The sequence below is a fragment of the Enhydra lutris genome, unplaced genomic scaffold (assembly GCF_002288905.1).
Source record: "Enhydra lutris kenyoni isolate GAN:26980312 unplaced genomic scaffold, ASM228890v2 scaffoldscaffold86, whole genome shotgun sequence".
Taxonomy (NCBI): domain Eukaryota; kingdom Metazoa; phylum Chordata; class Mammalia; order Carnivora; family Mustelidae; genus Enhydra; species Enhydra lutris.
The window spans coordinates 5151455-5285559 of NW_019154170.1; the positions used below are offsets into that span (position 1 = coordinate 5151455).

The 134105-nt window shown below is 63.2% G+C and overlaps 6 protein-coding genes across 17 annotated transcripts; 3 read left to right on the forward strand and 3 right to left on the reverse strand.

The window, feature by feature from the left end:
• Positions 1-5281: 5281 nt before the first annotated feature.
• On the reverse strand, positions 5282-30230 carry LOC111161683 (casein kinase 1 gamma 2). Of its 2 annotated transcripts, XM_022525492.1 has the most exons (12): positions 30036-30230; positions 13872-14307; positions 8064-8104; positions 7798-7867; positions 7563-7711; positions 7239-7473; positions 7088-7173; positions 6925-7009; positions 6691-6839; positions 6490-6573; positions 6305-6411; positions 5282-6210 (listed from the first exon to the last, which is right to left on the reverse strand). In XM_022525492.1, the coding sequence occupies exons 2-12, from the start codon at positions 14053-14055 to the stop codon at positions 6156-6158; spliced, it is 1245 nt and encodes a 414-aa protein (XP_022381200.1). In that variant the 5' UTR covers positions 14056-14307; positions 30036-30230; the 3' UTR covers positions 5282-6155. The 2 variants fall into 2 exon arrangements, with proteins under 2 accessions (XP_022381200.1, XP_022381197.1); XM_022525489.1 differs by lacking the exons at positions 13872-14307; positions 30036-30230 and having other exon boundaries at positions 8064-8300.
• Positions 30231-35764: 5534 nt separating this feature from the next.
• On the reverse strand, positions 35765-58107 carry LOC111161673 (secretory carrier membrane protein 4). Of its 4 annotated transcripts, none has more exons than XM_022525465.1 (7): positions 57975-58107; positions 51804-51851; positions 48960-49088; positions 48495-48651; positions 47219-47320; positions 39584-39701; positions 35765-37890 (listed from the first exon to the last, which is right to left on the reverse strand). In XM_022525465.1, exons 2-7 carry the CDS (start codon positions 51808-51810, stop codon positions 37711-37713), a joined length of 693 nt encoding a protein of 230 aa, XP_022381173.1. In that variant the 5' UTR covers positions 51811-51851; positions 57975-58107; the 3' UTR covers positions 35765-37710. The 4 variants fall into 4 exon arrangements, with proteins under 4 accessions (XP_022381173.1, XP_022381175.1, XP_022381174.1 ...); XM_022525467.1 differs by lacking the exon at positions 57975-58107 and adding an exon at positions 57555-57605; XM_022525466.1 differs by lacking the exon at positions 57975-58107 and adding an exon at positions 53193-53245.
• LOC111161671 (adenosine deaminase, tRNA specific 3) lies at positions 53450-57564 on the reverse strand. Its single transcript, XM_022525463.1, has one exon. The coding sequence runs from the start codon at positions 54525-54527 to the stop codon at positions 53457-53459; it is 1071 nt and encodes a 356-aa protein (XP_022381171.1). The 5' UTR covers positions 54528-57564; the 3' UTR covers positions 53450-53456.
• Positions 58108-71942: 13835 nt separating the features above from the next.
• LOC111161813 (abhydrolase domain containing 17A) lies at positions 71943-80506 on the forward strand. 2 transcript variants are annotated; one of them, XM_022525797.1, is made up of 5 exons: positions 71943-72061; positions 75432-75968; positions 77213-77407; positions 79734-79913; positions 80013-80506. In XM_022525797.1, exons 2-5 carry the CDS (start codon positions 75637-75639, stop codon positions 80236-80238), a joined length of 933 nt encoding a protein of 310 aa, XP_022381505.1. In that variant the 5' UTR covers positions 71943-72061; positions 75432-75636; the 3' UTR covers positions 80239-80506. The 2 variants fall into 2 exon arrangements, with proteins under 2 accessions (XP_022381505.1, XP_022381504.1); XM_022525796.1 differs by lacking the exon at positions 71943-72061 and having other exon boundaries at positions 72138-75968.
• Positions 80507-90895: 10389 nt separating this feature from the next.
• On the forward strand, positions 90896-101810 carry LOC111161709 (Kruppel like factor 16). Its single transcript, XM_022525575.1, has 2 exons — positions 90896-91454; positions 99521-101810. Exons 1-2 carry the CDS (start codon positions 91001-91003, stop codon positions 99820-99822), a joined length of 756 nt encoding a protein of 251 aa, XP_022381283.1. The 5' UTR covers positions 90896-91000; the 3' UTR covers positions 99823-101810.
• Positions 101811-106954: 5144 nt separating this feature from the next.
• LOC111161704 (RNA exonuclease 1 homolog) lies at positions 106955-130764 on the forward strand. Of its 7 annotated transcripts, none has more exons than XM_022525549.1 (16): positions 106955-107149; positions 120555-122287; positions 123073-123177; positions 123928-124138; positions 126084-126247; positions 126553-126684; positions 126782-126905; positions 127642-127755; positions 127920-128057; positions 128182-128295; positions 128414-128487; positions 128677-128787; positions 129160-129275; positions 129372-129510; positions 129673-129793; positions 129872-130764. In XM_022525549.1, the coding sequence occupies exons 1-16, from the start codon at positions 106993-106995 to the stop codon at positions 129958-129960; spliced, it is 3642 nt and encodes a 1213-aa protein (XP_022381257.1). In that variant the 5' UTR covers positions 106955-106992; the 3' UTR covers positions 129961-130764. The 7 variants fall into 7 exon arrangements, with proteins under 7 accessions (XP_022381257.1, XP_022381254.1, XP_022381255.1 ...); XM_022525547.1 differs by lacking the exon at positions 106955-107149 and adding exons at positions 107161-108592; positions 109392-109445 and having other exon boundaries at positions 129372-129793; XM_022525545.1 differs by lacking the exon at positions 106955-107149 and adding an exon at positions 108527-109445.
• Positions 130765-134105: the final 3341 nt, after the last annotated feature.

The following is a 134105-nucleotide window of genomic DNA, read 5'->3' on the forward strand; positions in this document are numbered from 1 at the left end:
GCGCACCGTGACCACGCCTTGTCATCTCTGCCCTCTGGCCCTGGAGCGTGGCTGGCACTCAGTAGGTCCGTAGGCCGTGCCATGCAGCGCAGGTAACCTGACCTGGGTCCCTCGCTTGGCTCTGCCCCATGGGTCAGATGATCCCCAAGAACAGGCAGAAAGAGAAGGGCCCAAGAGCTAAGAATTTTCCAGAATGAATAAATACATCAATCCCTGCATTTAAAAATCTGAGAAACTCAGTAAGATTTAAAAACCACACTTACTCAAACTGCTAGAAACCAAAGGAAAAGAAAGCAGGAGAGGGGCACCTCGGCTCAGCCATTTAAGCATCTGATTCTTGGTTTTGGCTCAGGTCATGACCTTGGGGTTGTGCGATCGAGTCCTGCGTCGGGCTCTGTGCTCAGTGCGGCTTCTGCCTAACATTGTCTCCCTGCCTCTGGCCCTCCCCTAACTCGTCAGCACACGCTCTCATTCTCTAACATAAATAAATCTTTTAAAAAATCCATACAGAAGAAAGAGCTACCAAACTAGAAAATGCGCCCTTCAAAACTGACAGACAAATGAACTCAAACAGCAAGACGGAACCAAAACTATGTCAATTATGTTAAACACACACAGATCTCTACGCTCCAGTTAAAAGAGGAAGACTGTCAGGCTGGGTAGGAAACCGAAACTAAACTAGTTCCTGATTCCAAGAGTCTCAAATTACAAAGAAACAGAAAAACTGAAGATAAAAGGTAGTAAGTTTCACTATGCAGACCCCGACCTTACCAGAAAGATGGCAAAGACCTGAGGGCAGCAAGTGGCCCTGGAAGCAAAGCCCATGTCGTAGCGAGGGGGGGGGGCAGCGCGGCAGGAAGGAGCAGCAGCTGCAGGTGCGCACGGAAGCGCGTGCGGAATACATGCGGAGACGCGGTCAGCAGAACAGAACAGAACGGGGAGACCCTAACCCGAGCTGGAAAGGAACACCGACACGCCCCATCCGCGAGCGGGACTGCACCCGGCCGGCACCAAGGGACGCAGCCCTCCCACGGCAGGGCAGTCAGACTGGAAACCAATCCAGGGAGACCAAAGCCTGTTTCCATAAACACAGGCTAACAAGCCATATGGAAACGAGGAAATATTTTGAACTGAATGATACTCTGATCATACTATAACAAAATCATAAGATCCCGTCAAAGTGGAATTGGGGAAATTTATATTTTATGCACAGGTAGAAAAACCAAAGGTCTAAGTTTTCACCTTAAGAAACTAGAAAGTGAACAGCAAATTTGATCCCCAAAGTGGGAAACAATATACTGAGACCAAAATTGAAGCAGAAAACATATGAAATACCAACAAAACCATTAGCTGGTTTCTTGCTGGAATCCTAGCAAAAACCAAAAACTTTCTTTTTTTTAAACATAAAAATCCAAGAGCGATGTCCAGACCGAAAAGGAGACAGCACTACACACCCTACAGATCGTGAGGACACAGCACGAGGGGTTTTCTGGTTACGGCACAGACCACCTGCACGCCCACGTTCAGTGCGGCCTCACTGGCGACACGGAAATGAAGCGCCATGAGCGAAAGAAGGAAGGAAACGTGGTGTGCAGTATCAGCCTCTCGTCCTTTCAAAGGGAAAGTCTGCCATTTGCAGCAACGCACGACATCAGGCACAGAGGCTGTATGCGGTCTCACACGTGGCATCTGAACTACAGCCGCCCCTTGGGGTCAGAGAGTGCCCTGGTGGCCAGGGCTGGGCGAACTGGGCGGAGGCTGGTTGGCGCGTATCTGAGAAGATGTGCATGTTCTCGGGGTGCACCGTGCAGCCCGGTGATGACGGCACAGGCCGGCAGAGCTACTACAAAGGGCCCCGTGTCCTCACCTTGCGCACACCGTCAACTCTGGGAGCTGAGGGGTGCGTTAGTCACCCTGGCCTGGGGCGGGGGGCGCATCAACGTCCTCTTGTCCGCACGCCATCGGGCCACAGCGGACAGCCTAAAGTTAAAGTTGAAAGAAAACCTATCAAAGGGACATGGATGCCGAGGAACCTAGAGGGGCTGGGTTTCAGGAAGAGACACTGCCCGGCGGGCAGAGGCCAACAAGCGGCCCCCCAGAAGCATGTGCCGAGCTGGGTATGCCATGGGCAGGGCACACTCTGCCCGAGAGAAGCCGGCTGGGGCTGGCGCCCGTGTGTACTGGCAGAACCAACCAGAACCTGGAGGAGCTTGGAAAATGGCAGGTTTTCTCCCACGGGATTGTGCGTAGTGCTGGGCGGGTGGTGCAGGGTGGGTGGGGGTGGAAATCTGTGGTCTCTCGGTGCTTGGAAATCAGAGTCCTGCGAGAACTCGGGGCTGGCAATAAAAACAAGCTCAAGACATGAACAAAGTTCAAGACCTGTGAACTGGAGGCGAGCCAAAGCCCAAGTGGAAACGCAGCCTGATGAGCCCGACCAAGGCCTCATCCAGGCCGGCAGTCTGGGAAGGAGCGCCTCTGGCTCTGCCGTCTTCAAGCACAGTGTTTGCAATGCAAAACAATTCTGAAACGTGAAGGAGGAAAATGAAATCTATAATCAAGAGGAAAAAAACACCACAGCCTATAGAAGCAGACCTACAGGGGCCCCAGATGTTGAAACTAGAGGTCAGGGGCGCCTGGGTGGCTCAGTGGGTTAAGCCTCTGCCTTCGGCTGAGGTCACGGTCTCAGGGTCCTGGGATCGAGCCCCACATCAGGCTCTGCTCTGCAGGGAGCCTGCTTCCTCCTCTCTCTCTCTGCCTCTGTGTCTACTTGTGATCTCTGCCTGTGTCAAATGAATAAATAAAATCTTAAAAAAAAAAAAAAAGAATACATTGGGGGCGCCTGGGTGGCTCAGTCGGTTGGGTGTCTGCCTTCGGCTTGGGTCATTCATGATCCCAGGGTCCTGGGATGGAGCCCCATGTTGGGCGCTGTGCTCAGCGGGGAGCCCGCTCCTCCCTCTGCCTGCCGCTCCGCCTGCTGTGCTCTGTCATATAAACAAAATCGTAAAACAGAACAATTAATAAATTGGATAGCTTAAGAGCACACAAAGCACAACAAAAAGTCAGGACTAATAAATCCAAAGACATGTCAAAATTACCCAAACTGGAAGCACAAAAGAAAAACAGAAGAGGAGGAGGAGAAAACCATAAAACAAAACCCCGCAGAGTATCAGAGCCCTCTGGGGTCAGGTAAGATGGTCCCACACAAAGAGAACTGGAAACCTCGGGGGTGGGGCATCGGGAAAACAAGCTTGCTGAGCTAACCGCAGGAAACCGGCCAGAGCTGATGCAAGACACCGACCCCCAGATCTAAGGAGCCAGCAAGTCCTGCAGGACGAAGACAGAGACAACCACATGCCACTGCCACACGGCTCACACGTGGCGTCGCAGGCGGCCAGACAAAAAGGTCCAGGAGTTGGAAGGGAGCAATGATGACTCACATCAGAATCAGCCGAATGACATCTGTAAAATGCTGGAGAGCAAAAAACCCAAAACGCCCCCACAAAAAACTGAACCCACCTGCCCATCTGAAATCCCATTCCCAACAGCCATCGCTAACACAGGCAACATGTTCTCAGGCAACAAATGTTGAGACTTTGTTGCAAAAACCCACATTTGCAACACCTTTAAAAGCACCTCCCCAGGCTGGAAGGACAGGCCGAGCCCGGGCCTCCCTGGCGAGCGGTGGAGGCAGCACGCACACACGCGTGCACACAGAACACACACACATAAATGTGTACTCACAATTACGTAACGGAAATATACCAGGGACCAGGACACAATGACTCTGCTCAGAAACACACAGCAGATACGGCACCGAAGCGGGGTGGGCGGGAACGGGCCCCACTGTGTGGCCAGCAGCGCCCGCGCAGCTCCATCCCCGCACCGACCCGCCTGCTCCATCCCGGGGCCACAGGCTCTGACCCCACAGCCCAGGGTGCCAGTGGCATCCGCTCTGGGGCTGGGCGTCTGGCTGCGCTACCTGCCTTCTCTCTCCAGTGTCCGCGCCCCCACGGTCACTGCCCTCCATCCTCCCCACGGTCCTGCACAGGGCGCGGCGCTGCACATGGGCTCTGCGAGCCCCGCACGAAGCTCAGCCTGGCCACGCGCGGACCCTGCGCTCACACGTTTGAGTCGCCTCGGCCGGCAGGTCACCCAGACCAGCGGCGCCGCTGAAACAGTCGCCTCGCCAGAAGATGCCTTGTCGGTGGCTGTTCTCTGCATCCCCCAGGTGCCCATTCAGTGTGGGGGGTTGGCGTTGTCCCTCCATCTGGAATGTTCTCTCCAGCAGAGGCTTTCCATGCTCGCTCCGACTTGCTTCTTCAAAGGCTCTGCCAGTGTGGCACTCCCTGAAGGCCTCTGTCTTCCTCCTGGCGCGCCTTGTGCTCCCTCTGTCCCCTGCTTCCAGGCCCTTTCACGGACGCTGGGCCCTGCGGACTCTTCCTCGTTCCTGAAGTACTCTTCCCCCTCCATTTCCTTCTGAATTCAAGCTGTTTCCGCTTCTGGTTCTGTCCATTTCTGTCTTTAGTTTTTGAATTTCTGATCCAAGATGACTTTTCGCAGAAGTCTTCGAATGCAGTCAGGAGTGTCTCGCCATCCTCACTGGCGTTGAAGTCACCTGTCCAGGGAGGCTGGGAGTCCCCTGGCCGAGCTCCCTGGTCTGCAGTGGACAGGGTCACATTCTGGTTTTGCTAAGAATTCACTCCCTTTGCTTTCGGCCACATCACTCCAAGACCCCTCACAAGGGCATTAGCCCAGCAGGGGGAGACCCCCTCCCAACACCATGACCTCACCGATCCGCACCACATCCAAAGATCCGTCCCTAACACCATCCCATGCCACGGCGGGTGTCAACATGATGAGCGCTGGAAGAACACGAGCAGCCCAGAAGCCACTGAAACCTTTTTCCCTCTGTGCTGCATTCAAGGCACCACGTGAAGCTGTCCCAGGGCCCCCCACTTTGTCAGGCGCACAGGGACCCAGTGCGGCTGCCCCACCCCCGCCACTTCTCCTGCAAGCAGCCACTTTGCCGGGGTTTCTAACGTGTTTGTGTGAAGCCAGGCCCAAGGAGACCCGGCCCGTACCTGTCCTCCACGCTCATCCTGACAAGGGCAACAGCGGCGTCCCCAGCCCCCAAATGGAGCCTCGCCCAGCTCCGGCACTGACCGCAGCTCTGACGTCCTCGTCTTGCGAGCAGGGGGTCACGCCCTGGGCCTGCCCCGCCTAGGGACTGGCGCACCTCTGCTGCCCCAGCCAAGCCTCTTGGAAACACCGGACACCACACTCAGGACTTTCATTTTCCTTTATTTTTTTTAAAAAAGCCCCTAAACTCTATGGCTTCCAGGAAGCGTCAGAGAAACCGAAGTGCCGTTTCTGTACACGGTAAAGCAAGGCCTAGACGCACACCCGCTGCCAGGCTGGCCCCGCTGCTCCAGCCCGGGAGCCCGCGCAGGCCCTCCGGGGGTGGGGGGGGGCAGGGGAATGGCTCCCGCCAGGGCTGCCCTGCCTGGGCGCGCCCGCGGGGCTGGGACAGGACTTTAAGGCGCTTGTCTCCCGCTGCTCCGCCGGGGCGTGGAGCACGGCCGCGAAAAGCCCGTGCACACCTGCGCACAGACCTCGGCCCGAGCGCCAAGCAGGTGCCGCCCCTGGGGCTCTGGGCCCTGGACTCGGCTCCACGAGCAGCGGCGGCAGGAGACCCCTCGGGGCTGTGCCCGCCGGTCCAGGATCTGCGGCAGCATTTGGTCTGGGCCTCCCCCCACCCCGCCTTCCCCTGTGGCGCGGAGAAGCCCAGGGCGGGCTCACCCCCCCGCAGCGACGCCCACGGTGCCCCCTCGAGAAAACGGCCTTTGGATCGAGGGAGACAAGCTGGACTTTATGCGACTAACAGGGCGGCGGCGTGGGCGGCCGACTACTCACTCCGGCGGGCGGCGGCCCCCGCCGCTTCTCCTTGTTCCACTGCCACTGCTCTCAGAGGGAAGGACTAGACACGGGTGTAGAAACTTCGGCCAAAGTCTCGTGTGAAGGAAGTGAGCCCGCGAGGGCCAGGCGGGCAGCTGCGGCCAGCCCTGCAGTCTGCGTCCTGGACGCCGCCGCGCGGCGGGGCCGGACTGCCCCGGGGGGGCTGTGGCAGGAGGGGTCGGGGCGCCTCGGCCCCGGGGTCACTTGTGACGCTGCACTGCTTTTCTCTTCCTCCTCTTGAAGAAGCAGCAGCACCTGCACGGGGATGGCGAGGGGACACGGACATGTGGCACGGGGTGGGAAGGGGGCCCGAGGTGCCCCCGTGCCCGGCTGTTGCCCAGGGCCTTACTTGGTGTCGTCGGCCACCTCCACCTCCGCGGGCGCTGTGATGGGGGCGTTGGAGTGCCCGGCCGTGGGGTCGTCCGCGTTCAGCTCCCCGTTGGTGGAGTTCACCGCCTGGGTGGGGGCGCGGCAGGCGGGTCAGGTGGGCCCCGCCCCACCCCCCATGGCGGGGTTGTTGGCCCAGCCCCTCACCTGGTTTTTGCTGTGTGGCGGGGCTTTGTCCCGAGGCTGAGGCTGCGATGGCAGGTCGGAGTGGACCGTGCCGATGGGCGTGGGCTGCAAGGGATGCAGGGCGCACTGCCGAGGCCGCCCACCACGCCCCTTGCCCCCGCCCCACTGCCCGGGGCCCCGCCCGCCGCAGGAACCAGGACGCTAGGGCCGCTGCCCACGTACCAGGGGCTTCCCCGCCCAGTCGTACTCGTAGTCGAACACGAACCCGCTGCGGTCAAAGAGGTCGGTGAAGAGCTTGCGCAAATAGTCGTAGTCCGGCTTCTCGAAGAAGTCCAGGCGCCGCACGTAGCGCAGGTACGTGGCCATCTCCTCTGTGGGGAGCCGGCGGGGGCGCGGGGTTAGCGGGGCGGGGGGCGGTCAGCGGGCCCGGGGCCGCGGGGTGGGGGCGGCCTTTACCTGGGAAGCTCTCGCAGAGCACCTCGATGGGCGTGGCCCGCTTGGTGTCCCCGATCTTCTGGTAGCGCTCCTTGAGCGTGTCGGCCTGCGGGGACAGCGGTCAGCCGAGCCCACGCCGCCGGCCCCCAGCGCCTCCGGCCCCCGGCCCCGCCGCCGCGCCCACCTTGAGCCCCTGCCAGGGCAGGCTGCCGCGCAGGAAGTACATAAACATGTGGCCCAGCGCCTCCAGGTCGTCGCGGCGGCTCTGCTCTGAGGGGGGGAGAGCAGGTCAGCGCGGCCCGCGCGCCCCCCCACCCGGCCCGCGCGCCGCTCACCCTTGCCCAGGTGCGTGTTGATGCTCATGTAGCGCGCCGTGCCCGTGAGGCTCTTGTGCTCCCGGTACGGGATGTGCTTCTTGGTCTCGGGGTCGATGTACTCCTTGGCCAGGCCGAAGTCGATGATGTGGATGGCGTGCTGCCGCTTGCTGCCCGGCCGGCCCACCAGGAAGTTCTCGGGCTTCACGTCGCGGTAGATGAGGCTCTTCGTGTGCACGTACTCCATGCGCGTGATCTGGGGCGGGGGGGGGGGGGGGGGGGGCGTCAGGGCCACCCGCAGCCCCGCCCCCGGCCCCGCCCCGCCCCAGCGCCCCCAGCCCGCACCAGCTGGATGGCGATCATGAGCACCGTCTTGAGCGTGAACGTGCGGTCGCACAGGTCAAACAGGTCCTCCAGGCTCGGCCCGAGAAGCTCCAGCACCATGGCATTGTACTTCCCACAAGGACCGAAGTAGTAGACCTGAGGGACGCCCTCTGGAGCGGACAACACAGACTCGTGTGGGGACTGCGGGGCGCCCTGGGCACCGCCCCGCACTGCGCGTGCCCCGCGCCCGCCGTACCTGCGGCGTTGAGCTGCTTGTAGAAGCGGTACTCCAGGTGCAGCTGGGGCGCCCGCGACTTGATGGGCTCCTGGGAAAGGCAGGCGGACATGTGGTCAGGTGACCCTCGCCACCCACAGTGTGCACACCGCCCCCCAGGAGACCCACTGGGCCGGTCTGAGCTCAGGTGACACCCCCCTCTGTGCGTGCCCCCCCCCAGGAGACTCTCGGCCGGTCTGAGCCCGGATGTGGCCTGCCGGGCGGCCACACGAAAGTCCCGGACTCACCAGTTTAATAGCCACGTACTCATTTGTGTAGAGATTCTTCCCTGTGGGAGAGACAAGTGTTAGAGCCGCAGCGCCCCGGCAGGGGGCCCAGCGGACCCAGGGGCCTCCGGGGGCCGCCTCCGATTCCCCGGCAGACCCCCTTGAGCTTGGCCACGTCCTGGGAAGGAAAAGAACGCCTACGAGGCCCCCTGCCCCACCGCGGGTGGCCCCATCTGCCACCCCCACCCTCATCCTTGGCCTCCCCCACCCCGCAGGCGGCCCTCTCCTCCCGCCACCAACCAGGCCCGCCCACTCAAGGGGGCCGCTCCCAACTCCTCTCTAGGGACTCCTTCCTGCCAGCACACCAGCTCGCCGCAATTTCTCCCATCTAAAAAGACAAAGAGAGAAAACGTAGACCCATGGTGACCCCAAGGCCCCTCTTCAGCTCCCACGGCAGCAAAGCAGGAGAGGGCAGTGTTTCCCTCAGCCTGTGCCGTCTGACCTGCAGCAGCCCCTCGGGGCTCACCAGAACACCCCCTCCCCTTTCCCCTCTAACAGCTGCTTGGCCTCTACCCAGGACCAGCCCCAGAGCAGTCCACACCCCCGCCCCCACTGGCTCATCTCCTTCTGTCGGTCCCACCAGCAGATCCCAGCCCTGTGGAGCACAGCCCCCTGGCAAGGAGCCACATGGAGAGGCCTGTCCAGGTCCTGTCTTGCAGGGGACTCACCGAAGGCGCTCCACACCTGGCCATCGGCGTGGGGAGCTCCCTTGTGGTGCGGAAAGGAAAGAGGCCCCAGGGCCCTGCCCCTTGCTGGAACCTGTGGTCCAGTGAGACCCCACGCAGCGGCACCTGGTCAGCAGAGCGCCTCTGGCTGCCTTCCCAGCACGCCTGGGGCTAGGATCTGTGTGCCTCACAGGTTAGAAAGAGCCTGGGGCAAGTGGTCTTCCCCAGCCCACCACTGACCAGCAGGACCTCCAGAAGCCCACACAGGAAGAGCCCACACACCCAACCCCAGAGAACTGCGAACACGTGAGTTCCAGAACCAGCCACGGCCCAGGTTTCACCTGCTAGAAACCCCAGATGGGGCTCCTGGAGCGCCGGCCCAGCCCCGCAGCTTCTGTAAAGGGTCCCGCACCCTGTGGCTCTGAGGTCAGGTGGGCTGCAGCACCGCCGAGGGCTGCCCAAGTGCTCGGCCCCACTCCCTAGCCCCGCCGGGGGTTACTGGGCACTGTGTCGCAGGGAGCCGGGCTGCCATCTCCCGCAGAGCAGCTCCTCCCAGCACGACCCTGGCCTATGTCCTCAGACCGGCCTCACGGGCCCCGGAAGGCCACGAATGCGGCCCCACACGGTATACCTGCTCCTCCGGGAGGCCACGCGTCTGTCCCACTGTCCCGGAGGAGGATCCGCTGTGGGGAAGAGGCCCCAGCTTACTACTCCCCCATCATGGTGTCACCCGCACCCGGGCTGTTCCCGTGAACCAGCTCCCAGGCTGTCGCGGGGGCTCCCCCTGCCCACCAGCCCCTCCCCCAAGTCCCCGCCCCATCCCAGCTGTGCTCCGGGTGGTCTGTGGCACCAGCAGCCTCGGCCATCCTACGGCCTTGTTCCCGGGGCGGTTCGAGAGTCCACGGGTCCGTTTCCCTGACACGCTGAGCAGGCCTCAGGAGAACCCGAGGCGGGGACACCTGGCCCCACAGCCGCTGGCCGCCACGTGCAAGGTGACTTCTCACGGGGGTTCGCAGTTGTCGCCGGGGAGTGTGTGACAGCCTATCGGAGTCACTCTGCAGGCCCCTGGCAGGTTTCGGCACGCGGACGACCCGCAGTGTTTAAACTTTTCTTTTCCAACTGTTGCCCAACTAGAAAAGCTCACGTCCGACGGCGTCCGGACAGACCACGTGGCCGCCGCGGGCCTGTGCCCGAGCCATGCGGGTGCGCCCAGCCCGCTCTCTCCGTCTGTTTTCCCGTCTTCGCCCTCGAGGGCCACGGTCAGGAAGGGGTGGACCGCGGGGCCCCGCGTCCTGGCAGACCCTGTTCACGCTGTAGACGACCAAGAGGCTTACCGGACGCTCTCTTGAAGCCCCGCTTCCTTGCTTTTGATGAAAACTAGCTTTTGCCTCTTACGTTCTTTCTTCAACATCTTATGAGGAAGTCTCAAACAGAAAAAGCAGAAACGCCACGTGGGGAAGACCCACACCCTCGGGCCCCAGGCGGCACCAGTTGACAACCTGCTCGTCACCCCACTGAATGGCCGAGCACCTGCCACCAGATCATCTCCTTTATTTACTTATTTTTAAGATTTTATTTATTTGAGAGAAAGTGAGCACAAGCAGGGGAGCAGCAGAGGCAGGGTTGGAGAAACAGGCTCCCCGCTGAGCTGAGAGCCCAATGCGGGGCTCGATCCCAGGACCCTGGGATCATGACCTGAGCCGAAGGCAGACGGTCAACCAATGGAACGCCCCGGGCGCCCCCATCTTCCTTATTTTTAGTAAGAGCAGAGCATTTCAAAGCAGCAGCAGCGCCCTCTGTACTCCCACCGATGAGCGCGGCCGGGCTCAGCAGGACTCGCGGTGCCTGTTTTCGCTGGAGGCATTTCCCAGGGATGCGCGCACCCGCCGGGCCCACGTGACGAGCTCGGGCGGGCGTGGGATGCCGCCAGCTGCACTGCGACACAGAAGCCCGCCCGAGGCAGCGACCGAGGGGGCACCACCCTGCCCGTTCCCCTTCCCGGCTCCTGCCATGTTTCTCCGAGGACGCCGGCTGGCCCCCAGGCCGCTCTCCCACGCACCGCAGGGCACCAACACGCCGAGCCGCCCTGCCCGGTCCGCTGCTCGAGCTGCAAACGTGGCGTGCGACTCACGTGGCCGCCTTCACCCGTGGCCGGTAAGGCCGAGTGCCTCTGCGCCCCATGGCGACTCAATGGCTGCTTCTGGAGCCTCTCTCCACACCTGCTGCCCGTTTCTAATGTGGTCTCTTTCCGTCCTCCCAGCAGCAGAACGGGGCTCCAGCTCACGACCCCGGATCAGGACTCGCACGCCCCCCCCCCCCCCCCGGCGAGCTGGCTGGGCGGCCCTCTCCTGCCCGTCTGCACTCACGGCGTCTTTTTACACGTGTGCGACACAGGGGCTCTGTCACAGCGCTCGGCGGCACCACCTGTCTGTGGCCTGTCTGTCCTCGCTTCTAACCGGCTTTCTCGTGAAAACACGGGGTCTTCCCAAAGACTTCAAAGACAGAGCAAGCAGGCAAGCGCACGAGTGGGGAGGGGGCAGGAGAAGAGTCCCCAGCAGCCGCCCGCGGAGCGCAGAGCCAGACGCGGGTCTCGACGCCACAGCCCTGAGATCACGACCCAAGCCGAGACCAAGAGTCAGACGCTCAACCAGCAGGGCCAGCCACGCGCCCCTCACAGCAGGAAGTCTTTAACTCTGGGGATTCTGACCTTTTACAGTAACTGATCACTGGGTCTTGCGGAAGAAACTGGCGCTCTGACCGCCTGCGTGAGCCCTGGGAGAGCCAAAGTCCTTGAAGGCCAGAGTGAGCTGAAGGTGAGCGTGTGCACACGTGCCCACTTGTGTCTGAAGTGGGGAGTCGCACACAGCTGGAGGCGGTCAGGTCCTTGGGGCTCAGAGGGCCTCACCAATGTCAGCAGAGTCACTGGTGCTCCCGAGGGCGGCGAGCAGAAGGAAGATCCTGGGGGCCACAGGAGGCTGCAGCGGCGGCCGTCCAGGTGCAGAGGTCCCCCTGAGCTCCCCCGACCCCTGGCTAAGAAGCCAGGACGCCCTCGCCATGGGACAGAGGTGACTCCAGCCCAAGTGAGGTCTGCTCTCCGCTGAGTGCCAGCCCCCGACGATGTCAAGATGAGCCTCCGGGGCAAAGTGCCACGCAGACGCCCCACGCGGCACCCGCCACTCCAGCGGAGAAGGCAGTGCAGGGGTGCGAGACGCCGTGAGCGAGGCAGTAACAAGGAAAACGGAGCCAGAGGTGCTGGGAGCTCAGTTGTTTAACAGTCACGAGATGCATGAGACTCAAAGGACGAGACGGGTGACACGAACAGGCAGATGGGAAACTCCGAGGGGGAAATGGGGCATCCAGAGAAGTGAGAAACGCCGAGCATGGAAGGAAAGATTCACCCCCAGCGGCTCTGACAACAGGCCAGACGCGGCGGAGGGAAGGACGGTGAATGTACAGACGAGCAAAACCGAACGGGACCGAAACAAAGGGAGGCCACGGGCCGTGGGAACACCCGCCGCCGCCTGGGGGCCCCGCAGGAGAGCATCGAGCACCTCGCGCGCTGTCGGGCTGGGGGACGCAAAAGGCCCGAAGACGAAGGAAGGAACGAGCCGGACAGAGGACCGAAGCTGCTCCGATGTAACGGAAAGGAGTCACACAGGTCTGCAAAGCGCGCTCAGTCCCGCGGGACAGACACAGAGAAACCTGCCCTAAACCACGCAGAATGGTGGTCTGAAACCAGAAGCAAAGAGAAAACCTTTGAGTTGCCCGGAAAAAAGATGCACGACGGACGGGAGGGCAGGAATCAGTGGGAAGTGCACACGAGACCAGCTGGCGTCCCCGAGAGCGCTCCAAGCAGAGAAGCCGGACAAGCCTGAACTCAGACGGGGCCACAGGACTCCCGGGCCCTCGGACGCTGCCCGTGGGAGTTTAGAAATGTCGCCCTCCCTGCGGGGCCAGTCTGGCAGTTTCCTGTCCGTGACCCAGCACTTTAACAAAACATCTGCGCTAGACTTGGGGAGGGCGCACGGAGCACGTGCACCACAGTGGCAGAAATCTGTGCGCAGCCGCACGTCCCTGAGCGGGAGGACGGACGGGACAACGGGGCGCGGTCACAAAGACCGACAACCAGCTAGCTACACATGCAGCAGCGGGGACACGCAAAACCATGTGGGCAGAAGCCCGGCAGAAAACACCACGCCCCTCAATTTTTAAAAGGCTTGAAGCCCAAAACTGCGGCACCCCACGGCCCCAACGCACCCTGTCACTTGCCTGTGTACACCCAGACTGTGTAGGCTGCTGACCCCAACACCCCAAAGACAGGCCTGTGTAGCCCCCAGGCTGCAGGCCGGCACTGAGCCTGGTGTGTGCGAGCACGGGGGTGCACACGCGCACACGCTAGCAGGGCAGCGGGACGGCGACAGGGTGGCTCCGTCTGGGTCAGCTGCGGGACTGGCTGCAGGCTGTCAGGAGGGCCGGACGTGCTGCCCTCTGTCCTCGGCCGCAAACTCGGCAGCCTCCGTGTCCGAGTGACACCCGCACCCGCTGCTCGAGCCCAGCACCAGCCCCGCCCGCCCCTCGACCCGCACCCAGAGACCGGATCCCAGCCCCGGACAGTTGCTCGCTCACAGACCCTGAGCCCAGGGCTTCCTAAAGCCGCAGACAAGCAGCGAGACGCCACGGCCCAAGCCCAGTGCCGGCCTTCTTGAGCAGCTGTGCTGTGCCTCTGGCTCTGCGCAGGACCCCCGAAGCCTCCCAGGGCCGCCGGCTGGGGGAGGACTCAGGCTCTGCCTGCGGCTCCAGGGCTCAGCCAAGGGCTCAGCAGGGGCTGAGCACACATCTCACCGGCTAATGCCCCTGTCCCCGCCAGCTAGAAACTTCCACGTGGGTCCCCCCTGCACGGCGGGGCGCACACAATCCCCGACAGGGAAACACAGGTTGAGGCTAGGGCTGCACCCCTCCGGCAAAACCTCCCCCTTAGGGAGCAGAATCTCACACTTACCTGAATTCCCAGTCCCAGCCATCTGAAGTCATCTGGGAGTGGGGGCCGTAGCCCCGTCCGGTAGCCTCCCCCTCCCGTGCCCCAGAACATAAGCGAGGGGCTCACCTAGCCGGAGCTCCCCGAAGTTGCCACAGCCTATCTTCTTCCCGACCCGGAAGTTGGGTCCCACCATCAGGACCCCTGAGCTGGTCCCCGAGCTCCGGACGCCATGGCTGGTCCGGCCGCCGGCCTTGGACATTCTCCGACCCTCCTCCGACTCCCCTTTCCCTCCTTTCTTGTCAAAATCCATAAGTTTGTGGTACCCTGGCCTCTCCACGGTGACTCTGCTGCCGTGCAAATCCCGGGTCCGGGCAGACCTGAGGCTGCGGCCGGCTCTTCGGGGCTAGTACACCATGGCGGCCCGGCGGGCTCCCTGCTAGTGAGACGCGGCCGCTTGCCAGGGCCCGGCCGTGGTGCTCATCTCGGTGGCCTCAGGGTCGCATGCAGGGGGAGGACACATTCTGTTGACAGGTCCCGCCGCCTCAAATCTCGTAGCTCCCAGCTGGTAGAGAAACAAAGACAGGGGTTAGGAGGCCACACGTGTCCACGACACTGTCCCAGACCGGCGGGGGACCCACAGGTAGCACCATGAGAGGCTTGGGCAGTGAACCAACACGCTGGAAAGACTTCTCTGAAGGTGCGAGTGAGACCCACGACTTTCTGGGGGACAGGGGTGCAGTGACTCAGGCCCCTGTGAATGCCACAGGTCAGGCTGGTGGGGGATGGGCTCTGTTGAGGGACCCCCGCCCCATGACTCGAGGACAGAGCCCCCGGCAGAGGGGGTGGCCAGTCACGTGACTGAGGCCTCAGAACCCCAAAGCCAGCTGTGGAGCCCCAAGCCTGGGCACAGAGAGAGCAGAGAGTGCCCAAGGCTGAGAGACCCTCACCATGGACCTCAGATGCCTCGGGGCCATCCCACCGCGCCCCCCTGCACCCCACCCTGAGCTGTGCAGGTGGGCCTCACGGTGCAGAACTATGGCCTGTGGTCAGGCAGGGCCGGAGGGAACCTTGACCTCGGCAAGGCTTCACGCAGTCCGCAGCTGCCAAGGGAGGGCCGGCGACAGGCTGTGCGCGCCACTGGAATGGGACCAGCCTTGGCCGGAGGGACTTCACGGGAGCCATGGAGGGCTAAGAAGGAAGGGTGGGTACCGAGCAGCCCCCAGGATACAGGGAGGAAGGGGCCGGCCACCCAAGCTGGCTATGGCGAGGGAGAGGTACCCACAGAAACCACCCCGGCCAGCGGCCTCCGGCCCCGTGGCCCCAGGCCCTCCCGGACCTGCGCCCACCCAGCAGACTCGGCCAGACCGGACCTCTCTCTCCAACCCCGCCCACCGCTCACACCAAAGCCGAAGGATCTCCTCAAAGAGAAAGCACCAACCCCGCCACCCAACACGTCCTCCTCTCAAGTCGGGGCGGGGCGCCCGGGCACCTCCGGGGGCTGATGGAGCGTGCCGGAGGACGCTGGGTTTTAGCCCAGGTCGTGATCCCAGGCTCATGAGAGCGAGGCCGCTGCCGGCGTCTGCCCTGGGCGCGGAGCCTGCTTGACCTGCTCTCCCCGCGCCCGCCCTCCCTCCTTGGCCTTGCTCCAAACTAATTGATTAAATAAACCTGAGTGCACTGCCCGAGGCCGCTACCAGCCCACCCCGTCCCCGTCCAGTACTCAAGGCCTGCCACACCCACCCGGAATGTCTGCGCGTGGCTGACGGGACGAGGTGACAGGACACAAGGCAACAGGGCACGGCGGGCTCACCGTGGAGGGAGGCAGCGGGTTTTTAACTGAGCGGGCAGGGGCTGGCAGGCAGGAACACCGAGAGGGCAGGCTGCTTCCCTGCGGCCAGCGCGGCTGCCAGCTCTCCAGGGCAGGGGGCACCAGTGGCACAGATGGTGCTGCCTCCCCTTGGGGGGGCCCCCAGGACCCCTGCTCCGAGGACCAGGCCAGACCCAGAGTCCTGGGTGCAGCTGGCTCAGAGGAGGCAGGGGTCCCATGGAGGGGATGCCCGGGCCGCGTGCTCAGGGAGGGGTGATGGCCCAGGGCTGTGGCACGCACACCCCCCTTCCAGGCTCACACACACGCGTGCACGCCCACATCACCCAGAAAGGCGAGCTGCCCTAGGAGCCTGGGCGGGGCCTCGCTCTGTCCCCTGCTCCAGCGGGAAGGACCTCAGGCGGGTAGGGAAGGAGCAGGGAAGGCCCCACCCGCTTTGGGAACCATCCCTCCAGCAGGCCCTGGGGGCCAGAGCAAGCGAGGTGTGCTGGGCCTGTCAGTCAGCAACAGGGCCCAACATGAAGAAGGGGGCGCGCGGGGGTCCCCAGCTTCCCTGCTCCGTCAGTGGTGTCCCACATACCCCTGGGCAGAGCCTAGAACATGCAAGGGGCGTAGGGTCTTGGGGACAGTGGCTGGGCTCCCCGAGGAGGGAACACGGCCATGTGAGACTGGCAGAGCCGGCCCCTTTCCGTCGGGGGCGCCTGGAGACCCCGCAGGAGCCCCCCGAGTGCACCCGGCCTCCACCTGCAGGTGACCCCACAGACACCGTCGCCCCAAGTCTGCTATGAACGCTGCCCTCGTGCCTGTCCCCCAGCGTCCACAGGAGCCAAACTGTGGCAAGAGCCCGGATGTCCCCCCGACAGACGAGTGGGTGCAGATGTGGTCCAGGTACACACGAATATCACGCCATCATCAGAAAGGACGAAATCTTGCCATTTGCAATGACGTGGACAGAACTAGAGCTGGTTACGCTGAGCAAAATCAGTCAGAGGAAGACAACTGTCACAGGACATCACGGATATGAGCATCGCAGAAACAAGACAGGAGCACAGGGGCAACAGGAGAAAATGAAACTAAGATAAAACCAGACAGGGAGACAAACCGTAAGAAACTCTTAACCTCAGAAAACAAACAGAGCTGCTGGAGGGGAGGGGGTTGGGGGGCGATGGGGCACCCGGGGGATGGGCATCGGGGAGGGCAGGTGCTGTGGGGAGCGCTGTGAACTGTGTAGGACGGGTAAATCACACACCTGTACCTCTGAAACCAGTAATACATTATACGTTAATAAAAAATATTTATTTCCTGTAAAAACAACAACAAAGCCCTCGATGGGCTCCGTCCTCCTCCTGGGCTGAGCCAGACCCGCCCCAGGCACACCAGGGGGGCATTGGAACCACATGGGAGGAGCTGGACAGCACCTCTCTCCCCATGAGGGGGCAGACGGCACCTCCCGTCTCTCGGTCCTTGCTCTATCGTCACCCATATCACGGATATGACCCACATCCCATACTGGTCACCCTTGAAAAGCGCACAGTTGGGGACGCTTGGGGGGCTCAGTGGGTTAAAGCCTCTGCCTTCGGCTCAGGTTATGATCCCAAGGTCCTGGATTGAGCCCCACATCGGGCTCTCTGCTCCGTGAGGAGCCTGCTCCCGCCCACCCTCTCTGCCTGCTTCTCTGTCTGCTTGTGATCTCTGTCAAATAAATAAAATCTTTAAAAATCAAAAAAAAAAAATCTAAAAAATAAAAAAAATAAAAAAGCACACAGTTCAGTGGTCTTTAATACAGAGTTATCCAACCATTACCATGATCTCATCCCAGAACCTTCCATCTCCCCAAAAAGCAACCCCAACCCCATCAGTCATCACCCCCGAGCCCCTTCCTGTCCCTGGAGGAGCCTGGTCTGGGCGTGACACATGCGTGGACTCACACCCCGTGAGGCCTTCTGTGTCTGGTTCCCTCCCCGAGCGTCGTGGGCTCGGGTCCGTGCCAGGGGCCGTGGGGCACCGCGCGCGTCCGTCTCTGGGCGCTGAGAGGCGAGCGTCGGCGGACACGTGCGGCCGGTGTCCTGGGTGCGCGGCGGGCGCGCCGTTGCCGGCCCCGACGGACATCGTACCGAAGCCGTCGGAGCAGCAGCTGCCCGCGTCCCGGAAGCCCCCAGCCCGCGCGGGGCCGCCAGCGCTCCTCGGGCTGAGCCCGCGCCGCCAGCCCAGCGGCGTCTCTGTCCACGCTTCCCCGAACGCCCGCTTCTTCCTAGTCACGGTCTCCTCCGCCGACCGAGACAGAGGCGGCCAGACCGGCTTCCCCGAGAGTGGCTGCGGCTGAATGTCTGCGGCTGAATGTCGTCGTGAAAAAGGAATGGAGGAGGGGACGGCGGCAGCTGCCCTCGGGATGGGTCCCACAGGCTGCGGGGGCCCTGGGAGCGGAGGCGGCACGGCCCAGTCTGGAGCTGCCTAGAGGGCCGGACGGAGCAGAACCCAGCAGGACGCGGTCATCAGCCGGGCCAGGACTTTTGTAACAAACACCCGGTTCTCTGGTAAAAAGTGAAGGGCAGAACGCCACAGCCACAGCCGCCTGACAGCCGCATACACCCCCCCGCACGCCCCCACGCTCCCGGCGCCGTCCCCACTCCCCCGGGAGCCTCCTGGGGTCCACACCCACGGGGCACCAGAGCCCACCTACTGCCCGGTGAATGCTCAGACTCTCCTTCCCTCAGAGTGTCACCAGGCACAGGCCTCCTGCGCACGCAGGCACGCGCGCGCACACAGAGACCTGAAACACAGAGGCCCAGACTCCTGCGGATGTAAGAGCCACGGGAGTCTTCAAGATCATGAGGGACACGGACCATTCTCGCATCTCACGACGGCCGCTCTCCTGACGAGGGGTGAGCTCCAGGGATGAAGGGGCCCCGGGGGCTCCCCACAAAGGCAGCGCGCTGGAAGCCAGCAGGGGGACCACCTCAGAGCCATCAGCTGGGGGTGGGGGGACGGGGGTCCCAAACACAGGCTCCATACAGACGAAGCCAGGACGACCCGGAAAAACAGACACCTGCTCTCTGTCCTGGGGCCTGGCACGGAGCCCCTCAAACCCGGGGCACTTCCCAAGGGACGAGTGGGTCTCTGTTCTTCAGAGGCACCAGCAGTGGCCAGGCGGGTCAGCGGGAAGGCCTCTGGGAGTGGAGCTGGGAGGCCGGGCAGGCAGGGGAGGTCGGGGAGGCCGGGTGGGCTCCGCGGTGCCCTCTGCAGGCAGGGACACCTGGCTCTGGACGCCACTCCCTGCGGACCTACCGGAAGGGCTCTACCCCAGGCACTCGGGAGGAGCTCCTCTGTGGGCCACACCCCTCAGGACCTCAGGCCCCACTCCTCCTGGGAATCCCCCCGCCATCGGCACAGGGCCATCCCTAGCAGCCCCCACCCTAGATGGGCATCTCCCCCGGCCTCGTGACCCAGGCACAAACTCTCTGGGCCTGCAGAGCTGCCCTCCGGAGACCAGAGCGTCAGGGAGACCCCTGTGCCTGGGGGTGGTTCTTAGGGTCCCTCCAAGAGACCCCTGTGCTCACCCCAGCCGCTGCCTATGACGGCGGGGTCCAAGGTCTCACAGCACGCCCCTCCCCAGACACCTCCTGCTGCCATGGAGAATCCTGACCATGGGGGTTGGCATGCTGGGGGCTTGGGAACACCGTCCACACCCCTCTCTCTCCAAACCCTCCAGCTGGTGGAGAAGTCCACCATCTGGCCCTCTCAGCAACACGCTCCCTCTGTGTGAGCCTCCCCAGCGGCCCCTGATGGCCTCCCCATCCAGCTGGGGCCTCCAGTGGCTCCGGCAGTTGGCACAGACCGGGCACCTGGGCGCAGCACGGGAAGGATGCTCGTGCGCACACTGCCTCACACAGGCCCCCGGGCACTGTGCCAGCGACCCGCACCTGCAGCTCTCCCAAGCCCCATGCTGGCCCCAGCAGGTTGGCGGCTGTCCCCCTCGGGGCACAGCAGGCACCGAGGTGGCAGGTGAGAAGCCCTTCAGTCTGACCCCTTCCCGGGAAAGCCCTGAGGATACCCCCACGGAAGAGGGCCACCTCCCCCCAACCCAGCAGGCAGCATGGACCTGCAAACGTTCTAGAAGGCGGCCAAACTCAGCGTGCCCTGGGAGGCCACCCCACCCAGCACGGGCCACAGAGGGCATTCTGGGTTTGCCTTGGTACACTCTGAAAGCCAGGGGGTTCCCCACAGGGGACCAGCAAGAGCGAGTCACCTGCCAGCCCAGGGAAACAAGGACAGGAGCAGCGCAGAGGCCTGACACGGCCAGGCCAGATGCCAGCCTGGCATGCCTGGGTTCAGCCGGGTAACCCGCCATCCGAGGGCAGCGGCAGTGTCTACCGTCGGCCTAGCCCTGGCCCAAGCCTAGGCGCCACCGCTAAGAGTAACCACATTGGGGGAAGGGGCTTCCCGTCCCTCCCCTAGGCCTAAGATAAACCCAGTCTCTGCCCAACCAACATGGCCCCCAATTCCTGACCCAGGGCAGCCCCCCAGGGCCCCCTGACCCAGGGAAGGCCTCAGCCTGCCCCCACCAAGAGGACCACAGACCGCGTGCCCAGGCGGCCCCCGTGTCCCCACCGAGAGGCCTTGTGGAGACCGCTCTGGGGCAGGGCTGTGCTCCTCTGTGAGCACCCACCTCAGGTGAGTTACCTGCCGTGGTTTTTTGGGGGTCCTCCATCTTGTCAGGGCCAGGGGCCAGCTCCCCTGGTGGAGACCCCAAGAACCCCCTTCTCTGACCGCGTCCACTCAGTGATGTCACAGTCCCTGGCTGACATCACCAGCACAGCCCCAGCCCAGAGCTGGGGCAAGTCTGGGAGCAGGTGCTTGCAGATAGCCTCCCTCCTGGGATGTGGGGCCCTCTGAGGCTGCCCCAGGCCTGGGGCCCAACCCACAAGCACCTACCTCTGTGGGATCCAGGCTGCGCCCCACCCCAGCATCTCTGGACACACACGTCCCTCCTGAGCCGGACCCCCCTTGTCTCACGGGGCCTTGATGACTGGGAGGCCAGGCCTCCTCCCAGGACTCACCTGGGCCCAGGGTCACAAGGACCCCCTGCGCTACATCCCGGTGTCCACACAGCTCTCCCAAGGGTGACCTAGACCCTGGACACGTGGCCGACCTCGTGGCCGCAGCCCAGAAGTCTGAAGTCACTTGCAAGGTCGTGTTATGACAGAGAAGTAAGTGCCCCAGGGTGGGAGGCCCCCTGCGATGAGGCCAGCGCAGACGTGCGTTCCAGGGAACAGGTCATACACTGGGAGTCACAGACGAAGGACTGCAGGTAACCAGTGGGGGCGAGCTCGGGGACAAGCGTCCTCAGTGGGTGCCACACACAAGCCACTACTCAGCGAGCAGGAGCAGAAGACCTTGGACCACGGTGAGCGCCAGCTCAGGGGCCACGAAGGCGCACGGAGGCCACGTTGCAAGGAGACGGCGTGGAGTCCTGGGGGACCGTGGACAGGGGCACCACTGCAGCCACGGGCGGCAGCCACCAGAGTCTGCTCTCCAGCGGCTCGGGCACAGCCGACGCTGACAGAGCTGTGCAGACGTGGCCTGGGTCTGGGCCCGAGAGCCCCGGAATTCACAGTACCTGCCTTGCGACCTTCGGACAGACCCGGGCTTTCACACAATGAACCAGATCACAAAAGAGAGGTGAGGCCCCGCTGACAAGCCCCGCAGCTGAGCCCACGCACTGGCACCAAGCGGAGACTCGTAAGAGGGCGACCCCAAAACCTGGGCACCAGGATCCCCGGCTCTGTTTACAGACAGGAGAGGACGCCCGGGATCTGCTTCGAAACATCGCCTCCAAAAAGCCCAGCAGGACACAGATCCCTGGGTGAGCTGCTGGGGCCGTGGGGCCCCGCGCCCCGTCCAGTGCATCTGAAAACAGCTGAGACGGAGCCAAAGGGAAGCGGGAGGGCTCCAGGCCGATGAGCGGGGCGCACTCCAGTCCTGCGACGGGGGACGGCGGGGACGCCCACAGGGCCTCCCCGGCCGTGGGGCTCGAGGGGTGGGCTGGGCCCTGCTGCTCAGGCAGCCTGCACCACGGCCCGCACATGGCCCTCGGGGGGCCATCCGTCCAGCCCGGAAGTCACCAGTCACGTTCATGGAAGACGAACAAGGCAGGTTCCGGGGCTCAGTGGACGCCCGGGGCTGCCACACGCCAGCGCTGGCCTCTCCTCTGACCGTTCCCAGACACCCAGGAGAGCCCTTGTCCGTAACTTTTCATAGAGCTAACCCCGTCGCGGGGGCAGGTGATCCCACCCCACATGACAGCCCCCAGGGACTCCCTGTCCCGGCAGGCCCAGAGTGACCAAGACACACACTGCAGCAGTCCCTGGTGTGGGTACTTGTGTCCCTGGAGAGGCATGTCTGAAGCCCCAGAAACGTGACCCTCTGGCAAATTAGGGCAGGCTGTCTCCTTAGACAAGTGTCCTCACGAGGAGAGGACAAAGATGTCCAGGAAGGGCAGGCCACAGGCGCAGACACAGCCAAGAAACAGCAAGGACAGAGTCCGGCAGGGGCCGGCAGGGGCAGGCAGGGCCCGTCCTGAGGCCTGCAGGGCGGGTGCGGCCCCGCCACACCTGGATCCCCGACCTCTGGGCTCCAGAACAGTGCGCAGTCCCGCTGGGAAACACCGCCAGTGGCCACAGGCAGGAGCTGCGTGGGCAGCAGGGACCCGAAGGGACGAATGCAGCCTGGGGACGTCCTGCGGGACCCCCAGCCAGCCCTCCTCCGACTTCCCAGGGCATCCACACGAGGAACAGTGGACTTAGGGTCCCGGCCCGGAGGGTCCAAAGCAGAGGGACAACGGAAATCCCGTGGGGTCGGGACGAGGTCCCGGGACAGAGCAAGGATCTCCAGCGAATAATGAGGGGACGGGGCCTGCCCATCACTGTGCGGACGTGCGGCGTGAGCGGAGGGTCTGTGTGTGGGACCCCGGGAGCTCTGTCCTGTGCGGGAACTCCGCACACGGCTGCTCCGGAAGAAGGGCTATTAGCAAAAACCCAAACTGGGGCGCCTGGGGGGCTCAGTTGGTGAAGTGTCTGCCTTTGGCTCAGGTCGTGATCCCAGGGGCCTGGGATTGAGTCCCTCATCGGGCTCCCTGCTCGGTGGGGAGTTCGCTTCTCCCTCTGCTTCTGCCTCACCCCTGCGTATACGCTCTCTTGCTCATTCTCCCTCAAATAACTGAACCACCAAAACCAGGACACTGACTCATGAGGCCCGCGTGTCACTCTGAGACACTGCGTGCACCTGCTCAGAGGAGCGTGGATGAGGGAGTCCACGGCCACGGGAGAGCTGGGTGCCCCCACACAGCTGCTGCAGGAACCCCAGGGTCTAGAAGGTGCGGGGCAGATGCGAGGAGGCAGAGATGGCCCCATGAGGGGTCAGACCCTAACCCAGGAAGCAGAAACGATGCGAGAAGCCAGGACGCAATGACCGCGGAATCGGTGAAGATGGGGAGAGACTGGGGGCCTCACCCACAGTGAGTGCAGAACACGGCAGCGGCCGCGGAGGAAAACCGTCAGCAGCTCCTCAGAGTCACTCACGGAGCCGTCAAGGGACCCAGCGACCCGCTACTCAGGGTCCACCACAGAGAACGGACAACATGCATCCACACAAAACCTGTGTGCCATGCTCACAGCAGCCAAAGGGCAGACACAACCCCAACCTCAGTGTCCACCCACGGACAAACAGACGTGTGTCCCCCGCCCATGGGCATGGCACTTGGCCACCAGCAGGAGCGAGGCCTCCCCTACAGCCCTGCGGACGGACCCCGAGCCCACGACACCCGGGGAGGGAACCAGACACAGGAGGCCCCACGGGGTGTGAGTCCACACATGTGACACCTCCAGACCAGGCTCCTCCACGGACGGGAAGGGGGTTTGCAGGGGTCGGGGCTGGGGAGGGGGTGATGGCTGATGGGATGGGGTTTCCTTCTGGGGTGACGGGACATTCTGGAATGACAGGGAGGTGATGGTTCCACAAAACTATGAATGTATTAAAAACCACCAAAGTGCACATTTCAGTGAATTTTTTTATGGTTCTGTAAATTACATCTCAACTAAAAACAGAAAAGCACAGCGCGTGGCGTCTCAATAAAGCTGTTTAAAAAGCCACAGGGCGCCTGGGGGGCTCAGTGAGTGAAGCCTCCGACTCTGGGCTTTCAGGTCGGGTCGTGATCTCAGGGTCATGGGACTGAGCCCCACGTCGGGCTCTGCACTCAGCACGGAGTCTGCTTGGGGTTCTCTCCCCCCTGTCGGCGCCTCCCACTCGTGTAGGCGCACGTGGTCTCTCTAAAATAAATCCTGAGAAAGTACTGAAAATAAACACATACAAACGAACAGGCAGAGTGAGGGGGGTTGGGAGGGACGGGCGCAGACGGAAGGCACACCTGCGAGCCCGCCGGCGTCGAGGCCGCACTCCTGTCTCTGTGAGAGCGGCCGCAGGCGCTTCCGCGGAGCCGAGGGCCACGTGCCCACAGGAAGTAAACGACGCAGAAACCGGCAAGCCCGGGGAGAGGCGGACGGGCTGACTCGCCCCAGCCTGAGCGCTCAGCGACCCCAACCTGCGAGTCTTAACCCCTGGGGGGCCCCGGGCGAGGATGCCCCCCGCCACAGTCACCCAGGACAGGCCCAGCCCACGTGGCCCAGGGAGCCTGAGCTCAGAGAACACCCCGGCGCTCACCAAGGCCGGTCAGGGCGACGGTGCGGCCCCCACTCTCCCGCGCACACACAGGGCTCTCGCACCGCCAGGCTCACAGGAGCCGACACCGAAGGCCCTCGGGAGGCGGCCAGCCCCGTCCCCACCACCAGAGACCCAGGTGGCAGTGGGGACCAGTTACAGACCAGGAGCAAGCCCGAGCTACCCAGCCCCCGCCTCTGGTCACACGCGTGGCAGCGCCTCCCCCGACACTGGAACAGCCCCCAGGAGGCCCCTCTGAACGCACACGCAGCCCTGCTCACGACCCGGGATCCCAGCGCTCCCCGAGGGGCTGAGGCCGGCGCCGTTGTGGGCTGGGAGCCGCCACTGAATCCTGAAGGTCCCACCCCACACCCCGCGGGCCCACCAGCCACCCCCCCCCAACCCGCAACAGCCCAACACCGGCACCAGAACAGCAGATGAAAACGCTAGGAGCTCCCTTAACAAGGGACCTCGGTCGGCAACATGGAAGCGGGCGGGAGGGTGTCCCCGGAGGACACGGGACACACTCCCACGAAGCAGCTCTGTCTGTCCAAAGCTCAAGTCCTCGGGCCCAGCAGAGCGGACGGACTGTACACCGGGCCACAAATGTTTTCTGGTCAGTTCTGTGCTACTTTTTAAAATCAAGCATTTCCAATGAAAATTTAGCTCCCAGAGAGCGATGGGCCCCAAGTGTCAAACACACACGTCAGCCGGAAGGAACTAACGAGCAGGGTCAACAACGCCTCCCACATAGGCGACGGAGGCTCAGTGGGTTGGGCCTCTGCCTCCGGCTCAGGTCAGGGTCTCAGGGTCCTGGGGTTGAGTCCTGCACCGGGCTCTCTGCTCAGCGGGGAGCCTGCTCCCCCCGCCCACTTGTGATCTCTGTTTAACCAAATAAAATGAATTCTACCTGTTGCTTTTTTGCCAAGCCCGAGTCCCATCTCCACCCGGGATCTGGAGCACCTGAGCCTCAGAAACCCTTGTCACCCCCCAAAAGCCAAGGACCACTGAGACCACCTCAATGGCAAAGCCGAGGCCCAGGGGGTGAGCGGGCCCTGGAGAGCCTGGGCAAGGGCCACAAGGCGCACTGGGAGCGGCGGGGCTGGGCCCCTGTGCCGCGGCCCTCTGCTCTCCCCAGCCGTCTCCGAGGAGCTCCGCTGGTGGCTGAAGCCGGACTAGCGGAAGCCGGACTCCCGGCTCTAGGCGCAGCTCTGGACGTGGTCCCCATGGAGACACAATGCAGCCCAGCCAGAAGCTCCAGGCCGCCCCCGATGGCTCCTGGGGGACCAGCCGCAGAGCCCTCTCCCAGCTTGCGTCCTCAGACATCCAGCTCCAGGACACAGTGGAGGGCTGCACAGGCCCCGGGGCCCACGGCCACACAGCCTCATGCTCGGGGAGGCCGCTCTCAGCTCGGCTCCCAGCAGCGGCTGGCAGCAAATCTCCAGGGCGGGGCTCTCACCGGGGACATCCTGCCCCCAGGAACCGTGGGCGACCCCTGGGGACGTCTGCTCCGTCATGACTGGAGGGCTCCTGGCACCAAGCACAGATTTCCAACAGGCCCATCAGTGCAGCCTAAGCAAAAAGAAGGCAGCCCCCAAGCAGGGGCCGGCAGTGAGTGGCCATGCTGCGAGCTCCCGCCAGCCTCCCCGCGGGTGTCAGATCAGAGAGGCAGGAGGGAAGGCACTGCTGGGGCAGGGAGGTGCACTCAGGGCCCTGGGGCCCACTGTCCGGCCGATCAGCCCTCCTGGCCCCACTCTCGCATGCGGAGCTGCTCGGGGGTGGACTGGAGATGATTCGTGGGACACACAGCCTCCTGCACGGCGTGGTAAAGGTTCTGTAAAGACATCGATCTCCGGTCACAGCCCCGGAATTACTCCCAACACCGTTTCTAGAAGCAGTGAGAGCGCCCTCCGGTGTCCTGTGTCCCAATGAACCACACCCACCTCTCCCCGAAGCCCCCAGCCTTCCTGGAAGTCTCTGTCTGGGATTTCTAATCCCTGAGACACACAAGTGAAGCCGGGGAGACTGCAGTGTCCCAGACCCTCTGCTGGGAAGCCTCGAGAGGCACCGCCCCACCAAGGGGTGCTGTCCGGAGCCTCCAAGCCCACAGGTCTGCAGAAGGGCTCTGCTGGGCCCACTCCCTGCCTGGTGGGCCAAGGCTCACTCCTTGAGGCAGCCGCCCTGCTCACTCCGTGCCCACTGGCCGGATCCTGGGACCACAGCAAGCAGAGACTACGAGGACAGGCACAGCCACGGGGGAGACGCTGCCCTCAAGCCCATATCTGCAGGGGAGACAGGTACCCGCTCTCCGAGACAGGGGCTCAGTCTCAGACCCAAAAGCAGGTGAGGTATCCCTCACTCAGAGAGCGGAGACTACCGGAGAGCTGATGTCTCCCTTTACACACAATTTGCCTAAGACTCTAAAATATCACACACCAATGTGAAACCAGTAACAACGCAGTATGTCCCTTTCCGCCTCTTAAACAGGGACTGCCTGGCCCAGGGCCACCTTGCATCGTCCCAGGACCACCCAGGAGCTACCCGGGGCCTGGCAGGAGGTCTGAGCAGCGTGAGAAACGCAGGCACCTTGCCCACCTGCCAAGAGAGCTGCACCGGACTTGAGCTTCGGGGGGCGGGGGGGGGTGCTGACGGGAGCCTCAGCAGACAGAACCCGAGGTCGACTTTGCATCCCGGGTCTGGTGCCTCATTAATCCGACACATGCCAAGAGCAGCTTAAGGAACAAAACTTCTGTAACAACACTTAACCGTGGACGCCACCGAGCTCCCGGAAGAGAAAGGACCCATCACAAGGGGGGAGGCTCCCAGAAATGGGCTTCCAGCTGCCCTAAGGGTGAGCAGACCATGAGGGAGGCCTTCCAAGGGAGGGGACCCCAGACGGGGCCTGGAGAGATCCGGTGCAACAGCAGGGCCCAGAACCACAGCCTGCTCCTGTGAGCAGGAAGACTGGGGGTTTCGGCACAAGGACTTACCCCACTGCGAGAGTGCCTCCGACCCTGTGAGTGGACCCCCACACCACAAGGGCCCTGTGTGGAAGACGGGACGAGAGGGAGACACCAAGGCAGGTCAGCACCCACGGGATGGTGAGGACAAATAATTGCTCCCAGCCAGCAGGAGCCCCAGGAACTCCCAGCACACCCACTCCTGCCTGGGCCAGTCCTGCCCGGCACCGTGGGCACCAAGGGGCACAGGTGTGCGTGCTGGCCTCATCAAGGCCCAGGCCTCCATACACAGCAGGTCACTTGGGACTCTGCTTCCTCCACTGCACAACAGGGACTCAGGAGGCTGCCCAGCATGGCCCCCCAAAAGGGAAGGGGGCAGACTCAAAGCCACGCAGGGTAGGGGCCTTCCAGACCCACCAGACCTTGGCTTGGTTCTCCCTTTCCCTAAGAGCCCACTGAATGCACCACGTGGAAAGACTCGACCCGTGGGAACATTCCCCAGCAGTCGCCAAAGCTCTCCCCAGTGCGCCCTGCGGCCCAGCGCAAGCCAGCAGGGTAGTGATGCGGGCCGCCACCCCACCACCATGCCCCCGCTCGTGCACAGGCGCCTGCCTCCCCATCAGAGCCGACCATGCTGACCTGCCCGATGTCGCCAGAGGCCTGAAGGCTGGTGGCCCCCAGCCCCCAGTGCCCCACAGCCCCACCTCTCCTGCTCCCCCGAGCCCTCTGCCCACCACTGGACCTAGGGCCTTGATGGACTTCACCTCCTCCTAGGAGGAGACAAGGCCCACCTGGAAAGAACCTGCCAAGACAGAGATCCGCCCCACCACAACCAGGACGAGGGACCCTGCTGCTCGTGAGGTGGCCTGGGGCAGCTCCATGAGGGCTGGGAGAAAGGGGGAACTCAACAAAGTCAACTATGGGACAAGCGGTTACTGGGCATCCCAGGGGAAAGGCCACGACAGGCCAGGGGGGCCCCCCAGGCCTATCCCAGTAAATCCCAATGGACACCAGTGACCCCGTGGGTGTCTGGAATGCCTACTGGCGGCATGCTGGCTTCCCCCGAGCTGGGATGAACAGATAGGGAGGCTTTCAACTTAGGGGGGGAAAAAACTCACCTACTTCCTCTCGCAACCCAGAGATAATTACTATGTAATTAAAAGGAGGAGAAAAATCAGCTGGAACCAGAGCCAGCAGTTCAAAGAAGCCTGTCTTCACGGGGTCTGTCATCACAGAGCGGGGACACACCCAGAGCCACGTAACGAGCCACTCATCCCCAGTCCATCGAGAAATGAGAAGTCGTCCACATCAGACGCGAAGCCCCTTTACACAAGAAGGTCCAAGCGCCGGCTTCAGACAGAAAGACCTGTGCCCCACGGCCCCCGCAGAGCCCCTGGGGTTGTCCACCCCCAGGGTGGGCCAGGTATGTCCAGTCCACTCCTTTCACACCTCCCTCCCCACCCGCACCACACAGGTCCCACCTCCACTGGCCCAGCAGGCCCAGGACCGCTGCGCCCCCAGCACTCAAGCACTCCCCGTTTCTGTTTCTGAGGCAAGGCCACAGACCCCCCCAGAGGGTGAAGAGAACACCTGGGGGTACCACAGCCCATCCCCACCCACCAGCCTGCCCATGTGCCTGCAGGGGTCCCTTTCTTGAGGCACAATTTGGTGGAGACACAAGCAAAGAAAAAACGAACTACCAGTGAAACCGCAAACTTCCCCCTTCCGAACCTGCGGGCCTGGCTCCCAGTCTGTCTTGTCAAGGGCCCACCTCCTCCAGGGACCAGATCAAGGCCCCGCGGACCGTACCCCCTACACTGGAGCCTTTGTGCTCCCACTCATCTCTCACACCCACCAGCCGCAGCAGCCTGTGGGGCTGGAGACACCAGCGGAGCCGGGCCATGTCCTGCAGGCGAGGATGGAGGCCCCACACAGCGGAGGGCCGCCCTGCAGACGCCCCCGAGTCTGAGAACTGGCCAGAGGGCCCGGGAAGGCATGCTGGAGCCCTCCGAGGCACGGCCCACAAACACTACCGCCCAGAGACCAAGAGCCCCCAGACCTCCCCAGGACGACAGCCCCAGCAACACCCCCGCCCAAAGCATCCCTGAGAAAGTTGGGGCAGGCGGGGGCAGGGAGGAGATCCGCGCGGCCTCCGTCCCCGGCGCACAGACAGCGCACCCCCTCCCTGATCCAAAGTGTTTCCGGAAAACAAAACCGGGGGCGCGGGCGGAAAGGGGAGGGCACAGCCACACCGAGGCGGCCGCTCCTAAGCAGGGCCCCGCAACAGGTCACCGCGGAGAAGACCCCATGCCGCATGCCCCGTCCCCGCCAGCCCCGCTGTCCCCTCGGGGCCTTCCAGCCCACAAAGCCAGGCATGGCTGGGCCGAGGCAGGGGTCCAGGGTCGAAGGGGGGACGTGCGGGGACACGGGCAGGGGGTAAGGGGCCCGAGCACCCGGGGCCGCGAGGGGCGAAGTGGAGCGCGGCTCAGTGGACGGCGGGGTCTCAAGCCGGGTCCCCGGACGACCGCCGAGCCTGCACGGGGGCGGGGGGCAGCGCGGCCGGGAGCCAGGCGTCGGGGAGGCCCGGAGCGCCGCCGCGGAGGCGTCGGCGGGAGCGCGAGGCCGCAGGGCCCGAGTCGGGGGAAGGGGCCGTCGGGTGAGTGCGCGAGGAGCGGGGCGGCGGGGCTAGAATGCGGGGTCAGTGGGCGGGGGGGACCCCAGGTGCGGGGCCGGCGGGCGGGGGTCCGCGGTCGGGCGCTTGGCCGTGGCAGCGGCGAGGGCGCGCGTCCTTACCTCGGGGACTCCGCCGTGGCCGTGGCCCCCGGCCGGCCGGGCAGCGGCCCGGGCTCCCTCAGCAGCGCGGCGCGGACCCCCGCTCCGGGCCCCGCTCGCGCTGCGGCTCCGGTTCCAGCGCCCGCTCGGGCCCCCGCTCCCGCTCCCGCACCACCGCCGCCACCGGCCTCCGCATGTTGGCGCGGGCCGTCCCCGCGGCGCGGGCGCCCGGCTCGCCCCGGTCTCGCAGCGTCGCCCGCTGCCCGCGCTTACGCCCCGGGTGGGGGGAGGGCCCGCGCGCACTGCGCAGCCGCCGTCGGGCCCCGGCGCGCGGCGCCTCAGCGCGGGGCGGGGCTTGGCGGCCGCGGGCGCCGCCGCACGACGGCCGCCGCGCTTTGCGGCCTCTCGGGGACCGGCAGACAGCAGTCCGCGGGGGGTTTCCGGAGGCGCGCGCCCCGCGGGGCGGGGTGGGGCGGGGCGGGGCGGGGTCGGGTAAGGCGCGCGCGCGCGCGCGCGCGAGGAAGGAGCTGGGCCGCGTCCACACTCCGGGGGGGCGGGACTCCCGCCCTTCGCCCGGGCCCGCCCGCCGTTGCCATGGCGACGCGTGGCCGCCCGCCCGCCGCGCTTCTGTGACGTCACGGTCTCGCCACCTGACGTCACGGCCGGGCGGTGGCGCGGGGCGGGGCTTCGGGTGGTGGCGGCGGCGGGGCGCGGCGCGGAGGGGCGGGGCTTGCAGGGCTGGCGGGAGCCCTTGGAGAGGCGGGCAGGCGGGCCGGGGGGCGGGGCTTGGGCCGCCCCCCGCCCCCCACCCAGGCTCCCCTGCAGGGTGGAGGGCTGACCTCCGGAGAGTCTGCCGGCGTGCGGCCGCTCAGGGCTGCGAACACCGGGCACGGCGGGTTCGGGAGGCTACGGGGGCCGCGCAGGGCACAGTGACCCAGAGCTCAGGCCTGCGGGAGGACGACGGCATCGGAGCTCGGGCTGTTGTCCGGCTGCGGTGGCCAGGCGGGAGGCCGAGGAAGGGGTCGACCGCGGACCGGCGCTGCAGGGCTGGGGCAGGGGCGGCGGCTGGCCTCGCGGGGCCCGCGGAGCTGGCCGTGGTGACCGAGCAAGTGCGCCGCCGTTAACCGCAGCAGTCCTCGCCAGCTCAGGCCAGAGACCCTGCGGAGCCCATCCGTAGACCTCCCTGCACCCTGCACGACCCGCGGGCCGTCCTCCCCAGTGGCCGTCGAGACGCCGGGCAGTGCTGTCCCCGCTGGAGAGACCGTGCTGAGCGCCCGTCCGCTGTCGGCCCAGTGTCCCCTGAAACTGTGCTTTACCGCCGCCCCTTTCTCTGCCCTTGGATTTCGTCGGCGGCGCGAGGCCCAGCCTGTACCGTCTGGGACTCCCCGAGCCAGGGCTCTTGCAACCCTGCGTCCCATCCTTCTGTCCCACGGCAACGTCCCCGCCTCCAGGAAGCCCAGGCCACACATCGCCGTGCTGTCCTTGCTGGTGGCGTCTGACCCTGCCCGGCCTGAGCCTGCAGCCTGCCTTCTCCAAAACAGGGCTCTGGACAGCCGCTCTGCGGAGGGAGGGGGTAGGGGGAACAACCGCCTTGTCCTCCAGCTGCGCCAGGCCAGGAACCACACCTGCTTCGCTCGCTGCGGTCTGCCCAGTGGGCACTCGTTCTGTGTCTGGTCACTGTGTGCGGCGAGTGGGCACTCGGTCTGTGCGTGGTCACTGCTGTCTCCCCAGTGGGCACTCAGTCTGTGTCTGGTCACTGTGTGCGGCAAGTGGGTGAGTGGGAGAAGGCACCGACCACCCTCACGCTCCTCCTAGATTCTGGAGAATTGGGGTTTTCTCTCATCAGACCTCCTGGCCCCACTGTCCTCTCTCTCTCCTCAGGGGAAATCCGCTCCCAGGTGCTCGGCCCCCGGGGGGGCGTCTCCTCTATCGGCATCTGGGCTTGATGGGGAGCCACATTCTTGCCCCTGTGGGAAGCGGCATCCCAGGCTAAAAGAAGACGGAGAGTGAGGCCGAGGCTGGGGCGGTGCCAGGAAAAGGCTGTGTGAGTCCCTGTGTGAGAGGCCAGCCCTCTCTGGCCCTCCACGTCTGCAGGGTAGGACGCTCCATAGCCCCCCGGTGCATCGTGGGATCACAAGCTCGTGAATAAAGGACCGTCAGCTGAACGTCTCTCTCACCACTTGGAGACTTTGAAAAAGCAAAAGGCCTTTTGTGCTTCCTCTTTTCTAACCCACTTTGAAGGTGGCCAGCAGGTGCCTGCCTCCTTGTAGCTTTGATCCTGGGGACACCATCGGGGGAAGCTGGTGTGGGAAGGGGCCCCGTCGGAGCTCTCAGGGCAGTAAGAACCTCCTGGAGAGGTTGAGCCTGTCGCTCCCGTTGCCCATCCCCCCCCAGAGAAAGCCGGATGAAATCCCAGCTTCGGATTTCAGGGAGGAGACTGGTGGGCAGCAACCCCTCGTGTTCCCTGACCCCTGGAGGAGGCAGGCCTGGCTCCCTGAGAGACCCCAGGACAGGAGTGGAGCTGCCTCCTGGGGTCCAAAGCCAGCCCACAGATGCAAGCGGATGCCCGGTTCACTTTTGTGGAACTGAGTTGGGCTCCCTGCAGCCAGGCCCTGCCCCCGCTTGGGGCACATTCGCATTTTCCAGAAGAGGACATAGGTTTACAGAGGGGAGGTGACTTGTTTGCGGTCCCAGCGCAGGGAGTTCTGCAACCCCAACTGGGGCGAGTCAAAGCGCTCTCTCGGGATGCTGTGAGCTCCGGGGGGATCCCAAGGCCAGAAGACGTGTGAGGGGCAGCCCGTGAGCAGACACCCAACAGAAGCTCCTGGGTGGGACCCCCCCACCCAGCGGGCCCCCGTCCTCTGAGAACAGACCCCAGCCACCAGGGCTGTGCCATGTGGCCCCAAGCCGCTTCCGATTGGCCCAGAGCAAGCTGATCCGCTGCTCCTCTAGGGTTCCCGAGCAGGAGGGGTCCCTGCCTGCCTGTGTCCATGGGACCCAGACGGTGGTCTCCTGCCCGTGTGTGTCTGCCTCTCGCAGTGCTGAGACACGCTGGGGTGAGCACGCGCCAGGGTGCCCAGGCCTCCCGGGACCCTCCCAGCGCAAACTGGAGCAGGGGACGTGCAATGTGCCACGGCCACCAAAGATCCCAGCTGAGGAGCTCCTGCACTCCTAGGGGCCAAGGCCTGGGTGAGGTAGAGAATTGAGCGGTGTCACCCCAAAATTCACATCCACCTGGAACCTCAAGATGGAACCCTATTTGGAAATAGGGTTTTTGCAGTGGTGATGAATTCAGAGGAGGTCACGCTGCATGAGGGTGGGCTCTATGTCAATGGCTGGTGTCCTTATAAGACGACGACACATGGGGCACCTGGGTGGCTCGCTCGGTGAAGCATGTGACTCAGAGGGGGCTCAGGTCATGATCTCGGAGTCGGGAGTCGTGGGATCGAGCCCAGCATGGGGCTCCGCGCTCAGCACAGAGTGTGCCAGAGATGCTCACCGTCCACCCCTTCCCCACTCATACATTCTCTAAATATGTTTTTTAAAAATGGAAGAGAGGGGGCGCCTGGGTGGCTCAATGGCTTAAGCCTCTGCCTTCAGCTCAGGTCATGGTCTCAGGGTCCTGGGATCAAGCCCCACATCGGGCTCTCTGCTCAGCGGGGGGCCTGCCTCCCCCTCTCTCTCTGCCTGCCTCTCTGCCTACTTGTGATCTCTGTGTGTCAAATAAATAAATAAAAATCTTAAAAAAAAAAAATGGAAGAGAGAGGGGCGCCTGGGTGGCTCAGTGGGTTAAAGCCTCTGCCTTCGGCTCAGGTCATGATCCCAGGGTCCTGGGATCAAGTCCCCCATCGGGCTCTCTGCTCAGCAGGGAGCCTGCTTCTCCATCTCTCTCTGCCTACCTCTCTGCCTACTTGTGATCTCTGTCTGTCCAATAAATAAATAAAATCTTAAAAAAAAAAAAAAAAGGAAGAGAGAGGCGCCTGGGTGGCTCAGTGGGTTAAAACTCTGCCTTCGGCTTGGGTGGTGATCCCAGCGTCCTGGGATCAGCCTGCTGGGCTCTCTGTTGGGGTTGGGGGTGGGGAGCCTACTTCCCCTCCCCAGCCCACCCCTGCCTCTCTGCCTACTTGTGGTCTCTGTCCGTCAGATAAAATCCTTTTTTAAAAAATGGAAGAGAACGAAGAGCAGACACTGGAGGGGTCAGCCACAGACCGAGGGACTCCTGGAGCCCCAGGAGCTGGGAGAGGCAGGAAGGACCCTCCCCTGGAGCCCTAAGACGGAGCATGGACGCAGCAACACCTTGATTTCAGGCTCTGAGCTCCAGAATTTAGGAGGATGAATTGTTTCGGGCCACACAATCTGCGATACTTGAACGTGGCAGTCCCAGGAAACCCCCGCAGACGTGGACCCACACTGGCCACTGTTGGGGATTGAACGGTGGTTCCCACAAAGGTATGTGGAGATCCCAGCCCCCCGCGTCTGTCGGAGACAAGGGGTCACAAGCTCCTGCTGGGGGAGAACCTGTCCCAGGTCCCCCAGCTTCTCGGGGCTTCCCCCTGTCTGGGCCCACATGTCCCCTTCCTATTGTCATACTGGATTGGAACCACTCTATGCCTTATGGCCTCACCTTACCTTGGAAAAGTACTCCTTCGGTGACGGCTTCTAAAGGTCACCTCCTGGGGTCCCGGGGGCTAGGACTTCAACATAGGAACAGAACCCAGTTCACCTCGTCAGAAAATGCAGACGTGTGCACACAGCGCAGCACCCACCTCGCTCCACCAGAGGGCAGAGCCCAGGCCCTCCGACCCCCGGACACGGACAGCCAGCCAGGGACCGTGACCGGTCTGTGCCTTCCGGAGGGTCCCGGGTGACTGAGCCCCAACTGCCCGCGGCCGTGACCTGCCCACCGATGCCTCCTCACTGACCCCCTCGCTCTTGTCTCCCTGACAAACCTTTTGTCCCCATTCTTCACGGTGGGCCCAAATAGGTCACTACAGAGAACCCAGCCACCTTCTCCGTAAAAATGAAAAGAACGCCACTCATCCCTTTCTCTAAAAAAATGTTATTTTTTAATGTTGAAGTATAATGAACATTTTTAGATGACATTAAGAAACGTTTTCAAATTTTTTCTTGAACGCTAACCTAGTGTTAGGATTCGGCTAGGACAGGCAGGGAGGGCCCTTCCTTAGAGCTTGCCGCAGGGACACCGCCCCATGGACACCATCCTCTTGCAAGCCAGGCCCCCCGGACACGGGAGCCCTGAGCCCCGGTGTCCGTGGTCCTCGTGACACCAGCATCATCCCACTGCGGATCCCGGGCTCTGCCCTCTGGAAGGTGAGGGGAGACACCCGCGGTTTAAGCCCTGCCTGTGGTTCTGTGACACGGTCACCCACACAACGGGTCCCAGTCTCTCAACTCCAGCCCCAAGCTGCATCCTTCCAGGTCCCCTGGGAGCCGAGGGCGCACACATTCCCCCCTCTTCCTGCTGTTGTCAGTCCGGTCACCCCACCCAGCCCAGGGCAACCTGCTCTCTGTCCACCCATGCACTCCGGGTCCCACACGTCGACAGGTGCGTCCCCACGGCACAGCAAGTCCCGGCTCCCCGTTTCGTTGCTCTAGCATGTGCTGGGCACCTTCCCCGGGCAGCCTCACAGCTCAGGAGGGCATGGCCCCAAGAGAATTGCAGGGGTGGTTCCCGCTGGGGGAGAACCTGTCCCAGGCACCCAAGCTTCACGGGGTGGGGTAGGGGGTAAGGGGGTCACAGGTCACCTTGGCATGCCTTGGCCCGTAGAAGCATCACCCCCATCTCAGCCCCGTCTTCACAGGGTTTCTCTCCTACATTGTTTTAGGGCCCACCTGACTTCGGGGTGACCTCACCTTAACTAAGTACCCCTGCGACCACCCCATTTCCAGATAATTTCCCGTTTTAAGCTGCTGGGCACTAGGACATCAACACGTAAATCTGTGGGGAGGGGGGAACAAGACAGCCCAGGCCATCTGCTTGGGGCTCGGTGGGGTTCTCTGTGGACCTGGTCTCCTTCCTGTGCTAGCAAAGTGTCCCATGGAGAAGGACTCCCGCCCTCCCTCCCGTGTCCATGCGGGCTGTCCACGCCAGGAGCCCCGGGAGGCTCTCCCGTTCCTCTTCCTGCCACGTCTACCATTACCTTCCCTTCAAAGTGAGTGAGGCTGGTTTCTCATTTTCTGCACAATTCCCTTTTCAAGTTAAAAGAGCGGGGCATAAAAACAGCAAGTTGATTGAAACGAAAAGCACAAAGGAAACGCACCATGGTGGCTCGCGGACAGCTGGGGTGGCGCTGTGAGGGGCAGGGTCCACAGGCAGGGGCGGCATGGGGTGGCTAGGGCAGCGGGCCGTGTACCCCTAACAGCCCCGCAGAGGCTCCGTGATGCAGGAAGGACTACAGGATTTATTTCCAGGATACCCGATACGGAGTAACAAAGGTGCCTGCGTGCGGGGCTCCTACCGTGGACCACACCTGCTCCGCGGGCTACCCAGCCCCACGGTGAGTGCAGTATGTGCCTGTCGCAGAGACTGGCTTGGGGACGTTTGGGGGATACCCACGGCTTGAGACCCAAGGGGACCCAGGCCCGGGCACACTTGCAGGGACCACGGCTGCCTTTGGACACCACGTGGTGCTTGGCACGAGGAGCTGAAGCAAAGCAGCCATGGGCGTGGGAGCACAGAACGAGCCTGGCCGGCCGGGGCTGCTGGGGGCCGGCGTCCGGCGCCGCAGTGTGGATGCAGAGGGCCCCGGTCCTACCCCAGGGCGGCCAGCCAGGGGCCAAGGGGCAGCACTTGGGGTGCCTAGGGAGCCTGGCCAGAAAAGGCCGGGGGCTACGGGGCCTGTCTGGCCTGTCCTCACGCAAGGGCGCTGCCCAGATGCCCGTGGGGTGCTCTGGTCCTTTGTCTCAGGAGCTACAGGGTCAGAGGGGAGAAAAGTGACGTTTCGTTGAGATTCCTCACTAAGGCACAGGTTTCGCACAACTTCTTTCCTTCTAAAAGGCCAAGCTCCCGAGAAATTCCGTCTCCTGCTCCTGCAGCTCGGGAGGGGGCTGCGTGGCCGCAGGCTCCAGGCAGCCGGTCCAGGCAGTGGCCCCCATCCTCCCCCAGAGGGGTTCCACCCCGGGTTCCGGGATCTTGACAGACGTCTGCTCCACGTTCCCAGGAAGAGAGCCACTGCGGGCAGGCCGGCCAACAGCCCTGCACAGAGCCTGAGGGGCAGACGGACAGGCGGACGGGGGCTCAGACCACGGCGCCCAGGCAGTTCATCAGCCTCTGGCTGACTCCGCAGGATTGTCCACAAGAGCTCTCTGGCTGCAGGTGGACAGGGACACAGAGGACAAGAGCACGGAGGACCCGGCCAAGCGTCGCCCGCAGGGACAGGAACAAGGGGACAAGAAGGGCCGAGGGAACGCCCCGGCCGAGTCCCGCTCCGCACCGTCAGCTCCAGAAGGCAGGCGGCTGGCCCGCTGCCCCTCCTCCTCGGGGAGGCCTGCAGTGGGCGCGGAAACCTCCGCGGGAGAGAGCGTCCTCCTGCCGGGCAGCAGAGGCCGGGCAGCTTCCAGACGCCGCTTGCAAAGACGGCTGCTCCCAGAGGTGGGAGGGACACACGTGTGGGTCTCTGGACGGGGAGGGGGGAGGGCAGCGGGGGCGGCCGGGCAGCGGGGCCAGCCAGCCCCTCTAAGGCCACTGGCTGCCGGCCGCCGGGTAGCTGGGCACAGTGGGATACTCGGGCAGGCTGTTCCCCGAGAAGTTGTTGTACTGAGCCTCCCGAGACGGTGGGTTCCGCCACGCGCCTGTGTTCCACTCAGTCTGTGCCTTCTGGAAGCTTCCGCCAGCCCCCCGGTAGATCCTGTGCACCTGCAGGCCAGAGGACGGGGAAGCAGAGAGGAGAGAATCCAAACTGACCCTATGGCAGGCGACAAGTCCCGCTTGTGTTCGCGGCAGGACCTCTCGCAGGAATCACAGAAGCCACAGAAACAGCTCCGCGCATGCGTCAGAAAACGCCAGAGCCGACATGGCGGCCTTGGAGGGCGCCGGCCTGATCCACCACCACAGTCCCCCCGCTGCTGCCGTGTATGGCTGCCAGCACTGTTTTCCTGCCCTGCTCTGGGGCCGGGCTCTCCGGCCGCCTGACACTGGCACCCTGCACCCCACGCCCTGTCTGTGGCCCACGGTCTCCTAGGCAGAGAGCGCCAGGAAGGACTGACTCCCTACGACAGCACAAGGAACGTGGGCCAGTGCTGGAAGCTCTAGAAATTCTGGAAAACTCAGCAGGTGAAAACTGGCATTTCAACTGGATGATTTGCTGATCGGTGAAGCGGACCCCGTCGCTCTCGGGGATCTTTCTGCTGCTCCGTGACTCTTAAATATCCCTCTCTGCCCTCTCAGTGGGAGTGGGGGGACAGACAGACAGCTCGCATGGAGGGCCGGAGCCCCCCCTCCCCACCGGCCGGCTCGCGAGGCTGGCCCTCCGCGACGTCTGGAACCGGACTGCGGGCTCCGGCCAGCCTCACTGCTGGGGTGCTTGGGTCCCTGAACTGTCCGTGCGGACATGCGGCTCGGGTTGAGTCCTGCTCCCCTCCCCGAGTCGGGGTTCCTGGCCCGAGCCAGGCAGATGGGCCCGTGAGACTGACCCCGCGGAGAACCAGGGCGCTCGGTCTCTGCCAGCCCCCAGAGACCACAGCACACATGCACAGTGCTGTCTCATTTGGGGGAAACTAAGCGTGTCCTATGGGACACCCCAGGAGAGGGCTCTGGAAGCTCCCGCCTAGTGTCCCCGCCCCCCACACCCCTGGCCTGACCTCATTTTGCTTCCTGTCCTCTGTCTATATAAACCACAGCCCTGGGGACGACCGTGTGCTGGGCCCTGGGGTCCTCCCGGCACACCCCTGCACCTGGGCCTGGGGACGGACACAAGCGTGGTGTCCTTGTTTAGGAAGAACACACTCTATTTGAGTCCATAAATCTTTCTTTTCTGGCCCCATAGGCATCCCCAGTTACTATCTACTTTCTAATTTCGGATGTTTGCAGCTGCGCGCAAATCCCTGGTTGGAAACGTCGCTCCATGCCTGCCAGCTTCCACGGGGCTGCGCTGTGAGCATTCTGCCGCAGTCTCCGAGCGCCCGGAGCCATCCGGCCCACGGGAACTTTCCGTGGTGGTGGAAACGGCCCACCAGCCCCACGCAGCCGGCAAGTACCCGAGATGAGGTGGGTGTGGTAGGTGCCCACCAATTTTTACTTTCATTTAATCTCTATTTAACTGTACTTGGCGGCCAGCATCCAGCCGCGGCGAAATCAGGCAGCGTGGAGCACACCCCAGGCCACACATGTGCTGGGGGCTCTGGCAGATGGTGTCCCCGAAGGCAGATGCGGCCATCAGCGGCCTACACTATGCTGTTTCCCCAAGCCTGCTCGAGTAGCGGTCAGCTCGTTCCTGGACACTCAGTCTCTCGCTCCTTAAACAGGGATGAGACGAGCTCCCGGGGCTCGGGGGCTAGGGCGATGGCATGCATGGGAAGATGCTATAAGTCTCCGAACCCAGAGGACTTACCTTTATGATCGCAATGGCCATCATGGCAGCTGACATGGAGAACATGACGGCTGGGAGCAGCATGACCACAGCAGCCCCGACACTGGTCTGGAAGAACCCGACTGCCGCGAGCCAACCACTGCAAGAGGCCAAGGAGAGCGAGCGTGGGCGCCAGCACATCCGCCAAACAAGGGGCCCAGTATCCTCCATATGTAAAGATCACCCACAAATCAACAAGAAAAAAAAATAAACGACTAACAGGGAAATGAGTGATTGGTATGGGGACTTGCAGGGGCCAATGAACACACAAAAAGACGCTCAAACCCAGCAACGAGGAACACACGCTAGAACAGGGTTACTGCGTTCCCCTGACACACGGGCAAGTGTGGCATGTGCGAGGGGCTGCAGAGAGAAGCCCTGTCCTGGAGGGAGTGTGCCCCTCTGCAGGGGCAGCGGCAGTCATCCACAATAAACTCTACGTGCTCATGGCCGCACCCAGCTCTCCTGCTCCTAAGAATTTACATCACAGAATCATGAGTCACCATGAAAAGCCGGGGGGACCCTAAACGTTCACCAGCTGGAAAGGACACAGACGCCTGGCGTGCCACAGCCTCACGACGGCATGCTGAGGAGTGTGCAGGAAGCGAGAGGGGGAGAAGAGCTGAGCCCTCGGTACAGCAGGACCGTGAGGCATGTTCTGTCCTGAGCACGCACGGACACACATCCGCACCCGCCCCTTGGGCCGAGAGGCAGGAAATAACTTGCGCTTCAGGGACTTAGAAGACCGAGCAGTAGCCGGGAAGTCAGGACTCGTCCGCTACTGACAGCTACCCCGCGTGCCCCGTTCAGGCCCTCCAGCTGTTCCGCAGGCAGCGCAGTGTTCCAGGAGCCCACTGCGTGGCCACATCCACGGATCAGACAGCCAGGCCTGCCAGGTCCAGGCCCCCACGGTCACACGTGCCCTGCCGCCTACAGCCCTGCGGCAGTGCCCCTGAGAAGCAGAAGGCTGCGTCCCACCGCCCCCACGCGAGCCCCGCCGTGCCCCATGCACGAGGCCGAGCCCCGCGTCTCCGGAGGCTGCCTGCGCTTGTCGGCGAGTGTCCTCGCGCCTCGGGCAGCAGGGTGAGTGCTGGCGCAGTAACACGCGTGGCTCTCTTGGAAGCATGCTCCGGAGACCGCGTCACGCTCTGAGCAAAAGGGAAGCCGCGAGTCCTCCCCACCCAAGTACGGGACACGGGGGCGGCCAAGGAGCCCGTGCCGCAGGCTCACTCTGTGCTGGGCACTGGGGACAGACCTGCCACCTGTTCCCACTCAGTAGGAGGCTGGGAAAGCCACTGGGGAGGGCACCTCGGCCGGGCAGGAGACAGAGCGTGAGGCTGAGCCAGGCGGCTGGACGGTCCAGGCGGGTGATGGGTGGTGGGAGGCTCCTGGTAGGGGAAGAAATGCTGGCGTGGCAGTGGGGGACAGTCACCCTTGGGACTAGTGTCCTCCCAGCAGGTCTGCGGCCTGGAAAGAGGGGCCAGGCGGGCAGGGTCCCAGCCTGAGGTCTGCGGTCTCTGGGGGAGGTGAAGGCACGCGCAGGCAGGAATGAGGGCCAGGGGACCCGCTCCACGGCCCCAGCCTCCCTGCAGGACCAGGACAGAGAAACATCTCATGTACGGGTGACCACTCAGGCTCCAGGGGCGGCGGGGGACACACTGGCCTCCATCAGCTACAACTTGATGAACCACAGAGCCTGCCACGAGCCGTCTGGGTCAGGAAGAGGGCCAGGAAGAGGGCGGGGCGGCCACGGTGGGAGCGGGGAGGATGCAGGGAGGAGTGGAGCCGGAGCGCAGGGCTCAGGGAGGGGACGAGGGGCGCCGGGGGCTCCTGCGGGGCTGGAACCAGGGAGGAGAGAACACGGTGTGAGAGATGGAGCAGAGACACGAGACCTGGGGAGTGTGGCAACTCCCCAGAAGTGCATTCCCGCAACCGGCGCACACGTGAGACACAGAGACACGTGTCACTGCTGCGCCAACAAGGGCAGCTCGCAGAGAGCACCCCCCCCCGACACCGGTCGGCACGGATGGAAGCACACGGCATGCCCCCCACGAGCAGCAGCGTCCCCGGCCCCAGCAGGAACGAGGCCTCCACATGCTGCCCCAGGGACCGACCCCGAGCCCACAACACGCAGGGAGGGAACCAGACACAGGAGGCGACACGGGGTGTGAGTCCACGCGTGCGACACGCCCAGACCAGGCTCCTCCACGGACGGGAAGGGGGCTCGTGGGGGCCGGGGGCTGGGGAGGGGGTGACGGCTGACGGGGACTGGGCTGCCGTGGGGAGACGAAACCTTCCTCAACTAAACAAAAATGACGGGTGCACACTCTTGAGGGTGCACAAAAGCCACCAAGCTGTCCACCGTGAGAGTGAGTTTCTGGCCTGTGACGGGGGCTCACTACAGCCGTTACTCTAAAAACCAAACTGCGGATTGGACAGCCACATGCAGAAAAACGAAACCAGACCATGTCCTTACTCCACACACGAAAACAGACTCCGAATGGACGATAGACCTCGACGTGAGACAGGAATCCATCCCAATCCTTGAGAACACAGGCAGTGACCTCTTTGACCTCAGCCGCAGCAACTTCTTCCTAGGAACGTCGCCAAAGGCCAGGGAAGCAAGGGCAAAAAGGAAATATTGGGACTTCACCGAGATCAAGAGCTTTTGCACAGTGAAGGAAACAGTCAACAAAACCAAAAGACAACTGAGAACGGGAGAAAATACTCGCAAACGACATATCAGGTAAAGGGCTAGTATCCAAATTCTATAAAGAGCTTAGAAAACTCAACACCCAGAGAACAAAGAATCCAATCAAGAAACGGGCAGAAGACATGAACAGACATTTCTGCAAAGACATCCAGACGGCCAACAGACACATGAAAAAGTGCTCCACGTCACTCAGCATCAGGGAAATACAGATCAAAACCACAGTGAAGGAGCACCTGGGGGGCTCAGTGGGTTAAAGCCTCTGCCTTCGGCTCAGATCATGATCCCAGGGTCCTGGGATCGAGCCCGGTGTTGGGCTCCCTGCTCAGCGGGGAGCCTGCTCCCCGCCCCCCCGCCTGTGATCTGCCTACTTGTGATCTCTGTCAAATAAATAAATAAAATCTTAAAAAAAAAAAAAGAAAACCCACATTGAGATCCCACCTCACACCAGTCAGAATGGCTAAAATTAACAAGTTGGGAAACAACAGATGTTGGCAAGGATGCGGAGAAAGGGGAACCCCCTACACTGTTGGTGGGAATGCAAGCTGGTGCGGCCGCTCTGGAAGACAGCATGGAGGTTCCTCAAAAAGTTGAAAAATAGAGCTATCCTATGACCCAGCACTCGCACTACTGGGTATTTACCCTAAAAATACAAATATAGTGATCCGAAGGGGCACGTGTACCCGAATGTTTATAGCAGCAAAGTCCACAAAAGCCAAACTATGGAAAGAGCCTAGATGCCCATCAGCAGATGAATGGATAAAGAAGATGTGGTGTATACACACACAATGGAATACTACGCAGCCATCAAAAGAAACGAAATCTTGCCATTTGCAATGACGTGCACGGAAGTAGAGGGTATTATGCTGAGCGAAATAGGTCAATCGGAGAAAAACGATTATCATACGATCTCGCTGATGTGAGAAAGGTGAGAGGGGGTGCGGGGGATTTGGGGGGCAGGGAAGGAACAAATGAAACAAGATGGGATTGGAAGAGAAACAAACCATAAGAGACTTTTTTTTTTTTTAAGATTTTATTTATTTATTGGACAGAGAGAGATCACAAGCAGGCAGAGAGGCAGGCAGAGAGAGAGGGGGAAGCAGGCTCTCCACCGAGCAGAGAGCCCAAATCAGGGCTTGATCCCAGAATCCTGGGATCATGACCTGAGCCGAAGGCAGAGGCTTAACCCACTGAGCCACGCAGGCGCCCCTCATAAGAGACCCTTAATCTCACAAAACAAACTGAGGATTACCAGGAGGAGGTGGGTAGGGAGAGGGTGGTGGGGTTATGGACAGTGGGGAGGATATGTGCTGTGCTGAGTGATGCAAAGTGTGTGAGCCTAACAATTCGCAGACCTGTGCCCCTGCAGCAAATAACACGTTATACGTTAATAAGAAATTTTAAAATTTAGAAAATTTTAAAAATTGAGATGAATACTATAAAAATGAAAAAACAAAACAAAACAGCAAACCAAACTCAGGGGAAGTGCAGAGCAAGGAAGCCTCCGTTCCCACAAATGAGCTGGAAAGAAGGGCGGGCGCAGGCTCGGGGCAGAGCCTGGGGGAGGGCCGGCCCACGGAAGCGCGCACACCCCACGGGCACAGGAGGCCGAACCGAATGTAGTTAAATGCCACGTGGGATCCTGAACAGAAGGACACCCGTGGCCACGTGGGGCTGCCGACGACGGCCCAGCGGACAGCAGTGCTGTACCCGTGCGGGCCTCCAGTAGGGGCAAAGGCCTGTCCGAGGCCCACTGGCACGACGGCCGGGCGCTCCATCCTTCTCTGCGCCTCCCCGGAAACCCCAAAGTGGCCCAACACGGAAACCCTACAGGGGCAGCCTGGTGGGCTCGGCTGCTCCCGGTCTTCGGGGTAGGCAGCCCCCGGGCTCCCTCCCACCGTCTCCCTGCTGTGGGGACAACTTGGTCCCCTCCCCCAGTTCGCCCCAGGGCTCAGCCCAGGCCCCAGAGCCTCCCACTCTCTGCCCCTTCCTCCGTGGTCCAACCCGGGGGGGCTCCGGGAGCAGTCTGAGGGGCTGGGGGCGGGCACAGGGCCCAGTCCAAGGGTGGACCCCGTCCGAACCCTACAGTGGCGCCCAGGCCTAGAGCACACGCCAGGGACCCGAAGGAAACGGGATGCAGAGCACACAATTAGCCTCTTTCAGCTTCCTCTGTCCCTCCACGGGGACGGTCCCGCCTTTCCTGACCTCGGCCCGGTGACAGCCGAGCACGTGCAGCTGTGGCCCCCGAGGGGTCCTCCCCAGGCTGCGTGTCAGGAGCGCGATCGCAAACGCCCTCGCCAAAGAGAGCGCTTAGAAAGAAAGAAAGAAATTGTAATTTAAAGAGCTTTTTATAAAATTCCTTGAGTTTGGAAGTAGGCTCCACGCGCCACACGGGGCTGGAACCCACAAGGTGAGGTTTAGTGCCACAAGCCCCCCCGAGCGAGCCAGCCAGGCGCCCCGAAAACGCCGAGTAAAGGAGCAAGAACGTAAGCCAGAGGAGGGCGCAGAGGAGTCGAGGCCGGTTTCCCAGACATGAAGCAGCACTGGGGTCTCGTACGGACACATACGAACGAAGGACACTCGTGTGTGTCTCAGAGTCCTTTTCCTCTCGGGGCCCCCAGGGAGGCGTTCGCAGAAATGCCCCCTGTGCGGGAGCGACAGACCCCTGGGACGCTGGGCGGGCAGGGGCGCCCCAAGACCACCCCCTGAGGAAAACCGCACAGCTGGTCGCTGTGTGTCCCGTCAGAAGGCGGTCCCGTCCCACCAGGGACAGCCACAGTTGCAGCCACAGATACCCGTCCCCTGGCAGTGGGCCACCAGGGGCCAGGGGGGCGCAGTCACCCTGGCCTGGGCTTCCAAAGGGAACATGGGTTGGCAGACCAGCACCTCAGGGTCCCCATTCCCTGCACCAAGCCCCAGGGAGGCCAAGGAGCTCCGTGGGATCCCAGCCACCCCAACGAACGTTCCAAGAAGGCAGAGCCAGGAGGAGCCCCCCACCACCTGCGCAGGCCCAGTGCCCAGCAACACAACGGGAGTGACGACAGCCGTCTGTGAGAGCGGGCGGGCCTGGAGCCGCACGGCGGGTGCTGTGTCCCCCTCCTCCTCCTCCCGGATCTTCAGGAGAGGAAACGCTTCAGAGTGGCTCTCTGCCCTGGCTCCCCAGCTGGTTGGTCACCTGTCCCCTGCCCTGTCTGGCCTGCACTCCAACAGGAAAGGAGACTAACGTCCTCTTTCTATAAGCCAGCCCCTGGGGAAGATGTGGAAACCAGGGTGCGGTGACACTGGACAGAAAAGAGCTCGCACGGAGGGCCGGAGCCCTCCCTCCCCACCAGCCGGCTCGTGAGGCTGGCCCTCTGCGGCGTCTGGAACCAGACTGCGGGCTCCGGCCAGCCTCGCTGCTAGCGGGGCTCGGGTCCCTGAACCGTCCGTACAGACGTGAGGCTCGGGCTGAGCACCTGCTCCCCTCCCCGAGCCGGGCAGACAGGCCCGCGAGACCGACCCCGTGGAGAACCCGGGCACTGGGTCTCTGCCAGCCCCCGGAGACCACACCTCACACGCACAGTGCTGTCTCGTTTGGGGGGACCTAAGCATGTCCTGTGGGATACCCCGGGAGAAGGCTCTGGAAGCTCCCGCCTGGTGTCCCTGCCCCCCACACCCCTGCCCTGAGCTCACTTTGGTTCCTGTCCTCCGTCTGTATAAACCACAGCCATAGGAAAACCGTCTGCTGGGCCCTGGAGTCCTCCTGGCACATCCCTGCACCTGGGACCCCAAGGACAGCCCTTCACCGGTCCTCCAGACCCAGATCTGGGAGGACATCAGCCGGGAAGGAACCGGATACCAAGGGTCCACGCCGAGCTCATCTGCTCAGCACGCAGAAAAGAAGCAACACCAGGAAGCCCCAGGGAGGCTCTTCGGAAACAATCCCAGGTGAGAGCAGAAGGTAACTCGCGGACTTTGTAACGGGGAACAGAAGACACAGGAGGGGACGGACACCAGGAAGGCGCTGAGGGGCAGGCTCAGGAGGCCACGAACACCCCAAGGGATGCCAACCAAGAGGCCAACAGGGCGCACCTGAGCAGAGACAGGCTTCCAGACCACCAACAAGGCCGAGCACAGTCACGAGCAGCCTCAAGCAGCCCATGGGACACCCCATACCAAAGACACGACCTGCGACCAGCCAGCAGCCCCACAGGTACCCACGTTCTCGTCCTGGGAGCTGGGACATGTCCCTTCCCAGAGCAGACGGGACCTTGTCAGGGCCCCGAGGTGGGGGTGACCCTGGGTTCCCGGGGAGCCCAGTGTCCTCACCAGGTCCTCACAAGAGGGGGGCAGAGGGCGGGGGTCCCAGAGACGGGCAGACATGGCGCTGCTGGCGGGGAGGATGGAGGGGGGCCGCAGGCCAGGAAAGGGCAGGAGCCGGGTCTCCCTGGGGTTCCAGGGGGACCAGCCCTGCCAGCACCAGGGTTTTGGCCTCATGAGGCCCACATCAGACTCCTGACCCCAGAATTGTGAAATGAGTCTGTTTAAGTCGCAAGGTTTGTCCTAACTTGTGATGGCAGCTACAGACCTGGGTATAAACCTTAAAAGACAAAAAGCCTAGCTCTCTCCTGAGAGCATGGTCACAGGCAGCCGTCCTGGGGGGCCCTCTTGCTGTCGGCGGAGCCGCTCCTCCCAGACACACCCCCGGGGACACACCTATCAGCCTCCCGGAGGAGCTGGGAGTACGTCCCAGGCAGGACCCTCAGGGGCAGGCCCTGGGTGGGCATGGACAGCAGACCCCAGCCCCAGTCCTCCGGGGCCACCAGAGTGCTCACACGCCGTCTCTCACACCCTGGGAGGCTGGAGCCCCACCCGCCCCACGGGGAATGTGTGTCACACCCGCACGGCAGCCCCGGCGCCCGGCTCACCATGCGCCCCATCCCGCAAAGCCGATGGCCTGGATGACGGTCAGGACGAACTGGGCTCCGAAGATGAAGAAGAAGGCCATGAAGTTGAAGGAGCTGTCGGCGCTGCAGAGAGAGCACAGCCGTCACCGCAGGCCGCGCACCCAGCAGGACCTGCGAGGAGGTGCCGGCCCCAGTGCGCCATCGCACGGGTGCTCCGACCGGGCGGGGACTCCACGGGACTCTCCGGAAAAAACTGCTGTCCCCAGACAGAGTCCCAGCTGCGGAGGGATGCGAGGAGTTTCAGGGTGAGCAACGACGCTCACGAGATCGCTGAAGATTGACCCGGGGAGGAAGCGTGTCACAGATTTAAGGTGCCCCGTACGCTCTGCGGAAGATGCGGAAGGCTGCCAATGGGGCTGTGGCACAGGCGACCTCCAGGTCACTGAAGGAGGACAGGGCCTGCAGGACCCCGAGGGCTGCAGGAGGAGGCAGGGTGCTCCCGGGCCGTCCGCACGCCGCAAGCATTGCTGAGCGAGGCTGCCTGAGCTGGCCCGGAACCCGGAAGAACGGCTCCTTCCAGCTTAGGCAGCCGGGTGGGTTTCTAGTTCTTACCCCCACCCCAGAGGTCCTCAGGGAGCTGGCAGAGTCTCTGAGCCCGGGATTCGGGAACCATCAAGGGCCAAACACGGCAGGTCCTGAGGAACAGGGGGCCTGCTGGGGCGAAGGTCCACAGAAGCCTAGAGCCGCCTGCCAACACCCAGTCATCCCCTGCACACAGGAGTGTCCCTCGGCCCCCGGCAGGAGTGAGGCACCGCCACGCGCTGCCCCGGGGACGACCCCGAGCCTACAACGCTCAGGGAGGGAACCAGACACAGAAGGCCCCACGGGGTGTGAGTCCACGTGTGTGACACACCCAGACCAGGCCCCTTCATGGATGGGGAGGGGGCTCGCAGGGGTCGGAGCTAGGGGTGATGGCTGATGGGACAGGGCTGCCTGGGGGCTGATAGAATGTTCTGGAACCATACAGAGGGATGGTTCCACAACCTTCTGAAAACACCAGAAATGCTGACACGAGTGGGTGGGCAGCTACGGGAACGGTCTCTCAATTCAATCCCTACAGGACAACCAGACCACCCTCGCCGGAGTCTAGACTGCCACCCCGGACAGAAGCTGTCCCCAGACCCCACCGGACAGTCCTGGACATGGACGTCTGAGGACAGGCGCGGCCAGGGCGCAGGCCCCGAGCACACAGGGTCGGGCGTCCCAGCCCCTGCGCCGGCCTCGCCGCCGCACTCACCGGAAGGCCTTGTAGGCGGGCCGGAACCAGCACACGTAGCCGCAGGGAGAGAAGAGCAGCAGCCACAGCAAGGCCAGGCCGAAGTTGGCTCCAGAGCCGCCTGCGATCCACCAGGCCAGGCAGGCGACGAGGTTCACGGCCAGCGTGGCACAATAGACTGGGGGGGGGTTGCCGAGGGTGAGTGGGCTCCAGGGCAGCGGGCCTGGACGCCTCCCTCCCCCTGGGAAAGCAGGGCCGGGCTCTGGTCAGCACAGGCGTCACAGAGCCAGACGAGGGCTCAGAACACATCACTGTCAGAAACGCAAGGTTCAGCCCAAAATCCGGGCTCCCGCGCCTGAGGATGGGACTAACTTCATGGTGGGGCCGTCCCAGGGCCGGGTCTGAGGGGTGCAGGGAGGCCCCGCCCCCGCCCCGCAGGCTCACGCAGCCACAGCCGTCCCGCCCCGCCCCGCCCCGCCCGCTCACACAGCCACAGCCGGTAGATCCTCTTCACCAGGAGCTGGTGCTCGATGGGGATCTCGTCCGAGAAGTTCTGGTAGAAACAGGGCTTCAGGGGGATAAACCGGGGCAGCGGTGGGAAGTTGTTCTCCTTTTCTGCAGGGACACAAAACACCAAGGAACGATACCAGGCGGGGGGGCCTCAGTGACGGCCCCAAACGCGTCCCCATCCCTGTCAACCTGCAGACGTGTCTCCTCCCGCAGTACAGGGGACCTCGTCAGGGCCGCGAGCTGGGGGTGACCCTGGGTTCCTGGGGAGCCCAGCGTCCTCACCAGGTCCTCATGAGAGGGAGGCAGAGGGCGGGGGTCCCGGAGACGGGCAGACCCCGCGCTGCTGGCGGGGAGGTTGGGGGGGCACGGGCCAGGAAAGGGCGGGAGCCGGGTCTCTCTGCGGCCCCCAGGGGACGAGCCCTGCCCCTGCCGGGGTTTTAGGACTCCTGACTTCACAACATGAGATGATAAATGTGGTTTATTTTTTTTTCCTAAGATTTTATTTTATTTGAGAGAAGAAGAGGGGGAGCGGCAGAGGGGGAAGCAGACTCCCCGGTGAGCAGGGAGCCCGATGCGGGGCTCGATCCCAGGACCCCCGGATCATGACCTGAGCTGAAGGCAGCCGCCTCACCGACGGAGCCGCCAGGTGCCCCGGTGAGCGTGGTTCAACCCCCTTGGCTGTGGCGATCCAGAAGAGCAGCTGGAGGGAAGCGCGGATGCACAGAGCCCAACACTGCCAGCACCCGCCTCCACGGAAGGTTCTGGCACTCCGAATGCACGCGCTTCCTAGGGCAGCTTGGACACATGCCACCAGCCACAGGTTCCAACCACAGCACTTTAGCCTCTTTGGGTCCTGGAGCCCAGAAGTCTGAGCTCAGGCTGTGGCGGGGCCGCGCCACCCCAGGGGCTCCAGGGGAGGGTCCCTCTTGTCTCTCCCAGCTCCTGGGGCTGCAGGCGACCCTTGGCGTGTGGCCACATGGCCTGCGTCAGTGACACATGGCCATCTCCCCTGTGTGTCCTTATGGGAACTCCCGCCACCGCATCATGGCTACCCTATTCTAGTGTGACCCCCCTCTCCACTAACGACACCCACAGCAGGTCTGCTTCCGAACACGACCCTGCTTCACAGGTACGGGATGAAGACTGGACGTGTCTTCCGGGGACAGGGTTTAGCCTGAGCGCAGCATGGTCCGTGCCACCCTCAGCCTTTGGAAGACGTCACCGCTGTGGCCGGACACCTCCTGAGCACCTCAGAGGGCCAGGCCATGAACCGAAGCCAGAGGGGGGCTGCCCTCCTGGCCGGGGGACACCGACAACAATCACAGTGACTGAGCAAGAGGGGCGCGCCAGAAAATGCTGTGGGAGGTGGTTGGTTAGCTGTGCTCCACCAGGAGGGCCAGGGTGCCTGGCTGGCTCAGCCCGCCGAGCACCGGACTCTTAATCTCGGCTCTCGATCTTGCGGTGGTGAGTTCGAACCCTGCACTGTGCTCTATGCCAGACACGGAGCTCACCCATAAAGAGCCCCAGGTTAGCGCGGCCTGCTGAGTGTCTGCCCTCAGCTCCGGTCATGATCCTGCATCCTGGGATCGAGCCTCACTCGGAGAAGCCTGCTTCTCCCTCTCTGCCCCTCTCTCCTGCTTGTGTGCTGTAACAATTAAAATCTTAAAAAGAAAAAAAAAGTTGGTACTTAAACAGAGACTCCAGGAAATGAAAAGGAGCAGCCATGGGCTCTAGGGGAGGACGTCAGTGTGAGCTGATGGAGAGGCAGCGGGGAGCCCAGGGACCAGGGAGGGGTGGACAGGCGGAGGCGAACTGCACCTTACTGGCCGCAGAGGGCCCTGAGGCATGACCGCAGGAGGCAGGAAGCCACGGGGCCCCAAGCCTGAGCAGAGAGGGGAGCTGATCCCGCTCTGAACGTGCTTGCTCTCAGCCTCTGTGATCACAGGTGGGAGAAGGGCCCCCAGCACGGGCTCACAGCTTCCATGCCACAGTCCCTGGTCACCACCCTTCACGGTTCCTGTCCAAGGCCCCAACAAGGACCCAACCCGGCCCCCCGCCCCGCTGCTCCCTCGGCCACCAGCACCTCTCTCCTTCCTGGATGTCTGACCCCCATCCCTCCTGCCACCCACAGCAAGGACAGCGTGACGCTTCCTGTGGTCAGGCTGCGACCCAGAGGTGGAAACCCCCACCAAATCACATCCCTTTGAAACCCTATTTTCTTGGCAAATAAGAAGCCCTGGGACACGTTCTGTGTAGACTCAGACCTCAGGAGCCTGGGCTCAAATCCCAGTGCCACCAGCAGCCGGATGACCTCAAGCACCCAGCGGCCCACCCCGCCCTCCACCCGAGGACGAGGGCGATGCTGAAACTAACTACACACACACAGGGCGGGGGTGAACGTGGTGGACGGTGTGCACTCTGGGCACCTCACCGTGGCCTCGGGGCCCCAGGGCCCCCCTCACTTTACCTGCACCTTCCACCCCCCCTTCTGAGAGGGACGAGGTGGACATGCCTGTGACAGAGTGAGAGTGACACACGGAGGCATGAACCCAGACGCCCAAACCTCACACCTCACGTGGACGTCCACGACCAAATGGGCCCCAGGGCAGAGAGCCAGTTTCTGTGGGAGTTGCCTGAGGCAACTCCCACAGAAACTGGCATCGCCCTCCCGTCTGGCTCAGAGCGAGGAACTGACCCCAACACCCTCCACAGGAGGAGGAGAGTGGCGTGTGCCCCCCCAGGGGTTGTCAGCGTGGGTGTGGACACTAGGGGACCCCTCCCACAGGATCCCCCACCGCAGGACCTCTGGGCGAGACTCACCAGACATTTCCGATGGGACAACTGGGCGGGGCACAAGCCTACGGCCACCTGGAGGGGAGACAGCCACAGTCAGGAGGTCCTCAAGGCCGCTGGGGGACCCCGACCCCAGCTGCACGCTCAGCGGCAACCGCAGCTAGAGGCCTCAGCTCCAGGCCGCCCAGGGGGGATCCGTGCTCTGGTCCCAAAGGGCACCCCAAACCGGTCAGGCCGGCCCCACGTGCCACCTGCAGAGCCTCCCAGGCAGCATCCGTGCTGGCAGAATGGGGGTCGGCCTGCTGCCCCAACACACACCCAGCCAGAACCAACATGTTCCTGGGACCCCGTGGACCCACCCCACCTCCTTGTCCCCCCCACCCCCCAAGCTCCCTCTTTATCCATGAACAGCTCCGAGCACCTCCTCAGCGCCGCTGAGAACTGGGTCCACGCTCAGTGCTGTGTGACATCACACGAGTCACACGGCCTCTCTGGTCTGCACCCTTGCCCCTGCAAGCCTGACGGAGCTAAGGGCCTCGCAGTGACCCAAGTGAGGCAGCTGGGGACACAGCTGGCCACTGGCAACCCTTCCTACACAGAACCAGGGGAGCCGGCATCACGGAGGAGCCCTGTGGAGCAGGCTGCCACCAACACGTACACCTGTGGGGACTTTGCCAGTCCCCTGAGGGCCCTGCGGGTGGGCAATGCCATCACCAGGACAGAAGCTGGGCCATGCCCAGCGCCCACCCGGGCCTCACCGTCCCCAACACTGGGAACCTACAGACAGCTTTCAGATGCACATTCTAGGTGACAAGGTTCCAATGACACTGAGCTCCCAGAGTCCACACCCCCCACCCCCAGGATACCCTCTGGTCTGGCCCAGCACAGCCCTCTGTGCCCACATGCCGGGTGGGCTCACAGCCCCACCGCACTGCCCATCCATGGCACTGGCCTGCGGGCAGACCCCCTCCCCTGCCCTGTGCCTGTGGGCTGGTGGGGGCTGGGAGCAGAGCCCCAGGGCTCCAGGGGAAGCTCAGAGCAGGGATGAACTAGGCCCCACAGGGATCCCAAATCCGCACGTGCTGGACGAACCCACGTTGGTTCTCCTGCTAACTGCTCTGGGGCAGACCCCCAGCTGGCCCCACCTGAAGAACGGGAAACGGGACGACGACCAGAAGAAGCCTTTCAGGGAGCGGAGCGCAGGCTAGCAGGCCACCCCCACCCTGTGTAAACACCCCGCGGCCAGCCCCACCCTTCCAGAACCAGGACACAGGCCACCCTGGGCCAGCGCGCGTCCCCCACATGGCCCAGAAGCTCCCCTTCCCGTGTATAAACCCCAAATCTTGACAAAAGTGGTCACCTGATCCAAGGACCCTTGCCTACCACGGTCCCCTGCCTCTGTCAACAGACACCAACCTGGTTTGGGGCTATTTATTTTCACAAGCAGAGCCGTTTCCAGACACCCAGGACAAAGGGGATCCTGTCCCAGCAGACTCTCAGGCTTGGGGCAAGAGGTGGCTGGCGAAGGAAGTCCGAGGGCCCAGCCCCCCGCCCAGGCTGGACCACACGAAGCTCAAGTCCGGGGAAAGCTCCGTTGGGGCAGAAACGTGTCCCCACACGCCAGCGGGGCAGCGAGAGAGGTGGAGGCCTGGCAGTCCGAGGGAGCCGAGTTGTCGGTGCCTAGGAGCCAGGGTCCAGCTGGCGGCACTGGGCCTCCAGGACCCCACGGAACACCTGGAAGCGGTGGTTGAGGTCGGGCCGGGCGTGGATGCGGAAGCGGGTGCCCAGGGCGCCGTCGGACGAGGGTGCGCCGTAGAAGACGCGCTGCACACGCGAGTGCACCAGGGCCATGGCGCACATGGCACAGGGCTCCCGGGTGACGTACAGGTCATAGCCTGTGCACACATAGGGGAGGCTGTCCGTGCACGCGTCCCCATCCTCGTCCAGCTTGCGCACAGAGCCCACACGAACACCCTGGGGGGCGCCGGCCGGGGCGAAGGAGCAGGCAGGGAAGGGGCCAAGGTCATAGGCGCCACGGCCCTGGCCCTGGGCCACCAGATCAATACACACCATGGTGGCGTGCAGCAGGGGGCGGGCTCTACTGCTGCAGTCGTGGCCCGTGGCCAGCACGCGGCCAGAGGACGGGTCCACCACCACGGCTCCCACCGCCCTGAGGCCCCTGGCGGCTGCCTGGCGCGCTGCCCACACGGCCCGCTCCATGTGGGCCTGCATCGCCGTGCGCTCCTGCACCGAGAACAGCCGCCCGGCCAAGGCGCGAGTCACCTGCCTATCCTCGTGGAAGGACGTGGGCCAGTAGGCACGCGCCTCCTCGAACTGGCCTCTGGTCAGGGGTGGCCGGGCCGGCACGGGCACCAGAAAGGGCTGTCCCAGGCCATGAGGGTCCACGGCCGGCTGCGGGAGGAGCTCGGTGAGCGACCTGGCCCCTGCGGCCGGCCCTGCCAGGCACAGCAGCATCTCGAGCGCATGCGGGCCGGCACTGCGGCTGGGCCGCACCCTCTTCAGGTGAGGCTGCGCGGGCAGCGGGTGCACGGCCGACACCTCCTTGAGAAGCCGCGACGTCTGACGCTTGTCCAGGATGGGCGCGGCGTAGGCCAGTACCAGCTCCACGTCCCTGGACTGCTGCTCGGACAGGACCGGGAGGGCTTGCCACGGCATGGGCTCAGGCTCCGGCTCCCGGCTCCCGGTGTTGCCGTCCACGCGCTGCTCCCCGAGGCCCGGGGCTGCCTCCATCCTCGGCACGGCTCTGACTGTGGGAGACAGAGATCGGAGCAGACATTCATCCGTCAGCTGCAGAGGCCCCGGCAGAGCGCAGAAGTCCGTCCCAGGTCCCGGGAGCGTGCGGAATCCGAAGGCTCGTCCGAGTCCGCGCACACGGAGTGCACCGGTGGCCGTGCTCGTGCTCACATCCCGCCAAGTCCTGGTCTGCAGAACTCAGCCCAGCACTGACGTTCTGTCTCCCTGGGACACGGGCCACTGTGGACATGCAAGCCAGGTCTCACCCAGTGAGAAAAAGAACACGGACGGTCTCAGGACTCGTCTTCACGCCGACCGTCTGCCAGGTGACAGCACTTGTTTCACCTGCCTCTCTGCGCTTTGGGAACGGTGGCTTCTAGAACATGTAACATCACATCCGTACCTCGCATCGTGCCCCTGTCGGTCGGTACCGCCACGGATAACGTCAGACCCCAATTCCTGGTCATCTCGACGCGACCATGGGGGATCCTTGCTGCCCCCACACGCCCACACCACACAGCTGGCTGGCATCCGGGGCAGACCGGCCCCCTCCTGCCTCCCTCCCTGTGGACAGGGAAGCACTGGAATCACCTCTGACAACCGTGGGCTTCCACGTCTCATGACATGCCTCCAGCCCACTCCCCGGCCGCCCCAACGCGGGTGTTCACTAGCCAGACCCGCTGGGAGGCAGGGGACGGCCTCACCCTGCAGGCTATGTCCTGAGCTCACGATACACGTCTGGCCAGCGTGCAGAGCCCGGGTGCAGGCCGCAGCCACGAGGACTGGAAGGCGTGGAGGGCCTCCCACACTCACGGTACCGTGCCAGGCAGGACCCACAGCAGGGCCCACGGTGCCGACTCTGAATCTGCCCCCAGCACACGCCACGCCCAGGACCCCACAGCCCGCATGGACCCCGAAAGCTCCAGGTCTCCACGGCAAAATACGCGCCCCACCTGCCCCTCCGAGAGTACAACTCTGATGAAAACAGAACAGGCGACAAGTAAAGAAGCCTGCTCCGGGACACTGCCGGCCGGGGTGCCAGCCCCTAGGCAGGATGCGTAAAGCCCCAGCGTCTCTGTCTGACCCGCGGCTGCTCCACTCCACACCCAGCCACGCGCCTGGAGCTCCGAGAACACAACGTTCACCAAGAAGAGCACATGTGTGCTCTCAGCAGAGCCTTCACGGCACCTGGAACGTGGACATGGCCCAAGCGTCCTTCGATGGATAAATGGACACACACAGTGGGTCCCCCACGCACGGGAGAATCCCCCGACCGCCGGCAGGTGTGAGGTGTCCCCATGCACCCTGGGGACAGACCGCGAGCCCACAACACTCAGGGAGGAAACCAGACACAGAAGGCCACACGGGCTGAGTCCACGCGTGTGACACGTCCAGACCAGGCTCCTCCACGGACAGGAAGGGGGCTCATGGGGGCCGGGGGTGGGAGGATAAGAAATGACTACGAATGGGGACGGGGCTTTTTTGGGGGTGGGTGGAGTGTTCAGGAACAAGACTGTGATGACGGTTCCACAACCCCACAAATGTCCTAAAAACCACAGACCTGTCCATTTTAAAGGGGTGAACTGCCCCTCGGTGAAGCCACTAAAAAAAGCAGGAGGGGGGGATGAGGGCACCGGGCAGTTGCCAAGTCAGCAGACTCCAAACAAGGCCCTATGCCTCGGATGACAGCTGCTGGTACTGTAGCCACCACGTGTCCTCCCAGTGACCCAGAAGGGAGCTTGGGGACTGTCCCCTTTCTACAAGACAAGATGAGGCTCTGTGAGCTGGAAGGACTTCCTGGAGCCGCCAGGCAGAGAAGGCAGAGTTGGGATCCGACCAGCTCTTGGACGGCCTCCGGAGCCCATTCCACAGAGAAGGAGTAAACAGCTTCTGGAGGCGATGTCCCCGCCTGAGCTCCCAAGCCCAAGGTCCAGAGGGCAGTGCCAGTCCAGCGGCCAACAGGGTCCGCGCACCAGGGTTGTTTTAGCCGGCCGGGATGTGCAGCGGACTGGAGGCCTCTGGGGCACCCGGCTCCTCTCTCATCCCTGAAGCTTGAGATCAGGGCCCGGCTCCAGGCACCCAGCCGCCTCCACACACACCCCCCACACCATTTGCTATGCTCGCCCAGCTCAGTGCCATCCCTGGCCCGTCCAGGGTCAGCCACAGCCGGCTCAGAACCGACGACGCAGGGTCCCAGTGTCTCTGCCTCAGGCACTAAGTCCCGGACCAGGAGGAGGGAGCCTCAACTGCATATGGGAGCCCCCACAGGTGGGCCAGGGACACAGGACCCTAATACAAGTGTCCGACAGCTTAGGACTATCCGCCCCCCCCCCCGTGTCGCCCCACCACAGAAGTGGTGCCCTGGAAGTCCCGAAGGCTCTGGCACTGGAAGGGAATCAGGAAATGGCAGTGATTCAGGCAGTGGAGTCGCCCCGCAGGCAACACCCAATAAACTCAGGCTCAAGGCCCCGTCTCCCCACTGGATTAGGAAGGCAGGCCAAAAGCTCAGTGTGAACCCCAGGGCACCCGGCCTAAGCCCCAGCCTCAACGTCCCCCTCTGAAAAATGGGAGTGCAACACCATCACGCAAGGCTGTCTGAGGCAGAAAGGGACGAAACCCACTCGAGACCCCACACTGGCCCAGGGCCAGTGATGCCCTGGGGTGGGTGGGCAGAGTCAAGGAGGGCTCCTCGGAGGCAGTGACCCGCAGCAGGCCCTGGAAGGCAGGCAATCCTGAACAGGACAGCCAGGGCTGGAGTCCCAGGCCCGCCCTCAGCGCGCGAGGTGCTGGTTCGGTGCTGGTTCCGAGGGCGGAACCCGGGCGGCTCCTGGCCCAGCGGGGAGGCAGGGAGCTGCCATCTGCACCCTAACGAGCTCCCCCACGCTGATACGGAGTTCTCCGACGGCGGGGCGTCCTGCGCGGCCCACGCCCTTCAGTGCACGAAGGTCCGAGGAGGTCGGGCGCGCGGGGAGCAGGAGGAAAGCCCCCCAGCCCGGGCCAGGCCAGAAGCCCCGGACCACTCACGCTGTCGGTAAGCGTCAGGGCAGCGCCCGTTTACAACGTGGAGAGGCCTGCAGGGGCGGGACGCCAGCACACGCGGGACCCGGAGGCAGGGGGCTGGCCGCGACGACCCCAGGCACGCGCGCGGGGAGAGTGAGGGGTCGAACGGAGCAGCCGGGCGTACGGGGTCTCCACCCCCGCGCCCGCAGGGGCGCGCGCACGCGCACAAGGTCGACGGCGGGGGAGCAGCGGCCCGCCGCCGGGCCGCCCCACGCGCACGCGCACAGGCGCCGGCGCGGTGCCTCCGGGAGCCTCTTGGCGCCGGGCACGGCCGGCGTCCCCCGCCAGCCGAGATACGCTACCCCCCGCGCCCGTCACCACCCCGGCTCGCCGTCCGTGGGAGCCCGGGCCGCGAGAGCCGAGACCCCGGGACCCCGCGCTTACCTGAAGAACCGCACGCGAGCACAGCGCCTCCCAAGGCTTAGCAACCGACCGCCTGCCCCGCCTCCGCCCGCGCCGCGGGGCACGACGGGAGCGTAGTTCCAGGGGCGGGGTCGGCGCGGCACAGGGGCGGGCGCCGGGACTACAATCCCCACAAGGCTGCGCGCCGGGCCGCGGAGCGCCGCCCACCTCCCGAGCGCCGCTCCCGAGACACGCGGGAGCGCGGGGAGAGCTGAGTTTAGGGTTCGAGACCGCTCTGGGCGGACGGGAAAAGGGGACCGCCGGGGCCGTTGGGGAAATCGGACTAGGGAGACTGAGGCAGAGGCGGACACGACACCCAGTTTGCTGCTGCCGCGTAGCTTCAGAAGGGCTGTCGTCAGAGACCTGGGGGGTCAGTTTCTCATAGTGGTCTAGGATTGGGAGATTCTTGGCCTCGGTTTTCCCATCTGTACAGCCGGCGAAGGGGGCCACTTGGCTCTTTTCGCCAAAACGTGCTAATTTTAGGAGCAGCTCCCCGTATTCGTTCTGGCGAAACATTGAACCCAGCGGTTCTCTACGTTGGGCGACGTCTGGGGGCCTCTGTGGGGGTGGGGAGGGGGTGGGGGGGGGGATGCGCACGCGGCGCCTGAGCCCGGCGATGTCACTCGACACCCCGGAGTGCCCGCGGCACAACCAAGCCCGATGTCCGCGGCGCACAAGTTGGGAGACCCCGGTTTGCCCCCGTTACTGAGCAGGAGAAAAATTCGGATCTCGAGGCGCCCCGAGGGGGGCATTTCAGGTTTCCTCCGTCTCCCTGTTTCCTTCCTGCAGGAACCACGGCACCCCCTAGATCTGTCAGGTGTCTGCTCTTGGAGGGGCGGCTGCAGCGGAGCCCCCTCCTCCGCCGGTTCCTGCTGCCCCAGCCTGCGTTCCAGGCTCAACCCCGCAGGGCCCGGAGAATCGAACCCCGCCGATTCCCTCCGTCTGCAGAGCGTCCCCCTGTCCCGGTTTATTCGTGGGAAACAGCATTCCGGGAAACACGTTCGCTCCGGCTGGTCACCTTCCTTTGTCTCCCAAATGAAGAAGTGAGAGTCACGTGGCTTCCGTTCTCTTCAGCCCTGGATGTGCCACTCGCACCGGACCAGAGCGCCTGTTTTGCTGATTTTTTTTTTTTCCCCATTCCACGTTGGTGTTTGGCTGGCATGTTGTTAGAAGCAAAGACTGGATTTTCTGCATGTTAAAAAAAAAAAAGGATCCTCCTCAATGTATTTTTCTACCTATTTTTTTAAATATTTTATTTATATATTTTGACAGACAGAGATCACAAGTAGGCAGAGAGGGAGGCAGAGAGAGAGGGGGAAGCAGGCTCCCCGCTGAGCAGAGAGCCTGATGCGGGGCTCGATCCCAGGACCCTGAGATCATGACCCAAGCCAAAGGCAGAGGCTTTAACCCACTGAGCCACCCAGGCGCCCCTCTACCTATATTTTTTAAGATCTTATTTATTTATTTGACAGACAGATCACAAGTAGGCAGAGAGGCAGACAGAGATGGGGGGGGAAGCAGGTATCCTGCTGAGCAGAGAGCCCCATGCTGGGCTCGATCCCAGGACCCTGGGATCATGACCTGATCCGAAGGCAGAGGCTTAACCCACTGAGCCACCCAGGCACCCCAGAATCTGCCTATTTTTTTTAAGTTAGCTTTACACCCAATGTGGGGCTCAGACACATCGGCCCAAGATCAAGAGTCGTGCGCTCCTCCAACTGAGCCAACCGGGCGCCCCTTGTCCCGCCAGTTTTTAGTCTCTCCGTAGGCAAAAAGACACACAGGTGGGGATGTGAAAGACAGTTTGGCAGATCTCCCAAGAGAACAACCCTGTGGCCCAGCAATTCCAAGTCTAGATACACACCGGGGAACTGAAAGCAGGGACCCAAATGGATACCAGCCCAGCCATGTTCACAGATAAAGGGTGAGAATTCCAGTAATGGGTAAATGGATAAACGAAATGTGGTCCACCCAGATACTGGAATATGATTCCGCCTCAAAAAGGGAAGGATCCTGGAGCGCCTGCGTGGCTCTGTCGGTGACGTGTCTGCCTTCGGCTCAGGTCGTGATCCCAGGGTCCTGGATGGAGCCCTGCATCGAGCTCCTTGCTTGGCAGGGAGCCTACTTCTCTCTCTGCCTGTCTCTGTCTGTCTCTCTGACAAATAAATAAATCTTTTTTTTTAAGATTTTATTTATTTATTTGAGAGAGAGAGAGACAGTGAGCGAGACCATGAGAGGGGAGAAGGTCAGAGGGAGAAGCAGACTCCCCATGGAGCTGGGAGCCCGATGTGGGACTCGATCCCGGGACTCCAGGATCATGACCCGAGCTGAAGGCAGTTGCTCAACCAAGTGAGCCACCCAGGCGCCCCAAATAAATAAATCTTAAAAAAAAAGAGCAACGGACTTATGACTCAGTGGAACCAATGAGAGTCAGCCTTGGGATACAAGCAGAGTCTTTCTCCTTGTGCTATAGGGTTGAAGCTCGGAGCTTCCTGCAGTAATTTTTACTACCCAGTGGTGGAGTTTGTCTGGGAATTAAGCCCAAACAGAAGAGAGCAGATCCCAAAACGCTGAGCGCCTGGATCTAGCCCTGCGCACATCGGGAACCCCTGGGCTTTCTGAGCTTTGTTTTGTTGGGTGTGGTTTTTAGGACTTAAGCTAATTGGAGTTTTGATTTCAGTCCTTTATAAACCCAGAGCTTCCATCAACAGGGTCCCTTCTGTTCATCACGTAGTACCTTCACAAGTCCCACGATCCTCAAAACTCACGGTGACAGGCAACCCGGGTCCAGAATCAACAAGTTGGGAAAACCTGGGGACTGGTTCCCCACTTGTAAGCAGAGTGGCCGCAGAAAGTGGCCTGGAGTGTGGGAAGCCTGGGTCAGCTGCGCAGACTGGGTGCCTGGAAGCTCTTCCCTGTCCACAAGGCAGTCAACAAATGAGTCTGGGGAAGGGAAGGGCTTCCCACAGGCCTGACCCTCTCTCCGTGGGGCTGGGGCGAAAATCAACGTTCCTCACGACAAGCGGTACAACACTCACTTCTGTTGCTCACCACCCTGTCGATGTCCGCCTCGTGATGTTGGTGTGGGCCAGGTGCTTCCCACTCTGTGGGGGTCCTCAGACCAGACTTTTCCTGAAAATGTGGGGCAGGTGGGGCGAGCGTGTCCTTCAATGCCCAGGGAAGCCAGATCAAAGCCACCGGGGTTCCGCAAGGAGGGAAAGTTGCCACATCCTGCTTCCTGAATATTATAGGACACTCCTCTGCCCCCAGCAGGTCTCTTCACAAGCGAATCCCGGCCTTCTTAGCCAGACCGGGAGGGCTCCGGGGCTCCTATGACGCTCCTGCAGCCGCAGGACTGATCACCCGCCAACCATCTGTCACTTCGCCCGGGGCCAGAAAACATTCGTTTCTGAAAAACAAACCAAACGGTCCTGAAGTTCTAAAACCCAGTCCTTTGCTCACATCTCGTTAACCCTTACTTTGCACAGAATGATAGAACCCACCTGGTTCTCTGCTTTCCCAGGCCCCAGGGCTGAGACTAACAACAATTCGTCCTGATGCACACTTCCAGAGGGCATCCGCCCCCCCCAACACACCATTCAAGGCACTTGACATCATCTCCTTTGTCCTAGCATCTCCTTTGTCCTCACGGCAATCCTATGTGGCAGGGCAGAAGTATCTTCATTTTATTTTATTTTATTTTTTAAAGATTTTATTTATAGGACAGAGGGCGAGAGGCAGCGAGAGAGGGCTGGGGGAGTAGGAGAGGGAGAAGCAGGCTTCCCGCTGAGCAGGGACGGCCCCTCCCCATGCGGGACTCAGTCCCAGGACCCTGGGACTATGACCTGAGCCGAAGGCAGACGCTTAACGACTGAGCCACCCAGGCGCCCCGAGTATCCTCGTTTTATAGATGAGAAAACACCGCAGCCACTGTCCTTTTGGTCATTTGACACTTATGATCAGGTTTATGCATGTGCCTTCCCCGCTCACACCCCAAGGCAGGGTTTGCTGGCATCGAGGAGGTACCCAGTCCAAACAGGGCCTAAGTTCCACAATCTTGAAATGATCTCTTCACGATTCTTGGGGCTGGACATGCACCCCAAGGGTACACAGTTCCAATGAACCTCGCCCAAAGCCTGGCCACGTGGGACTGGAATGTCAGGAGAAGCTCACCCTTTGGTCTGATAGTCTTCCCAGCACTCGTTCCTCCCTGGCGATAGCTTTTTTATCGAGAATGTCCACTCCGCAAGACACAGCATGGTGGTGTCTACCTTCCCTGGCCCAGAGCAAGTGTTCAATATAGGGGACCCCCCAATGTCAGGATTATTATTATTATTTTAACAAGGCAGACGGGATGGCCCACCCATTCCCCAAGGAGCCCCGTGCAGCCTGCCCAGCCGCTAAGGACCCCCGGGGCACTATTGTCACTTAACGACCAAAGGCAGCACGTCCCAATCCCTGGCCTCAGTCCTGATCAGCAGGAGCGACCTGGGGGAGTCCCAACACATCCACACCCATAGTCTTGCCCCCCCACCCCATCAAGGGACCCGGCGCTTGCTTCACGTCACTCAGAGAAGCAGGGATGCCCTCCCGAGGGACCACTACAGCGCGCCCTCTTTCAGAAATGCAGATTCTCGGCCTGCACCCTGCACTTGCTGAATCGGAAACTCTGGGCTGGGCTCCAGCCATTTGTGTTTCAACCGGCCTCCCCTGGGAGGGGAGGGCCACCCCCGCCCCTCAACTTCAAGAACCAGGCCCTTTGCTCCCCCACATTTGCAGTGTCTGGAGATGTCTGTGGTCGGCAGGACTGGGGTGCTCCTGCCACCGAGGGGGTGGGGGCCGGGCACACTGCTGACCACCCCCCATACAGTGCCCGGGGCACTCCCACAGAGAGTGACCTGCCCAGAATGTCAGCAGGGCCAAGGGGGACAAACCCTGCATTAATTATTTGGAAAAAAGATTGAGTCTGGTCCCTGCTCACGCTGGACACGAGAGTAAATCCCAGGGTCAGAGGGTACAAACCAGGGCGACCCCAGTGTCTGTGAGTCACCCCCACTCAGCGTGTGTCGTGAAGTGTGTGCAGTGTCCCAGGACCTCTGGAGCCCGACGGCTGCAGAACGCAGTCTCTTGGGGGTCAGTGGGACCTCACCTGGGAGACAGTCTGCTCCCCAGGGGACACAGGTGACACCTGGGAACATTTTTGGTTGTTTCAGCTCCAGCGGTTGGGGGCCAGGGATGCTGCCCAGGACCCCCCAGTGCTCAGGACGCCCCACAACCAAGAAACATCCGTTCCAGGTGTCAGTCCCGCGGAGGCAGACGAAGATTGCCCAAGGGCCGAGCAGATACACCAGCCATGGTGGGGAACCCTGGACAAGGGTCTTGGGGCCCTGAACCTCAGTTTCCCCACCTGTAAGTTGGAAATGGGGACAAGACCTACTCGTTTTACGTTGTTGCAAGGAGAGGGACGCGCGCGGCCAAGGACAGACCCGATCCTTGGGTCCGGGGTCGGGGGTCTATTTGGAGGCAGACCCCCCGCCAAAACGGAGCCCTTGTCGGACTAGGCGATATCTACCTAGGGAGATGGGGACTCTCCTTCAGGAGAAGACCGCGCCCCTGTGTCAGGGCCTAGAAGAATCCCCACGTCCCCCTAGCCCCCGGCTCGGTCCTCTAGGTCCCCCCGGCCGGCCCTGTGTGGGCCCAGAGCCGCGGGGCGGTACCGGAGCCACGTCCCGCTCCGCTCGGGAACACCAATTCCTATTGGCCAGAGGGGAGGGGCGGCGAGCTCTGATTGGCCGAGGGGAGTGTAGCGGCGAATGATGGACGGGCCGGGGCGGGGCGGGGCGGGGCGGGGCGGGGCGGGGCGGGGCGGGGCCGGGGCCGGGACTGGGTAGGAGGGCAGCGCGACCCGCCCCTCCGCGGGAAGGGGACTGCGAGGGCCTTGAGGTTGCGTGTCCCGCTCCCGCCCCCTCTTTTCCTTTCTCAGCCCGGGAAACTGAGTCTCTGCTTCCTGCCTTTATCCAAAATGTTATTTCTGATACCGTGGGTGGTGGTGTTTTGTGGGTTTTTTGGCATTACTTTTTTTTTTTAATTTTTTTTTTTAAAGAATTTATTTGTTTATTTGACAGAGAGAGATCACAAGTAGACAGAGAGGCAGGCAGAGAGAGAGGGAAGCAGGCTCCCTGCTGAGCAGAGAGTCCGATGCGGGACTCGATCCCAGGACCCTGAGATCATGACCTGAGCTGAAGGCAGCGGCTTAACCCACTGAGCCACCCAGGCGCCCCTTGGTATTACTTTTGATTTTTAAATTTATTTCAATAAAATAGTATTTACCTCCGCGACTGTTATTTTTTGGGGGCGTTTGGGTTGTTTTGGGTTTTTTTTTGCCCTTTCGTGAATTTTGGGTCCAACGTGAGTGCATCGCTCTCTTGACCCAGGTACCAGTTTTACAGAAAAGGACGGGGCCAGTAAACTCAGTGGGTCCACAATGTTGGGCTTCTGATGCCAAGGTCAGTCACTACCCCTAAATCAACTTCCAGGGGATGGAGAGGAAGGGGACCTCGTCCTTACATTTAAAAATCGAATAATTGGGGCACCTGAGTGCCTCAGTTGGTTAAGCGGGCGACTTGGGCTCAGGTCCCAGCTGTCTCGCTCTCTCCCTCTGTCAGATAAACAAGTAAATAAATAAATGAAATCTTTTAAAAAATTAAAAAAATAAAAATTGAGGAAATCAATTAGGCACAGTTGTCCATTTTTAGAATTAGGGATAGAATGGTATGATACGATATGATATGAATGATAGATACAATTCACCCATTTGAATCATATAATTCAATGGTTTTGGTTTTTATTTATTTTTAAAGATATTTTTACGGGCGCCTGTGTGGCTCAGTGGGTTAAAGCCTCTGCCTTCGGCTCAGGTCATGGTCCCAGGGTCCTGGGATGGAGTCCTACACTGGGCTCTCTGCTCAACGGGAACCCTGCTTCCTCCTCTTTCTCTCTGCCCGCCTCTCTGCCTGCTTGTGATCTCTGTCAAATAAATAAATAAAATCTTTTTTTTTAAAGATATTTTTATTTTTTTTTAAGATTTTATTTATTTATTTATTTGACAGAGAGAGATCACAAGTAGACAGAGAGGCAGGCAGAGAGAGAGAGAGAGAGGGAAGCAGGCTCCCTGCCGAGCAGAGAGCCCGATGCGGGACTCGATCCCAGGACCCTGAGATCATGACCTGAGCCGAAGACAGCGGCTCAACCCACTGAGCCACCCAGGCGCCCCTAAAAAAAGATATTTTTAAACTTATTTGGCAAAGAGACCGAGCTGGCGCACAAACAAGAGAATGGGCAGGCAGAGGAAGAAGCGGGCTCCTCGCAGAGCAGGGAGCCCGAAGCCGGACTCGATCCCAGGTCCCTGAGATCATGACTCGAGCCAAAGGCAGACGCTTCACGGATGGAGCTAGCTAGCCAGGCGTCCCTATTTTAGGACATTTTAATCACCCCATAAAGAAACCCTATAGGCATTAGCAGCCACTCCCGCCATGAGCCCCAGACACTCACTAATTCACCTGCCTCTATGGAATTGCTTATTCTGAATATTTCATGTGAGTGGGTCATGCAGTATCTTGTCCCTCTGTGTCTCCTTTCTTTCCCAAAGGGTGACGGTTTCAAGGCTCCCCCACATAGCGCGTATGCTGGTCCCTCACCCCTGCTTACAGCTGAATAATACTCCAGTGCGACCGGGCCGTGTTTGCTTTCCGCTGGTCTAGCCATGAACGTTTGGGCGGTTCCCGCTCCTTGGCCATGATAAGTAACGCTGCTTTGAACGCGCATGGACAGGTCTGCAGGTGGACATAAGCCTTCCTCTGCTACATCGAATGGAAACTGCGCATCTAACCTCAGGAGGAGCTGCCCGCCTGTTCTGCAGGGCGGCTGCCCCATGCCGAGCTCCCGCGGGTCTGTGCAGGAGCGTCCCGACTGTTCCACACGCTCACCCACGTTCGGTATCACCTGTCCTTTTGGAGACAGCGGCGGGAGCAGCTGAGAAGTGCCATCTCACGGTGGTTTGGGCTTGCATCTCCCCGACGACTGCAGCCGTGGAGCTGACCGTAACTATGGAACACCTACTATGCGCCAGGCCCTTTCCTGGGAAGACAGACTCACCTTTCGGCCGGCAGGTGACAGCCAAGGAAAACAGAACAAGGGCGACTGGCTCTGCGGAGGGCTGGAGCCAGTGTGGTCTTCATGGGGGCTGAAGTAGTCAGGGAAGGCCTCTCCATGGAGGTGACACTTACCCCGAGCCCCCAACAGTGACATGTTTTCTGTGGGGAGAGAGCAGGCAGCCAGGCAGAGGTCCTGCAGCAGGACTGTGATCCCCCTGGTTGAGGTTTGGTGAACACAGGGGCTCACGGAGGAGAAGCAGAGAGAGAGTCAGAGAGAGTTGCCACTTTGCAAAACCATCTGGCAGTTCCTCTCTCTCTCTTTCTTTCTTTCTTTCTTTCTTTCTTTTTCTTTCTTTCTCTCTCTCTTTCTCTCTTTCTTCTTTCTTCCTAAGATTTATTTGAGGGAGAGAGAGCCCGTGCAAGTGAGGGTAAAGGCAGAGGGAGAGGAAGAGAGTGGATGCCAGCTGACTCCCTGCTGAGTCACAGAGCCCAACACCGGGCTCAATCCCAGGACCCCAAGACCTCTTGAAGCCGAGAGTCAGTCAGTCACTCAACTGACGGAGCCACTGGGGCGCCCTGGCAGCTTCCATTAAAGCTGAACTCATGTAGGGGGACGTCTGGCTGGCTCAGTGGGTTAAGCCTCTGCCTTCGGCTCAGGTCGTGATCTCAGGGTCCTGGGATCGAGCCCCACATCGAGCTCTCTGCTTAGCCAGGAGCCTGTTCCCCACTGGCCCCCACCTGCCTCTCTGCCTACTTGTGATCTCTGTCAAATAAATAAATAAATTCTTAAAAAAAAAGAGAGAGAGAAAAGAAATCTGTCCGTATATCCGTGCTCATATTCTTAGGTGTCCTGTGGTTCTCTTTCTCTGGGGAACCCTGACTAACGCAAGCTCCTGGGTGAGCCTCCCGGCACCCTCTTTTCTGCTTCTAAGCCCCACTCCTGCAGTGGGACAGGAGAGGCAGGTGGGGGCAGGTAGGCTAGGGGTGAGGGGTCTGGCTGAGCAGAGAGAGAAAGGAGAGGGCTGGGTCCCCAGGAAGCGCTTCCTGGGTGAAAGTCCCGAGCCTCCAGGGCCTGTCTCCCTCCAGGGCCATCCTCCCCACCCACCCCACCTCCATCTGCTGGGCCAGCTGAGCTATTTTAAAATGCCCCCCACTTCCTTCCTCACCCAGTCAGGAGCCCACTTCCTGACTGGGTCTCACTGTCTCCTCTCAGGGTGGGGTAAAGACAGACTTGCAAGTTGGGGTGTTTCTCCACCAACCCCAGGGTCCCAGACCCTGAACTTGGGGTTCCCTGTCCGTTGTGCAAATCAGGAGGGGCCATATAATTGGCAGATCCCAGTTGAAAGTGAAAATATGGGGCCCCTTGTTCAGAACTTATTAGGAATTTCATGGCAACAGCCACAGGGCAACAACCCAAGGGAGGGGCTCTTTGAAGCTGGAGGCTCTGGGCGACTACACAGGTCCCAGCCCCTTGAAGCTGGTGCTGCCCTGAGCCCTGGGGCTGTCCCCACACCTCGTGGTTTCATAAAGGTGTATTTATCTATTTTATTGTGGTAAAATACACATAACATAAAATTTACTGTTTAGCCATTTCTAAGTGCACAGCTCATCGGTATGAAGCACGGACTCCCCACCCCCTGCCCCAGCCCCGGCTCCCACCCTCTCTTCTCTGTCTCCGTGGACAGGACTCTTCTGGGGACTTCTTGGGAGCGGGGTCTTGCGGGATGTGTCCTACTGGATCTGGCTGCTCTCCCTGAGCCCCGTGTCCTCGGGGTCCCTCCGCGTCATGGCAGAGGTAAGGGGTCTTACTTTTGTATCAAGTGCACCTGTTCGAGTCCCTCTCACTCTCAGGCAGACACTAAGAAGCAGAAACATTAATTTCTTGTTGTTGTTGTTGTTTTGCTTTTAACAATTTTATTTATTTATTTATTTACTTAACAGAGAGAGAGACAGTGAGAAAGGGAACCCAAGCGGGGGGAGAGGGAGAGGGAGAAGCAGGCTTCCCGCTGAGCAGGGAGCCCGACATGGGGCTTGATCCCAGGACCCCGGGATCACAATTTGAGCCGAAGGCAGACGCTTAACGACGGAACCCGTGGGCGCCCCGGACACATCTGTGTGTAACAGCCGGTCTTCTTTAAGCCATTTGGTTTTATTCCAGCCTCTGCCTGATCGTAACAGAGAAACAAGTCCCGTTTCCACCAAGCCCCAGACAAACTTGGAAGACACATCAAAGGTGAGGAATCGTGAACAGTCCCCAGCGATCTCGTCTCCCTGCACAGCTGGGCCCAGGCAGAAGTGACCACCTGTGCAGGGTTGTTAAAGGCCCAGCTTAATGGGGCGCCTGGGGGGCTCAGTGGGTTAAAGCTCCGGTCATGATCCCCACATCATTGGGCTCTCTGCTCAGCAGGGAGCCTGCTTCCTCCTCTCTCTCTGCCTGCCTCTCTGCTGACTTGTGATCTCTGTCTGCCAAATAAATAAATAAAAAATCTTAAAAAAAATAATAATGTTAAAAATAGAGTCTTAAAAAAACAACAACAAACAAACAAGCAAACAAACTAAAACCGAAACCCAAAGGGCTTTGCCCCGGGCTCCAGGCCCCAGGGCTGCGCTTGTCTGGTTTCTGTCAGGACTCCCCAGTGGTCTCTGTACTCCACTTCCTGCCGCTGCACTTTGAGGGTGTTTTCCTGGTTTTCGCAATTCGAGACAACACAGGGAGAGACAATTACGGACAGAACTTGCTCTCCTCATTTCACATTGTTCGCTTAGATCCTGAGAAGAAGAATTTCTTTTCCTACCTCTCCCTCCCTCCCTCCTTTCTCTCTTTCCATCAACACTTAACTGAGCACCTACTGAATATTAAGCCCTGACCTAGAAACACTGGAAGCACAATAGGGAATGAAACAGAGGCAGGTGCCTTTTCTCTTGGAGCTCGCTGGCTAGGCTGATGCTTCTAGAACTTTCTGGGTGATGGACACATTCTTCTATCTGTGTCATCTAGGAGCTACCAGCCCCCATGTGGCTCTTGGACACCTAAAATGGGCCCTTGCAACTGAGGAACTGAATTCTAAATTTTATTTATTTTTAATCAATTCATTTTTTTTTAAAGATTTTGTTTATTTATTTGTCAGAGAGAGAGAGAGAGCAAGCACAGGCAGACAGAGTGGCAGGCAGAGGCAGAGGGAGAAGCAGGCTCCCTGCCGAGCAAGGAGCCCGATGCGGGACTCGATCCCAGGACGCCGGGATCATGACCCGAGCCGAAGGCAGCTGCCCAACCCACTGAGCCACCCAGGCGTCCCTAATCAATTCATTTAAATTCGAGTAGCCACGTGTCATGTGTAGCTTTTCCAATGGACAGCACATGCTAGAATTCATGGCTCCAGGGTGGGAGCATTTTTAAGGCCATACATTCCTGTGGCCTGTTATCTTCCACCGAGGCTGGGTGTCTCAGGCCAGGAGAGAGGGAGAAACGCAGAGTCAGGATGGCCTGAGGTCACGGTGATGCCATCCACTGTTACAAACACTGTCCTGTGGATTGGGGAATCATCCTCGTGCTGTGTCAGGCATCCATCCATTTGTCAGACATCATGGGGGACAGCTGGGAACACGGTGGACGAAAGCCGGGGTCACTGCCCCAAGGAGCTCATGGAATATGGGGAAGACAGAAGATAAACAAAGGAACAACCCAATACAATGATTGGAGATAGCAGTCCTATTATGGGGATGTCTGGGTGGCTCAGTCATTAAGCATCTGCCTTGGGCTCAGGTCATGATCCCAGGGTCCTGCTCAGTGTGGAGTCTGCTTCTCCCTCTCCCACTCCCCCTGCTTGTATTCCCTCTCTCGCTGTCTCTCTCTCTGCTAAACAAATAAATGAAATCTTAAAAAAAAAAAAAAAAAAAAAGAAGTCCTGTGATGGCAATAAAGAGGATGATGGGAGAGGAGTGCCTGTGGCAGGGTCTCTGGATGGGGGTGGTTGGGAGATGGGGGCTCTCCGAGGAGGAGTGACGTTTCAGCAGGAGACTGAAGATGAGGAAGTGCTGGCCCTGGGGCTACCTGGGGATAGGGCAAGGCAGACAGGAGGCACAGCTGGTGCAAAGGCCCTGAGGTAGGAACAAACTGGAGAAGGCCAAGATGGCTGGGGCGGAGAGAGCAAGGAGAGAAGGTGTAGAAGTGGGCCAGCAGCTGGACCACCCAGGACCTTTGGGGAGGAAAGGAAACACAAGTGACTGTCCTGAAACATGGGGAGCCTTACAACAGTGCTTTTATCTTGGCAGAGTTTGCTCTGGTCAGTGGAGGGAGCTCAGTGACTCAGGGCCAACTACGGGTGGGTGGGATTCGAGGCTTGTCCCCATCTCCTGGGCCCACCGCCCTTTCGCTGGTATTTGCCAGTGTTGTCCTAGGGGGCAGAGCGGTGTAGCCCGGAGGGAATCTGGCTGGAGAGGAAGGAGGGCTGCGGAAGGAGGCTGTGGACAGGCCTCTTCCTGCTCAAAGAAGTCATGAGGAAATCAAGGAAATTGGCAGGAGCCTGGCATGGTTGTGACCTTTGGAGCTCAGAAGCACTTCAGCTGACGTTGGGAGCCTTGGGGGAGGCATCCGGGCAGAGGGAGCCCCCCTGGACAGCTCCCTGGCATGCAGCTGGGGCAGGTGGCCAGAGGAAACCATGGGAAACCACCCCTGGGCAGTCTCCCCTGTGAGCCCGGGCCTCTCCAGGCCCCTGTCAGGAGGACTGGGGCCCTGGGGGAGGGCTGGCTGGGAAGCCCAGAGTTTGGGGCTTTCTCTGTAAACAAAACTGAAGGTTAGAGTTGGGGGGAGGTATGGGGGCTGGGGCTGCGGCATGGGATGGGAAAGGCAGGCAGGCCGGGAAAATGCGAGGCAGTTTGGGGGCCTGGAAGGGCAAGGCTGTTCCGCTCATTTGCAGTCCTGCTTGTAGGCTGGGGCCCGTGGGCCTCTGCAGATTCTGTCCCTGTCACCTCTTCCGCAGGCCTGTCTGACCACCGTCTCAGCGGAGGTTCATCGGCAAACGCCTGCCACACTCCCCTTTCAGCTACCGGCCCACATCCTTATCCGTCTCTTCTTCCTTCCTCCGCTCCCTCCTCGCAGCGGGAGCTGAGGCCGACCCAGGGTGAGGAGCGTGGGGCACAAACTCAAGGGACACCGGAAAGCTCAGGTGCAAAGATTCATCGTATTTTAATGCAATATTTAAAAAGCCGAAATTAACGCAAAATAATCCATGGTGAACAAAACCTAAGGACTTTGGAAAAGGTCGGACCCGACCCTGCACTCGCATGACCTTGCCTCCCTCCTCATTCGGTCAGGGCCCCGTTCTGAGAAAATTTTGTTCTTTTTCGATAGCGCAAGAACATTTTTATCCCAACGACGGAGCTTTATGGCGCCTCTGTAAATTCTGCTTCCGCAGCGAGTGCCCCGCTCGCCTTTCCCCAGCCCTGGCCCTGGAATGAGCGAAAGAACGAATGAATGGCTAGGTCTCTGCGGAAAACCGCGGCGGCAACCCCGGGCTCGGCCCCCCGCACGCCGCCACGCCCGCCCACGGGAGCCTGCCCCGCCCACCCCGCCATGCCCCGCCCCATCAGGGAGTCAGCTCCTCCCCCAATCCCGGCTCCGCCAACCACGATCCGGCCCCCTCCCACCCCGTGTCCGCCCCCGCCCCAACTCCGCCCCCTGGCCCCCGGAAACACGCAACGCCAGCGCCTGTCCGCAGCCTCTGGGCCCCCGCGCGCGTATGGCGTCACTTCCGGGGCGGTGGCGGGATCGAGGCTCATTTCCGCCCGTGGGGGTGCGGCGGCGGCGGCGGCGGCGCAGGAGGCTGGGCCGGGGCGCCGAGGGACCGACGGACGCACGGGCGGGTGGCCGGGAGCCATGGAGCGCGGCCCCGGGGCCGGGGGGCGCGGGCCACGGCGGTGAGTGCCGAGCAGGGGCGAACGCGGCGGCGCGGGGCGACCGCAGTGCCGCCCGTGGCCGTTTGGGGAGCGGGGCCTGCCCGCGAGGCCGGGACAGCCAGGTGGGACGTCCCCGACCCCTCACTCCCGGGGAGGCCGCGGGCCGGGCTGTGGGACCCGCGGACCAGGCCGGGCGTCGCGGGCCAGCGTTCCGACCCCGGCAGAGCTCTGCCGCCGGCCGCCAGCCGCCGACCACCGCCCGACCCCGCAGCCCGACCCAGGGCCCACCGCAGCAGCCCGCGGCGGCGCCTTGCTTTCTGAACGTCTCCCGGGCCACTTCGCCTGCCCTTTCACAGGCGTCTTCCGGCCGCCTGGAGCACCCGGGTGGCCTTCCCGTCCTCCGCTTGCCGCCAGGGAACACACCGCAGTCCCGTACCCTGGGTCGGTGCTCGGCCCAGGACTCCTCCGGGATGGAGCGCGAACTCTGTCGCAGGGCTCACGGGCTCCGCCGGACCCAAACCTGGCGCCCCCCAGGACCCCTCTGGTCGCCTCTTCGGACCGGTGTCCACTCAGGCGGGAGACCTGCAGCTCTTGGGACCCGCCCTCACCCCTGGGGTTTTGCGCTGCCCTGTTCCCTCTCACCCAGCCGCTCAGTCTGCCCTTTCAGATGCACCTTCTTCCAGGCGGCTTTCCCGCCCCGACTGGCCGGGCCAGGTGCCGTCGGCGTCGCGCCTATGTAGGTCATCGTAGATGCTGCAGTTGCTGGGTTCCTTGTGGGTCCTCAGAACACCAGCCGTGCCTGGCAGGGGCGGGGGCCGGCGGCAGAGTGCTCAGTGGTGCACCTGTAGACGAGCTGCAGGGGCCAGGGGCCTGCGTCCAGTGAGTGAAGCAGTGGGTGTGCACCGCCGGGCGCAGAGGCCCCGCTCTCAGGACTTACTCGGAGACGCTCATAAGTGGTGCGCGGGAGGTCCCAGGTATGCGTGGCCCAAGAAGAGACTGTCCTACCTCCCTGTCAAGCCTGGCAGACTCCGCAGCTTCCCCCTTTTGTCTTCACCTTCTGTCACTCGCCCAGTCGTCTGCAGGTGCAGCAGATAGCTGTCCTGCCCTCTGATTGCCCTGGGGGCGTTGGCTAAACCGTAAATACAACTTCTGGTGAGTGCTGTGGAGGCAGACCTGGACCGGCAGAGCGCGGGGCACCTTGATCTGCTTCGGGAGGCCTCTCCAAGGGTGCTGGAAGGGGGATCCAAAGGGTGGAATGGACAAGGGGCAAGGGCCATCTATTGAGATTGGGGGAAGGGGTTCCTGGCAGGGCAACTGCACGGACTCTGGCTTGTCTGGGGAGAGCCCGGGGAGTGGGGAACACAGTGAGGGAGGATGCAGGGGTCAGCCTGTGGCCAGCTGTGCCAGAGATTGGATTTCTATCCTGAAAGTAGGGGGAGGTCAGGGGCCTCCAGAGAAGTGGTGTGCTTGGGTGTGTGCTGGGAGAGCGCTGGGGCTGCTGGGGAGAGCGGTGTGAGGGTGGGGAACAAGCAGCCGGCCGGACAGCGCAGCAGCCCGCATGAGAGGTGGCGGCATGTGGACCAGGTGTTGGTTGGAGGAAGACCCATCAGACCCCAGTGGAGGGAGGAGTCAAGAATGACACCCGTGTTTCTGGCGTGGGCAGCGGGTGAATGAAGGTGTGCCCCTTCATTTCCTTAGTGGCCGGCGGGCTCCTGCCTGCCCACCTGGCTCTCAGCCAGGCCTTCCTCTCGACACCGATCTTCACAGCCGTGCGAGGTCCAGCTCAGCTCTTCCTCCCCGCCCAGCGCAGCGGCCGTGTTTGGGTCTGGATCTCCGAGAATATATCGAAGCAGACGGCTTGATGGACTGGCTGACATTTGGGGGCAGATCATTCCTTTTTGGGCAAAGGGAGGGCATCCTGTGCTCTGTCGCGTGTCTGTCAGCATCCCTGGCCTCCCCCATTCAGTGCCCGGAGCACCCTTCCCACGTTGTCACAACCCAGAATGTTTCTCCCTGTTGGCTAGTGTCCTGGGGCAAACTCTCCTCATCTGGGAGCGAGAACCACAGAGCCCTGCTTCTGAAACGCACTCGCACGTGCGGGGTGCGGCCTGCCCGGGAGTTCTGCCAGTTCAGGGCCGCAGTGGCTTTCCCGGCTCCCGCCCACTGCTCCCGTGTGCCGCGAATCTGGGCAGTCTTCAGCCCGTGGTGGCAGGTCACACAGGTCTGTGGGGAGCAGGTGTGTCTGAGGGCCGGGGCCTGCTCTGAGTCTGTGTGTCCCAAGTGCCAGCGCCCCAGAACGGCACGCTCCGGGGTGCTCTGCCACTACGGCGGCCTCATGAGTGCCTCTCTCTCCGTCCCAGTCTGGAGGGAAAGGCCTACTGGGCGGTGAGGTCTTCCTCGAGCCTCTGGGTTTCTTCCCGTGCCTGCATTGGCGGCTCCGTGTGGGACTGTCTGCTCACGCGGCGAAGCTGAAGTCTGTACCTCGCGTGGCGGGTGTCTCTGCTCCCCCCACCCCCGGTCTGCTACCTAGTTCTCTCCTTTACTCCCCCTGGGAGCTGAGAGGCATGTTTGCTGGTCAGCAAGGGCACAGAGGCTCGGGGGGGTGGGGTGGGGTGGGGAGAGAGCCTTGCCTGAGGCCACATAGCCCTATGCTGCCAGAGCTGGGCTGGTAGTGCCGGAGCTGGACTCCTTCAGGCCCCAGGGCCCCTCCCCCCAGCCTGGCCCCGGCACGGGGAGAGCCATTGTCCCAGCTCAGCCTTTGGGTGTATCCTGCTTTTGTTACCAGAGCCTTTGTTTGTTGTATGTCCCTTGCCTCTGGACAGTGCAGGCCTGCCCCGGGGCCTGGCCCTCTGGAGCCCACTCCCAGGGTGCTCCAGGCTGCAGGCTGTCCTCACCTTGGCCGCCTTGTGTCACCAGGGGGTGGCATAGGAGTCCTTGAGAGCACAGAGGTGGGCTAGGGGGAGAGTCTGGGCTGGCTGTGGGGATAGAGGCGTAGGGAGGGTGACAGCGTATGTGTGGACCCAGAGCAGGGGCTGTGTGGGGACAGCTGGGGTAAGCCAGGGCTCTCATGGCCCAGCACCGCCTGCGGGCCGACCCTGGGCTGACAGGTGGGGGCTCACATGGCGAGTGCTGGCGGCTGGACGCTGAGGAAGGTTGTAGCCGGCGCTGGTCTCGTCAGCTTTGGGTCCCACCAAGCCCCCCTGGGAGGTACCTGGTCCCTGTGGAGGACGAGCTGGGCCCCCAGGCCCCTGGGGTGGAGGTTGGAGCAGTTTGGGCAGAATAGGGTGGACTGGACTGGGAGGAAGCCAAGAGGCTTGGTATGGATAAGACTGGGTCACGCGCCTCCCGGCGCAACCCCGAGGGAACCCCATTTCTCACTTCTCCCTTGCAGGGTTTCCCTCTGCACGACATGGAGATGCAAGTCTGCGAGGCTCCCAGGGGCTCGGCTTGGACCACGATGGGGCTGGGCTGCGGCCTCCTAAGGGGGCTCTCATCTGGGGCGGTGGCTGGGGGTTGCCCTCCCCCCTGCCCGCGTCTCAGAGCACCCCCACCCCTCCCCTGCCACGCGAGGCCCACCCTGGGGCCCGGCGCCCACCATGAACGGCCTGTCAGTGAGCGAGCTCTGCTGCCTCTTCTGCTGCCCGCCCTGCCCTGGCCGCATCGCCGCCAAGCTGGCCTTCCTGCCGCCAGAGCCCACCTACTCGCTGGCGCCCGAGCCCGAGCCAGGGCCTGCTGGAGCAGGGGCCGCCCCTTCGGGGACCCTGCGGGCCTCTGCCGGCACCCCTGGGCGCTGGAAGCTCCACCTGATGGAGCGTGCTGATTTCCAGTACGGACAGCGCGAGCTGGACACCATTGAGGTCTTCCTGACCAAGAGCAGCCGGGGCAGCCGCATCTCCTGCATGTACGTGCGCTGCGTGCCCGGTGCCAGGTGAGCCTCGCGGTCGCCACGTGCTCTGGGGTCTGGTGCCACCTTGGGGGGCGGGGAAGCAGCTGGCGAGGGGCACCTGGAGGCTCCTGGTGTAGGATGTGCTCTGTCCTCGGGCCTCTCGTTTCCTGCGGGGGGTCGTGCCGCACGGCCAGAGCCCAGGTGAGAGCCTGTCTGGCGGTGCAGGCGCCCTGGGAACGCTCTTGCCAGAAGGGCGGCCGCTGACCTCACTGAGGGCAGGCCTCCCTCCACCCACGGCCACCGGAACCGTCACGCCGGCTGTCCTTCCGGGTGCAGCCCCTGTCTTGCAGATGAGTGGTCCAAGGCCCAGGGAGGCAGTTCTGAGTGACCGTGTCACCTCCTCGACCAGGGGCTGCCTGCTTCAGGGTCTCGGTGCACCCCTGCTCTGGGAAGGGCTCCTGGGGGCTGGGTCCTCAGGGAGGCCTTGGCATTTGCTTTGGGGCCAGGGCATGCGGAGCCTGGCAGGTGGCTCTGGCCAGGTCTGACTCCTCATTCCCAGGGTGTCCTTGGGGCCTGGAAGTGCAGCTCTTCCGGGAGTACATAGTGGGAAAGAGGTGGGGCCTTCCAGGAGTTTCTGCCTTTAGGGCAGGCAGGGTTCTGACTCCCGATCTGAGTTCAAAGGGCAAGTGTTTACCTTTGAGCTAGGCTGGGGGCCAGGGGTGCTGGAGGAAGAAGACTTGAGTCCACTGGCCAGGAGCCAGCCTGTCGGTGACCTGGGGCAGGCCCTGCTCTGCCAGCAGCCTCGCAGGGCGGAAATGAGTGCTGGGGTCACGTTCTGTGGGAGTGGGGAGAGGTGCTGAGAGTAGGGATCGGCTTTATTCCTTTGTGGGGGCCAGGGCGGGTGCCAGCTGCCGGGAGGAGAAGCCGCTGTCTGACTCTCCGGACAGGTCTAGGCAGCGTGCGTCTGTGCGTGCCATCCCCGGGCTGTGGAAGGCCTCTAAAAAGGAGGGATTCCGCGGAGAGACAGCCACCGCCCAGAGGGAGGACACGCGGCAGTCACTGTGCCTGCTGGGCCTGTGCCGAGACTGTGATTGGTGGTCCCCGCGGTTCCCTTGCACAGAGGGCACGTCTGCGGCCCTGCCGGCTGTCCCCTGCCCAAGACCACAGAGCCAGGAGGAGCCGGAAGGGGCGGCCTGCCTCCCTCGTTGACACTCTCATCTGTGGTGGAAGAGGGGTGTGTCCTGTCCCTTCCCCTCCAACCCGCCCGGCCCCCCTCCCCGCCGCAGGTACACGGTTCTCTTCTCGCACGGCAACGCGGTGGACCTGGGCCAGATGAGCAGCTTCTACATCGGCCTGGGCACGCGCATCAGCTGCAACGTGTTCTCCTACGACTACTCGGGCTACGGCGCCAGCTCGGGCAAGCCCTCCGAGAAGAACCTGTACGCAGACATCGATGCCGCCTGGCAGGCGCTGCGCACGCGGTGAGCTTCATGCTGGGCTGGGGTGGCTGCCTGGGGACTTGGGCCTGGCAGGGGCCCTCATGAGATGGAGCCGTCCGTGGCCACGCTGGGCGGCAGGGCGAGGCCTGACCTGTGTCCCAGTGGTGTGGCAGGCGGGCTTGACGTGCGGGGAGGTGGGGTGGGCGCTCCTCTCCTCCTGGGACCCCCTTGCCCAGAGCAGGTGTGGATGGGCTGGGGGTGTCCCTGGGGGAGTGGAGGCTCCGCCCACAGGGCGTGGCTGGAGGGTGGCCCGGGAGGACGCCTGCAGGCTGCACGAGGACTCGGGAGAGTCTGGCCGCCCAGGGAGATGTGGGTTTACGGGGCAGAGTGGGGCTGTTTTGTTATGTTCTCAGGGCTGGCCCATGAGGCATGAGTGGCCAGTGGCTGTGGTCTCCTCTTGGGGGTAGGGCTCCTCTGGACCTGGAGGGTTCTGGAAGGTTCTAGAGAGTTCTGTCAGCTTGGTGTCTAGCACAGCCCGGGGGGCCAGTGGGAGGGTAGCAGGCAGAGGCTAGGTCCTCCCTGGGTGTGGGCCCCCAGCTCAAACCTGTGTGCTTGCCTCAGGGCCACACCTCCGTCCCTGGAGCCCCACCATGCTGTTCATCCAGCTCCTGGGCAGCCCCCTTCCCACTTACTTACCTGGTGTCTGAGAATCCAAAGAATCCTGCCCAAGGAGGCCGCCCTGACTACCTCTGGTCCTCCTGGAGGCGCTGCCCTGCCTGTTGCCTCCTCGGGGCTCCCCGTCTCAGTCCTGTCGGCCCCCCCTGCACTCCCCCTTCCCGCAGGGCCAAAGTCAGCCTGCCCTGGGGAGGTTGGGGACCCTGGTTGCCGAAGTGATGCACCAGGCAGTCTGGGCTGCAGGCCCCAGGAGTGGGGTCCCCTGGTACCACCCTGGCACAGGGGACCCATCCTGGGTGGCACGGTGCAGGGACGTGCTGCCCTCGCCTTCCTCAGCCCTTCCTGCTGCGGTTCCTGCTGGCTGGGTGGGGGCTGGCAGATCACGGCCTGCTCTGCGGCGAGGGCTCTGAGCCGTGTCGGTCCCACCGTCCGTCCTGCTGCCGGCACTGTCCTCAGAGATCCAATCCCTCAGGGAAAGAGTCAGTGGGAGGGCAGGAGGCTCGACTCTGGTGGTGACCAGGGGCCTGGGAGGGCTGTGGAAGACCCGTCGCTGCACCTGCCATCTGTCGTGTTTTTCAGTGGACGGTGTCCGAGGGTTGGGACCAGACTGCTGCTCAGGGCGGTGGTGCCTTCCGTGGTGCGGGGAGCTGGCTGCGGAGCGGCAGTCAGGGTGGTGGGCCGAAGGCCAGATGGGGTCCCTGAAGCCTGGGGCCAGGCAGCTGTGACCTGGAGTGCTGCCTCCCAGGACAGAGACAGATGGGGGGGGCCCTGGGTAGACAGGTAGAGTCTTGCCGTTTGGGGGGTTACATAGGTGAGATGCAGAGGGGTGTTCCCTTGGGGTATCAGAGTCCAGGTCTGTGGGAGAATCATGGAGGCCTCTTCCCCGGGGAGGGTGGTTGGTGGGTCCCCATGCAGATGGGAATGGGCACTTGGAGGCTGTGGAGCTGGCTTGAGGCCGGGTCAGCTGTGCTGGGGGTAGGGTGGGGTGCTAGGGGAGTTATTGGGGGGAGTGGGTACAGGGTAGGGGGAAGGGCTGGGACCCAGATGCAGGATGTGGTGCCCACCTCCACACAGGAGCCGCCACTCCCGCTCATCTGGGTTGTACTGAGCCCCTAACTGGGCCGCACAGTGAGGGGCTGGAGACTGGCTGGAGGAATCAGGATACACAGCTGCCACGATTCCTCCTGGCGAAGGGCATAGATGGGTGAGGGATGGTGGGAGGGAGATAGGTCCCCTGCCTGTGCTCTCAGGAACTGGGTGTGTCCCTGGTCAAGTGTGGGGGGGTGGTTGGGGTTTGGTGCAGGGGGGTGGGGGGAGCAGGAGAGGCCTCAGCGCCTGCCCTGTCCCCCCGAACCCCAAGCATGGCGTGGGGGCCCTCACCAGGGGCACCCCACACCTGTAATCCAGGTTGATGCTGTTGCTGAAACAGGGTTAGTGCTGGGCGGGGCTGCAGCTGCGCCAGCCATCAGCGCATCTGCCCAGGCCCTGCCTCCTTACTGAGTGCACTGTTTGCTGTTGAGAGATAATGCTGGGGAGTAGGGGGAATTGTCTCTGCGTCCAACCCCCTTGCCCAGAGCCACGCAGGGAGAATGGGGGGCTGCCCTGGGAGGGCAGGGCGGAGGAGGGGGGATGTGCTGCTTGCTGTGGCTGCTGCTGGCTGTGGCTGATCCTGCCGCCCGCCCCTCCCCGCCAGGTACGGCATCAGCCCGGACAGCATCGTCCTGTATGGGCAGAGCATCGGCACGGTGCCCACCGTGGACCTGGCCTCCCGCTACGAGTGCGCTGCCGTGGTGCTGCACTCGCCGCTCACCTCGGGCATGCGCGTTGCCTTCCCTGACACCAAGAAGACCTACTGCTTCGATGCGTTCCCCAAGTGAGAGGGGGGATGGGGATAGCGGCAGGGTGGGGATCAGGGGAGGGGCTTCCGCGGGGCGGGGCGCTGCTCAGAGCCTGGCGGTGCCCTCCCCTACAGCATCGAGAAGGTGTCCAAGATCACGTCACCGGTGCTCATCATCCACGGCACAGAGGACGAAGTAATCGACTTCTCCCATGGGCTGGCGCTCTATGAGCGCTGCCCCAAGGCCGTGGAGCCGCTGTGGGTGGAGGGCGCTGGGCACAACGACATCGAGCTCTACAGCCAGTACTTGGAGCGCCTGCGCCGCTTCATCTCCCAGGAGCTACCCAGCCAGCGCGTGTAGCCGGGCCCTGAGCGGAGCCGGGACTTCAGCAATAAGGCGGCGCCTGGACCTCGCCCCCGCCCTGGCCCGGGGGCTGCATGTGAATCCCCCCTTCCCCCGGGCACCCCAGTCCTCCGAGACAGCTGGGGGTCGGGCGTTGGGGGCCGGGCCGGGACCTGCCCCAGCCCAGGGGCCGTGGACGATGTACAGGCGCGGAGCTACGCTCTCCTTTCCTTTTGGAAGCAAAAAGAAGGAAAAACGTGAAAACAAATTAAAGATTTAAAATTTTTGGGTTCCTCTTCCTTTGTGGCTCATGCATGCCTTTCAGGGCCCAGTGAGTGGGACAAATGCAGGGGTCTGGTCAATGTCCTTGTGGAAGAGGAGGTGGGTTTGGGTCCCATCCAGAGTCCCACCCCTCGAGGCTAATGGTTGGGTGGTGATGGAGGGGGAGGGAGCATGCGGCCCCAGGTGCCTGAGGGCCTGTGCCTCCTGGGAGGGTGGTGGTCCGCTCCCATGTGGTAAATAAGGACGCGAGGTCTGAGAGGTGCTGTCCCGCCCGTCCTCACCCCCATCCCCTGCACGGAGAGCCAGGAGAGCCCACCGTGACCCTGGCAGGTCCAGAGGCCCAGCGGGGTACCCCCAGGAAAGGGAGCAGGGACTGGGATGGGGGAGCACTTCCGTCTTGGGGCCATTAGAGCGTGTCCTCCCGGGGTGCCATTGAAAGCAGGGCTGAGCCAGGGTCTCCCTGGACCTCACCACCAGCCCCTGGGGGGTCCTCTGCGCCTCCCCAGAGCGAGAACGGTTCCTGGCGACTCAGCCCGCGTGGCGTTAGCGGGGCCCAGAGTTCATTCCACCTCCCCAGTCCGAGGCCTCCTGGTTCCGCGGCCCCTTTAAGGGCGGGGCGGTGCTTCGTCCTGGGGGCGGGGATGGCGCCGTGGGGGCTAGGCCGGGGCGGAAGCGGAAGTGGCGGTACCGCGCGCCGAGGCGGCTGCTGTGGCGGCCCGCGGGACCCGGGAGGAGGGGTAAGTGGCCGCCGCTCGCGCCCCGCAGCCCTCCCGGCGCCCGCTCCTTTGCGCGCCCCGACCTTCCCGCCCGCAGGACGGGCTGCCGTGGGGCGGGTCCGCACGGACGTCGGCGTCGGAGTGGACGCAGAGCCGGGGTTGCGGCGGGGACTCGGGCCCGGGTGCTCGGGGGCCTGCGTGCTCGCCACGTGTCCGGGGAGCGGGCCACGTGTCCGTGCCGCCCTGTCACCGTGACGGGGCGGGGGCGCGCGCGAGGACTCCCCTCCTCCGAGGCTTGCTGTCTGGACTCAGCGCGCCCCGGGCCCAGGGGTCCCGCCCTGCCCTGCCCTTCTCCGACGTGGCAGTGCCCTTGCCTGGGGAGGGGCCGAGGTGCGGGCGGCTGGTGCCCCGTCCCTCCCGGGCCCCACGGGTCCCGCTTGCCGGGCGTTCAGGGCCGTTTCTGATACGACCCGACGCTAAGGAGCAGCACTGGACACGAGATGCGTACTCCGGAGAGACTGCCTGTGGTCCTAAGTCCCACCTGCTCTGCACGCCACAGGGCCTTTGCATGCCAGAGGTCGGTCGTTGTTGCTGACATGCACTGTGTCCTGGCCTGGTGCAGATGACCCCGGCGTGGCTGGTGTTTCTCAACAGGCCTGACTTTCTCTGTCTGCTGCTACAGCGTTTCTTCCCCGAAGCACACCCCACCCCCTCCCCGCTGCCCTTGGACCCCATCCGAGGGCAGGTGCCCCGGGAGCCGGAGTTCCACAAATCCAGTAAGCTGAAAACAACTTGTTTAGAATTGGAACAGAAATGTTCTTGGATACGCAGAGTAAACAATTCGGGAGTTTGGAAGGGCGTTGGGGGAAAACTTGGCATCCCTCCAACCCCTGACCTCCAGGGCCTGGCTCCCCCCTCCTGGGCACTTTCTCATGCGTCAAGGAAGAAAGTCTGTGCGTGTGCATCTAATGTGTTGATGCAGAACTTCTCTCCCTTTACATGTAACCCTTTTGGCCAACATAGCTGGGGACGGGGGTGGGTGCTCTCCCTGTCCTGGGCCATTCATTTCAATTGTGTCACCCTATGGTGTTAGTGCTGGATTTATTGTTTCCTGTTGGTAGAAGTTCCGGTTTTTTCTAGGCTTTTTGTAACAAGCAATGCTAGATTGACTAAGCTTGTACAAGCGTCATTGTATCCGAGCGGGAACGTTTCTGCAGGTCGGCCTGAGGCGACGTTCTTTAGGGCAGCAGTGCTGGGTCAAAGGGCTTTTCACAGGTCTCTGAATGTGTGCACTAACAGGCCTTACGGGATTGCCTCCCACCAAGCACCGAGGAAGGACGGGCCTAACGCCCATCCCTGATACTTGCATTTGCACATCTGGTTGGGGTAAAATAGTATTTCATTATAGCTTCACTTACTTGTGTTTCCTAAAGGGAAATGAAACATAGCAATAGTTTTGTCCAATTTATGTATTTATTTTTAAATAAATATGTATGTATTTATTTGACAGAGATCACAAGCAGGCAGAGAGGCAGGCAGAGAGGGAGGGGGAAGCAGGCCTCCCTGCTGAGCAGAGAGCCCGATGCGGGGCTCGATCCCAGGACCCTGAGATCATGACCTGAGTGGAAGGCAGAGGCTTTAACCCACTGAGCCACCCAGGCGCCCCTTGTCCAATTTAATTTTTGCCACTTATATAATCACTTCAAAATGGGAAAAGTCTGTATCTGTTATTAACGTGTACATATGTAAAAGCCGTTTGTATTTCATATTCTTCAACCATTTTTCCATTGGGTTGTTGGTGTTTCTGTTTTCTAGGAGCACTTTACTTATGAAGGAAATTAGCCTATTTCCTGTTAAAATCGTTTCTCCCCCCAATCTATAATTTGTTTTTGACTTGGACTGTGTCTTTTTCCTCTGATTTCTAAAAAATTCATATTATTTTTGCTAAGCATTTAAAATCATTATTATTCATTGATAGTTGTTTTCATGTATGGTTTCTTCATTTTGTGTCATGCTCAGAAATATTTTCTCTACTCCAATATTATAAAACATTTGATGTGTTTTTCTGGAAATGTAATGGTTTCTTTTTTACATATATATTTAAATTTTTGGTTTAATTTTGGAAATTGCTTCTGGGAAGGACTGTGGTGGGAGCCCAAACTGCTTTTCCAAATAGGTTTCCCTGACTCCGTTTCCCACAGAAGCCACTCCTGCCCCTGTCGACAGTCTGTCCTTACCGCATGCTAGGCTCTGAGTGCGAGTGGGTCTGTTTCCAGCCCTTGCATTGTCCCCCCTCACCTGGACGCCACTGTCTTCTTTACTGAATGTGCCAAGACCCCGTGTCCCCTCGTTGAAGTCAGACGGAAATTGTCCTGTCAGAATCCACAGCTGAGGACGCCGACATACTTTGTGTGATACTAGTTCTACGTGACACTCAGTGACAGAAAGCATTCCAAAAGCGTCACTGCGTGTCCCCCACCCCGGCCCTTGGATAGTCACAGTGCCAGGGGTCACCTGGGTTGAAACCGAGTGCTGGTTGCCCCGACGGTAGCGCCCGCCCATTGTATGTAAGGGATAAACTGAGGCAGGCTGCTGTGGACCAAGGGCTCATCAGGCTGACCTGGCCGCCAGGCCCTGTGCCCGGAGGATCACCTCTTTCTGGGTGGAGTGCCCCCCCCCACGGGCTCACCCTCAGCCTCTGGGGTGGGGGTATGACCATGTGCAGCAGTGATGGGGGAAGCCGGTGGTACATTCCAGTATGCGCCCCCCCTTCCTTTCTGCTTGGTATGGCCCATGGGCCAGGCTGCCTGGGAGAAGGGCCAACTTTCGGTTCTCCATTTTGTGGATTTTCCACAACACATGTGTTCACACTGGGCAGCAGCATTCTGCTGCCCAGCAGGCCCACGAGCACCTGCACTCTGGGCAGGGCGGCCCCCGGCTCCCCATGACTCCTGATCTGCCACAGCTTAGACCCCCGGCTCCCGTGGTCTGGGTGTGTCCCGGTACCCAGAGAGCCCCGGAGACACAGCTGGGCATGGGCCCCTCCCTGGGGGTCAGGCCTGGGGCGGTGAGGATGCTGCTCACCCGGGGCCATGGAGCCCAGACCGGACTTCGCATGGGGCCCCGCACCCAAGGCCAGGCCGTCCACCCTCCTCTCCCTCCCTCTGGGGTCCCAGCTCCCTGTAGACTGAGCTGGTGGGACCCGCTCTGCCGCCTCTGCCATCTCCACCAGAACCGCAGGGCCCCCCGGATTCTGGAAGAGGCTGGGGTTAGGGTTCTGTTCCGTCCAGCACAGTGGCCGCGGCTGTGCGCGGAGCCCTTGCCTGGCAGGGCCCAGATATGAGATGGAGCCTCTGGCGGGTGCCGGCCCTGAGGACCCTGAGCTAAGGTGTGGGTGCTCCCGCGGGCCAGGGTCCCGGTCGGGGTGCAGGACCGGCCTGGGAGCTGCGGGACTGCATTGGAGGGGTGCCAAGCGGGCATCAGGGTCCCCTTCCCTTCCATTTCATAGCTCCTATCTCCAGCCCAGTCAATGTTTGCGATAACCCTGGGTCACTGGGTTGCTGTCCCCAGTGTCCCCACTTACAAGGGAAATGGCTCAGGCCAAGTTGCTCCCAGAGAAGTCCTAGTGCCCCAGCCAGGCTTAGGCCCTGGGCTCTCCTGGGGCTCAGCCTCTGGACACGGGGGTGCCCCTGCTGGATAGCGAGCTCTGTGCTGCCGGACCCCCGTGCCTGGCACCAGGCCACACACAGACCAGAGCCACCTGTGCAGAACCCATGCTGGTGAGACCAGGGGGGTCAGGGCCTGGCTGCCCTCACTCGGCTCAGAGGGGCTGAGCCAGGACCCTCCGTGTGGCGACTACTGGGCCCAGTGGAGCGCCGCTTGCCCTGTGCGAGAGAGGACCATCTGGCAGAAGGGTCTTCCTCTCCCTGGGCCGGACGGGTGGAGACCAGGGGAGTGGGGGAGGCTCTGCACCCCGGTCCTCCCATGCGGCCTCCTGCCCTAGCAAGCCACGTGCTGGGGTTCCTTCTTTGTCCCCATTGGAAACCACGCGACGATACACAGACAGGCTGGGGCTGTTTTGGGGTACCTTTTCAGGAGTGGCATTGGTGGGTCAAAGGCACCACATCTACAGTTTGACAAGCAAGGGAGGGCACTGGGTGCTGCCTCCAAGTGAGCCTGCTAATCCCGTTACTGAACCGGACTCCTGGGTTCCCTCTTCTGTTTGCTCGCTTCTTTGTTTTCAAGGATTTTCTTTCTTCGTTTGACAGAGAAAGACAGAGATCACAAGCGGGCAGAGAGGCAGGCAGAGAGAGGCGGGGAAGCAGGCTCCCCACCGAGCAGGGAGCACCCTGGGATCGGCCCGAGCTGAAGGCAGACGCTTAACCGACCAAGCCACCCAAGTGTCCGCATTTATTTTATTTTTAACTAGGCTCCCCGCCCAGTGTGGAGCCCTACACGGGGCTTGAACTCATGGCCCTGAGATCCAGTCTTTTTTTTTTTTTTTTAAAGATTTTATTTATTTATTTGACAGACAGAGATCACAAGTAGGCAGAGAGGCAGGCAGAGAGAGAGGAAGGGAAGCAGGCTCCCTGCTGAGCAGAGAGCCCGATGTGGGACTCGATCCCAGGACCCTGAGATCATGACCTGAGCCGAAGGCAGCGGCTCAACCCACTGAGCCACCCAGGCGCCCCTGAGATCCAGTCTTGAGCTGAGAACAAGAGTCGCACGCTTAACCGACTGAGCCCCCAGGCACCCTTCTTCGTGTTTGTTTTAAAACCTCCATCTTGCGGGCACCGGGCCAACTCAGTCGATGGAGCACGAGACTCTTGGTCTCAGGGTTGTGAGTTCGAGCCCCTTGTGGGGCACAGAGATGTCTTAAAAAAAAAAAAAATGAAAACTTTCGTCTTGGAGTACTTTGGGGTTTACAGAAAAGCCAGTATAGAGTCTCACGTACCCTCCACCCCGAGCCCCTCGTGTTGATATCTTGTCAGAAGCAAGAAACTCACTTGTGTGTGCTCCCATCAGCTGCCTCCAGACCTTCGTCCGACCTCCTGGGCTCTTCCACTAGGGTCCTTCTCTGTCCTGCAGCTGTGTACCCATCCTGTCTCCTTACTCTCTCGAAATCTAGGACACTTCTTCAGTTGTACCTTGTTTTTCACGAGCTTGACAGTTTGGGGACTGCTCAGGTATTTTCTAAGAAGTCCCCTAATCTGGGCTGAGGGTTATGGGTTTTGGGGAAGAACACAGAGTTCAGAGAGAGTCAAGAGTAGAGTTGTGTCTTGTCATCTTCTATTAAGGGTTCCCGATGCTCCCCAGATGTCCCTCTGAGGTTGACCTTGATCTCGACCACTAGGCTGAGGTAGGGGCTGCCGGGCCTCCCCACAGTCAGATCACCGCCCTCCCCTTCCCTGCTCTGTTCTTTGGAAGGGAGTCTCTGAGTCCAGGCTACACTTGGAGGCGGATTTATTTAGAAAATAATTTTTCGGGCGCCTGGGTGGCTCAGTGGGTTAAAGGCTCTGCTTTCGGCTCAGGTCATGATCCCAGGGTCCTGGGATGGAGCCCTGCATCGGGCTCTCCGCTCAGCAGGGAGCCTGCTTCCCTTCCTCTCTCTCCGCCTACCTCTCTGCCTACTTGTGATCTGTCAAATACAAATAAAACCTTTAAAAAAATAATTTTTCATATAGAAAAGCATAAGAAAGAAAGGATGCATGACCTATAATTACACTGCTTGGCACCTGCTGACATTTAAAAAGAACAAAAGGGAGGCGCCTGGCTGGCTCAGTTGCTGAGTGTCTGCCTTTGGCTCAGGTCATGATCCTGGGGTCCTGGGATCAAGCCCTGCTCGGCGGGGGCCCAGCTTCTCCCTCTCCCACTCCCTCTCCTTGTGTTCCCTCTCTAGCTGTGTCTCTCTCTGTCAAATAAATAAAATCTTTTCTTTTTTTTAAAAAAGGTTCTATTTATTTGACAGACAGAGATCACAGTAGGCAGAGAGGCAGGCAGAGAAAGGGGGAAGCAGGCTCCCCACCGAGCAGAGAGCCTGATGCGGGGCTCGATCCCACAACCCTGGGATCATGACCTGAGCCGAAGGCAGAGGCTTTAACCCACTGAACCCCCCAGGCGCCCCTAAAAATTTTTTTTAAAGATTTTATTTATTTATTTGATAGAGATCACAAGTAGGCAGAGAGGCAGGCAGAGAGAGAGGGAGGAAGCAGGCTCCCTGCTGAGCAGAGAGCCCGATGCAGAGCTTGATCCCAGGACCCTGGGATCATGACCTGAGCCGAAGGCAGAGGCTTTAACCCACTGGGCCACCCAGGCGCACCCCCTAAAAAATTAAAAAAAAAAAATAAAAAGAACAAAAGAGGGATGCCTGGGGGGCTCAGTTGGTTGAGCCTCCTACTGGATCTCCACTCAGCTCTCAATCTCAGGGTCCTGAGTTCAAACCCCACATGGGGTTCCACACTGGGTGTGGACCCTACTTAAAAAAATTAAAAAAATAGGGATGCCTTGGTGGCTCAGTCGGTTAAGCCACTATCTTTGGCTCAGGTCATGATCCTAGAGTCCTGCTTCCGGGCTCCTAGCTCAGTGGGGAGCCTGCTTCTCCCTCTGCCTCTGCCTGCTTGTGCACTTTCTCTGACAAATAAAGAAAATCTTTTAAAAAAATTTTAAAAATAAAAGGAATAAACACGCATGGGTTCAAAAAAAAGTTGAATGGTATACAAAGTACTATTAAAATTATTATTTTTTTTTAAATTTTTCATTTTATTTATTTGACAGAGATCACAAGGAGGCAGAGAGGCAGGCGGAGGGAGAGGGGGAAGCAGGCTCCCCACCAAGCAGAGAGCCCGACTCAGGACTTGACCCCAGGACCCTGGGACCATGACTAAGCCGAAGTCAGAGGCTTAACCCACTGAGCCAGCCAGGCGCCCTATTACTAAAATTATTAAAACCAAATGTAAAGTCTTTTCTGTCTTAAAAAAGATATGGCCGTCCCAGCATGTGTATATGCACGTATATATGTACACACACACACACGCGCGCGCGCACACACTGTAGCCTTGGTTCTGAGCCTGACCTGTTTGGGGCATCTTCCTGGTGGGTACACAGGCCTGGGGCATCCCTGCTGCGCAGGCCTCCGCTTGTTAACTCTCCGCTCACCTGTGCCCCCAGGCCTGCCTCCCCTCCAGGGCCAGTGGCCTCCCCCTGCCCTGCCCTGGTCCAGCAGCCAGTGAGCGCCCTCCTGTACCCGTGAGTGCCATCAGAGCAGGGTAGAGATGGGAAGAGTGGAGGGACTGGCTGCCATGAGTGCTCGGACCGTCTCCGTACTTCCCCCAAACCCTGTGCTGTCTCAGCTTTGCCCGTGTCCCTGGCGTCTGCCAGTCCTGATTTCTTCATCTGTGAAATGGGGGCGACAACTTGAAGGGTCTTAGGGTAACAAAAAGCAGAGGTGAGCACGGAGTCCGAGTGTGGTGGGCATCATTGGGCACTGGGGCTTGTGTACACACTGGCTGCTCGGGGTGTGGGCACACACGGCCTGTGGGTGGAACACAGGCCCCGGTCCCGGGACTCCTGCCTGCAGAGGGGCCTGCGTGGCCCCAGACAAAGCCCACCGGTCCGCTGGGAGGCATGTCTTGTGTGGGGCCACGCAGCCTGCTGGGGACTGCCAGGTCGGCAGCCCTGACCTGTCTGCTCACACCCTCTGCCCGTGGGAAGAAGGCACGACCTTGTCGCCCCAGGTCCCTGCAGTGGCCTTGAGTGCTGTCCTCTGCCATGTCTGCTGGAGGCCCCGGTGTGGTGCATCCCCCCACCCCCCCTTCCTCCATTGGGTGATCCTGTCTACCCACCTATGCCCTTTCCTGACTCCCAGCTGCCCTGCCCTAGACCTTGAGCTCCTTGAGGGCACGTTGCTGGGCGCTCCTCTGGGCACAATAAACATTCCTGGAAGCAACAAATGGGTCCTGGCCTCTTTCTTGTCCGGCTGCTTGCCTCCGTGCCTGGTGTCAGCTGGGGTCAGGGGTAGGCTCCAGGGGCTGCCTGCCTCGTCTGAACTTGGGAGAGCTTCTTCTGTGTGACTGGGCAGTGGAGGTGGTGGTGGTGGGGGGACTGTAGACTGGCCCTGGCGGCTCACCTAAACCTTCAAAGGCACGGGGGATGCCGGGCCCACAGGAATGATGACTGCAGTGCTCGCCAGGTGCCCCCTGGATGGTCCTCGGCCCGTCAAAGGGCCGTCCTTCACCTGGGTAGCCTTCAGTCAACACTGTGTCTCCGGCTCTCCCCATACAGCCACGTGCAGGGTGGGGGTGGGGGGCGAGACGCTCCAGACAGCCGCTAGAGAGGTGGCAGAATGAAGAGAGTCGAGGATGGGGCCAGGGTCCGGGCCGCAGTCCACACGCAGGCAGCAGCAGCTGTGCCCCCAGGAGGCCGCTCTGGTCATTGCTGGGCCCCCACAGCCAGCCTAGGAAGGGGCGGGGCCGTGGTCGCCGCGGAGAGGGCCACCGTGTTGTCCCACTTCCGAGTGACCCCGGCCTCGGACTGCCGGCTTGGCTGACCCCGGCCGTCGGCGCCCTCCCCATTGAACTACCTGGCCCGGACGTCCTCAGGGCTTCTACAGGCCCCACTTTTCCCAGCCCCAATCCCAAGGATCCCCGCCCAGCGGCGGGGAGCGATGTTCCAACCCCGCATATCAGCAGGGCCGGATGCTTTGCCTCGCCCAGCTCTTTGCAACCCCACCCAGCTCCCCTTCCCGACCCCCAGACCCCGCTCCTCCGCCAGCCCACACCGGCCCTCCCCACCCCTCATGGGGTGCGCACAAGTGACTCCCGAGGGGGGCGCAGGACGAGAAACGAATGCCGGTTCGCCGGACCCGGCTGGGCGGGGCGCCCCACTTGTCCCGTGCCCGGCCACGGGGCTCCGGGAAACGCGAGGTGACGGAGGAGAGCGCGGTCCAGCAGGGCCCAGGTCAGGGTGAAGGAGAGGGGGAAGGGTCGCGCACGTGGCCGGGGGGCGGGGTTGGCCGCTTCCGCACCCCCACCGGGCCACGTGGGGAGCGAAGCCCTCCCCCATCGAGAACGGGGGCGCGCCCGGGGCCAGGGTGGAAGCGTCCGGGGAAGGGGCGGGCTCCCGCCGGCCGCGCGCCCCGGCGTGGGGTGGGCGCGCCCGCGAGGGGGCGGGGCGCGCGCCGAGGAGGGCGGGCTGCGCCGGGCGGGGGTGGGGCCGCCCGGGAAGGGAGGGAGGGGCGTGCCCAGATGGGGCGGGGCGCTCCCGCGAGGGAGGATCGTACCGGGGAAGGGCGGAGCTTGGCGAGGTGAGGCGGGGGTACTCCGAGAAGGGTAAGGGCGCCGCGCCGCAGGGACCGGAGGCGGGGTCTCGGGCTGGGGGCCCCGCGTGAGGAGGGCGCGCTTCGGGAAGCCGGCGGCACCGAGCTCCGGGACCGGAGTGGGCGCGCCGGGGGCGGCTCCTGCGGCCCAGACCCCGCCCCCGGGGCCGCGCGCGGCGGGCAGGGCGGTGGAGGGCGCGCCGGGCGGGGGGCGTGGCCGCGCGCCCCGAGGGGGCGTCCTCCGGGCGGGGCGGGCCGCGGCCGCCCCCGCGGGCTCCGGTGCGTCAGGGCGCGTCAGGCGGGGCGGGGCGGGCCGAGCGCGGGCGGCGGCGGCGGCGGCGCGCGCCGGCCTCCGCCTCCTCCTCCTCCTCCGCCTCCCGCACTCGAGCAGCCGCCGCCGGCCGGACGGGCACCGCTCCCGCCGCCTCCTTTCAGCCCGCTCGGCCTGCGCCGCGCGCCCTTGCCCGGCATGTCGGCGGCCGTGGCGTGCGTGGATTACTTCGCTGCCGACGTGCTCATGGCCATCTCCTCGGGTGCCGTGGTGCACCGCGGGCGGCCGGGCCCCGAGGGCGCGGGCCCCGCCGCCGGCTTGGAGGTGCGCGCGCCGCGCCGCGAGGCCGCCCCGCCCGGGCCCCCGGGCCCGCCACCGCCGCCCCCCGCCGCCTCCGGCCCGGGCCCCGCCGCCGCCGCCGCGCCCCACCTGCTGGCCGCCAGCATCCTGGCCGACCTGCGCAGCGGGCCCGGCGCCGCCCCGGGGGGCGCCTCGCCCGCCTCCTCCTCCTCGGCCGCCTCGTCCCCGTCCTCTGGCCGCGCCCCCGGCGCCGCGCCCGCCGCCGCCAAGAGCCACCGCTGTCCCTTCCCAGGCTGCGCCAAGGCGTACTACAAGTCCTCACACCTCAAGTCGCACCTGCGGACGCACACAGGTGAGCCCCGCCGTCCCGGCTCGCGCGCGCGGTCTCCTGCGCCCCTTCCCCCTCCGGGACCCCCAAAACTGCGTGGCGCGTGGGGGGCGGGGAGGGGGGCGCGCCCAGGCGGCTGCTGCCGCCGCCGCCGCGCCGGCCGGGAGGGCGGGGCCTCGGTGGGTGGGGCGCGCGCAGGGGGCGTGGCGGCCACGCGGTCGGGCGGCGCGCGGTTGGCGGGCGAGAGCGTGGCCGCTGCAGGGGCTCGCGGGGCGCGCGGCGCGACGGCTCCGTGGGCGGAATCGGGGCTTCCGGACCGTCCCCTCCCCCGTCGGCCCGGTTTCCCTCTATTTCCTGTCGCGTTCGCGTCTGGGGTGTGGATGCCGTGGCTGGAGCATGCCGCTCTGACTGTTCTGTCTTCCCGTCCTTTGCCTCAGTTTTCCTATCTGTAGAGAGGGAGGTGGCAACGACGAGTCACCCCAGAGGGCAGCAGAACAGCTGGCGTGGGGGCCGGGGTGGGGGGGCGCCCCACACGTTTTTATTTTCCCCCCTCGTGAAGTTTTAATAAGGCGGCGGGGGTTGCTGAGAGCACGGGTTGAGGCCTGAGTCTGGATGCGGGAGTGGGGGGCGGATTTGAGAGGGGGACCCTCGAGGGCGTCAGGTCCTCACGCGTTACGCGTTAGGTGGCAGGAATGGGGTGAGGGGTCAGTGACACTTGTCACCTCTCGCTTCTCAGCTGAGGGTGAGGGGACAGCTCGGGGAATCTGAGGGAGCGTCACAGTCATCACCCTTTCACCCTCTCCCTTGTCCCCCTGGGGTTCCCCACCCTCCACCCTGAGAATGCTCTTGTCCAAGCTGGGAGTTTGGGTTGGGGGTTGGGGAAGGTGGGTGTTGGAAGCTGGCCTGGGCTTGAGTATTGAGGGGGGGGTCCTCCTGCCCTGGGGGAAGGGGGGGCATCTGGGTACTGGCCTGAGAATGCACTTGGATTCTGGCTCTGCTGCTTTCTAGCCCATGACCTAACCTGGGGTTCAGTGTTTTCACCTGTGTAAAGGGTGCATGGAATTCCGCCTTTCCAGGGTCTCTGGGGGGGGTCTGGTGCAGCCAGGGCTCTGTGGACACACTCCCCTTGTGGAGAGGACACGGGAAAGCAGGACTGGCCCTGTGGTTTGGTGGGGTTAGGGTGCGGGCAGCCCCAGGCTCCTTGTGGGACCTCAGATGCCCAGTGCTCTCCTTCCTGCTTTTGGTGCTCCCCGTCTCACTTGCAGTCCCCATCCCTGCCCATGGGGACCTGGAGGCTCTGACCCGCTTGTGAGGACAGGATAGGATACCAGGGCCACCAGGCCAACGGGCGGGGTCTGCATTGACTCCTGGAGCCACCCCACTTCCCCAGCAGCCGCTGGGTGTTAACCACACATTGAGGCAGTGAGGTCTGGGGGTCCCTGAAGATGGAGAGGTGCCTCTCTGGGGACCAGAGGGGACATTCCTCTCTGGGTGTGGAGCTGGGGTCTGAGGAGGGCCATGGCTCATCCTAAGTGAGTTGGTCTGTCTGGGCAGCCGGGGTGTTGATGTGGAGAGACTGTCTGGAGAGGGACCCCATTTTTCCCACTCTTGCGCTCCTACCCCTGTCCCGTTGTCGGATGGTGAGGTGCCGAGAGCCTTTTGGAACCCCCCCCACCCCCCACCCAAGGTACTGATTTGATTTATTTTCTTTTCTGGGTCCCGTCCAGCTTCTGGGTCAGTGGGAGGCAGTGGCCAAGCCACCTCCCAGCACAGGTCCCAAGAGACAACTTCAGAACAGCCTGGAGTCCTTCGACTAGAAGCTCAGAGGCCCCAAGCAGTCAGTGGTGGTCGCCTCGAAGTCGGGGGACTCCTTGCTGGGCCAGGATGTTAGTATTGCTATCCTTGTTTTAAATGAGAACTCTAGGTTCCCGAGGCCCAGCCGGGGTGTGGGGAGTGTCCCAGTGGAGGGGGTGAGTAGTGGGTGGGGGGCGGCAGGACGCCATCCTTCACGGATCCTTAGCCCCCATGGGAGCGGTCCTGTCTCAAATCCCTCCTTAGAGTGCCGTGGGAGCCCAGAGGGCACGGCTCCTGGGCACACTGTCTGCTTCTGAGGTTGGGAAAGCCTGACTCAGGGACCCTTGCTGTTCTGGTTTCTGAGGGTTTCCGTCACCTGTGTGCCCGAGACTGCTCATTCACGGAGTCGCCCCCCCCCCCAAGAACCCTGGCTTTGTGGTTGCGTAAGGGCCTGTGAGCTTTTTTGGCTCCTAGTCGAGGGGGGGGCTGCTGTTACGCCTGGCTTGGGGGAGGGGAAGTCATGCTGGCCCTGGGTGTCCCCAGGCTAGCTTTGTTGCCTGTGGCCGGGAGTGGGCTTGGGGACCCATGTGATGAGGAGCGGTAATTAGAAGTCAGTGGGGCCATCCCCTGGGAGAGAAGCCTGTCCTCCCCTGCCTTGCCCGAGGACCACTCTCTTTCTGTAAGGAGAATCCCAGTCTGGGTCCAGCCCCATTCCACAGAGGAGCAGACTGAGGGCCCAGGCAGGAGCCTGGCCAGAGTCCAGTGTCCCTGCTCCGCTTAGCACAGGAGGCACAGAGGCCGGGGAGGGCCACCCAGCGGCAGGGGCAGGGCTGTCCTGTGGTCCCCTGGGTCTGGCCTGCAGCCCCGGCATCGAGCTCTCTCTCCTACGTGGGGTGGGGAAGGACTTTGGAAGCTTCAAGAGAAGTTGACGCCGTTGCCATGGATACGGAGCGTGAGAGGAGCGAGGGGGCGGGGGCGGGAGGAGAGGCTGGCTGTCTACTCCCTGCTCTCCCAACCTCCATATCCCGACCGACCGTTCCCCTGCCCCAGAGTCCCCGGTTCCACGCGGGCGCGAGCTCTGCTCCTGCTGGACTCTCAGGCCCCCCGCAGCAAGAGGGAGCTCAGACCCGGGAGTGGAGCTTCTTGGCCAAGGTTGGATCCCCAGGGGGCCACAGACACCACTCTGGGTGGTTGTCCAGGGCACCCTGGGGGGTCTCAGCAGGATCCCTGGCCGCACCCACTCGATGCCAGAAACTCGTATCCCCTGGGGTAGTTGCAGGATCACCCCCAGGTGAGATCCCCTGTTTTACTCTAAAACCTTGTCTCAAGTCAGGAATGGTAGGTGAGCGTTGAGCACGTGCGGTTCTGTGGGGCCCTCCCTGTCCCTGTGCCCTGACACCCTGGACCCTTGGGGAGGGGCGTAGTGGCCACAGCCATGCAGGAAGAGGTCTCTCTGCTGATACCTTGGGGTCCTGTGGGGCAGAAAGGGGTGTGTCCCAGGAGCAGGATGTCGCGTGGCTGCAGGGCATGGGGACAGGGGCCCTGGGGCAGGAGGTGTGAGGTGGGGAGGGTCAGGGCAGGTGAAGGCTTCCGTTTAATCCCAAGGGCAGGGGATGGAGGGTGGCCAGGAAGGCAGGCCCGGCTTTACAGAGGAAAATCCGTTTACAGAGCTGGGATTAGGGTCCCGGGGAGAGGGGTTGAGGAGGGCAGGCTGCCCGCCTGGGAGCGAGAGGGGTGGGCCAGCCCACAGACTGGGTGCAGGTGAGAAGCTCCTGGACTTGGAGAGTCAGAGGTGGCCGGGGTGGCCCCGTTATTCTGAGTAGCCCAAGGAGGGGGCAGGGTGGGGTGGTGGTATTCTTGGCTGAAGAGGCCCCCAGGGGAGAGGCAGATGGGGACACTGAGGCCCAGAGGGGAAGTAGCCACCATCCTCCAGGGGCCGAGTGGACAGCAGACCCTACCCCCCTACCCACCTCCCCTGGGCAGAGTGCCTTTGAGGACAGGTGGGGCTCGGGAGACTGGCGGCTTACGGTGGGGGAAGTGGCCGGGGAGCTCCCCCTAGCTCCCTCCTCCACACATGCAGAGAGCAGCTGGAACTGGGGAGTGGGGGAGGGCCCCAACATTGCAGGGGGCGATAACCGCCCCCCACCCAGGCTCCCTGATAAAGGTCGCCCAGATGGCCCGGGAGCTGGTACGTGATACCAGTGTGAGAAGCCGGCCTCCCTCCGAAGGGGGCCGCCCTGACTTGAACCTTCGCCCAGTGCCGTCCCAGAACAGTGGGTCTCCCGACCACACATGCTGGGGGGGCTGTGGGAGCTGTCACTGCTCATCCCCTGGGCCAAAGAGGCCCGTCTGGGTGGGAAGCGAGCCGTGCCATGTGGGTCTGCAGGGAGGAAGGAGGGGTGAGGGGCTGCAGCAGCCGTAGTGCCTTGGTTGGGGGCGTGGGGGGCGGACAAGATGGTGAACACCCCGTAAGCTGCTGCTGCACCCGAGCTTGGCCCTCTGGCCCCCGAGGCTACACACAGATGCACGGAGTGCCCACGGTGGGCCAGGTCTGTGCCCTCCACTTCACAGTCAGGTGAAGGGGCAGGTCTCACACCTGGGAGAAGCCAAGAAAGGGGACAGTGGAGTGCACCCGTGGGGTAAGGAGAGGCCGATCTTAGGTGTGATGGTACACACAGAAGGGGCAGAGTGACAGGGGAGAGAGTCTAGACAGCCAGAACACGGTGTGTGAGGACTGAAGAAGTCGAGGGAGGGTGAGGGGTCAAGGTAAACCCTTTTGACTTTGATTTTGGGTCAGGGAGTAGTTCTGGGAGTTGAAGGGCAGAGCACAGACTAGGTGGCTCAGCCCCAAGCTGATGTGCTACTGCACCAGTCCAGGCAAGAGCTGGGTGTACAGTCAGTGTGGGGTCTGGAGATATTCCGAAGGGGTTACTGATGGGATTTCCTGCCAGTTACCAAGCAGGCCAGGGATGGAGATGGCCTGTCTCTGCCTTTGGTGGCAACAACACTGTGATTGAATGGGGGAAACCTACAGGAGGAGTGGGGATGTGGGGGTGGGTAGGTGGTAAGCCTTGTGTTTGGGGGGCAGGGCCCAGGGGGCGTCTGGCCAGTTGCTCATTGGGGCATGTGACTCTTGATCTCAGGGTTTGAGTTCGGGCCCCACTGTGGGTGAGGAGATTATGCCGGGGGACTCTGTACAGCCATCCTAGGAGCTTGCTGGAGGCGGACCCCAGGCCCTGCTCTCCAGACCTCCACATCAGTGCCCCCCTTCTGCTGCACCTCCACAGCTGTTCTTTGGGTTCTTTCTGGAATCCTGGGGTGGGGGCGGGGGCTTCAGGAAGCCCCTGGTGTGCTCCCTGCTGCAGCCCAGCCCTCTGGAGCTCTCCAGAAATTCTCTCTCACCTGGCCCATCCCCACTGCGTGTGCTGGGTAGGTGGGCATTTGTGCAAGGGTCAGCTGCTGGACACAGCTCCCTCCCTACCTGAGGGATGACCTCAGAAGGTCATGGCGAAGGTTAGTTGTAGGAGCCGGGTCCTTGGCCCTGTCCGGGAAGGCCAGGCAGGCCAAGCGGTGCTGCTTGGCTCCGGTACCACCTTCCCGGTCCCCTCTTTATCAGGTCTCCAGGACCTCTTGGCCTCCATTTTTTCTGAGCCAGCATGGCACTGTGGGGACTCCAACTGTCCCCAGGTCACCCCAGCCCAGCCCAAGTCAAAAGGTCGTGTCCACAGGGCCCCGCCCACCGCATCTCCTCTAGCCCAGGTTACAGTCTGCTCTGGGGCAGTGGGAGGTGGCACCTGCGGCCCCCGCTGGCTCTGAGTCTCCTAAGCGCAACCCCCTCCCGGCCCTGGCTAGTGGGCTGTGGGAGGGTGACAGGGCCTGGTATCTCGCAGGCATTCGCCCGACGTTGTGGGGGCAGGAAGCCTGCGCACCCGGTCCCGCCACCCACGTGTGCACGTGAGTTCCCCAGCAACTGGGTGTGGGGCGGGGCTGGCAGGCGTCCAGCCGGCAAGTCGACCCCAGCCCCGCCGCCCCCGCCCTAGCGGGAGCGGGGACCACGTGAGCGAGGCCGGCTGGCCTGCGGATGGCCCTGCCGCCACCGAGCTACGTGTGGCAGCTGTGTTCCCGGCGGCTGCACGCGTCCTGCCCCAGTGCGCGCTGGCACGGCTCTTGCAACCTGCTCGTTGCAAAGTGGAACTGCGGGGAGGCGGGTGCCAGTCCCGCCGCCGCCCGCCCGAAATGGGGAAGTGAGCCAACTGCGGGGCGCGCCAGCAGCGGGATGGCCCCCCCTTCCCTTCTGCTTTTCCCCCCGCCTGCGCTCTGCAAGATGGCGACAGGACTGCATGCCCCTCGGAGGGGCTCCCCGGGGCACCAGGACTGACCTAGAGCCAGCAGCCCCGCCCCCGAAACCGGACTCCCCTCCCGAAGACTGCAGCCCTGGGGGACTGTCCGGTCCCAGCAGTTCCACCATTCGGGTGGGGCCTGGGTCCTTTCCCGGGCTGTATTGAGCCTCCCCCCCCTGTTCTGTAGAGGATGGCCTTGCCGAGGTCCCTCCCCCTGCCTTTGGGACCCTCCCTGGGAGGGGTGCAGCCCCAGAAGTTTGCAGTCCGCGGGGTCGTGGGTGGGGGGGTGACCCCCCCCCCCCCCCCCCCCGTGGTAGGTGACTAGCACACCTGGATTCACCGCCTTCTGGAACATGCCCTCCCGCTGCTGGGAGAAACCCACAGATCTTCATGGGGGGACTTGCTGGACCCCGCTGCCTCCTTTGGTGTTCGGGGCGGCCTGGAAGAAGGGGTGGGGGAGGGGAGGGCTTAGTTCTCCCCTGGGCCATGGGTGATGGCAGCAGCACCCTCCCTGCCTCTCCTGCCTCCTACCTAAGGACAGTCCCTTGGCTTTCAGAGCTGGGATGTCCCTGGCACACGCTGAGAATCCCCGCTCTGCTCCCCCCACAGCTTCCTGCCTGCTCCCGGTTTCCTCTGCCCTTGGCCACCATCTGCCCTGTTTGGGGGCCTTTCTCAGACCCCGGGCCAGGCACCCCCTTCTGGTGTGTTCCCTGACTGAGTCACCACAGTGCCCAGCCTGGGCCTGACCCTGCGGTGGCCACTCGGAGTCCAGCCCTCTGCCTTTGCACCTGGAGCTCCATCCAGTGCCACAAAGGGTGTCACACAGGGGTGTGGGCGCCACGGCTCACGTGCCCACATTCTGTCCATACCTGCACCACACACCCTCCAAAACCCCTGCGAAACAACCGCTGGGGAGTCCGGCCTCCAGGTACCCGGTGCAGGGGCGCAAGCTCTGGGTCCCTCAGGGCCCCTCGGCCTGGGGCGTGGCGGGGGTCCAGGGGGACTCCCCCGTGGGATGGGGAGATGCTGACAACGCTCGCTGGGGATCGGGCTTAACAGATGCGGGGCCGACACCGCAGGCAGGAGGGATGGGTGGCAACAGGCCCTTGGGGCTGGCTACGGCTGGTCGGGGCAGGATGGGCGAGGCCAGCCTGGGAGGTGGGAGGGGTCTGCGGAGGAAGTTGCCTGGTGGCGGCCCGCCCCTCGCCTCCTCTCTCCGTCGGTTCCGCGGGGGCGGGGTAAGGCCGGTGGCCACCGCCTCCAAGCCCTCCCCTTCCCGGCAGCGCGGTGATCTGCCAGGGCCTTGTGCCCTTCCCCACCCTGGGCTCTGGGGCTGCTGGTGGTGCTGCGGTCCCTCCACATGGCCCGCTACCTCTTGAGAGGCCACAAGGGTCAGTGGGTGGGCCGGGCATGGGAACCCTCCCCAGACGCCATCCCCCCAGCCCCCGACTTGGCGCCCCGAGTGGTCATTTTCAAAAGGAGAGGGTTATTGGGGGTTGCGAGCACCTGGGAGCCTCTGGTACGTCCCCCGGGAGAGCGGAGGTGGGGCGGGACCCACTGGCGGAGGGAGCAGCCCCTGCCGAACCCGGCGTGCCCCGGGGGCGGGGCGGGCGCAGATCTGTCCCCAGGCGGTGGTGCGGAGGGAGTGGGGCGGGCCTGGCAGAGCTCGGCCTCCCCGGTTCTGCTTCGCACCCACCGAAACTGCTCGTGGAATTACTACAGGGTCCTGGGGGGCAAAGGGCAGGAGAGTTCCTTAGGGGCTTCGTGAAATGAGTGGGGGATTTCTTTACGTACCCCCCAGAGTCCAGCCTCCAGAACCCGCGGGCGGCTGCGGCAGGGGGGCGGGGAGCCACACGGCCCGGACCGCGCGGGGCCTGCCACGAGGGCCCCACCTGCCGTGTCCCCCCCCACCCCCGCGCTGACCGCCGCCGTCTGTCCTCTGCCCCCTCTGCCCAGGCGAACGCCCCTTTGCCTGCGACTGGCCGGGCTGCGACAAGAAGTTCGCGCGCTCCGACGAGCTGGCCCGCCACCACCGGACGCACACCGGCGAGAAGCGCTTCCCCTGCCCGCTCTGCTCCAAGCGCTTCACCCGCAGCGACCACCTGACCAAGCACGCGCGCCGCCACCCCGGCTTCCGCCCGGAACTGCTCCGGCGCCCGGGCGCCCGCAGCACCTCGCCCAGCGACTCGCTGCCCTGCAGCCTGGCCGGCAGCCCCGCGCCCAGCCCCGCGCCCAGCCCGGCCCCCTCCGGCCTGTAGGGCCCTCTCCAGCCCGCCCTGCCGCACCCCTGCTGGGCCTGGGCACGGAGCACCAGCAAAACGCCTGCTGTCCACAGCCAGGGGCGGGCCACGGACCGACAGCCCCCGTCCCCGACGCCGGCCGGGGTGGGTCTGGCCCTCGGGAGCCGTGGCTGGGGCCCGCGTCTGTAAATAGCCATGTCGGATAATTCTCTTCCCACGTGTTACACAGGAACCCCTGGTGGGCGGCCAGCAGGCGCTCCCCTCCCCCCATCGCCACCTCCCTGCTTTGGAGAGGGTGATCCTGGGGGCGGGGGTGGCTGGTGAGCGGCCCAGGAGAGGTGCACCTAACCGGTGCTTGGACCCTGCCCTCCCCAGCCCCCCTCTCCAGGTTGGGATGATGTGTGCAAAGAGCCTTAGATGAACCAGGGGTTACCGCGGCACCCCTGCCCCACCGCGTCCGGGGCCCCTCACCCCTCTGAAAGCCATTGGAGATGTTCAGGGAATTGGGGCGTGGCCCCAGCCACCCCCATCCGGGTACTCAATCTCAGGTGTCCACAGGTTCTGCCCTGCCACCCAGCTCCCCGGCAGTGGGGGCGGGGGGGGGTAGGGGGGGAAGGCAGTAGGATCCAGGATTTGCTCCTAAGAGTGGGGTGGGGAGGGATAGAAACGGGTTTTAACAAAGAGCATTTGACTCACATGGAGGGGAGGGGGTAACACTGCTGCGGCTGGGGCAAATGCCTCCTTATTTATTTTCCTCTCTCTCTGCTGGTGGGAAGGAGGGGGGCGGGGAGCTGCCCCCCTCTGCGTGGGTGTGTGCGCGTGTGAGTGAGGACTGCTCCTGTCAGAGTCCAGTCCCCGACTTTGGCCTTCCACAGCATGTTGTGACAATCAGTCAGTCCCTCCTATTCGGGACCATGACAGCATCGAGCATAAAGCCCCTGTTCCCTGCAGGTGGAGGTGTGGGGGCCGGCCCCGTCCTGCCACTGGCCCTTCTTCCTGGCGGGTAGCCCCAGTCGCGTGGCCTCTGGACCAGAGGCTGGGGTCCTGCCTGTGAGGGCGGGAAGCATGAGGGCTGACCCCTGCACCCCATGGGATAGCTCGTTTTTTTGGACCGGGTAGAATATTTTTTCAGGCACCAATCCCTTTCCTGACCTGGGCCCTGTGGGTGGTCCGCTGTCCTGGGGGGGGGGGGGTTGGGGGGAAGGTCTGCTTGATCTGAACTTAGGGTAGGGAGGGGTAAGTGCTGTGTCCGCTCCTGGTGCATTCCCACCACAGCTTGGGTTGGGTTTCATTTTGGACAGGGACTGAGGACCCCCACCCTACAATGGGAGAGCACCCAGGCTCCCTCTCCCAAGACCCTGAAAGGACCTGCGTCCCACTGTTGGCTGCAGGAGGTTTGTGGCACCTGCGTGTGTTCCAGAACCTTTCTTTCTCCCCTTTAGGGGGCTGGGGGTTTGGATGGCGTCGGTGTGGACCAGACCCGGCCTGGCAGGATCCAGGGATGGGTGCTGGGGGTCCTGGGGAGGAGGCCAGGGAAACCCTTTTGGAGCTGGACTGGGAAGGGTCGTCTTGCCCGGTCTCTGGGTGGATCCCTGCCGGGCTGGTCCGTCTGTACCCTAAACCCTCCTCTCTAGCAGTGTTGGTGAGATGCCTTAGTCTGTGGGGCAGGCTGGGGTCCCATTTCCCGTGTCTGTGGACATCCTCTTGGCTGTCCCACCCCTGGCTGGTGCCTCCCCACAGGAGGTGGGCTGTGGGTCTGAGGGCCCGGGAAGCCGGGGACTCATCCCTGGCCCCTGTCCAGTGTCCAGGGGCCTGGAGAGACCTGTGCCCCTCCTCCCCCAAGGAGCTGGAGGTCACTGGGACCTGGTTCCAGCCACTTAGCTGTGGCATCTCAAGGGGGAAAAGGGGGGAGGGCTCCCCAGGGACTTGTGCTTTCAGGGGGCGCCCCCCTTCCCCTGTCCTGCCTGGCCTCTTCCTTGTATTTAATTAAACAAACCCTTTTTTAAACCCGACTCTTGTGCCCGTGTGGTTTTTCCCACCCCTGGCCTTCAGCCGGCCGGCTGAGTGCCTGTGTCCCCCAGCCTCCCGCTGGGGACCCTGGAAAGACCCCACTGGCTGGGACACGAGATAACGCTCCCTAAGGCCTGGGGAGGGGGCCGCTGCCCCGCCTCACCCCCGCGTCGCGCGGCTGCGCCCCCCTCCTTCCCGCTCCGTTACCCGGCAACCGAGGCGCGGTGACACGGCGCCCGGGGGCGCCCAGCGCCCGCCCCTTTCCGGCTCCGGGAGCTGGGGGAGCCCCTGCCCGTGGGGCTGCTGGTGGGCGTGACAGCGCTGGTCCCGAGAGGGTCCCCGGACCCCGCTGCCTCCCCCGCCCTCGGTGCCGCGCCCGGCTCGCGCGCCCGGCGGGTCTGCTCACGTATCGCACGCCTGCCGTCCGCCCGCTCCGGATTGGAGGGCACAGGGCTGGGGAGCCTCTTGGGGAGGAGGACTCAGCGGCCCCGGGAAGCTGATGAGGGTCGTGCACCCCTTTCCTAGGGAATAGACGCCCAGATCCCCGCGGTCTGCAGGGCCCCGAGGGCGGGTGTGGCTCCGGTGGGGGCGCGCCGACCCTTCCCAGGGCCTTCCCCGAGTCCGCCCCGGGAAGGCGAAGGCCCCGCCATCTGGTGGCCGTTCCTGGCATTGCCCCGCCGGCTCCGCCGAGCCCTGCCCCGGGGTCCTGGCCCTGCGGCAGCGCTGGGCAGGGGTCCCCCGCCCTTCCTCAAGGACGGCCTCCCTGTTGCATCCTCCTAACCCCTGCTTCGCGTTGTCCCCTTTTCACTGGCTTCTGTCCCGCAGGCCCGCAGGCATTGCTCCTTGGACCCCGGTCCCACTGCCCCCCTTCTACTCCACCTGGCTTTTCTGCCCCTTTGGGCAGAGTCCCTGGAATTCGGGGTCCACACACGCAGCCCCTCCTGCCTGTCTCTCTTGGGACACCATCTCATGTACTCTGCACAGCTCGAAGATGTCCCCCGTGGCCTTCCGGACGCTTCCTGGTCATGTGGCCTCGGGGATCCCTGACCCCCTTGGATATCCTCTACCCTGGGCTCAGGCCCCCCTCCTTTAGCTCCTTCTACGCTCACATGCTCTTACGTGCCGACGACACTCCCTGGTCCCACGCCAGTCGGACCTCAACTCCGGACCCTCAAAGTGCCAATTCCCACCACCAGGCTGCCCAGTCCCACCTCCTCTTCAGGCACCAGCCTCTCCATCTTTCCAGGTGCAGGCCAAAATCCTTGACCTTGAGTGTCTCTGACCACATCCATTCCATCCAGAAACCTTCCTGGAGTTCTAACTTCAAAGCACATCCAACGTGTGCCCACTTCCACCCCATCATTGGCCACCTGGACCGCTGCAGGCCCCTCTACCCTGGTCTCCTTCCTGCCCCCCTCCCCCGACGACCCGTCTGATGTGTCCCCTCTCCGTGGCCATCAGAGGGCGCCCATGAGCACCTGCCTCACGTCCCACTCTCCACTTACAGCCTCTGGGGCTCCTCCCGGAAAAGCCCAAGTCTTCACCGGATGTCTCCAGGGCCCTGCACAACCTGCCCCCATCCCCTCCCTGCCCTGCACTCCTCCCTCTCCCCCTTGCCTACCCTGCTCCAGCCGCGTGGACCTCCTCTCTGTTCCTCCAACCGGTCAACCCAGTGCTACCCCAGGACCTTTGCACCAGCTGTGATTGCTGCCTGGAATGCCCTTCCCCCGCTTTACCTTCTTCAGAACCGCTCAACTCCCACCGTCCCCAGAGGACTATATGAACCACCTCTTCTCAGACGCACGCCTCGCCCTCACCCAGCACTTGGATCGTGCTGTCTCCTTTCCTTATGTCTTCTTGTCTGTGTCCCACACCTGGAGCACCACCTCCACCAGGGGGATCTTTCCGCTGTTCACCGGTGCTTCTAGCGCTGTGTCTGGCATGTAATGGGCACTTGGTGAATATTTGCTAAATGGACGTCCAAGGCCCGCCCGTGAGCGCGGATGGAGACTAGGTGAGCTTCACTTCACACACCTTGTCGGGCCACTCTCGGGGGCCCGCCTTCCTGTTCTTGGTGATGACAGGTGTCGACGGACCCCTGTGTGAGGGGCCCGGTGGCTGAGGTGAGGACAGCAGGAGGCTGGGAGGGGGCCATCCTGTGCTCACGGGGTCTGTGGCTATCAGCATCTGCTGGACCCGGGGTGGCCAGCTGTTCATACGGCAGCTGTGGTGGGCAGTTGGGGGTGTATCTCCCCATGTTTTAAACATGGGCAACGGACACATTCATATCATTTGAAAAACTCCTACTCAAAACCCTGGGGCTCAAACACACACACAGAAAGCAACCACTTGCGTGTCCAGAGCTGCACAGTGCAGGAGGCACAGACGCCCTCCCACCCACGGCCAGACACGTGAAACCAGCACACGCCTGCACTCAGCTGTAACCAGGAGCGAGGCGCCCACGCGCTGCCCAGGGACGGACCCCGAGCCCACGACGCACAGGGAGGGAACCAGACACAGGAGGCCACGGGGGGGCGTGAGTCCATGCGTATGACACGCCCTGACCGGGCTCCTCCATGGACAGGAAGGGGGCTCCTGGGGGCCAGGGGCCGGGGGAGGGGAAGGATGAATGCTGATGGGGACGGGGTTGGCTTCAGAATATCCTGGAGTTACGTAGAGGTGACGGCTGCGCAGAACAGAGAATGTACAAAAATGCCCCTGAATTTTCACTTCCAAAATAATTATGAATAATTGATAATTATTGATAATATTAAGTAATCAATCACGGGCGCTCTCTGATGGCGCCTGGGTGGCTCAGTCAGTGGAGCATGTGACTCTTGATCTCAAGGTCATGGGTTCAAGCCCCACCGGGGGTGCAGAGATTACTTAAAAACAAAATCTTAAGAAAATAAAATGATTGACTCTGTTAATGGGACTTTCCCCTAAATAAAGGAAAAAATCCACCAAGTGGACTAAAACAGCCCACCCGGGCGCCCTGTTGGAGACGCCTCCCATCTGCCCCCGGCTCCATTTCTTGTTTTCCTTACTAAAGTCTTACCCCAGGTGGGCGCATGAAATCCAGGTTTGTGCACACACACGCCACCCCCCGAACTGAGGGCGCACACACACCCCACCCCCCGAACTGAGGGCACCTTCACTCTTTTGCATTGACCCGCTTTACAGATACATGTTGCAGATTCTGTGTCCGGCTGGGTTCTGACCCCTAGATCCTCAGGCTGTTCCGCCCGACACTGTGGGCACACGGGGAGGTGTGGGAGGCTGCGGTGGTGGGACACCCCCAGGAACAGGGGACTGTTAAGGGGAGAAATCCTTCACTGCTTCTGGCCCTCCGCGGCTCCCAGTCCCTTCGTGGTGTGCACGACCAGGACCCTCACATGCACAGCCTCCAGCTGTCTCCCGCCTGGACACCCGCTCCGGAAAGAGTCCCACGTGGGGCGCCTGGGTGGCTCAGTCAGCGGAGCGTCTGCCTTCGGCTCAGGTCCTGGTCCCCCGCCAGGGTGCTGGGATGGAGCCCCGTCTCGGACTCCCTGCTCGGCGGGAAGCCGGGTTCTCCCTCCGCGCTCCCTCTCTCAGTGCGTCTCTGTCAAATAAATAAATAAAATCTGCAAAACAAAATTAGATTGTGTCGTCTGCAGAGTCATCTCTGACCCTCCCCATCCCACCGACCCTCCTGCCATACTTCTTAATTAATTTGTGATTGTGGTAAAAATACATAACATAAAACGTTGCATTTTTAACCATTTCTAAGCGCACAGCTGCGTGAAGCACACTCACCCTGTCCTGTGACCATCCCCACCCTCTGGCTCCAGAACCTTCCATCCCCCCACGCGGAGACTCTGTCCCCACGAAGCACAGACTCCCCACCCCAGCCCCTGCCCCGACCCCCTCCTCTCCGTCTGCGTGGAGGGGACTCCTCTGCGGCCCTCCTGGGAGTGGGGTCCTGCGGGACGGTCCTTCTGGGTCTGGCCGCTCTCGCTGACCCGTGTCCTCGGGGTGCCTCAGCGTGTGGCAGGGGTCGGGTCCCTCCTTTCTTCCTCCGTCTGGGCAGTGACACTCCGTCGCGTGGACGTGCCGCATGGTGTCCACTCTTCTGGCGGCAGACGTGGGCTGTCCCAGCGGCCGCTCCGGTGAGTCCTGCGGCTGCGGGCAGGGGCGTGCGGGTCTCTCCTCAGGTGCCCGCTTTCCTCCCCTCGGCCGCGCACGCAGAAGGGGCCGCTGGCTCGTGCGGCGGCCGCACCCGGCACTTGTGGGGACCTGCCACGCCGCCTTCCAGAGCGGCCGCCCCAGCGCGGAGTCCCGCCGACACGCAAGGCTCGGCCCGACGACGCTGTGTTTTAAGTAACCCCGGATCCCGCAGCTCGGACTCACGGCCCGGAGACCCAGCGTGGCCGGCGCTACGGCGGGGCCCGGCAGCGCCCCAGTCTCCCCACTTGTCGGTGAGACCTGGCCTGCCCCGCCCCCAGGCCGTGAGCCTCCCCCGTCCCACCCGGGCCCCAGTTGGCGGGCTCCAGCGTGGCGCCCCGGGCGGGCCCCGGCGGACAACAGGCGCCCAGAGGGGCCCCGTGGGGCTGGGCATCGCGCTGCCCACGAGCAGGTGCGCTTAGGAGTGACTCGGGCGGGTTCCGGGGTCCCGGGAAGACGCGCCCGCAAGACTCGCCTCGTCCAGCAGGGGGCACTTCAGGGCAACGCGCTACTAAAACGCCAATTAAAAGCAAGGGACTGACCGCTGGGTCCTGAGGGATTTTTTTTCTTTTTCCCCCGATCAGGCGCGCGGTGGACAGCTCGGGCGCCGTCGGGGCCTCGGGCTCAAGATGGCTGTGCCGCCGCCTCGGAGGGCCGGGCGGCGGCGCCGGCGGCGCTCCAGGAGGCTGCAGGCCGGGCCACCCGCGTCCTCTGCACGTCCTCCCGCGGACGCCGGTCCCAGCCCGCGCGTCCGCGCCGCGCCGCTGTCCCTCGAGGGCCCGCGTCTCTGATCAGGCGCGCCGCGGGCAGCCGCTCCCGAGGTCCCTTGCGGCGGCGTCCCGGGGGCCTGCGGGGGCCTCGGAGCAAGATGGCGGCCGCGGGGTCCGGGAGGCGCGGGCGGCGGCGACCGCGGCGCCAGTGAGCGGCCCGGGGGCCCGGGCGGCTCCGGGCCGGGGTCCCGCTTCGGGACGGACCATGCTACGCTCCACCGGCTTCTTCCGGGCCATCGACTGCCCCTACTGGGCTGGGGCGCCTGGGGGGCCCTGCCGGCGGCCTTACTGCCACTTCCGGCACCGCGGGGCCCGGGGCCCCGGCGCGCTTGTCGGCGGCGGAGCGGCACCCCCCGCAGCAGGTAATGCCCGAGCGGGGCTCGGCTCCCCGGCCCAGCCTAGACTCTGCCGCCGGCGCTCTCCCGGCGCCCGGTTCTCGGCCCAGGCCGCTCTCCGCACGCCGGTGGGCGTCGGTCGGCTCCCGAGCCGGGCCCGGGACCACCCACCGCCGGGCCGGGTGCACGGCGCGGGATGTCGGCGAGCCTTCGCTTCCGGGAGCAGGCGGTTCAGCCGGCCAGGGGCATGCCCTCCTGGAGCTGTCGCGGGTGTGCAGCTAACGCAGGCCGAACGCCGAGCGCGGCCGGCACCGGTCGGCGGGCCCTGGGTTCCTGCCTCTCCTCGCGCCCGGGCTCCCCCAGCGCCAGGGCCTTGCGGCCGCGCCGGTCTGTAGCCGCGCTGCTCTTCGCCTCCGCGCCTCCGGGAGCGGCCACTGCTGTCGCCAGTAGTGCCGTTAGGAGGGTCTTGGGAGTCCCTACTGTGTGTCCGGCGCGACTGGACGGGGAGTAAGTGAAAGCCCGAGGACTGGGACGGGACGGGGAGGAGGCTTCCAGGAATTACCTGCTTTCGGTTGCGCGGAGCTGTCGGTGGACTGCACGTCGCACCGCGGTGATTGTCCTTGTCGTGGCAGGGCTCGGTGAAAGCGGGGAGGACTCAGGCAGGCTTCTTGTAGGGCGGGTGGGGTTTGAGCTGAGACTGTAGGAACGGGGCGTCGCAGGGAAAGGCTCGGAGAAAGGATGAAGTGCTGTCGTTGTTTCTGAGGGAAATCCAGGCTCCCACCGGTGACCTCTGTCCTTCAGGACTGGCTCCCCCTTTCCGTCAGACCCCGACCTCCTCCTACCATCCGTGTCAAGTTTCATCTGTGTTTTTCACTGTGAGAAACGATTGCTGTGGCACCTTCTTCGAACGAGGGGCGCACTGGCTGCAGTCAGATTACAGGCCTAGTTTTCCACTTTGTCAGGAAAGGAAAAGTAGGATTTTCTAATTTGTCACGTAAGTTTGCTCCGCCCCCTGGCAGCTGCAGTGCTGCCGGCAGCCAGATGCAAGCGCTCCTTGGTCCCTCACCTGTGCCGGGCACGGGGCGTGCAGAGCGGCGTGACCTTCGAGTGTGGCCGCCAGGAGCCTGCTGTTGAGGAGAAAACACACCCGTGCCCACTGGTACCGGGGAATCCACTCCTGCTACTCCCGGCTCCAGCGGGGCCGGCGCACGGTGGGGGGAGCACGAAGGAGTTGGCGCCCAGCTCGGCCGGTGAGGGTCTTCGGTCCGTGTACTTACCTGTTGGCATTGTGCGTAGCGCTTTGCAAAGAGTCCCCTGATTTCTGGGTTCCTCACGGTTTACTAAGCGTTGGGAGAGGGCAGGACCACACCGCCATGCCGCTGACTTTCGACCTGGCCCCAGGTCCTCGAGTTGCCTTCCAGCCGCCTGAACTCTGGGGTGTGATTTCTCGCCTCATGTGTTCTTCCCATGGTAAGTTGCTTTACGTTTCTTTCTGCCTCACAGGTGGCCAGTTGGCTTCTCAAAGGGAACCCGTTTGGCGATGTGTGCCCCACTTGCCGTGGGGAAAGATGCCGCCACCTGCCCCTTTCCCCAGGAGGTCTTCATTTTTCTTTGCAGGAAAGGAAGGGCAGGGGAAGGCCTGTTTCAGACAGGACGCTGCCTCCCCTGCAAGGGGCAGGATCAGATCCCAGCTCAGCCTCTTTCTTGCTGTGGGACCTCTTGGACCCTCTGTTTCTTTCTCTGTGGCGTGCTAATGGGGTTGCTGCCTTCTGCAGAGGCCAGGGGAGAGTGGGTGCCTCATCCTTTCCCTGCCTTTCAGCTTCCCCTGCTCCAGATTTTGACAAGTTTCTTTCCAGCGGGAAGAGGCTGCAGCAGGCCAGGTGTGCGTGGGCCAAGCAGAGGTGCTTTGGCAAGGGTGGGCTGGGCCAGGTTTGCTTGGACTCATTTTTAAGCTCCAGAGCTGCTAAGGTGCTGGGTGGGAGCTGCCTGCAGGTGGGCTGTGGGGGTCCCTGTGAGGCCCAGCACCTCTGGTCTTGGGCCAGTGGGCACCTGAGCCTTTCAGCAGAGTCTGAGTCCTGTGAGGGGGCTGGGCAGGGGGATCCTGTTGCTTCCGGCCCTGCAGACCCAGCCCCACTGCCCACCCACCCGGTGTGGGCTTCAGGACTCCCACCTCCAAGCTCGGGTGTGGCATTGCCCAGTTGTGGCAGTGCACACTCCGGCAGGCTCTCTAGAACTCTCAATAGTAGGGATGATTGTCCCCATTTTACAGATGAGGAAACTGAGGCCCAGAGATGGGGAGCCACTCTCCCGGTGAGCATGGCTGGTAAGTGGGGGATGGGATTGAGTCTGGGGAGTCAGGCCCTTGCCACACTCATCACCTTCCTCCAGTGCCCGCTGCCCAGCACCTGTGTGTCCCTCCCGCACAGCGGGGGGCCCCCTCTGTGTGTCAGGCTCGGCGCTTGGCCCTCGGGCTGGCCGGGAACAGCGAGCCTGGGAAGGACAGAGCTGCAGGACTGGAGTACCTGAGGACAGGCTGGAAGGCGGGTGTGGTCAGGGCTGTGTGTGGGGGGACAGCCCTCCCCTGGTAGGGCCCTTTATGGTGTGGAGAGAAGTCAGGCCGAGGAGGGACGGAACTGGAAAGCAGTGCTTCCCCGTAGAGGGCGGGATGTGTTTTCTCTGTGGGCTGACTTGGAGCTGGAGGGGCACAGCCGTGGTCACAGGCAGCCCCCAGGGGACGACGGCGCTGGGCAGGCCCGCCGGCCCCGCCACCTGTCAGCTGCTCCCTCTGGGGGCCGCGTGCCAGCGGGGTTTCATGGGGGCGACTTCCCAGCAGCACTTGCTGGTGTCTTCGGAGAGGGGAGGGAAGGGCGCCCTCCTGCGTCCGGCGCTTCCTCGGCACAAGGGAGGGCCGGGGGGACTTGTCTTCCCTGAACTGAGAAAGAACAGATCCTGAGAGGAAACTGCGCAGAGGGCAGCATCGCCTTTTGTGTCTGGAGGCCTGGCCATGGTGTGCAAGGAGCCTGCAGTGCCTTTGCTAGCCGGGGCAGCGTGGCCTGGAGCCTGACCCACTGGGCCTCCGGCTTCGTTTGGGCCGGGAGCTCTGAAGCTGGCTGGGGGAAGAGTGGAAACTGGCCATGGGGGCCAGTCGAGCTCTAGGTGGGGGGGGTGGGGGGGTATGGGCGTGGGTGTGTGTGCGGGTGCGGGCGTGGGAGTGGGAGTGTGTGTCCCCGGCCGGAAAGCACGGAGCAGCCTCCCTGGCCCCCACCTGCTCTGTGCCCGCAGCACCCCCTGCCTGGGTCGTGACAGCAGCGCGTGTTCCCGGCATCGCCCGGTGTCTCTTGGTCATCCGCTGTTTCTCGCAAGGCCACCTGACTTTCTTTTTAAGCGCCCCCCCCCCCCCCCCCCCCCAGATGCGGCCGCCCCCAGGTACCCAGCCTTGCAGGCCTCCCCGAGGAGACGCTTCAGCTGGTGGTGGTGGTGGCGGTTCTGTTGTCGGGTGGTTCTGGCTGTGGCGCGGCTGGGCTCAGAGGCGAGGTCCTGGGCTTCCCAGAGCCCCGGATGCGCTTACCCCGGGCCTTGCTGCCGCTGCGCTCCCAGCAGTCCCAGCAGGCGAAGCCCCCGCGTTCTCTCTTCGGGGCCCTTTTCCTCACCACTCGGAGCAATGTCTGACTCGGAGTAACCTTCGTTTTAAAAACCTCGGAGGTGCTGAACAGTCGGAGGAAGGGGGCTTTGTGAGTCGCCCGAGGCAGACCCCGCAGCTGCAGATGGCGCCCCCCACCCCCCCCACCCCATCCCCCCCCGCCCCACGGAAGAGGCCTTGCGGCTTTTGTGCGTCGTGGTCCTGCATCGCTGATTACGTTGGATTCTGTTTTCGGAGGCGAGAGGCCATCCTGGGCCTCCGCCCCTGGCGTCCTGCCGCTGGCAGCCCCTCCGGACAGCCTGAGATCTCCGCAAGCTGCCCTCCTCCCCTGACCTGGGAGGAGCCGCACACGTACAGCTGCTTTGGGGTTTTAAAGTGTTTTTGCTCCGCGCTAGCAGAGCAGTGGGGCTCCCCGTGCGGTCCTGCCCCCAGGGGATGCTGGGCGCTGTCTGGGGAGGCTGCTCCTGGCACAGGGTGGGGGGGCCTGGGGTTGCTGCTCAGCCCCCACGGCTCCCTGAGCGCCCCTCCCCCATACCCGCAGGTTGGTTTCGGGCTGGAGCGGCTGTGCTGCCAGGTGAGCGCGCGGAGCCTGCTCTGCGCCTGGCTGGGCAGGGGTGGTGGGCACAGCCCGCGGGGGTTCGGGGGAGCAGGGGCTGCGCGTGGTGCTTGAGCGTGCCCCACACTTAGTTCTCCAGGGGCTCCGAGGACAGGAGCAGGCTCCTTAGCTGCAGCCCGGGCACGGCAGTGCAGCCCCAAGGGAAGGCGGTCTGGCTTCGCTTTCTGTTGTGCAAAGAGCCTGTCCTGGGGGGCGGTCGGGGCGGTCGCCCCCCCCCCCCCCCCAGCCAGCATCGCCGCCTCTGCCTCCGTTGGCCCTTCTGTGAAGCGGGTAATGACTTGGGCGCTCCGTGGGCAGACGTGGGAACGTTCTTGCCTGCTTTGTTGTCCCCTCGCTCCCTCTGCACCCTGGCTCCACTTTACAGAGCCACGCTTGGTGCCGCCAAGGAGGGCCTGCGCGAGTCCTCCGCTCTCCGCCGGCCGGTGCAGTGGGGAGGCCGGGCGGTGTGGTCTGACGCACAGCAAGAGCTGGGTGCCAGGAAGGAAGCCAAGAGCGGGAACAGGTGCCCGGGCCACTGAGGCCGGGAGCCCTCAGGGTGGACTGCAGGCCGGGGGTCGTGGAGGGTCTCCCAGCTCCGCTCCTCGGTGAGCTGTGCCCTCCGGAGTCTGTGCTGTGCTTGGCCGGTGCCTTTCGGGGGACCGGGTGTGCGTGCTTGCCATCCGGGGCCTGTGGTGCGGCGGCTTCTCCTAGCTAGAGGCTTTTGGCAGTGGCCGTGCGGAGGGCCGGGCCACGGCAGGCTGGCCGGGGGCAGGCCCGGGGGAGCTGCCTCCCACTCGTGGCTTTCGTTTGCTGGAGGAAAACAGGGTGGGCAGCTGCTGGGGGCCCAGAACCCGGGCACCCTGAGGGTGGGGCTTGGCCGTTGCACAGGCCGCGGCTGGGCCTGGACCCGTGTTCCCTCGCAGGTGCACCTGGGCCCCGGCGTCTTCTGGGTGTGTCTGAATTCATCGCATACCTGTGGGCCGGTGCGGGTTGGGGGGGCATTCTGGAAGCCTAGGGTGGGTGTCCCCCAGCGCAGATACGGCCCGGGGTCCAGGAGAGAGCACCGTGGGCCCTGGGATTTGCAGACATCAGGCAAGTGTCCCCCAGCAAGTGATTCCTGAGCTGGGCTTTGAAGGATGAGTAGAAGTTTGCCTGGTGGCTGGAAGCAGGAACGGGGATGATAATCTAGGAGATTGGGGCTGGGAGACAAGGCAGTGGAAGGCCTGGAATGTGCTGTTGTGTGGTGTGGAGAGACTGAGGGTGGGAGGGAAGGGGTCGTTGCTCTCTTGCGTTGCTGCCGTCCCCAGCAGCTCCGGCAGGCATCACTGACTCCTGATGGTCCTGGAAGCTGCTGTGGTCCAGCCAGTCCACCCCAGTCCTCCCCAGTCCAGCCCAGAGATGGCGATGGAGGGCTGTGCTCAGGGCCCATTGGCTTTCCTGTGTGGCTGCGGGGGGGCTGTCTGTGCCACAGGGACTGTGTCCTCCGGCCGCCACAGGGGCCTGTGTCCAGGGGTGCGGGTGCGGGTGCTCTCAAGGCACGGGGCCCCTGGGCCCGCGGTCAGGATTTCCTTCACTCACTCGCTCACTCACTCCACGAACCAGCCAGCTCACTTGCGGCCTGGGTGTGGAGGGGAGCCAGGCAGTCAGCCTGTGGAGCGGCTGGACAAGGAGGGGGCAAGGCCCAGGAAGGGGACAGGGATGGCGTGTCTGAGTGCCACGGGACTACATTCACTCCAGGTGCATCCTGGTCATTCTTGTCCCTGTGTGTCCTAGAGGCCAGAACCGTCCCCTCCCAGGTAATGGGCACACAAAACAGTTGTTTGTCCCGAGAGATCTGTGTCCTCCTCTAGCACAGTGGGTCGGGGGAGCCTCAAAGAGCAAGGATGGGGGTATACTGTTCCTGGAGGCCTTTTCTGGAGGACCGGAAAGCCCTGGGGCCTCCCTCGCCATGCACCCGTTCCCCAGCATTGTACTGGGTACCTGCGGAAGAGCATAGGCTTGTCTGAGCAACTTCGTCCCACCCGTTCTATAGGGAGGATCCTGGAGGGCTGCCTGGAGGAGTTGCTGAGGCAGAGGGCATCGGGCTCCGGGCAGGAATCTGGTCCTGTGTGAAGGAGGGGTGGGGGCTGGCCCACCTGGAAAGCCTGCCCTCGTCCTCCCACCCCCCAGCACCTACGTGTGGGTCAAGTGATAAAAGGCACCGACGCTCACGTGTGGCCTTGGAGCGTAGGCTCTTTCTTAGGGGACATCTGGCTCCCCCCGTCTCGGCTCTGTGGTCCACGACCGGCAGCGAGAGGTGTGGCTTTCCTTCTCGCCACCCCCCACCTCACCCTGAAGATGCTGCGGTGTTCCTGGGCCTCCGTCGTGGGGGAAGGCGACCCCCGGGACTCCCACCCGCCACCACGTTTGCGGACTTGGAAGTGTACTAGGGCCAGCGCGAGAGAACCCTCTATGTTCTCTGTGTCGGGACTGTGCCAGCGACTTGGTGGCCCTCATGGGCTGGTGATGAGGGCAGCAGAGGGCAGGTACCCTCTGGCCGCGCGTGGGAGGCTGCGCGCTGCTCGCCTGTATTTCCGAGTGCTCTTTGTGGTTTCGTTCTGCCCTCGAGGCTTCCCTGTGGTTTTGCAGCGCAGCGGAGGCCCCTCACGGTTGTGGTTCCCTGCCAGCAGGCTCGGTTCTGGTCCTCCCGGGATCAGGCCGCGGGGGGCGGGGGGAGGGGCTCCCTTGTGTGTGGCCTGTGATGGCCAGAGAGAGCCCAGTCAGGTGGTGGTCTCAGGGCTGTCTGGGGCCCTCTTTTCTTTTCTTTCCCCTGGAGCCCTTGCACTTGCTTCGGGCGGTGGGGGGGGTTGGATTGGGGTGGGGAGGGCAGCGAGGGGAGGCTGTCCGGGGCTCGGAGCTTTGAGCTGGTGTGTGGAGCCGTCCAGCATCGTCAGCCTGCCCTGGAGGCAGAGGTGGACCCCAGGCCCTGCTCCCCTTGGCGCAGACCAGCCTCCTCATCAGGCACATAGCAGGGGCCCCCTCGTGTGCCCTCTTGAGCACCTCTTCTGTTGGCTGTCGCTCTTTTCTTCCTAGATGTCGGGGTGCCCCAGGTGGCCCCAGAACTCCTCGGTCTGCTCCAGAATGACGGGTGGATGGCCAGGTACTTTGACCCCCGGCTTCAGGCTCCTGCCCTGTCCGGTGGGCACTGGGATGTCCAGGAGTGGGGGGTGAGGGCATCCTACCCTGGGGTGGGTAGGAAGGTCATCAGGAATAGAGACTCTGGGCCCAGAGAGGAGTAGTGATGTGAGCCCCTCTGCAGACCTGGGGCGGGGCTGCTCTGGCCCCTTTTGGGGGCTGGCCAGAAAAGCCCAGAATGAGCCCCAGTTGGCCCTGCCTGCATCCCAGCCACGCCAGGGCTGGCGGGTAGCCAGTGTCCTTTCTACCGCTGTGGCCTTACCAGGGGGTCCCCCCTCCTCCTTGCGCGGTCTCTGCGCCTCTGTAGCTTCTGGAGCCCGGACGGCTTCGGCCTCTCTGCTAACTAGCCCTGGTGCTCTGCTTATCTCAAGGGCCGTGGGGATGGTCTCCTCCCTGCGCCCTGCTGCCCCCGTGCAGGGTCCCCAGGCTCTGGCTGCCCCCGGGTTGGAGGAGAGTTCCGCTGGGGTCTTATCCAGGCTCGAGGCCCGGGTGGGACCGCTGTGCAGCTGTCCTTATCATCCTTGGACCTTGGACAGCGTAGGAGGAGGGCTGGGGCGACAGCCAGCCCTTCAGAAGGCAGACGAGGTCGGCTGGCAGCGGCAGCACTGCTTTCCGGGCGGGGAGGACCGAGGCTTTGGGGTCAGCCCTCTCGCCAGCTGCCTGAAGCTTAGGGAGCAGCCCGGCTCCGAGACCCAGCCTCCTTATCTGCAGAATGGGCAGACTGGGGGCAGGACGATCTTGAGGGCGAGCCTGAGCGCCTCCTGGGGTTTATGGTGGGGCGCGGGGGCCTCCCCCAGTGGGGCCTCTGTGCTCAGCTGTCTTGTTAACCCCACGTGCCTCTGTAGGAGGGTGCTCCGTGTTTTCTGGAGCTGCGGTGCAGTGGGCGCAGACGCACAGAAGGGGCCCAGGATAGGGTGTCGCTTGGCCGAGGGGAGGTTGGGAGGGATTGGAGGCGGCTGCCCAGGACTCGGGAGGCAGCGCTGCCCTGTCTGTGGCCCACTCAGCCCCTCGTGGTCTGCACAGCGACTCTCGGCCGGCCCCATGTGGGCTCCTGCACTCGGGGCCGTGGCCCTGGACGGTGGGGCTTTGGCTTTCCCTTGTGGGGCTGGGGAAGCCCGCCGGCTGTCGGGCGTGCTGGAAGCCTGTCCCAGAACCGGGCGGTCAGAGAGTGGCAGGACACCAGAGCAGGGGGAGGGCAGTGCTCTCTTCCGGCTGGGCAGGTCCTGGGGGGCGTGGGGCGTAAGTGGGCTGCGGTCGGGTGTGGGTATGGGAAGGGGTATTTGGCAAAAATAGCCTAGTTAATTTTGTTTACCAAATGCGTGCTTACCAGGCGCAGACCCTCAAGGGAACCGCTCCTTGGCTTCCATCCAGATAAATCCCCTGAGAATTAGGTGCGTCCAGGGCGCCCCACGGCCATTCCTGACCTCTCGGTGCCACCTACCCGAAGCCTTCCAATGTGCTCCCACGGATCGGTGGGCAGCGCCCCGGGAACGCCCTGTAGCTTGTAAAACATTTTCTTGGGGAGCTTCTTCAGTTCTGAGAGGCCCTCCGAGGTCCCGGCCCTCTGAAGCAGGGCAGGGCAGGGGGCTAGATCCCAGGAAGGTCCCCTCCCCGAAGCCTTAGGTAAACTTGGCTGGGGTTCAGTGGGCCGAACTCTGGGCCCCGTGTGCTCACTTTGAAGCATGAGGTTGTAACGGAGTTCTGGGCAGCTGTGCTCGAAGCTTCTAGACCTGTCTGGAGCCCCTTGGGCTGCTGACAGAGTCTCATAGTACCGGCAGGGAACCTGAGGCCCCAGGGGGGCTGGGGCTTGGCCTTGACCTTCGTAGGCCCACTGAGTGTGGTTTCTTCTGCTCTGTGGTTGGGCAGGCCGCCTCCAGCTGGGGCTGACAACGGCCCACATGGGCAGGGCTTCGGGGACGCTCACATCAAGGGACTGGGAGCTTGGACTGGGCTCAGCCAGGAGCTGCACCCGCTTCAGAGTCTGAGCTCCTGGGACTCCTCCCCATCAGAGAGGCCGGGCTGCCTGGAGGCTCGTGGGGGTGGGCCCGGTGGGGTTGCCCTTAGGATGCCCGTTACAGGCTCCAACGTAAGAGACTAGACAGCCCCCCTCCATGCCTCAGGTCCCCCCTACCCCCTGAGTTAACGAGGGGTGTTCGTTAATGAGGCAGCCTTCGGGCCTCCACAGACCCTTCTTTCTCCCTCCTGTGGGGTCTCGACCTAAGCACACCTCCGCTTGGGGGAAACCCTTCCTTTCGAACTGTGAGGTGGCCTGAGGTCTGAACTCTGATCTCAATTCCTTTGTTTCTGTTTTTTACTTAAAAAAAAAAAAAAAGATTTTATTTATTTATTTGACAAAGCGAGATCACAAGTAGGCAGAGAGGCAGGCAGAGAGAGAGGAGGAAGCAGGCTCCCCGCCAAGCAGAGAGCCCGATGCGGGGCTCGATCCCAGGACCCTGGGATCATGACCTGAGCCAAAGGCAGAGGCTTTAACCCACTGAGCCACGCAGGCGCCCCTGACCTCATTTCTTTGAAACAGGGTTGAGGGGCTCCTGGCTGATGTGCATTTTTAAAATTTAAAAAAAATTTTTTTAAAAGATTTTATTTGGCTTGCCTGGGTGGCTCAGTGGGTTAAAGCCTCTGCCTTCAGCTCGGGTCATGATCCCAGGGTCCTGGGATCGAGCCCCGCATGGGGCTCTCTGCTTGGCGGGGAGCCTGCTTCCCCCTCTCTCTGCCTGCCTCTCTGCCTACTTGTGATTTCTGTCTGTCAAATAAATAAATAAAATCTTTAAAAAAAAAGTTACATTAAAAAAAAAAGATTTTATTTGTTTATTTAATAGAGAGCGCACAAGCAGGGGGAGGGGCAGAGGGAGAAGAGGCTCCCCGCCGAGGAGGAAGCCCAATGTGAGGCTCCCTCCCAGGACCACGAACGACCTGAGACGAAGGCGGCCGCCTCACCAACGGAGCCCCCTGGGTGCCCCGGATGTGCGTAGTGTTCGAAGCCCCTCTCCCAGGCAAGGATAGGGAGAATCCCACCCATTCATCTGTGACCAGCCCCGGGGGGGGCGTATTCCCATGAGGTGGGCTGGAGGCCCCCTTGAGATTCAGCAGTGCAGCCCCTCCGTGCACGTGCCCAGTAAGTGCCCCTCCAGCTTGTGGCCCAACCGGGCCTCTGTCTGCTGGCAGCCAGGACTTCGGAGGGGAGGGCACTGCCTCTGTTCACTCAGGCAGCGTTGGGCCAGAGTGGGTCTCCCGTTGCTGCCTTTGGGCTGGTTGTGAGGCGGGGTGGGCTGGGAGGGCAGCCCTCCGTCTCTGACCAGGGGTGGCTGTGAGTTCTGCCCCGGGCTCCCCACCCCATGTCTGGGAGTTTCCAGCTGTGACGGAGGCACGAGCTGACCTTGCCCTGGCGCCCCAGCTCGGTGATGGTGAGCGCTGACTTTGCCTCCCTATCTCTGACTCACAGTCCTGGTGTGTCCTTGGTGGTCTGAAGCATCACTTCCTTTCCTGTAACTACTGCCCAGGCTGAGATTCCAGGTTAAATGCCAGGCAACAAGCCTACCACGGTCCCTTCCTCCCTCAGGCCCCAGGTAGCCCCCGGCCTGGCCACAGGCCCTGCACAGCTCCCTCTCCTGACGGCTGGCGGCCAGCGGCGGGTTTCTGTTCCCTGTGCTCTCTCGCTCAGTGATGTTACTTGGAGTGTGCTCGGGCTGCGGGGGCGCCTCACCATGGCCTGGGTGCCTTAAGACCGCAGACTCATCCTCTGACGGCTCTGGAGGGCCAAGGTCCAGAGTTGGTCCCCAGGGCTAACTCCAGCGGTGGCCGGGGGGCCCCTTCCTGTGGCTCCAGGGGAGAAACAGCTGCTACTTTCCAACCACAGGGCATGAGATCTGGCCGGGTTTGCTTTCAGGGTGCTAGAGAGTCATCTGTGATTAGACTTTTTAAAAAGTTGTTTGAATATGGTTGGGACACAACATTACACTAGTTCCAGGCATGCAACTGGGATTAGTGATTAGTGATTTGAAAGGTTCATACGTGGGTCCCTCGGGGGCTCAGTGTGAAGCGTCTGCCTTTGACTCGGGTCGTGATCCCAGGGTCCTGGGACCGAGCCCCGCGCCAGGCTCTCTCTGCCTCCTTCCTCAGCCTCCACCTCCTGCCTGCTGCTCTGAACTGCTGTGCTTCTGCGTGAACTCATGCTCTGTCAAATAAAGTCTTTAGGAAAAAAAAAAAAGTTCATATGTTAGGTTTTGGTTTTTTTTTTATTTTATTTTAAAATTTCAGATAGGAGAGTGCCTGGGTGGCTCAATTGGTTAAGCATCTGCCTTTGACTCAGGCTGTGACCCCGGGGTCCTGGGATCGAGCCCCGCGTCGGGCTCCCTGCTCAGCGGGGGTCTGCTTCTCCTGCTGCCCATTACCTCACTCGTGCTCTCACTCGCTCCCTCTCTCAAATAAGTAAATAAAGTCTTCGAAGGAACATAAATAAAATTTCAGATAGGATTTCCTTTTTTTTTCTTCTTTTAAAGATTTTATTCACGTGAGAGAGAGAACGAGCGGGGTCGGGGCTGGAGGGACAAGGGAGACAGTAAGCAGGCTCCCCGCTGAGAAGGAAGCCCGATGTGGGGCTCGGTCCCGGGACCCCGGGTCAGGGCCTGCGCTGGAGGCAGCCGCTCAGCCGACCCAGCCGCTGGGGCGCCGCTCAGACGGCTCCAGGTGGCGACCTCTAGATTCCGGAGCGCTTGCCCGCACTGTTGCAATACGGCGCGTCATCCCTTTCTGGGGACGTCGGGCTTCATTGGCTCAGCCTTCATTCCGTTTCTGTGCTCCCGTCTGGGCGTGAGCGCAGCCCAGGGGCTTCCTGTGCACAGTGCTGGTTTGCTCGTGCGGGGCTCGAGCACGGGGCCTGGAGCGCAGCCGCTGGCACGGGTGCGGGCTCTTCATGTGTGAACCTCACGTGGTTGGGACACCAGGACGCTCCGTGGGAAGAGCGTGTGACCCCCGATGGTGGGCTCGCGAATTCAAGCTCCCGGTTGGCTGTGGAGGGTACTAAAAAAAACAATAATCGTAAACTTTTAAAAAACATTAAGAGGATGTAAGCTTGTGGTGCCTGGAGGGCTCAGTGGGTTAAGCCTCTGCCTTCGGCTTAGGTCATGGTCTCAGGGTCCTGGGATCGAGCCCCACATCGGGCTCTGTGCTCCGAGGGGAGCCTGCTTCCCCCCTCCCCCTTCACCTGCCTCTCTGCCTACTTGTGATCTCTGTCAAATAAATAAGTAAAATCTTAAAAAAAAAAAAAAAAAGGATGTAAGCTTTGCTGCACCCCACTCGGTGTTCTCAGAATGTGATCTGAACATACAAGGCTTTTTTCTTTTCCCACCACGGGACCGTGGCTTAGATGGCGTTCTCCTGCCTCACCTTTCCCTGAAAAGCATTGTGGGGCTCCCTAGCGGTGAGCGTCCATGTTCTCCTGGCATCTGCAGGGAGCCCTACAGGTGACACTTCCGGGGTGGCCCTCTGCTCCCCCCTCCTCCAGGCCCTGACTCTGGTGAGCTGTGCACGTCCTGCCCCGCGCCGGCTGCGTCTGTGCCCTGCCTGCTGGCCGGCCCTCCGCTGCGGGAGGAAGTACCTGCTACGGCTTCACCCTGGGCTGGGCCCGCGGACTCTCCTCCGCACCCCAGCTCCCGGATGGCACTTGTCCAGTCGGTCTCCTCCCTTGTGCCAGTTCCATGACCTTTGCCGGGAGGTCTGTGGACCAAGCAGCTGTACCTCTGGGGCCCAGTTCTACTTCCTCACTCCGCCTGCCTACTGACGGGGGTGGGGGGGGCACTCTGGAGCCCTTGGCCTGCTGGCAGAGCCTCGCTGGGGGTTTGCTGGAGGCCCAGCCCCCCAGTTGGTCCTGGTTCTGTGCTGGTTCGTGGCCCTTTGCCGTGGCGTCAGGGCTGAGGCACGGACTGAGGCAGTGGCCAGCGTGGGCTCAAGCCGCCGCTGCCCGAGCGGGCCCACTCACTGCTCTTTCCTCCCGCTTCCCATTTCAGGGCTCGGTTATGATCCGTACAACCCCGAGCTGCCCAAGCCCCCCGTGCAGAGGGAGAATGGAGCACTGGGCCGGGGGGACGAGCCCCGCTCGGACATCCTGGAACTGGAGCTGGTCAACCAGGCCATCGAGGCTGTGCGCTCGGAGGTAGAGCTCGAGCAGCGGAGGTACCAAGAGCTCCTGGAGACGGCCCGCGAGCACAGCTCCGCCGAGGCCCCCGCCGTGGTGCCCCGTGGCCCTGCCACTTGCCCCACCGCCGGCCTGGACGAGGACGCCTTCCCACTGTCCTTTGATTATAACCCTGGTGGCCGCCCCAGCCTGTTAGGCCCTGATGCCAGCTACCAGCCCAGTCCTCTGGCCGCTGCCACTGAGGCCGGTAGCAAGTACTCGCTGGTCTCTCCGGGTCGGGGGCAGGGCCGAGGTGGAGGGGGCGGTGGCACCCTGGAGTACGTCCCCAAGGCTGTGAGCCAGCCCCAGCGACACGGCCGCCCCGTGCCCAGCAGCAAGTACGTGCTGGACGACTCCAAGCCGTCCACGGACCTGGAGTATGACCCACTGTCCAACTTCTCCGCCCGGCTGCTCAGCAGGGCCAGCTCCAAGGACGACAGGGCCCCCAAAAGGCCCAGGGGCTCCCGCGGCAGCGAGCCCTACACGCCTGCCCTCAAGAAGCCCTGCGACCCCTTTGCCGGCTGTGATGCCAGGTTTTCAGACTCGGACGACGACGACGCCGCAACTCCGGCCGCTGTGCCTGTCACCACCAGCCCCTCGAGAGCTCAGGCGGGCCCTGAGAGCAAGGCCCCTGGGCTGTCAGGCTCCAGGGAGGGCCAGGACGCCGAGGAGGGCGGCCCGCGGGAGACCAAGGAGATGGCGGTGCAGTATGACGTGGAGGACCTCGGGCAGCCCCCCAAGGACCCTGGGGGGACGCCTGTGGCCAAGCCCAGCTCTCCGGCCAGGGCCTCCCAGGAGCCCAGTGGCTCCAAGCAGGGAAGACCCAAGAAGAAGAAGAGTGGGGCAGCGCCCGACCCCGGCCACAAGGACGGCGTCCAGAAGAAGGACAGGGGCAGAGACGGAGAGCGCGGGAGGCCGGCCGGGAAGCCCTGTGCAGACCGGAAGGGCCCACAGGCTGGCGGCCCCCGGCATAGGACCGAGCCGCCCGAAGGGACCAAGAAAAAGCCATCTTCAGCCACCCCGGTGGCCAGCTCAGGGAAAAGCCGGCCTGACCGTGGGGGTGTCCCCCAGCTGCCAAACAGGACTGGCGGGAAGACCGTGTCAGGCAAGCTGGCCGAGCGGAAGGCCCGCTCCCTGGACGAGGGGGCCCCCCGGGACGCCCCGAAGCTGCAGAAGCGGGCCCTGAGCCACGCAGACCTCTTCGGGGACGAGAGCGAGGATGAGGGCCCTGGACCCGCGGCGCCCCCCGCCGCCCCGCCCCACCTCAGCTCCACCTCCGACTCGGACTCGGACTCGGACTCGGACTCCGACAGCAGCCTGGGCGGCTCGGCCGCTGGGGGCCCGCGCAAGCGCCTCAAGGCCCCCCCACCCACCAGGCCTGCCCCCGCCTCTCCCTCCTCGTGCTCCTCCTCGTCCTCGTCCTCCTCTGGGCCGGGCGGGGGTGTGGACTACTCCGCCCTGGAGAAGGAGGTCGACTTTGACTCGGACCCCATGGAGGAGTGTCTGCGCATCTTCAACGAGTCCACCAGCGTCAAGACGGAGGACAGGGGCCGGCTGGCCCGGCAGGTGAGCCTCACCCCCACACCTGGGGGCCCTGCGGCTGCGGGGCCGCCCCGGTCCACGGGAACAAACTGCTGCCCCCTTCCCCTCCCCCCGCCTTGTCCACTCGGAGCAGGCTTAAGGCCACCCAGCAGGCTCCCGGGCGGTGTTCTGAGATGCACAGAGACCAGGCAGGGTTGGGCTGTATGTCGCCCACCTCTCCCTCCCTCTCCTCCGTCCCCCAAACCTGACCTGACCCCAGCCTTTCTGGGTTGGCTGGCACATGTCCCCATGCCAGCCGCCAGAGGGAGCTCGCTTTCTGCGAAGCTGCAACTCACGGCTTCTGGGAGGGTGGCAAGGTTCCATTAGGGCCGCCCGGTTCTCTCTTGCCCTCCTCTGTTTACAGACCTTTGAGGTGGTGCCCGGTAGATTTCTCTGCCTGGTTCCTGTGTTTCTGAGCTGCTCCTGTGAGTGGGCGAGGGAGGGGAGCAGGAGGCAGTGGTCTGGGCCGGAGACCCTTTTGGCCAAGGCCCGCATTGCCCTTGGGCTGGGGTATGTCTGCAGGAGATGTGCTGGGGAACCTGTTTCCTCCCCTGTGAGCCAGCAGGGCTTGGAGGTGAGGGCTCCACGTTGTATCTCAAGATCTGGGAGCCCCTCCCTTGAGTGCGTCACTGCCTCCCCCCTCCCTCCACCCCCGATCTGGGAGGTCTAGGAGCTGACTTGGTGTTGGGGGGGATGGGGCCCACTGAGTTGGTGTGGGAGGTGGGGCCCGAGGGGTGGAGCTTCACTTGAGGGGCGGGTATGTGTTTCAGACTCCCACGGAAGAGAAGATCGAAGACAAGGGGCATTCGGGGCTGACCACTCTGTTCCCTGGGCAGAAGAGGAGAATTTCTCATCTCTCCAAGCAGGGCAAGGAGGTGAGCATCTGCTTTTGGGTCCTGAGTAGAGGTCGGCAGGAGAGAAGAGGCCTCTGTGTGCAGAAACCAGATCCCCGTGTTCCCCTGCTGGTGGGTGGCACAGGGCAGGGAGGGTGATGTGACGGGTGGCTCTGGAGTGGCCGTCCTCCAGTGGGGTCACACAGCCCAGCCTGGTGCTGGCTGGGGGACGTGCTGTGTGATCCCAGAGAAGTGGCCCAACCTTTCTGAGCCCTGGTTTCCGCGGTGAAGACAGGAACGGCTGTTGGTGGCTAAGGCGAGCTAGCCGGCGGGAGGACAGGCCAGAGGGTGGGGCTCCAGGCGGAGCACCTGGGAGCTTGGGCTGAGTCAGTCCCTGGACCCCTCCCCGGGTGAAGCTGGAGACAGGAGAGGACTGGAGCCAGCGGGATTGGATGGGCGCAGGGACTCCCCCCCTACGAGTGGGTGTGCCTGTTATCAGGGCCAGAGGCACGGCCTGGGCATTCTGAAGGCAGAAGCCAAGAGGGCAGGGCCACGAGGTGATCCGCTCCGGGACAGCTCGGAGACATGAATTTGAGGCCTAACATGCTGAGCTCCTTGGTTCCAGCCTGGGTATCTAAGAGCTCAGAAGAAAACCCCAGGGTAGCCGGCTATACCCAGGCCCCGGAGCCCCCGCCTTCCTGCCCTTGGCCGTACTGTCAGTTTTTTGCCCTGCGTGATCTTGTCTGGGTGCCCCCAGCCTATAGCCGCTCCCTGGGATTTGTCATCACCCAGGCGGAGCCCGTGAGGAGAGGCCCAGCTCCCCCTGCCCGGCCTCCCACCGCCCAGGAGGTATGCTATCGGCGGGCCCAGCAGGCCCAGAGGGACTCCGCCAACTGGCTCCAGGCTACCCAGCAGCCAGCGGAGAAGCCCTCCTCCATCCACATCTCAGCCCCTGGCGAGAAGAGGAGGATAGCGCATGTCCCCAACCCCCGCCTGGCTGCCGGTAAGTCCCAGGGCACAGTGGCTCTGCATGGTGGGAGGGCCCAAGGCTCCGCTTCTGCCACCAGTGGTGGCCTTGAGCAGGGCCCAGCTGGGGCCTCAGTGTGCTTTCCTGTGAGGTGGGGATAAAGGTCTCTCCGACAGTTAGCGGTCAGGCATAATGATGCGCCCAGTGGCCCTGGGCCTTTCCTGGCTTTGGTGCTGGTAGAGGGTCTGAGGGCTGCCTGCCTCCCATCCCTTGTCTATCTCACAGACCCAGAGCCTCCCTCTGAGGCCCCGAGCCAGAGGTCTCCCTGGGATTCTCCCTCTGTCCCTGCCCCTGGTCTTTGTGTCCTTGCCTCCCCCGGGCTCCTCGGGTATCGGAGGCCGGTGGCCTCCTGGGGGCCGGTCTGAGTGTGGGCACTGGGCCCTAGACGGCAATGCCAGGAACAGGGAGCTGGCCGCGAGGTTGTGTGTGCCGTGTGACTGGAGGCTCTCCCCTGGTCTGGAGGCCTCGGGGGCGGTCTGGTACCCTCCCCCTGCTCTGTGGGGTGCGCTCCGCACTCGGGAAGCCGGGTCACGGCTCTGTGGTCGGACAGGCGGGACGCTCAGTGGGTGTCTCTGGTTCAGCGGTGTCTGGAGGGGGCTCAGGAGGCCTTGTCCAGATGCGGAGTGCGCTTCTCTGGGGGAGGCCCCTGCTGTCTGACCGGCTCTCGGGGGATTCCCTCGCTGCTGGTTCTGACACCCCCTTGAGGAACCGGGCCCGAGGGCGGCCCCACGAGGTGGTTCTATGAACGCAGGTACCCGTAGCCACCCCTGCCTTTCCCTGGTGCCAGGAACCTTCTTCAGGATAAGCTGTGCGTGTTCTGATCCGTCCCCACCCTGAGCTCCCCAGTTAGGATCTGATGGCGAGAGCTGTTGGCTGAAGGTCTGTAGCTGCGGCCAAGGGCGAGGGCCCTGAACCGTGTGGGGCCTGGGCGGCGGCTCTCAAACCCACAGCTGCTGCCCGTGGCTGAGCTGCGTGGTGGGTCCCGGCACGTGGGCCTCGCCATGTGCGCTGGGGGCAGGGGGCCTGGCATTCGGAGGCACGGGGGGCGCCTCCCTGAGTGGCAGTGGGACCCACCTGAGGTCTTGGGAGTCCTGCCTGGTGCTCGGTGCTGGCTTTCCTTTTGTCGTGAGCCCGCGTGCCACTGAGACATTTCTGTCTCAGTGAACCCGAAGGAGACTTGCCGTCCCTGAGAAGTGCGTGTTCTCTGCTCAAGTTGGCAGAGGCAGACCCTGCTGTGGGATGAGCCATAGCTGGCTGGTGGTGCCAGCGTTGTTCCTGAGAGCCCGGGCCCCCGGGCCCCCTGCTGTCCTCATCTGTTCCCATTCTCCTGTTGCGGCTGGGCCCGGGAGCAGGGCTGGTCTGAGGCCCCAAGCACACGCACGCCCGCACCATCTGCCTGCAGCCCTCGGAAACGGCCCCGCAGGCGGGTGCCCCCCTCCGTGGGTTGGGGGGGGCGGGAGACTGTTTGGTTTGTGACCTCATCAAAGGGAGCAGCAGAACACAGGCGGTGGTGGGCAGGCCTGCTGGTCACAGTGACCGGGCCGGGGGTGTCCCATACCCTCTGGTCCTCTGCCCAGGAGTCAGGGCCTGTCCCTCTCATAGTCAACGCCTTGGAGTCGGGGGCTGGAACATGTGGCAGAGGCTCCCCGCGTGGCCTGCCACTCGCTGGACCAGCCCGGTGGCGACGTTGCCTGAGCCGGCCTCCAGAGCCCCGTTTGCGTTTCCCCCTTCTCAATGGACTTGCCCGGAAGCAGATAGAGCCTAATGTCCTTCCACAGCCCGTGCCCCGCAGCCCGGCCCTTCCCCCTATGCTCCGAGATGCACGTCCTGCTGACGCTGAAGGACCGCGGCTGCCTGGTGCTCTGCAGCTCGGTGATGGGCGTGCTGTCCTCCTGCGCTCACGCACCCTGTGCCCTGCCAGCCCCCACAGGTGCCAAGAGGGCCCTCGCTGCCAGCAGCAGCCAGCCTCCCAATGGCCCCGAGCCGGGCAGCCAGCCCCTGAAGGCGCGCACGTTGTCAGGCATGGCATCCAAGACCACCACCACCATCACCCCCAAGCGCGTCGCCCACAGCCCATCTTTACAGGTGAGCGCGCCGCTGCCCGCCCCGTGGGAGCCACCCCCTGCCCCCCGCCTGGTTCAGAGACACTGGGCGAGGGGCGCGGCGCAGGGGCCATGTGCCCCACCCCCACCTGGCCTCAGTCTCCCCCCTCATCCACACTGCCAGCGTGATCCGTTGGCACCACAAACCAGCGGCCACCCTCCTGGTCACCGGAGCCCAGAGTGTCCGGCAGGGTCCACTGCGTGCGCGACGCCCTGGGGATTCCGAGAAATGCATCAGAGGACCAGGCGGGGACACGCCACCTCCCGACAGATCTGTGTCTTCCCTAGAGTTTAAAGAAGCCCATTATCCCGAAAGAGTTTGGGGGCAAAGTCCCCACGGTCATCCGCCAACGGTATCTCAACCTGTTCATTGAAGAGTGCCTCAAGTTCTGCTCCTCGAACCAGGAAGCCATAGAGAAGGTACGTGAGCCTGGCAGGGGGCTGGGGCCGGGGCTGAGGGGTGGCTGCTGGGCCGCAAGCCTGGGAGCCCAGGCCTGAGCTGCGTGTCCGTGGTCAGGCGCTGAGCGAGGAGAAGGCGGCCTACGACCGCAGCCCCAGCAAGACCATCTACCTGAACGTGGCCGTGAATGCGCTGAAGAAGCTGCGGGGCCTGGGCCCCAGCTCCGCGCCCCGGCTCACCAGTAGGTCGGGCCGCGGTGTGCCAGGCGGCCGGGTGCTTGCGCCTGCAGCGCGGGGCCCGGGGCCGGGGTGTGGGACGCCGGGCGGCAGAACGGCTTTCTGCCGCCCGGAGCGTGGGGACACCTTCCTTCGAGAGACCGTGGGAGGGGCCGGTGGTGGGTGCCAGCTCTGGGCTGCGGGCTTCTGCGGAAGACGGCCGGGGCCGCGTGCCCGCACCACCGCCTCTCCTTTCTGTCGACAGCCCTCCCCAGCGAGCGGCTCTGGGCCGGGGGCCCCGCTGGTGGGGCGGCCTGTTCAGGGGCGAAGCCGGGCCTGCTGTGTGCTTTCAGCTCCGGGAGCCCCCCTGCCTCTCGAAGGCACATTAAGCCATCAGTGTGCTTGCTTCCCTGCTCTCCCTCTCCCACCTCTGCCTCCCACAGCTCCCCCTGCGCAGGGTCCACGGAGCCTCTGGAGGCCCGTAGGTCTCCCCTGTCCCCTAGGACTGCCACCAGCAGCTGGTCCCCAGAGTTAAGGTGGGGGCAGGATGGCCACCCCCAGGTCACGGGCAGTCAGGCCTTTCCTGACAGCCCCCCCCCCCCCCCCCCCCCCCCCCGGGGGGCCCCCCGGGCCCGGGGGGGGGGCGGGCCCCCCCCCCCCCCCCCCGGGGGGCCCGCGCCTTCCCCGCCCCCCCCCCCCCCCCCCCGGAGGACGGGGCGCACTCGGGAGTCCGAGCCCAGTTTGCCCTCCCCCCACCTCCAGAAACCATCGGCCGGAGGCTTGTGTCCCATGAGATGGTGCTGGGGGGCAAGTTGGCCACCAAGACCAGCTTCTCGCTCAGCCGCCCGAGCAGCCCCCGAGTGGAGGACCTGAAAGGTGAGCCCAGTCCCTCCCTTGGTCCAGCCAGGCCGTCCCCAGCGCTCAGTGGTGGCCATGGTGGCGGCACTTCTCCCCCACCCCCCACCAGGCCCACCCCTGCTCGCCTGCCTGGCCCTCCCCGGCCTTACTGTGGGCTGACCACCGGTCCCGGCTGTCCCCAGGGGCCGCCCTGTATGGCCGCCTCAAGGAGTATCTGCTCACCGAGGACCAGCTCAAAGAGAACGGCTACCCCTTCCCTCACCCCGAGCGGCCTGGGGGGGCTGTCATCTTCACGGCCGAGGAGAAGAAGCCCAAGGACTGTGAGTGGCCCCGAGCACCCGTGCCTGGGGCGGCGGGGGGCAGCTGGCGGAGCAGCCTCTGGGGAGAGGGGCGATCGGGGGCCTGACGCCTGCACCCAGCCCCCACCCCCCCGCCGCCTCGCAGCGTCCTGCCGGATCTGCTGCCGGTGCGGCACCGAGTACCTTGTGTCTGCGTCTGGCCGCTGTGTGCGCGAGGAGGAGTGCTACTACCACTGGGGGCGGCTCCGCCGGAACCGGGGTGAGCACCCCGGGAAGGAGACTGGAAATGCCCGGGCCCGTCGGGGGTCCCCATCGTGCGCAGGAGGCGCATGCTGGGCTGCCCGGGGGCCCGGCCCTGACCGCCACCTCTCTTCCAGTGGCCGGCGGCTGGGAGACCCAGTACACGTGCTGCTCAGCCGCCATTGGCTCCACTGGCTGTCAGGTTGCCAAGGTAGGACTTGCGGGCCCCGCTCGGTGCTTCCCCCGTGGGAGCGGCCTCGGCCCGGCTGGAAACGAGGGACAGCCCGCGCCGGAGCCCTGACCCCCCTTTCCTGTCCTTTGATCCGTGTGCCTCTGACGGCGGCCTTGGAAAGAGTGGGGCGTCCGCCGCCCTCAGTGGCCTTCCTCCCGCCGCCCGCAGCAACACGTGCAGGACGGCCGGAAGGAGAACCTCGAAGGCTTTGTCAAGACTTTCGATAAAGAACTTTCGGAAGACGCTCACCCCGGGATCTTCGCCCTCGACTGTGAAATGGTGAGTTGCGTGCTGCGTGCTCAGTGGCGGCCTGGCACCCGCGTCTGCAGCCTGGAGTCGGTGCGGGTCTCAGGACAGAGCAGGTGCGGGGAAGAGGGTGGCCCGCGGCGGGTGCCGCCTCCCTGGTGCTCGGGCTGGGAGAGCGGGCGTTTTCCACACCACCACGGAGCGGCTCTGGCCTCGGCCCTCGGCTCGCCCCAGGCGCGCGGAGCGGCGCCGCCATACCTCAGGCCTGGCGTGCAGCGGGTGCTGGGGCTTAGTGAGGGCACCCTGGGTTCTCGACAGCTCAGGCTCCCGGAGCAGCCCCGGGAGCTTCCCCAGGGTGTGGGGTGGGGCGGGCGCGTTGTCACACGAGCCCTCCCGGCCGCGCAGTCCTACACCACGTACGGCCTGGAGCTGACGCGCGTCACGGTAGTGGACACGGACATGCACGTGGTGTACGACACCTTTGTCAAGCCGGACAACGAGATCGTGGACTACAACACCAGGTGGGGCCCCGCCGCCCCGCTCCCCTCCCCGCCCCCGGCTTGGGAAGCCCGGAACCCTCCCTCACTACCCTCGGGCCCCAACTCTGCGCGCTGCAGGTTTTCAGGGGTGACCGAGGCTGACCTTGCCGACACGAGCATCTCGCTCCGGGACGTCCAGGCCGTCCTGCTGAGCATGTTCAGTGCCGACACCGTCCTCATCGGACACAGCCTGGAGAGCGACCTGCTGGCCCTGAAGGTACTGCTCGCCCCAGGCCACGCTCGCCAAGGGTCTGAGAGGATGGCTGGGGCTGTCCTGGGCCCCGGGCGCTCAGCACGGTGGGGGGTGGCGGCTGGGTGGTCCCGTGGGGCCCCTTCCTGCTCGGGCCCCCGTGGTGTGTGCCCGGCCGCCTGCCCACAGGTCATCCACAGCACTGTGGTGGACACATCCGTGCTCTTCCCGCACCGCCTGGGCCTCCCGTACAAGCGCTCCCTGCGGAACCTCATGGCCGACTACCTCAGACAGATCATCCAGGACAACGGTGAGCCGGCGGGCGGTGGGGTGGCGGGCCGAGCCGGGGGGGCGCCCCCCTGACACACCGCCCCCCCGCGCCCCACAGTGGACGGGCACAGCTCCAGCGAGGACGCCAGCGCCTGCATGCACCTGGTCATCTGGAAGACCCGAGAAGACGCCAAGACCAAGCGGTGACCGCTGCCACCCGCCCGCCTTCCCCGCGGCCCCGGCCCGGCCTCTGCCCCAGCCTCTTCCAAAACAGTGCAATAAATCTCGAGAGCTAACCCTGTCCACGTCGCCAAGACATGGAAACAGAGAGAGCGGGATGAGCTGGTGGCACGAGAGCCCCGCACGGAGACCACCTGGAGCCCTGTCCCCCACCCAGCCCCCTGCGCCGCCCCTGCCTTCTGTCCTCTGGAGACTGCTGCTGACTCCCGGAGGAGGCCGGACAGACGTTCCCCGCTCCCCCCGGCCCCCGGCCCGCTGCGTCCCTGGCAGCCAGGCCTCCTGGCTCTCCGGCCGGGCAGGCTTTTCGTGGGTGTGTTCAAGACAGGGGTTTTTTTTATTTTGTATTGTTATTTTTATTATTTGTAATTTAAACCTGGCGACTTGCACAGTTGTCTTTTCCCCACTCGGAGAAGCAAGACCCTGGTGCTGCCTTCCCTGTTGGGGGAGGGGGGAGAAGTTGGGGGGCCGGGGACCGAGAAGCTGGCACTTGGGCAGCCACCAGGACCAAGAGTCCAGCCTGGCCTGGGCCAGACGGGTGGGAACTGGACTCCGTGACCTCTGGGAACCAAGCCAGCCACCCCCCCCCCCGCCACTCCCCCCCAGGGCCTCACCTTCCGGACCCCTTCAGGGCGCCTCAGCCTCTGGACCCTGTCTTCCGGCCGGAGCCCCACCCTCCCCAGGGGCTGTCTGTAAAGGCCTGCAGCCTCCCCAGGGCCCTGAGTCCTTCCCCAACCCGAGGCAGGGACAGAATAAATGTTTATATGGATTTTAGCTCGTGTGGCGTCCGGTGGTGGTCTTGGTGCCAGGTGAGCCTGGTGGTCAGGACCCGCCGCTGACCGGGAAAGCAGGAGCACATCCTTGTCTGACTTCCTGAGGACCACCTCCAGTGCCTGAGCTGTCCCCGGGCCTGGGGATGCAGACGCAGATCCCTGGGTGTCCTGGCTCCCCGGGGGCACCGCCATGGGGGAGGAGGTGGTACCCCAGTCCTGTGAGTGGAGCCGCCTGGCTGGCCCGGGGGGGTGGGGCGGGGGTGAGGAGACCCAGGGAGCCACCGTGCCTCGCCCTCGCAGGGCTGAGAATCTGCGGGGGGTATGGAAGGGTGGCCGCCCACCCACCATGTGTGCCTGTTCACTGCTCCCAGGGCAGGCTTGTGCGCACAGCACCCAGCGATGAAATCAGGCTTTTGTGGATCATTGTGCCTCGTGGGGGTGGAAGGGCCGGGGCTGTTCAGGTCTCTACTTTTAGTTCATTTAAAATGCAAAATGAAGCCAGAAATGACCTGGCGGAGAGGGCAGGTGCTGGAGTGTCCTAGGTCTGGAGGCAGGAACACACAGGTGCTGGAGGGAGGACCTCCTGGAGGGGGCCCCCTGCCACTCGGTCAAGCTTCCGCCGAAGGCCAGGAGAGCAGGGTCCAAGGCTGAGGACATAGCTGTCTCTACCTCTGAGGCGCCCTGGGCCATCGCTGCCGAGGACTGGTTGCCCTCTGGATCCCGGGAGCCCTTGGGGGGAATGTTGGCCGAGTCGGGGCCCCAGCCGCTGTTGTGTCCCCCTGAGGTCCTTCTTGTGACCGTTTTGTTTTTTTTTTTACTTTCTCTTCCACAAACAGGTAGTTGTTTGCTAAACCAGGTGCAGGTTCCGTGTTTTTGTTTTTGTTTTGTTTGGAGGGGGGCAGAGAGAGAGCGAGAATCTCAAGTAGGCTCCGTGCCCAGCACCGGCTGGACGCAGGGCTTGGATCCCACCACCCTGAGGTCGAGCCCTTGGCTGAAAGCAAAAAGAGTCGGACCCTTCAGCAACTGGGCCCCCCAGGAGCAGCCCCCACCTCATTTCTGTGCTTCTGGTGGTACCTGCTTCCTCCCCAGAGCATAAAGAGCGCCCCCAGGGAGGCCGGGGGAAGGGGCTGCAAGGTCTCCGCTGCCCAAAGATGCTGACTCCTGGAGGCCACAGGGCCTTTGCAGATCCGAGGGAGGGAATGGGGCCTAGGACCAGCAAGGTCTCTCAGGAGACTGAACAATTTGTGCAGTGCCCCTCCCCCGCCACCACCCCGGGCTCTTTCCCATTTACTACTGGGTACGCGTTGGGTGTTTGTTGAGTGAATGAGTAAATGAGAGGTTTACCTGCCCTCCCCACCCCAGGCCAAGGAGGGTGTACAGACCAGGGTTTCAAAGAACAAGGAGTGGGAGGCAGGGGCTCTGATGGGGGAGGTCACATCCTGCGTGCTGTCTTCACCATGCCATGACTCATTCATTCATTCACCCAACATTTGCTCACAGGTGTTGCTATGAAGGGCCCCCCAGCCCCAGGTGGAGATGGCAGGCTGGGGCCTGGGATCAGGAGTGGGCCAGAGGGAGGGATCCCAGGACCTAGATAGAGGGAAGGGCGGTGAGGATGGGAAAGTGCCCAGTACCAGCTACCTTCCTACTTTCAACACTACAGGTGGTTTCTAAAAGTGAAAATAGGGATGCCTGGATGGCTGTTGGTTAAGCAGCTGCCTTCGGTTCAGGTCATGACCCCAGCGTCCTGGGATCGAGTCCCACATTGGGCTCCTTGCTCGGAAGGGAGCCTGCTTCTCCCTCTGACTCTGCCTGCCACTCTGTCGGCCTGTGCTTGCTCACTCGCTTGCTCTCTGACAAAAAAAAAAAAAAAAAAAAAAAAAAAAATTTCTGGAAAAAAAAAAAGAAAATAAGAAAGACCACACTCAACTCGGCTCTCCTGTCTGCCCGAGTTTGCCCCTCCCCTTGAGCCCCACGCAGGGGGCCCTAGCTTCAGCAGCCCCTCCCATCCTGGGTCAAGTCGTCCACCTCTGGGGCTTGGCGATGACCCCCCCCTCATGGCCGTCTCCCACCCCTGTCACCTTCAGGAAGGGCCCTGGGGTCCAGCTGCTCGCTGGGTAGGCATACCCTGGACCAGAACCTCATGGGCTTCCTCTACCGGCCTCCCCAGTCCTGCGCGCAGCACTGCACCTGTGCATAGAAGGGGCTCGCTAGACAGTACAGGATGAGTGGGTGCAAGCCCGGGCACACGGCTGGGACCTGTGATCACCTGCGCGTCTTTCCCGTGCTCCCAGCCCCACTCCGGCCCCATCCAACCTTGGCCAGGTCACCGGAGGCCCCGCTCCTAACTGCCAGCTCATTGGTACCCTGGCCCTGCTGTGCGAGGCCACGCCCACTGACCCTCCCCAGCCTGCCCCTACCTTGGCATCCCTCAACTTGCAAAGCCCCAGCCCTGGATCTGGGCCCGCCCTCCTCTGGCTCGCACTACTGCAGAGACCGCCCCAGGCTCCACCTCTGATTGGCGCCCCCTACCCTGGTCCTCTCGGTGAGGCTCCGCCTCGCCCCCTCTTGACTTCTGGCTTTGCTCCGCCCCGTAAATCCCCGCCCATGCTCCGCCCCAAACAGGCAGCTCTCGGCGAGACTCCACCCAGCCTCGCCCCGGCCCCGCCCCTTGGGCCGCAAAACTTCGCAAGTCCCCGCCCCCAGGACCACCCATGCTCCGCCCGGGTCCCGCCCAGCTTGAGAAGCCGCACCCTCCGCCCTCCCGGGGCCGCCCCGCCCCCGCCCCTTGGGGCCCGCCCATTTGCCAGGCCCCTGCCCCAGGGGGCTCTGGCCCCGCCCAACTCCACAAGGCCCTACCCCCAGGGCCATCCTGGCCTCGCCCGGATCCCGCCCAGCTTGACAAGGCCCCACCCCCAGGCCATCTAGGCCCCGCCCACCTCTAGAAGGCCCCACCCCCAGGGGCAGGGTGGCCCCGCCCAGCTCTGGAAGGCCCCGCCCCCAGGCCGCCCTGGGACCGCCCCTCGGTCGCGCCCGCGGCGCCCGTTTCAGGCCGGTTGGCACCGGGCTAACAGCTGCGCCGCGTCCACCGCCCTGGCCACCCGCGGACTGCCCGCCCCGGCCCGCGCAGGTGAGCGGCGGCGCCCCCGCTGCTGTGCGTCCCCGGGCGCCCGCGCACCCTCTCTGGACTCCGCCCAGCCTGGGGGTGTGAGGTCGCGGCGGCCGCGGCGGGGCGTCGCCGGAGGTTCGCGCGGGACGGAGTCCAGTGGGGGTGCCGCAGCGCCCGGGGTGCTGTGGACCCAGGTCTCCCGTCCAGGGAGTGTCGGCGCCTGGGCCACCGCC

What these genes read in the sequence shown, in the direction of transcription:
- LOC111161683 (XM_022525489.1), bottom strand. Translation starts at nt 8,294, where the DNA reads ATGAGGGTGGGGGTGGCAGATGGGGCCACCCGCGGTGGGGCAGGGGGC. An exon ending in ACTGGGCGGGGAAGCCCCTG is followed by an intron (nt 6,574 to 6,690) that starts GTACGTGGGCAG and finishes CATCCCTTGCAG; the next exon opens with CCCACGCCCATCGGCACGGT. An exon ending in GAGGTGGCCGACGACACCAA is followed by an intron (nt 6,211 to 6,304) that starts GTAAGGCCCTGG and finishes ATCCCCGTGCAG; the next exon opens with GTGCTGCTGCTTCTTCAAGA.
- LOC111161709 (XM_022525575.1), top strand. Translation starts at nt 91,001, where the DNA reads ATGTCGGCGGCCGTGGCGTGCGTGGATTACTTCGCTGCCGACGTGCTC. An exon ending in GCACCTGCGGACGCACACAG is followed by an intron (nt 91,455 to 99,520) that starts GTGAGCCCCGCC and finishes CCCTCTGCCCAG; the next exon opens with GCGAACGCCCCTTTGCCTGC.
- LOC111161671 (XM_022525463.1), bottom strand. Translation starts at nt 54,527, where the DNA reads ATGGAGGCAGCCCCGGGCCTCGGGGAGCAGCGCGTGGACGGCAACACC.
- LOC111161813 (XM_022525797.1), top strand. Translation starts at nt 75,637, where the DNA reads ATGAACGGCCTGTCAGTGAGCGAGCTCTGCTGCCTCTTCTGCTGCCCG. An exon ending in TGGCAGGCGCTGCGCACGCG is followed by an intron (nt 77,408 to 79,733) that starts GTGAGCTTCATG and finishes CCTCCCCGCCAG; the next exon opens with GTACGGCATCAGCCCGGACA. An exon ending in TGCTTCGATGCGTTCCCCAA is followed by an intron (nt 79,914 to 80,012) that starts GTGAGAGGGGGG and finishes CCTCCCCTACAG; the next exon opens with CATCGAGAAGGTGTCCAAGA.
- LOC111161673 (XM_022525464.1), bottom strand. Translation starts at nt 50,552, where the DNA reads ATGACCGGAGCTGAGGGCAGACACTCAGCAGGCCGCGCTAACCTGGGG. An exon ending in TAACCTGGGGCTCTTTATGG is followed by an intron (nt 49,089 to 50,494) that starts GTGAGCTCCGTG and finishes GTGTCCCTGCAG; the next exon opens with AAAAGGAGAACAACTTCCCA. An exon ending in GATCTACCGGCTGTGGCTGT is followed by an intron (nt 48,652 to 48,959) that starts GTGAGCGGGCGG and finishes ACCCCCCCCCAG; the next exon opens with TCTATTGTGCCACGCTGGCC.
- LOC111161704 (XM_022525544.1), top strand. Translation starts at nt 108,590, where the DNA reads ATGGTAAGTTGCTTTACGTTTCTTTCTGCCTCACAGGTGGCCAGTTGG. An exon ending in TCTCCAAGCAGGGCAAGGAG is followed by an intron (nt 123,178 to 123,927) that starts GTGAGCATCTGC and finishes GTCATCACCCAG; the next exon opens with GCGGAGCCCGTGAGGAGAGG. An exon ending in CCCACAGCCCATCTTTACAG is followed by an intron (nt 126,248 to 126,552) that starts GTGAGCGCGCCG and finishes TGTCTTCCCTAG; the next exon opens with AGTTTAAAGAAGCCCATTAT.